Raw genomic sequence first — 144,179 nt, forward strand, 5'->3', positions numbered from 1 at the left:
ATTTTCATATCAATTGAAAAATCAAATATTATTCATATCAATATCTATGCTTTTTCAATGTTTGGAATTCTATGTATATCGAATCAAATATGAAAGTGTCAACTTTCTTGGATGTCAATACTTACAATAATGAAATTTGAGTTATTTTTTTAATTTAATAAAAGACATTAAATTTCAAGATTTTATACCTGCTCGTTAAATTATCAAATACAAAATCCAAATTGCTAATTATTAAAATAATATAAAATTATACGAGTAGAAGTTTATCAGACTATTTTAATTATGGACATATATATAAGTTTTGGAATGATTCTAAAGTCAACTTAATATGTATGTATTCTCATTTTGGTTAGTAAAATCAATGATGAGAAATTTTATGAGGAATTTTAATTTTGGACTATTTTTAAAACAGTTACAATCTAGTAAAAATTAATTAAATTTTAAGTATGTCATCAATTTATATATTTTATTCAAGTTTTATTAAAAGAATTGAATATTTAAAATATTTGTATCTTTATCCAAGCATCCTATTATTTGATTTTTGTAGTAAACACCATTACTTCTGAATTTTCATCTCTAACTCAAAGTCCAACTCGTTAATTTCTTAATTCATGGATCCACTTGTTCCATCACCAAGTGCATGTGTTCACTGATGAGTTAGAGAGAAAAAAAATCATAATATCCAATTGACAGAAAAATCAAATAATAAAAAACTTATATAAAAAATATAAAAAAGAAGTTGAACGTCACTGTCTTTCCCAATTTAGTTACTCTGTATCTAACAGGAATGGGTCTCAGAAGAATCATCCCTACAGAAATAGCAACACTTAAAAACCTTAGTTGTTTCAGTTTTCTTCATTACATTATCTCTCTTTAAAAATTCTCTAGTTCGTTCAATCCTATCTACATCGGGTCAATTGATGAATTTGCAAATTCTCGGTCTTAATTCAAACAAATTTGAAGGTAATATTTTGGCAGAATTAAGGAATTTGACAAGATTATGGAGATTATATCTCTCAAATAATTTACTTATAGGTTCAATTCCTCTTACAACAGGCCAATTAGAGAATTTGAGTCATATTTTCTTTCAATTTAACCAAATTACTGGTCCTATACCACTAGAATTTGAAAATTTAAAAAGTTTACCAAAATTATATCTCTCAAATAATTTTATCAACAGTTTAATCCTCCCTCTTTAGGTCGATTGAAGAATTTGTTGCATCTCTACCTTAATTCTATCAAATAGAAGGCTACGTACCCGAAAAATAAGGAAATTTGTCAAAATTAGAAGTTTTGAAACTTCTATTATCTACTACTAATATAAACACAGGCGTTATTGTGTTTGCGTATATACATTTTTTTAAATATGAATGATAGTATAATTTACTAGATGATAATAGTGTAATTTTATTTTAATATATAAAATAAATTTATTTTACTAAAAATAAAGTGAAATTAATAGAAAAAATAATTTTTGATGAATAAAAAAAAATGATAAACAATTTTATAGAACATAAGTAAAAATAACTATTAATTTTAAAAAAATTAATAAATAATTATATTATAAAAGATAGAATTGATATTATGAAATGGGATACAAAAGAAAAATTATCTTATATATTGTCATATTGAGTATATGTAAGAAAAGAATGTATTATTGAAATTTTTTAAGGATAATGATACTTTAACCCACTTTTTTTGACCTATTTTTAACCCACTACTTCAATCACCATTAGATCATCACATCACATCACTAAAAAAATAAAAAAAATGATCTAATGATTATTAAAACAAGGAAAATGATAGTTTAACCTCTTGTTTTTAACCTTTTTTTGACCTCTTGACGTGTCACCGTGAAGTGGCAATTTAAATTTCATTTTCTATTTTTTTAAAGTCTTTTGATGTGGCCTTTAGGTTGAGTGATTGATGGGACAAAAGTAAGGGCGCGTGAAATGCAGCGGGAGAAGTAATTTAGAAGTGGTTTTGAAGCGGTTTTGAAAGAGAGAAAAGGAGATACCTTATTTTAGTTCTTCGTCGTCCCATTTCCCAACCAAAGAATGTTTTAGCAAGTTTTTCCTTCCAGCCAAGTGAAGAGATCTAATTTTCATCCATCTTCTACCTTTTTTCTTAACTGAAGAAGTGGACAAGAACTGGGCATTGTTTTATTGGTCCATAAATTTTAAGACGTTGTTTACCATGGTGGGGCTTTTGATCGAAAAAAGGTTAGGTTTTTTTAATTACATTGTGTGTTTTCTTTGATTATTTATGTGTTCTTGGAGTGCTAAAGTCCATGACAAAAGCAGATTTTTTTTGCAAAAGTTGAATAGGATAGGCGGGGTTGTGGTGACAGGACCATACCTTATTGTGTTCGTGTTGATTCTAGTGTGGTCCTTAAGCGGTGACGACCTTTAAGGATTCAAACTTCTTCCTGTGTTCGAGGTAAGTTATTGGAGTAGCGGTGGTAAATGGGAGGTCATGTTCTTGTGTGTTTTTGTTAAGCGTATGGTCTTATAATTTTTTTTTGTGAGATGGATTTTTGTATTTTTGTGTGAGATGGATTTTGTGTTATTGTTTGAGATGGATTCTCTATTTTTGTTAATGTTCATTGGTTTATTGTTGGGAAAATGTTTTTGCCATCCGAAATGTGGTTTAATGGATTGAATTCGTGAATGTGGTGTTTCTGAGTATATGTGTTCTCCTTGCACTTTGTTAGTTTGTGAATATTAATATGTTTCAAATGATTTATGATTGAAAAGGTTGTTTATAATTCATGGGTGGTAAGGGGAAAGGAACAAAAGCAGAAGAAGACCAAAGGGTTAGTGTTGTCTATTATTAGATGGTTCAATTGTATTACACGAGTATTGTGATGTTTAACTTTGAATTTGCTTTGATTTTATTGTGATGTTTAACTTTGAACTTGTTTTGATTGTAAGGTCCGACTTATTAATTTTGTGGAGACAAAGTACATCGTCCAAGTTAATAGTTTGTTGGCAGAAGCACACCGGTCACAAATTGGAGTGACACCTTTCAAATGGTGTTTGCAGTTAGATAGGTGTTTAGATATATGCACTCCTTTATTACTTGAGCTACTGCAGCGATGGGATCTGGGTGAAGAATCATTTCATATATGGAAGTACCTTTTGTCGTTGTTTGCTTTTGATGTATGTATTAGTCTGGGGTTGGGTGTAGTTAGGCAAGAAGTAAAATGTCATGTATATGGATGTGGATGCATAAGTTCACTATTTAGTGGTGAAAGAATAACCATTAAAGGTATTACAAAAATGATTTCGTCCATGACAGGTTGTGAGGAGCATGCTGTAGATAGTGTGTGTCATCTGTACATATTGTTGGCTATATAGACAGTTAATATAAGTACTCTATTATGTTCATAATTAGTTTTGAAAATTTATTGGTGTTATTGGATTAATGGATTAGTAAGTAGTCCATACCCTTCTTAAATTGTTAACTTGAATTCCATCAAAATATACTTTCGTTATGAAACAGTCCATACGCAGTTATGAGTGTCCAAAATCCTTAAAAAAACAAGACACCTATGGTAACATAAAAAGGCATGTAATATAAGTACTTTCACTTGACCATAATAGTTTCAAAGGAGAATGCTTTTGGTGAATTCATGGTGAATAAGGTTGCGTTCAATTTCATGCAAGAAAAAAGTTGTCATCAATTTTTCAATTTTGGTTAGGATATTTGAATGTCCAGCTTTGCCTGTTCATAATCTTTAGATGAAAAAGACACTTATGATTTTATAAAAAGACATATAATATAAGTACTGTCACGTGACCTGAATAGTTTCAAAGGAGAATGTTTTTGGTGGATAGATGGTGAATAAGGTTGACTTGAATTTCATGAGGAAAACAACCCTCGTGAGTTATTCCATTTTGGTTAGGATATTTGAATACCCAGTTTTGCCTGTCCATAATCTTTAGATGAAAAAGACACTTATGATTTTATAAAAAGGCATATAATATAAGTATTGTCACTTAACCATAATAGTTTAATAAGAGAATGCTTTTGGTGGATGCATGGTGAATAAGGTTACGTTGAATTTAATGCAAGAAGAAAGCCCTCATAATTATTCCATTTTGGTTAGGATATTTGAATATCCAGCTTTTCTTGTCCATAATTTGTATTTGAATATCCAGGTTTGTCTGTCCATAATCTTTAGATAGAAAAGACACTTATGATTTTATAAAAAGGCATATAATATAAGTACTGTCACTTAACCAGAATAGTTTAATAGGAGAATGCTTTTGGTGGATGCATGGTGAATAAGGTTACGTTGAATTTAATGCAAGAAGAAAGCCCTCATAATTATTCCATTTTGGTTAGGATATTTGAATATCCAGCTTTTCTTGTCCATAATCTGTATTTGAATATCCAGGTTTGTCTGTCCATAATCTTTAGATAGAAAAGACACTTATGATTTCATAAAAAGGCATATAATATAAGTACTGTCACTTAACCAGAATAGTTTAATAGGAGAATGCTTTTGGTGGATGCATGGTGAATAAGGTTACGTTGAATTTAATGCAAGAAGAAAGCCCTCATAATTATTCCATTTTGGTTAGGATATTTGAATATCCAGCTTTTCTTGTCCATAATCTGTATTTGAATATCCAGGTATGCCTGTCCATAATCTTTAGATAAAAAAGACACTTATGATTTTATAAAAAGGCATATAATATAAGTACTGTCACTTAACCAGAATAGTTTAATAGGAGAATGCTTTTGGTAGATGCATGGTGAATAAGGTTACATTGAATTTAATGCAAGAAGAAAGCCCTCATAATTATTCCATTTTGGTTAGGATATTTGAATATCCAACTTTTCTTGTCCATAATCTATATTTGAATATCCAGGTTTGCCTGTCCATAATCTTTAGATAAAAAAGACACTTATGATTTTATAAAAAGGCATATAATATAAGTACTGTCACTTAACCAGAATAGTTTAATAGGAGAATGCTTTTGGTGGATGCATGGTGAATAAGGTTACGTTGAATTTAATGCAAAAAGAAAGCCCTCATGAATTATTCCATTTTCGTTAGGATATTTGAATATCCAGCATTTTTTGTCCATAATCTGTATTTGAATATCCAGGTTTGCCTGTCCATAATCTTTAGATAAAAAAGACACTTATGATTTTATAAAAAGACATATAATATAAGTACTGTCACTTAACCAGAATAGTTTAATAAGAAACCACAACTTCGTACCCCAACTCGATGAATAATGTCACAAACACACAAGCCTGCCGCAACCACCGATGGTTTAGAAACTAAACCCTTTCTTTCATCAACAACAAATGACTTTGGAGTCCTTTGTGTCAAAAGCTGGGTTATGCCGCATGAATAAACTTAAAAGTTTCTCCCTTTCAAAACTTCTGAAGTGCTTCTGAACTGTTTCCAAGAACACATAAATAATCAAAGAAAACACACAATGTAATTAAAAAAACCCAACCTTTTTTCGATCAAAAGCCCCACCAAGGTAAACAACGTCTTAAAATTTATGGACCAATAAAGCAATGCCCAGTTCTTGTCCACTTCCTCGGTTAAGAAAAAAGGTAGAAAATTGATGAAAATTATATCTCTCCACTTGGCTGAATGGAAAAACTTGGTAAAACAATCTTTGGTTGGGAAAATGGGATGACGAAGAACAAAAATGGGGTCTCTCCTTTTCTTCCTTTCAAAACCGCTTTAAAACCACTTCTGAATTGCTTCTCTCGCTGCATTTCACGCGCCCTTACTTTTGTCCCATCAATCACTCAACCTAAAGGCCACATCAAAAGGCTTTAAAAAAATAGAAAATGAAATTTAAATTGCCACTTCACAGTGACACGTCAGGAGGTCAAAAAGAGGTTAAAAACAAGAGGTTAAACTATCATTTTCCTTAAAACAATAGGTTAAAAGTGAGTAAAAAAAGTGGATTAAAATATCATTTTTCATTTTTTAAATACCCCTATTATAACTTTGGAAAATGATAGTTTAACCTCTTGTTTTTAACCTCTTTTTGACCTTCTGATGTGTCACCGTGAAGTGGCAATTTAAATTTCATTTTCTATTTTTTTAAAGCCTTTTGACGTGGCCTTTGGGTTCAGTGATTGATGGGACAAAAGTAAGGGCGCGTGAAATGCAGCAGGAGAAGCAATTCAGAAGTGGTTTTGAAGCGGTTTTGAAAGGGAGAAAAGGAGAGACCCCATTTTTGTTCTTCGTCGTCCCATTTTCCCAACCAAAGAATGTTTTAGCAAGTTTTTCCATTCAGCCAAGTGGAGAGATCTAATTTTCATCCATCTTCTACCTTTTTTTTAACCGAGGAAGTGGACAAGAACTGGGCATTGCTTTATTGGTCCATAAATTTTAAGACGTTGTTTACCATGGTGGGGCTTTTGATTGAAAAAAGGTTGGGTTTTATTAATTACATTGTGTGTTTTCTTTGATTATTTATGTGTTCTTGGAAACAGTTCAGAAGCACTTCAGAAGTGGTTTTGAAAGGGAGAAACTTTTAAGTTTATTCGTGCGGCATAACCCAGCTTTTGACACAAAGGACTCCAAAGTCATTTGTTGTTGATGAAAGAAAGGGTTTAGATTCCAAACCATCAGTGGTTGCGGCAGGCTTGTGTGTTTGTGACATTATTCATCGGGTTGGGGTACGAAGTTGTGGTCTCTTATTAAACTATTCTGGTTAAGTGACAGTACTTATATTATATGCCTTTTTATAAAATCATAAGTGTCTTTTTTATCTAAAGATTATGGGCAGGCAAACCTGGATATTCAAATACAGATTATGGACAAAAAATGTTGGATATTCAAATATCCTAACCAAAATGGAATAATTCATGAGGGCTTTCTTCTTGCATTAAATTCAACGTAACCTTATTCACCATGCATCCACCAAAAGCATTCTCCTATTAAATTATTTTGGTTAAGTGACAGTACTTATATTATATGCCTTTTTATAAAATCATAAGTGTCTTTTTTATCTAAAGATTATGGACAGGCAAACCTGGATATTCAAATACAGATTATGGACAAGAAAAGCTGGATATTCAAATATCCTAACCAAAATGGAATAATTATGAGGGCTTTCTTCTTGCATTAAATTCAACGTAACCTTATTCACCATGCATCCACCAAAAGCATTCTCCTATTAAACTATTCTGGTTAAGTGACAGTACTTATATTATATGTCTTTTTATAAAATCTTAAGTGTCTTTTCTATCTAAAGATTATGGACAGACAAACCTGGATATTCAAATACAGATTATGGACAAGAAAAGCTAGATATTCAAATATCCTAACCAAAATGGAATAATTATGAGGGCTTTCTTCTTGCATTAAATTCAACGTAACCTTATTCACCATGCATCCACCAAAAGCATTCTCCTATTAAACTATTCTAGTTAAGTGACAGTACTTATATTATATGCCTTTTTATAAAATCATAAGTGTCTTTTTCATCTAAAGATTATGGACAGGCAAAGCTGGGTATTCAAATATCCTAACCAAAATGGAATAACTCACGAGGGTTGTTTTCCTCATGAAATTCAAGTCAACCTTATTCACCATCTATCCACCAAAAACATTCTCCTTTGAAACTATTCAGGTCACGTGACAGTACTTATATTAAATGCCTTTTTATAAAATCATAAGTGTTTTTTTCATCTAAAGATTATGAACAGGCAAAGCTGGACATTCAAATATCCTAACCAAAATTGAAAAATTCATGACAACTTTTTTCTTGCATGAAATTGAACGCAACCTTATTCACCATGAATTCACCAAAAGCATTCTCCTTTGAAACTATTATGGTCAAGTGAAAGTACTTATATTATATGCCTTTTTATGTTACCATAGGTGTCTTGTTTTTTAAGGATTTCGGACACTCATAACTGCGTATAGACTGTTTCATAACGAAAGTATATTTTGATGGAATTCAAGTTAACAATTTAAGAAGGGTATGGACTATTTACTAATCCATTAATCCAATAACACCAATAAATTTTCAAAACTAATTATGAACATAATAGAGTACTTATATTAACTGTCTATATAGCCAACAATATGTACAGACGACACACACTATCTACATCATGCTCCTCACAACCTATCATGGACGAAATCATTTTTGTAATACCTTTAATGGTTATTCTTTCACCACTAAATAGTGAACTTATGCATCCACATCCATATACATGACATTCTACTTCTTGCCTAACTACACCCAACCCCAGACTAATACATACATCAAAAGCAAACAACGACAAAAGGCACTTCCATATATGAAATGATTCTTCACCCAGATCCCATCGCTGCAGCAGCTCAAGTAATAAAGGAGTGCATATATCTAAACACCTATCTAACTGCAGACACCATTTGAAAGGTGTCACTCCAATTTGTGACCGGTGTGCTTCTGTCAATAAACTATTAACTTGGACGATATACTTTGTCTCCACAAAATTAATAAGTCGAACCTTACAATCAAAACAAATTCAAAGTTAAACATCACAATAAAATCAAAGCAAATTCAAAGTTAAACATCACAATACTCATGTAATACAATTGAACCATCTAATAATAGACAACACTAACCCTTTGGTCTTCTTCTGCTTTCGTTCCTTTCCCCTTACCACCCATGAATTATAAACAACCTTTTCAATCATAAATCATTTGAAACATATTAATACTCAAAAACTAACAAAGTGCAAGGAGAACACATATACTCAGAAACACCACATTCACGAATTCAATCCATTAAACCACATTTCGGATGGCAAAAACATTTTCCCAACAATAAACCAATGAACATTAACAAAAATAGAGAATCCATCTCAAACAATAACACAAAATCCATCTCACACAAAAATACAAAAATCCATCTCACAAAAAAAAAATTATAACACCATACGCTTAACAAAAACACACAAGAACATGACCTCCCATTTACCACCGCTACTCCAATAACTTACCTCGAACACAGGAAGAAGTTTGAATCCTTAAAGGTCGTGACCGCTTAAGGACCACACTAGAATCAACACGTACACAATAAGGTATGGTCCTGTCACCACAACCCCGCCTATCCTATTCAACTTTTGCAAAAAAATATGCTTTTGTCAAGGACTTTAGCACTCCAAGAACACATAAATAATCAAAGAAAACACACAATGTAATTAAAAAAACCTAACCTTTTTTCGATCAAAAGCCCCACCATGGTAAACAACGTCTTAAAATTTATGGACCAATAAAACAATGCCCAGTTCTTGTCCACTTCTTCAGTTAAGAAAAAGGTAGAAGATGGATGAAAATTAGATCTCTTCACTTGGCTGGAAGGAAAAACTTGCTAAAACATTCTTTGGTTGGGAAAATGGGACGACGAAGAACGAAAATGAGGTATCTCCTTTTTTCTCTTTCAAAACCGCTTCAAAACCACTTCTAAATTACTTCTCCCGCTGCATTTCATGCGCCCTTACTTTTGTCCCATCAATCACTCAACCTAAAGACCACATCAAAAGACTTTAAAAAAATAGAAAATGAAATTTAAATTGCCACTTCATGGTGACACGTCAGGAGGTCAAAAAGAGGTTAAATCCAAGAGGTTAAACTATCATTTTTCTATAACTTTTTTGACACCCTGTGTGAGCTTTATTGGTTTTTTGATCTTTTAATTTAATTTATATTTTCTCTCTCCTCTGCTATTCTCTTTTTCCGCACCAACTCCATTTTCTTTATCACACCAACACGTTTTTCTTCCTTCCCCACTCTTATTTCTTTTAATTTTATATTTTTTTTAATAATAATCTTATTTTTTTTATTTTCCAAACAACTAATTTAAATATAATATAATATAACTAAACATTTTCAAAATGGAAAAGTAAACAAAATAGAAAAATAAGAAAAATGACTTTTATTAAAAGATAAACACAAAAAACAAAACATAAAAATAATGAATAAGAATAAAAAAAAGTTTTATAATTAAAAAATAATAAAAAATTAAAATAGAAAAATACTTTTTAAATAATCAAAATCTATAACAATATATAAAGGAGATTATTCTTTTTGTGTCCACATTTCAAAATACCAATTTTATCCTTTAAATATAATAATTTATTAAATTTTTAAAAATTGACCGTTACTTTTACAAGCTTCTTATAAAATCGGATGTCTTTGTTTCTTCTCTTCTTTTATTATTTATCAATGGTTATTCTTTTGTTTGTTCTTATATATTTCACTTTATTTTTGATAAATATAATTTTAATTTATATATTAACTTAATAACATTACAATATTATCATCTATTAATATAATATCGTGTATATTTAAAAAATTGATACACACATGCACGATAGCGCCTGTGTTTATGCTAGTAGTTTTATAAAATATATTTGAATTTATAGAAAAAAATGAAAAAAAAAGATAACGGTAAAAAAACTATAAAAATATTAATATATTAGACTAATAAGTATATAAAAAAACTAATAAAAATAAAAAATAAATTAAAAAAGATATATATAATTTCTACTAAAGAAAGAAAAAATTGAAATTAGGAAAAGTAAGAAAATTATTTTTCAAAATAACTGGTTATATGTTATCGTTACTCAACTACATCCTCCTTATACTCTCACAATCTAGATTCTCTCCTCATTTCTCTCAACCTCCACACATAGTTAATATCTTAGATGATGCTACAAAAAATAGAAAAAAGGTCTCAGGATCTGATAGTCTCTCACTCTTACGTCCGTCTCTCGAGCTCTTTTTCTTTTTTTCTTCACTTCATTTAAGAGAGGTTTTTTCATACAATAGATAACTAGACATTTCTCCTTTATCCACCGTCATCTTCTTCCCAAGGTCAAAAAATATCCTTTTTTGATCTCACTTTCATCACCCTCCGTTAACGATCATTCTAGAATAACTGACACTAAGGGATCACACACCTCAATACCCAACACAAAGAAAAAGCACCTACAAAATTCTTCTTGGAGGAGAAAAACTACCAAAACATAGAGCTTTGAGAAGATAAGAGAGATACACTTACAAACATTGTTTTGATTTTAAAAAGAAAAAATCTTCAAACAGGTGTGAAAAAAATCAGGTTTTTCTTTCTCCTTTTATGGCTTTTTTGTAAATTGGGGTCCCTTTTTACTTTTATTTGTAAAAAAGGGTCCCTCAATTTTTATTTTTTTTTTGTGAAAGTGGGTTATGTCGTTAGGAGGGAGGACGACTTTGAGGGTGAAGTCGTCCTCCAAGGTAACGGTTTATTTATTTTTTTTAAAAAAAAAACAAAGTCGTCAGGTAGGGTAACGGTTTTTGTTTCGCGCGCTGTGAAGCTTTCGAGATGATGACTTCATTTTGTGTTTTTTTTTCACAATAAATATAATAAATAAAAATAGATATAAAAATAAACATTAATATATTTTTAAATTGATTAAAAATGAAAATACAATAATTTAGTTACTAGAAAATAATAAAAGAGTCATCTGTGTCCTCCAGTTCCACATGTTGGTCTTCTTCTCGGTCTGTTGGGACGTGTTTGAGGTTGTTGTTGTTGTGGTTCATCATCATCATCATCATCTTCATCTTGATGACTTTGGACAATTTGCGGAATTTGTGGTGATTGGGAAGGCATTGGCGGAGGACAAAATGGCATTGATGATGAAGATCCTGGATAATAGGCAGATGGTGGTGTCATGGTTGTGGTGCCAAACATATGTGATGGACCAGCACCATAACTTGACTGATGCGGGAAGAAACCATATGGAGAAGGGACGTGTTAGAATGAGGTGTTTGATGGGTTGCCCAATTGAGGATGTGACTGTCCAAACATTTGACCCTGACCCATAGGCGACTGTCCGAAAAAGGGTTGGGGATGATGTATGAAATCTGGAGAAGACCCAACATGGCCAGTGTAGGGTTGTGAAGCAGGCTGGAAAGGTTCTTGTGACATATCGTACTGTAAAATAAATAACATGATTATTGTTATGAATAAGTTTGTATGATAAATAGATGTACAACATTGTAGTATAAATAACCTCATCGTCGGAAGATTCTGTCGATGGAGATATATAGCGGATAATGTGGTTTATGTACCACTGCATATACGGTGTTTCATCACGCAAATGGCCGTTTCCGCTGAAAGGTGTACCTTGAACGATCCGATTTTCTCGATCATTCCAAATTGCAATCCACTGGTGATGATGTCCTACCCAATCTCTGTCGTTTCTCCCCCTCAAGTCATTCCTGTGAACTTGATCCAGGTTAACCGGCTCAAGCGAAATATTTTGTCTTAAACCAAACTGACGCATCACCCTATCCGCCTGATGGATTTCTACTGTGGCAAAGCAAATTATTGGGACTGTTGCTCTGGATACCGGAGGTATGTCAACCACAATCAATCGACTAACTTCTTGTCGAGTGTAAGGCCTCCACAAGAACTGAAACAAAATTATAGACATTAGTTTGAAATGTTAAAAAGAGCGCTTTGATTTACCTTAAGTATTACCTGTCTTGTACGTAATTGATCAAATCTCAACCGAAATTCAGTAACTGAAATTGAAGTTGGATTTATCCGATGCGTTACATTCATCCACCTAAAAAAAGTAGCAATTTCAAGTTAGTTAAATGACAAAAAAAAATTTTAAAAGTTAGCTTTTTACCTTCTACAGACAGGGAAACCATCCCCATCAGCCACCTCCTGATCACTTAAAGGTTGAAGTTGTGGGGCTATAGTAGTAATCCTCTCCCAAGCCCAACATTGTAACAAGATCATGCATCCACCAATATTTTCTTGGCGTAGGTGAATGCCATGATCTAGGCAACGATATATGCAAGCCAAAACTGCAGACCCCCAACTATAATTCCTGACTACATTTAAGTCAGCTAGCCTAAGTAGATACATGACATGTACCCAAGCTGCAGACGTGTCTAGCATTAAAATGCTTCCAATCAATGTGAGAATGTACGCTCTCGCATATTGAGCAATAACCTCATTGTTTGCATTCGGTGGAAGTTGTTGGAAAGTAGAGTTTAACCAAGAAACTCTAATTGAGTTCCCTCTTATCACCGTCGGTGGTGGGATGACACCTAGGTGTTCATGGAAGGTGGCGAATATGTCCTCAACCGTAGTGGGACCAGTTACCACATCTCCGTCTATCGGTAGGCCAAGCAGGACGGTTACATCTTCTAGTGTCACGGTGGTTTCTCCATGGGGGAAGTGAAATGTATGAGTTTCTGATCTCCATCTTTCTAATAAAGAACTGATGAGGAAGTGGTTGACATCCATGTCTGGGATGTACACGGCATGTCCGAATCCGGCTTGATGCATTAAATTTATGACACGGGGATCAAGTATGTCTTGATTGTTTAGTATCCAAACTCCAGCTCTTCTCGGTCTAAGAACTCGTTCTCGTCCTTCCCATAAGTCGTGAGTGATATGTTCGTGTTGAAGCCGAAGTAGTGACATATCCCGGGGTAGACATCCATTTTTTGCCATGCTAAATGTGTTTAGAAATTGAAAATAAAAATTAGATAATAATCTGAAAATTAATTGACAACAAAATATTAAAAGATAGTAGAACCTTGAAAGTAAAAGCTTAGAAATGTGTCGTGAAATGTTGAAAACTCTCCCAATGCGCACAACCTCCTCAAAGTGCTAATCCAAGCTGAATGCAGAAATTGATGAATATGTGCAACTTGAGAGTATTTGAACCAATACTCGAAACCTCTTCTCGTGACTTTCCACAATGCACTGCCATCAATTTAAAGGCTAGCCGTGGCTTGTGTGGTTGTGAAAGCATTCAATCAAAGCTGTAAAAGCTGCCACCATTTTGGACGAATGCATGCAAATTCGTAGCTGTGCATGGCTTAGGAAGTAGGAGAATCTCTGCCACTCCATTAATTGCACTGATTCCGTGGTGGTGGAGGAGCGCACAGTCAACACGTGGTGGTGGAGGAGCGCACAGTCAACACAGTCGTCTCGCAATAATTGCGTGCGCGTGATGGTGTCAGGCCCACTGAAGCGAAAGTTGTAACATCCCTAGAGAATATTACTTTAAAAATAAATATTAAAATAAATAATGTCATTGAATAATCATCTCGATAAAAATCCCAACGCGGGAAAATTTTATTTCGCTAAGTTAGCGCGCCAAAACTCATAACTAACTCATAATTCATTACAAGTTTCCAAAATTGGCATTTAAATAAAAATTACAATTTATCAAAATCCTAGCACTATTCCCATGCTAGCCCTCACTCCGCCATCTGAGCATCCTCAGCACCACCTGTATCAACATCTGCTCCCGTGTAACGAATTACACGATCATCGCCACACACAAACAGAAAGGGTGAGCTGAGAAAATAAAATAATAAGCACATAATCACAGGATATATCATTTACCCATCTTAATCATTATCTATAAATCTTGGCCAAGACCCTAACCCCAAGACTTAACAGTCTTCAAATCATACATTTTGTTAGCCTTGGACTCGGGAATCTGATGCTCACACGAACCTACCCGCTCGTGGTCCTGCTTCTACGAACCTCCCCGCTTGTAGTCCTGCTCTACGGACCTACCCGCCCGTAGTCCAACACATGTGATCCTCCAGCCCCCGTACCTCCCCGCACGTGGCATCTCTCAACGTGAGCACGGAACATACGAACCTCCCCGCTCGTATCCCCACGTGAGAGTAACTTGATATGAACCTCCCCGCTCATATCATCACATGTTACACCATCCATGAACCTACCCGCTCATGGCACAGCATCTCCCGATCCAAGCAAAGCATCAGTTTCAGTTAAAGACAGCACACCACAATACACAGAACAACAGCGTTTCCGCCTGGCCCAGCCCACACGCCGCCAGGCGAAATTGCTCCAGACCGCCTGGCGGTACTCACTCGCCGCCAGGCGCCAGCGCCTTTCAGACCCCACTGTTTTCTCGTCACCGCCTGGCGGAGCACACCGTGCCGCCAGGCGCCTCTCAATACAGACCCTCTCACGCGAAGGCCATCGCCTGGCGGCTATCAGTAGACCGCCAGGCGCCATACCAGAAGCATTCTGCAGCTGGTTTTGGCACTCAATTCAGTTGATTCTGCATTCAAAATGACTCTAAGGAACATTTCTTATTGGTTCTATCACAAACCTATTGACCCTTCAATCATCCCGCTATCATTATACTTTCCTATATCTCATTCTTGAGATGTTTCATCCCCAACCTTTGATTCACTAAGACCTCTCCTCTAGAGTACAATTCAATAATTTTTAAGAGAGTACCCCATCCTTTGCATTCAACTCAGTCCACACTATAGGCTGGTCCTATCATCACATTAGACATACAGACTTATCTTAGCTAATTGGTTAGTTTTATTGCCACATATCCAAGGTGCATCATTCGCTACCTAACTTGGGTATTTTCCCCTTGTCATCATTTGCTTACAACGGTTTATCCTTTACCACCAAAATTTCCAGTACCTCATGGCCTCTTTATATCTCAATTCCCTTTCCGCACATTGGCGTACCTATAATATCACGAATTCACATTTCCTCCACCCTTACCCTCCAATTATACTGGAATTTGCCCCATTACGAGTTCATCCTTCACCCTTCACTCCGCCACTGCCCCAGAGACCCCAACAGTCCCAAATCACTCATTGGCGCCTAGCGGCCATCATTACGCCGCCAGGCGGCACATCAGGCCCTGGAACAGCTCCCTAATTTCCATACTTGCACAGCCCATCAATTTCTCCAGAACTTGATCAAACATCCAATTTCCATTGAATATAACTCGTATATATAGCACCTCCCACATGAATCACTAGGATCATCATCGAATTATAGTATACCCGATGTAACAAATACTTCTAATCAACACATCAAAATTCAGAATGACCTTTTGATCTCAATCACAAACCCTCTCTGCCCATACCCCAATTAATTCGCAATACCCAAAACAGTCAAGATTACAATTACTATATACAATCGCAAAACATCGGAAAACAATGGAGAGTTCATGATTTCACAGAATTCACAACATCACAAAGACACAGTGATAATCGTTATGCATCGCCTGGCGATCCCGCACTCACCGCCAGGCAGTTCATACCAGAAATCCAGAAATGAGAACAAAATTAACGTGCCGCCTGGCGGCATATGCATGCCCGCCAGGCGGTTTCTGGGCAGAACCCAGAATTTCCAGAAAATAGCGTCAGACAGATAGGAAAATTCATACATTTACACATGGCAGCACAAAACTAATCGATCACAATTATAAACACACAAAGCAACTCCCCTAACCTGGATTCTTTGTCCAAATTCGAATAAGTGCGTCTATCCCTTCACCAAGACCCCTCTAGCTTTGCTTTCCACTTCCTCTTTTGCGTTTTTAGCCTCACCACCTCACGTTATCAGCCCCAATTCTCAGAACAACCTTCTGCTTATGAGTACCACGACCCTAATTGATGTTTTTCCCCTCTTTTAATCTTCTCTCCCACTATCACTCTCACTTAATTGTCTCTTTAGTAACATGCACGAATTTTAAATAAAAATGATGTAAAATAATCAAGTGCTTACTTAACCCTCTGTTTTCCAGCCCTTAGGTTGCCTCCCTCTTGGCTGCTAGGTTTCCAACCCTCCCACACTCATGCACCAGAAAATTTAGCAAAAAGAAAAGTAATTTAGTTCTCAACAAGGTTTGAACCCACATTCATGCAAATACCCAACCAAGGCCAAACCATTCAACCAATCCTCATTTCATGCTAAATCCTACAATTTTAAGAATTTATCATGGCAACACGCATCCAATGTAAAAACACACAAAAACACACAATTTAAATAACACCCAAGTGGCACACATAGGACTTGAACCCAAGTCCTCACACACAATAAAGTACTCTCAACCACTTGAGATAGTACTCTTCCATGTCATAGTTCTCCACATTTATTACATTGAATATTCTCATTACCCGTCCTAATTAAATAATTAATTAAATACTATTTAATTTTCCCGGATCTTACAAAAGTCGTCACCCACGCGGACGACATCTCATTAAAGTCATCAGCCACGCGGACGACATTTAATTGAAGTCGCTAGGTGGCCTACCGGTTTCCATTTAATGCTTCCAGCGCATTAAAGTCGTCAGCCACGCGGACGACATGCAAGGGTTTGTGTTTAATGAAGTGGGTGGTTCGTGGTGGTCCGTGCTGACATGTGTTTTATGAAGTTGGGGGTTTAATTAGTGAAGTCCCTTACATTTAAGAGAAAGACGTCGTAATTAAAAGCGACTTCAGGCATAGTAAATGTGCTTGTGGGTAGGAAGCAGCCATAGTAAATGTGCTCGTGGGTAAGAAACAGCCATAGTAAATGTGCTCGTGGGTAGGAAGCGGGTCTCTTAAAAAGTTATTATTTATAGGAAGCATGTTACTTAAAATTTATACTCATTTCAGTATCATTCAGTATCAGTATCATTCAGGAGAGACTCGTTCACTTTGTTTTGTTCGTACCTTATTCAAATTTATACACAAATGGCAGATCAGTTGAATCAATATCCAGATATTTTGTCTGATTTTAGTGAAGATGAGTTGGTTACCGACCAATATACAGCCCATACAACAGATCATAGTGGGTCATCAAGTCAGACCTCACGTCAAGCTTCAAATCCAGTAACTGAAAATTCACTATGTGTTGGCATGTCTTTTGACACAAAAGAGTCCACAATGTCATGTATCAAGCAATATCATATTGACAATGGTTATAGATTTGCTGTTGTTGAGAGCAAATCTGAAAAATTTATATGTCGATGTGTCGACTATAAAAAAGGCTGCCCGTGGCGTTTACGGGCTGCTTATAGCAAGCGAAGTTTGAATTGGAAAATTAGAAAGATTGACGAATCACACACTTGTTTGTCAACCATGCAACCTGCAGATCATGTCAACCTTGATTCCAACCAAATTGCTTCTATTGTGATGAACTCTGTAAAGGAAAATCCTTCCATACCTATCAAAAGTTTGGTAGCTGAAATTAAAAATCGTTTTGGGTATTCAGTTTCATATGACAAAGCCTGGAATGGTAAGCAAAAAGCGCTTGCTAAGGAGTTCGGAGATTGGGAAGAGTCTTACAATGAACTTCCCAGGTGGTATGAAGCTGTACAACAAAGCAATCCCGGCACAATAATTCAATGCACTGGATCTCCTGTACAAGTAAGTGGCCAACTTGACCCTTCTTGCTATATTATGGAACGCGTATTTTGGTCTTTTGGACCATGCATCCAAGGGTTTAACTATTGCAAGCCAGTTGTCCAAGTAGATGGGACATTTCTAACAGGAAGATATCAAGGGACATTGCTAACAGCACTAGCTCAAGATGGGTCACGTAACATATTCCCTTTGGCCTTCGCGATAGTGGAAGGAGAAACAAAGGAGGCCTTGATATGGTTTTTTCAATTGTTAAGGGAGCACGTTACACCACAATCAAACCTCTGCTTGATAACAGACAGGGGGAAAGGCATATTGGCAGGCCTACTATCTGAAGAAGTACAATGGGAAGCAGATGGACTGCAATCAGTATACTGCATACATCATATTGCTTCAAATTTCAACAAAAAATTCAAGAATCACGAATTAAAGAACCGATTAAAGAATATGGGTAATAATTTTTTTCTTTCATTCACCACATTCAATAATTAAACTAACTAATATAATTGTATTTTTACAGCTTACGAGGTGAAACAACCCATATTCGATGCTAAATTGGCAGCTTTGAGATCCTATTCACCAGAAGTGGCATCTTGGATTGACAGGATACCACTACAAAAATGGACTCAGGCTTACGATGGAGGTAGTAGATTCGGGCACATGACAACAAACCTGGCAGAATGTATGAATTCTGTTTTAAAAAGAGCTCGTTCATTACCAATTTGTGCTCTAATCAAGGCAACATTTGAAAGGACCGCAACATGGTTTGTTGAGAGAGGGGTTAAGGCAGACTCCATGTTACGAGCAGGACACCAATATACAGAGGAAATTAATGCTATCATTAGAAAAAATCAACAACAAGCGGGAATGTGTCAAGTTCGTCGATACTCAAGAGAAAATAATGAATTTCAAGTTCAAGAGATGTTTTCTCCACATGATCACTGCCTACCAATGTCTTTTACAGTTAGATTAAATGATTGGTGGTGTGATTGTGGTCATTTTCAAGCTCTACGACTGCCTTGTCATCACGTAATAGCTGTTTGCTCTTTCTCGCATATAGACCTAACCTCATACATCCATCCAGTTTATAGCCTCTACAACAATCAATAAAGCATATGAAATACAATTTCATCCGGTTAGGAATAAAGAATATTGGTCACTATACACCGGACCAAATTTCATTCCGGACCCAAACATGCGCCGTAGGGTAAGGGGAAGACCACCAATTAATAGAATCCATAATGAAATGGATGAACCAAATCCAAATAGACGAAGCAAATGTTCATATTGTAGAAATGAAGGACATCATAGAGGCAACTGTCCTTATCGTCAGTAATTTTATTATGTAATTTTTGTTGTGTTATTTTTATTATGCAATTTTTATTTTTTTACTTTTATTATGTAATTTTTATTCTCTTACTTTTATTATGTAATTTTTATTTTTTTACTTTTATTATGTAATTTTTATTCTCTTACTTTTATTATGTAATTTTTATTGTGTTACTTTTATTATGTTAATTGTGTATTTTTTAAAATTACTTTATTTTACCAATAACAAAATGAATTAATAACTACTCTTAATTGTCTAAAATAAGGTTAAAAAATAAAACTGAAAAATTTTAAAAAATAAAATAAAATGCAACATTTAAAAAAAAAGAAAACAAAAATCGGTCTTCTGCCTGACGACTTCAGTGCAGAAGCCAGTCTCCCCCCTAACGACTTCGATTTAAAAAAAAAAATATGAAACCGGTCTTTGGGAGGACGACTTCTCCTTGAATGTTGTCCTCCCCCCTGACGACATGACCCACAAAAAAAAATTCAAAGGACCCATATTTACAATTTATTGGTCAAAATGACCCAGATTTACAAAAAAGCCCCTTTTATATTTACTTGTGATATTTATTATGAGATCATAGCACTGAACATATTGATTGTTTTTTTTTCTCTCTTTTCCTTCCCTCACACTAAAGCTTGAACTCGTCATGGCATCGTATGTATATGTTCTAATTATCATTTCTTTTATGAAATTGTCTCTTGTAATGTGGTTTGGTTATGTCAAAAGAAATGGTTGGTTGTGTAATATACGAAATCTAGGATGAACTTTATTGCCATTATTATTAGATGAATGATGCATGTGTGTGGGCATAAAAAGGTGTCAAACAAACACAAACCTCATATGTATATATAAATCTCTGCATTTGGAAGCTTCTTTTGGTATGTTAGTTTATTAATTAAAATCTTTTATACTTTTTCCTAAATTTCTTTTATCGGAATGCGAGTTTTGATTTTAATGGTTAATATAATATGTTGCTTATATTGGATGTTTCAAAATAACGCACAAGATACACACTAAACATCAATATTGGAATAAAGAATTTTGAGATAGCTATTGAATAATAAATATGTCTAGGCATTAACTGAGAAAATTTTATTTTTGTTTGGTGATATTCTATATATAATATTTTAGAAAAATTATCAATTATTTATTTTGTATATATATATATATATATATATATAAACTAAAATTATAATATTAGTAGATGATAATATTGTAATGTTATTAAGTTAATATATAAATTAAAATTATATTTATTAAAAACAAAGTGAAGTATATCAGAACCGAAGAAAAAATAACCATTGATAAATAAAGAAGAAGAGAAGAAGCAGAGATAGCCGATTTTATAAAAAACTTGTAAAAGTAATGGTAGATTTTTAAAAATTTAATAAATTATTATATTTAAAGGGTAAACTTGGTATTTTGAAATGTGGACATAAAAAGGAGAATCCCCTTTATATATTGTTATATATATATATATATATATATATATATATATATATATATATATATATATATATATATATCGCATAAAATTAATTATCATTGAGCCTCAAATTTGCTTGATAATTAAAATTGCAAAACTCTCATTAAATTATCATGTCGAGTGAGGTGAATAAAAATAATATAAAGGAACTAATAATTGATTAAGCCGAACTAGTAATATATAAAATGAAATAAAGAAAAAAACGTTAGGTGAAAGAAAAAGACCCATGTTTGTTTATGTTTGCATTACTCTTTTTGAACCCATTTTCTAATATTTGCAGCTTTAAGCTTCGACCAGACTACTTTGTACACCCCTGTTTCTTATGCTTTGCACCTCCATTCTTTTACTTTGTGCACCCTTTGTTTTAGTATTTGCACTCCTCTGATAATCATCAAAAATTTAGGTTCTTCACACCCGTGTTATGGTATCATGCCTCTACTTTCATGTTACTTATCACACCCGTGTTATGGTATTCATGCCTCTACTTTCATGTTACTTATGATTCATTTCTTTTGTATAAAATCATTATCTCCTTTCATGTCAAAATTTTTAAAAATTGAAGATTATTAATTATCATGTTAAGTCTAGGACTTACTTGATGATTCTAATTTTCATTCGATTTGAATAAACTTTAATTATCATGTCGGGTCTCAAACTTGCTTGATAATCAGTTTTTCATATCTTTAATTATCATGTCGAGTCTCGGATTCGCTTGATAATCATTATTTTTCATAACTTCTAACACCTTTATCTCCTAGAGAGGTTTGTGAGGATCAAGTTAAGATGAGAGTGAGAAGAGAGTAAGAGAGAAAAGAAGGAAGAGAGAAAATTCCAGAGAAAGGCAAGAAAAAGGAAGGTAAAAAAAATAAAGAGTGATAAAAGTCTTTTCTTAAGAGAAAAAGAGATAAACAGAGCGTTGATTAAGAAATAACCCTTGTATTTGCTTATGACTAACGATATTTGTCTCTCTTCTGTGCAAGCTTATTTGTCTTTAGGTATGGCTCAACTTCTCAAGAAGTATGATGATGTCTTTCCTAAAGACATCCCTCATGGTTTACCTCCTAAGAGGGGTACTGAGTATAATATAGATCTCATTCATGGTGCATCCCTTCCTAATAGGCCAACCTATAGGATTAAACTAGAAGAAACTAAAGAGACACAGAAGCAAGTGGAGCAACTTATGAAAAAAGTATCGGTTCGGTAAAGTTTGAGTCCCTGTGCTATTCTAGTAATTCTGGTACCTATGAAAGATGGATTGGGGAGGATATGAAATGATTGTAGAACCATCGAATATATCATTATAAGGTGCATATTTTATCTGGGAGGACCTTTCAGAATTCGGGTCGAATTCTCTCCAAACAGGGGAGAATGATAAAGAATCTTCAAGTGAGACAAATTTGAGGACAAATTATCTTTAAGAAGAAGGGTATGATAGAAGATTATCTCCTAAACTTCAAGTGGTACGAATTTGAAGACAAATTCTCTTTAAGAAGGAGGGAGTGATAGGGGACTATCCCAAGATTTCATACAAGAAGAACTTGAAAATGAACCTTTGGGTTTTCTTTTAGAAATTAGTTATGTTCTATGTTTTTGGGCTTTGGGCTTTCTTTTATAAATTAGTTTTATGTTTTTATGTTTTGGGCTTGGGCCTTCTTGTATGGTTCTCATGTTTTCTTAAACTTATGTGCCTATATATAGAGGTACCAAAAGTAATGTAGACACTTTTAGTCATATATTGAATTTGATTACATTAAAGAGATGATTTTCTTTGTTCTTGGCTTAGGCCTCCAATTCTTATCAAAGATTAACATCTTTGTGGCTAATCATCACTTGACTTATCAATCTGCTAGATTGTGGCGTCCTCCATCTCTGTGTTATTCTGCATTCTTCTCTGATTTATTTGTGTCGTGCCTCTTGAGGATTCAAATTCAAAAACGATCATACTCTTTCCTGGATAGGATTGTATCAGAGCTGGAGAGGGGCTAGTATGGGAATTATATAGAAAATATTTTATGTAATTTGAATATTATGACATTTATATTTTGGAACTGGCAATGTTGTCGTTTTAAATTTTGAACTTTGGCGCAAACAATAAAAGCTTAAATTTCTCGTGTTTTGGGAAAAATGTTTAATAAATTGTTGATTTATTTCTATGTATTATTTTGTTTTATTTAAATTTGTAATATCCGACCAGGATGTTACATTTTCTTTTTCCTCCATTGGCACACTTATGTTTTTCCTTCAACTCTACCAAAGCTCCTTTTTGTTCCTCCACCTTTACCGGAATCCCCACTCACCACCTTCTTCTTCCTTCGGTATCATCTTCCTCCAACCTCCACCTTCTTTCCAAAAAGGACATTCTAAATTGTGCGATTGAGAATAATTTTTTGTTTTGAATTCCAGATACACAATTTATATTTTAAATTGTACATTTTGGAATACAAAATTATATAATTTGTATTTCGAATTAAACAATCTGAGATACAATCAATAACGTATGAAATATATATTTTGTATTTTTGATTGTTCATTATGAAACATCTTTGAGAACTTGCATTCTGAAACTAAAAATGAAAATTCTAAACTAGAAAGTAAATGTGAAATTTTTGGTATATGAAAATGCAAGATGAAATTATGGAAGTGCATGAATAAGCATCCCAAAGTTATGTTTTATGGGCCAAGGTGGATGTTTGTTAGATTGGTCCCAAAAACAAATGTTTAAAATGCATCTACTCTTCTAAACTTTTCATATCGTTTGACCAAAAACTTATGTCGTCAAATAGTCCACACTATGAAAAACGTATGTCTTGAATCACGGAATTTTGTTGAAGAGAATCACAACGTTGTTTACAAAATATATATATATATATATATATATATATATATATATATATATATATATATATATATATATATATATATATATATATATATATATATATATATTATTGTCAATGTGATATACATGAGAGATTAATCAACATGGAACTTTCTCTGAAGTAGAACCTGTTTTATTTTAAGGATACACCAAAGAAGGTACAACAATTAAATTAGACTAATGATGCAAAGGTGATCCAAGCCACGAAATAAAGATTAACTACGACACAAAAAAAAAAATTACAATTTTCTAGGATTTGAATCAGTTTGTTTGAATTTAAGTGAACTTGAAATTTGAATTTGATTTATTTAATTAAAGTATCCAAATATGTTGATAATTAACTTTGTTGAAATATTTTTCAATCTTTAGTTATTGCCATTTATTTGATTTTGTAATTGATGTAACCATATGTTAATAATTTATTGGGTTAAAATATTTTTTTATCTTGAGTGATTTTCACTTTACAATATTTTTATGAATAAGAACCAAATATTTTTATTTTCTAATCTATTAAATAAAATTTTAATATCTAAAATGTAATAATAAAAATATCAATAAAATTAGAGAAAAAAAGTAAAAAATAATAATAATGTCAATTATCAATTTATATAAATTCATAATATGAAAATGGATGAGTATATATTTATAATTGAAGAGGCCATAAAATATAAAAGTTAGAGGATTCGGTAAGAATAATTTTCTTAAAAAAAAATTATTCTGTTATTTTTTAAGTTCTGCATTTACTGCTATAATCCATTTAGAGTAAGATTTGTAAGCAAAGTTTATTTATAATTAGGCTTAAATATACATTTGGTCCCTATTTTTGTTGATTTTATTCAATTTGGTCCCTATTTTCGTTTTATGTTCAATTAGGTCCTCATTTTCGTCAAATTGTGGTCAATTTAGTCCTTTTTACTAACGGTGTTTAAATAGTTAACGTTTTTGAACAGTACATGCCACGTGTCAACTCCTGGTTTTTTTAATTTTTTTTAAATTTTTTTTAAATTTTTTTTACTTTTAAATTTTTTTTAATTCCAAAAAAAGTGTCCACGTGTCAAGTCACAATTGTGCCACGTGTCAATGCTAGTGCGACGTGTCAGTTTCTGGTAGTATTATTTTTTTTGTTTAATTTAGTTCCTATATTTGTTATTTTTTTTCAATTCAGTCCCTATATTCGTTATTTTTGTTTAATTTAGTCCCAAATTTTGTTAAAATAGAACCATTTAATTTTTAAAATTGACATTATTATTACTTATTTTTAAAATTTAATTATAAATTATAATATTTAATTATTAATTGAATGTAGTTCTTAGATTCAATTGTTAAATAAAATATAATTATTTAAATATTATTAAAATTTTAAAAATATATATTAAAATTTGTTAGATTTACATTTAAATTTAAAATATTTAATATTTTTATTGCATTTTAGATATTAAAATCTAAAATATTTTATATGTAAATGTTAATTTTACAAATATTAGTTTATTTTTCTAAAATATTTTGAATATTTAAAATATTTTTATATATCAATTTTAAAAATATTTTAGAATATAAATATTAGAAAAAAAATTAATAATTATATTCTTATAATATTTTAAATAATTATATACTATTTAGAAATTAAATATAAGAGTTTATTCAATTTATAATTAAATTTAATAATTTATAATTGAATTTAAAAAATAATAATTTTAAAGGCCAATTTTGGAAAAGATATTAATATAATTTGTATAAAAGATATTAAATTTAGTGTCAATTTGAAAAGGACAAAATTGATTTATTTTAATAAAAATTGGGACTAAATTGAACAAAAATAACGAATATAGAGACTAAATTGAACAAAAAAAATAATACTACCACAAACTGACATGTGACACTTGCATTGACACGTGGCACAATTGTGACTTGACACGTGGACCATTTTTTTTGAAATTAAAAAAATTAAAAAAATTAAAAAAAATTGAAAAAAAATTTAAAAAAAATTAAAAAAAATTAAAAAAAACAAAAAAAATCAGGAGCTGACACGTGGCATGTACTGTTCAAAAACGTTAACTATTTAAACACCGTTAGTGAAAAGGACCAAATTGACCACAATTTGACGAAAATGAGGACCTAATTGAACATAAAACGAAAATAGGGACCAAATTGAATAAAATCGACAAAAATAGGGACCAAATGTATATTTAAGCCTTATAATTATTATTACCGTTTATTGTTCTTAATTGGAGAAATCTTATTGGAACATGCAAAATATTACGATTATTTTATTGATTAGATTATTCTAGAGGGATTTGTTGAAGTCTCATCCAAACGATAATGCTTGGTATCATAACCTCTTGAGAGTCCAACTTTGCATATCTTAACCATGCTTTTCATGTGTACTTTTTGTTTTTATTCTAATTATTTTAGTAAAAATTTTGCATTCAGATGGGAAAAACAACCACACAACCAAAAATACAGATAATGCACTATATAGGTAAATATTGAATTTGATTCTAAAATTTGTTAATTTTTTAGTTGTATTACCTAAATTATGTAATATAATTTTAATTTAAATTATAAACAGTTATAATGAATTTTAAAATTCATTATAACTATTTACAATATAAATTTATTAAAAAGATTTGAATATTCAAAATAAATTTTACATTTATCTAATCGTCTTATCATTTGATTTTTTCGGTCAATATTATTACTTTTATATTTCCATCTCTAACTTAATATTCCACTTAGTTTCTTAACTCATTGATCAACTTACTCCATCTCCTAGAAGCATGTTCATTGATGAGTTACAGAAGAAAAACGAAAGTAAAAGTCATATCATATTATTTAAAAAAAAATCAAATAATAAAATAATTATTTAGAAATGAAAAATATTTCAAGCATTCAATAAATAACAACATTTATTATAATTTAATTAGAAATATCAAATTTATGAGATACTTAAAATTAAAAATTAATTTGACAGATATTTAAATCAATAGTTTAATGAATTACCATATCATTTACCATAAAATGAACTTCGAAATAAATGATTCACTGTATTAATATTTTAAAAAATTAGAAATTAAATATTTGATTAAATGAAAATCACGTGTTAGTACATTTGAGGTTTTCTATTTCATGCATAAATAAGTTGACCTTTGAAATTAATAGTTTACTTGCTATTCAGTTTGTTATTCGGTTTGATGCAAAAGTAAAAAATGAACAAAATTTAGGAGCAACGTGCATTGTATGTTAATCAAAATCCACAGTAAAAGATGTGAAGCAGAGAGTCCACTCCACATTGGTGAATAGAGATGTGAAAAGGACAACGTTTTGATGAAGATATGGAATGAACACTGTTCTCTCATAGAGATTCCACATGCAATGCACACACACACATTTTCTGTATCTTTCCACAGATAGGGACCCTCTTCACCAATCCTATCATAATTATTGTGGAAAAACCGCGTCTTTGGACTTTGAAAAAGGCTAAGAAGAATTTTGAAAGGATGTTTGGAATGGGCACTGATATATATATGCATTCCAACCAAATGCCGATAACATTATAAGAAATCGATATTTGAATATGAATGAATCAATTATGGGAAAGTGTGTTTGCAGTTTGGTGCTTATGGCCTTCTGTATGATGCCTGAGCTAGCATCTCCCACCATCCCTCCTTCTTCCATCAATCAGGAACGACAGGCTTTGCTCAACAGTGGTTGGTGGAATGATTACCGTAATATCTCAGACCATTGTGATTGGAAGGGTATCTCTTGCAATGAAGCTGGAAGTGTTACTGCTATTGACAGTTGGTACAAGAATTGCTTTGGATAGATAAGTTGAACTTCATTGCCTTCCCCAATTTAGTCACTCTGTATCTAACTGGAATGGGTCTGAAAGGAAGCATCCCCAAAGAAATAGGTTCACTTACAAACCTTACCACTCTTGACCTGTCCAACAATCGTCTCCAAGGCAAGTTATTGCAATTCTATTGATTGCATTATCCCTTACAAATTCTGTCACTGGAGAATCTAATTATCTCTTTCTTCCTATCATCTAACTGCAGGTTCAATACCACCCCAACTTGGAAACTTGACACAATTGCAAGTTTTATCTCTCTATAATAATTCTCTAGTGGGTTCAATCCCATCTACATTGGGTCAATTGATCAATTTGCAATATCTTTATCTTGAATCAAACAAACTTGAAGGTAGGATTCCGACAGAATTAGGGAATTTGACAAAATTACAAATATTACATCTCTCGGGTAATTCACTCACAGGTTCAATTCCTCCTGCCTTTGGTCAACTAAAGAACTTGACGGATTTCTTCCTTCAATCTAACCAAATAACTGGTCCTATACCAGTAGAGTTTGGAAATTTAAATAGTTTACAAAGATTATATCTCTCATATAATTCCCTCAACGGTTCAATCCCTCATAGTTTAGGTCGGTTGGAGAATTTGGTACACCTCTACCTTGATTCTAATCAAATAGAAGGTCACATTCCAGAGGAATTAGGAAATTTGTCCAAATTGGAAGTTTTGCAACTTTCTCATAACAAGATTTCAGGAATATTACCTCCAAAACTTTTGCAAATGGACAAAATGTCCTCTCTACATCTCTCGTCAAATAAGTTATGTGGTCGGATCCCTTTAGAAACCATGAGATGTCCCTGTGCTACAATAGTTGATTTGAGCCATAACTTATTTAATGGAAGCATAACCTCTCAATTTGGTTGTGTAAATGACCTTAATCTTAGTCATAATTTTCTCGTTGGTGAGATTCCATTATGGAGCTTTGAACCTAGTCGATTAGATCTCAGTTATAATAATCTCTCAGGTAAAGTACATAAGGAACTTGCTAGTCTATCATACATAAACCTCTCATACAATTCCTTTGATTTCTCACAAAACCTTGACTCAATATCAGAGGTACCAAACTACTGTTTTTTTCATGAAGATTCATTAATTAATGATAACCGCATGCCCAATTTCACGTACTGCCACTTGCTCAACCAAACAAATCCTCAAACTAGGAAAAGTAAGCCTGTGATCATGTTAATTGTTCTTCCTATCATTTTCTTCATTCTTTTATTACTCCTTTCAATATTATATTTCTCAAGATGTAAGCCTAAGAAAAAGTGTGAAGAAATAGAAACAAAGAATGGAGACTTGTTTTCTATATGGAACTATGATGGTAAAATTGCATTTGAGGATATCATTGAAGCAACCCAAGACTTTGACCTCAAGTACTGTATTGGGACAGGTGGATATGGCAGTGTCTATAGAGCACAATTTCCTAGTGGTAATGTTGTGGCATTAAAAAAACTCCACCGAATGGAATCTCAAAATCCATCTTTCGACAGAAGTTTTCGCAATGAGGTGAAGATGTTAACAGAAATTCGTCATAAAAATATCGTAAAGCTTCATGGCTTTTGCCTCCACAACCGGTGCATGTTTCTGGTATATCAATACATGGAAAGAGGTAGTCTATTTTATATTTTGAATAATGAGGTGGAAGCTAAGGAGCTGAATTGGAGTAAGAGGGTAAATGTGATTAAAGGGATGGCACAAGCTTTATCCTACATGCATCATGATTGTACCACACCAATTGTTCATCGAGATGTAACAAGTAGTAATGTTCTATTAAACTCACAATTAGAGGCTTGTGTCTCAGACTTTGGCACGGTTAGACTCCTTGATCCTGATTCTTCAAATCAAACCTTGGTAGTTGGGACTTATGGCTACATTGCCCCAGGTGAAAGTATTTTTCTATTACAAAAACCGCAATATTTTCTATAAATGGCATAATAATATATTTTGATAACTTGAGTTAACTTTGTTTATTTCTTTGTCAACAACAGAGCTTGCTTATATATTAAGAGTGACAGAAAAATGTGATGTTTATAGTTTTGGGGTAGTGACTATGGAAACATTAATGGGGAAACATCCTAGAGAGCTAATATCAACTTCATCAAATCCAACTACTTAAAATATGTTGGTGAAAGATCTCTTGGATTCGCGTCTTCCTCTTCCTATTCAGAAGGATGCTCAAGATATAAGTCTTGTGATAAATGTAGCATTATCATGTTTGTGCTCTAAACCAAACTTGAGGCCATCAATGCAACAAGTGTTGGGTATTGGGCTCCCTTCCTATGTGGAGAAAAGGCCCAAAATTTGAGAAGCCCATGTCTTACTTAAACCTAGTGGAGAGGAGGCTATAAAATAAAGAGAGAGGCAGAACAATAGAGTTAGAACACACTGAAAGCCCTAACACATAGAGGGAGAGGTAGAGGGAAAATTCTGTTCACGTTTTTCACAGAGCTGTCACAGTAAATTCGGCGCTGCGGATTCGTTCACCGTTGGATCGGGCTGAAATTTTTACAGCAGGTTCGGAACTCATTGCTCTTCATTCTGACCGGTCGGATCTTTGATACGAGGTCTGAGTTGGGAGATATTAATTTCGCACTGCAGTAGTGATTTGTAGAAGTTTTCCCCTCTTGTTCTTCTCTATTTGAAAGCTTTGTTGCTTTGTTATTTGGTTGGGTGTTGGCACTAATTTGTACTATTGATTGAGACTCTTTTGTACTCCTGTTGATCATAGTGGAGCTATTTCTTTGGTCTGGACGACTCGTGGTTTTTACCCTTGATTTGAGGGGTTTTCCACGTTAAAAATCTTGGTGCCTTTATTTGTGCTTTTGGTGATTTATTATTGCTGCTCTTTGATTATTGTTCCTCATAGATTCTTGCAAGTTAGGGGAAATTATATCCGCTGCATTCTCTGGTATATTGTTTGTTGTTGTTTTCCCATCAACAAGTGACTAAGAAGCTCTCTAGTTTCAAATTCCCATTAAATTTGCCTTTCCATGAAATTTTCATCCATCAAGTGATGAGTCAAGACATATTTCATCTTTCATCCAATTTTCAAGAATGAAGTCTAGTGAGCCAAAGTTAAGGGAAGTATCAATGTTTTGCATATTTAGACAAGTAAGAGTTTATTCTTCATTAAATGCAAACAATTTAGGTCATTTTGTTTTTCTAGTTTACATGAACAACTTCTTTGTCATTTTGGTTTACCTTTATTCATTTATAGTGTGACTAGTCATGTGATCATTTACCTTTCTCTTAATAAGATTTCAGGTTTAATACATCCAATACTATTACAATGGCCACAATATCCTCTTCTAAAAGCTCCATGACTTTTTCCTCCAGAATTGGTGCATGTGCTTTTGGTCTATCAATACATGGAAAGAGATAGTTTATTTTATATTTTAATCCATCAATTGATGAGTTTGTACATAGATTACCTTTGATCCAAGTTTCTAGAATGAACTCTAGTGAGTAGAAGTTAACGAATGTGATAACACTTTGCATATCAAGAACGAGTAAGAAATTTTCCTTGCTTGAATGCAACAAATGCATTTTTGTATTTTTGAGTTTACAAACCAACAACCCTTAATATCTTTGAATTTTATTTTTATTAAAACTATTTAGGTTAAAATACCTTTTTGGTCCTAATTTTCGTCATGTTTTTTCAAATAAGTCCTAATTTTTGTTTTGTGTTCAAATAAGTCCTCATTTTCGTCAATTTTGTTCAATTGGGTCCTTTTTTGCTAATACCGTTTAAATCATTAACGGCCATGAACAGTGACTGTCACGTGTCACTTTGTGGTTTTTTGAATTTATTTTATTTTATTTTTTAAAATTTTTTTAAGTTTTTTTTTAAATTTTTTTAAGTTTTTTTTTAATTTTTTTTTAAAAATGTGCACGTGTCAACCGAGTAGCGTGCCACGTATCACTTCATGGTTTTTCTGAATTTTTTTTGAATTTTTTTTTATTTTAAAAAAAAAATTAAATGTCCACGTGTCAACCTAGTAGTGTGCCACGTGTCAAAGTCAATGTTCTATATTCAATTTGGTCCCTATATTTGTTATTTTTGTTCAATTTAGTCCAAATTTTTGTTAACATTAACCAATTTGGTCCCTATCAAAGATGTCATCAAATTTAATTTTTATATAAAAGTTATAATGATGTGAATTTTAATATATTATATAAAAATATTTAATAAAAAATGTGAATTTTAATATAAAAATTAAATTTAGTTTCAATTTGGAGGGGGACCAAATTGGTTAATTTTAACAAAAATTGGGACTCAATTGAACAAAAATAACAAATATAGGGATCAAATTGAATATAGAACATTGACTTTGACATATTGCACACTATTGGATTGACACGTGTACATTTAAAAAAAATTAAAAAAAAAAACTTAAAAAAAATTCAAAAAAAAAATTCAAAAAAATCACGAAGTGACTCGTGGCAGTCACTGTTCATGGTCGTTAATAATTTAGCAAAAAAAGACCTAATTGAACAAAATTGACGAAAATTAGGACCTATTTGAACACACAACCAAAATTAGGATTTATTTGAAAAAACTTAACGAAAATTGGGACCAAAACAGTATTTTAATCAAACTATTTACTACCAGTAATATGTAGCTTGATAATTTGATAAAGGAAACATAATATTATCAAATATTCAATACTAGAAATATGGTAGTCTCTTCGATATCAAATACTTTAAAATAAATTATAATTGTTTATATTTTAGATTATAATAACAAATAAAATTTCATTAGAACCAACACATTTATTAAATTTGCAAACATTAATGAAACCTAGTTGATAAAATTTAAAAATATTTTTTTAAAAATATAAAAGGAAAACAAATATTCAAATTAAAATATATTTTAAATGTTTGTTTACTTCAATCTTTTAAATTCTAATAAATCTCTTTTTTATACACTAATCAAAGTTATAATACATTACTTGATCAAAATGATACAAAGAACAAATAATAATCATAATAATAAAATTTTTGTGAATATGTAATCAATTATGTTAAGCTCATATAATCAATTAACTTCAAAAGCCAAAACTAGTTTTTACTTGGCTAACAAATAATCGATTATTTGAAGCCATTATGTTGATCAAAATATATGTTCTCTTGCTATCCCATTTAATCAATTATCGTAAAATTTAGTCAATTATTATAATAAAATAATATTTTCACATGTTCCATACATAATTGATTATTCTAAATAATAATTGATTATGCTAAGAAAGTTTTAAAATTAAACTTTCACAATTAATCAAATATACTTTAAAATAAATAATTATATTGTTTCAAAATGATTTATGGGTTACTTAAAAAAATATAATAATTTATTAATACTAATAATAATTTACTATTTCAGTCCGTAACTCTAAATCTCTTCAAAAAAATAAACTCCTCAAGTACGCCCAAGTAATACACTTTCAATAGTTTTCGAAAACGAAATTTGCAACCCACTGAAGAGAGTTTCTAGGAGTATTATTCACTACAAAGTATTGAAAAGGATTTCCTCGATATCAATCAAAGAGTTTGATCATGCTATATAAATGTTTTGTTCTCTATTTCTTTATTAGTAAAATATTTGTTACTTTCGCTTATATCTTTTCATTTTTTTACTTCATTGAATTGTTATATGTCGGTACATGATGTACTTGTAAGAAAATGAGTGGTTTCATTACTTGTATCGAAAGAAGGGTTCTGTAATTCTTATTTCAGTCACATACATAACTACTCTTCTAATCTTCATTAGATATACATAAAAAGTTCAAAGATTACATTGTTTTATTGCTCATCTCATAATACTATAATTTTGATGTCGGAACCTCGATATTATTGCGATGGTTATATCACTAGTGCAAATTTTAAATATGAAATTGCCTTATATGCTTCGTTTATAGCGAAACCAAAGCACATAAGGAGGCGATGAAATTTTTGAAATATTTTTAAACTTATATATCTTGGTTGCACAAATATCCGAAGTAGTAAAGAGTTTTCTGCCTCGGTTGCTTGAGATCCGAAGCTTATAATCCTTTCTGCTTTAGTTTCCGAGACCTGAAGCCAAAAAGTTGCGTAGTATTTCAAATTTGCCCATGTTAGCTTCACTATTAGCCTCAATTATTAATTAACCCGAGGCATAAGCTCTTTTTGGCACCGGTTATTAATAGAACTGAGGCCATATAGCTTATATAGGGCTCAAATTGGCGAATTACAGATTCAGGCTCGCGTTTCTGTTCTCTTCTCCAAATCTCTCTACTACACTTCTGTCACTCCCAACTCCTCATTGCGTCGTCATTCTGTTGTCGTCGCTGCCACTGTTTGGTGCCCTCCACCGTCGTAGCTCCCTCCTGCCACTATAGCCACCATCGCGTTGCCCATTATAGCTACTAGTGAGTTTGAAAAATGTGTTTTTGTGTTATGGATTTCATTTTCGTTGCCATTGATTTTGTCCATTGTCACGTCTCCATTGTTTTGCTTTTTTTTCTTGTGTGAAGTGTTGATGGTGTTTTACATTTTTGTGGTTGAGTTCTGATGGAGGTTGTTGCGATGGTTTGTTTTGGGTTTTCTACAATGCAGGTGCGTGAGCAAAGTGGTTGCGTGGGTCATGTTTTGGTGGAAGTTGCGTCGTCATTGGATTATGCAAGTTGTGTCGTGACTGGAGTGTTTACTTTCAAGCAGATCTGGTAGTGGTGGATTGTTCTTCTTCTCCGGTGAGGCTGTGGCACGTGCATGGGGAAGTTGCGACGTTGATTACTGTAGGGACATATGGCTTCGATTGTGTGTAGAACTGAGGCAGAATGGGGAGTTTCTGCCTCGATTGGGACCCGAGGCCAAAAGCAGTAACTTTTTTGCCTCGTCCTAATATTCCTCGGTTCTAAAACCAGGGCAGAATTGCAAAAATAACCGAGGTCAAAAGCCTTTACCGCACTGGTGTATGATACTCAATTATTCTAATATTTATGTAATTATAATTTCTTCTGTTAAGAGTTGATATTGATAAAAGAAAATATGTTTTCCTGATATTGAATTATTGATAATGTATTGTTGTTGATCAATGAAACAAGTGGTTGATAAACTCTCCAGTTTCAAAGTGGCATTAACTTTGCCTTTTTGTGAAGTTTTGATTCATTAATTAACTAGTCGAGATATATGTTATCTTTCACGTCAATGTTATATATGTATATATAGAACCATAATCTTTCAACATGAATATCTTTAATGTAAAATATATAAACCCATCAATATGAATATCTTCAATGGCGGAGCTTCCTTGGGATAGGGGTGCCCCCCTCCTAAAACACACACACACATTTTCTAATTTTTTTGTATTATATATATATATATATATATATATATATATTATTTATTTTTTAATTTTCAAATGATATGCAACATATATTGGGAAATGATAGAAGTTAAATCAGGTTTTTTTCTATTTATTTTATAAGGCATCAAAATTTAATGTTCATAAATAATAAAATATAGAATTAAATGTAACGAAGAATAAAAATATTTATTAAGATATTTCTTATTTTTTTTTTCTCATTGTATTTTTAAGTTTTCCACAAATTATACTAATCTCACATTCTCACATGTTTTCTTTTCTTTTTGTTTTGAAAAATAAAATAGTTAAATACAAACTTATTATTTTTGCTTTCATTTTTCATTTGTTTTCTTATATTCGTGAAGAAAAAAAAAAGATAACTCTTGTATCACTTGATACTGAATTTTTTTTTTTAATAGTTAACATTATTTTTTATCACATGAGCCTTATATTAATTTTTGTTATGATTATGAGGAAAAAAGGATTGTACTATTTGTTTATTCATAACCATCATTTAATTGAGACTTGATTGTCATTGATTTTTTCTTTTACTAACTCTTAATTTTTTATTTTTTAATTAAATTATGATAAATTATTTTTTAATCTTAAACTTAAAAAAAGAATATATATATTGATGAAGAATAAAAGAATAGATTTATTTTTTTAAAAGTGATAAAAATAAAGCTAAGTGTGACGGTGAAAATTGTACTAATTTAATATCTTATCTTTACGGATCCTGAATCATGATACAAATAATAATATTGTTCAATTAAAGAAACATGTTTTATATTAATTATTTGATACGTGTTTAATTTACATTGATAAATAAAAGTTAAAAATTTTGGTATACGTGTGATTTTTTTAGGTATAGTTATACTAAATTATTTATTCATTTTTATTTTGATAATGACAATAATTAAATATACAAATTTTAAATTTTGAATATATTATTTTGACTCCCAAACTTATTAGTCAAAAGATTTGACACTAAATAGCTTATTCACCTTTCTAATTTACCTTTAATTGTTTATAGTCTCATTAATCTTTTGATACAAGTGAAAAAAATGTAGACATCTATTCAGGAGATCTCTCCCAAAACAAAATCGTAAATATGAAATCATTCACACCATAAATATAAGGATGACCTTTATATTTATTATAAATTAAAGTAGATCAACTTATAAATTATTATAGAGATGATGAAATTTTTTATTCATTTTGATTAAATTGAAAATTGAAAATAATATTAAATATGAAATTAATATTAAATTAGAAATAAGAATGTAACCAAAACTTTATCAATGTAAATAATAAAAAATTGCTGTAGGCAGCGGTTTAATTTATATAAATGGGTTAAACTAAATTCAAAATTAAATAGATAAAAAACAGAAAACATTGCATGAATATATAACACCATTCATAAGTTTTTAAAATACAAAACATGTATAAGATAGATCAAATATAAAATCCATTCAAAGACTAACTAAAATGCTAACAAATAAAAATTTATTAGAGACTCAATTAAAAATTTTAAAATTTTAAGGACCGAATAGATCAATAGATTATTAGAAACTCGATTAAAAGTTTCAAAATTTATTAGAGTATCAAAAGATAATTAAGTCATATGGTTAATAAGACGAAGAAGAGTAAGTGATAAAAGTGTTTGGAAATAAATTGAGTTCCAATATTTGTCATACAATTCAAAAGTCATCAATTTGAACACAAATTTTAAGTTGCAAACAATTAAGAAGTAATAAGTTCAAGATATCAATTTAGTGTGAGAAAAACAAGGTGAAGTGTCCAAATAATGATGCTGTCACTGAAAGCACAGATAAACAACCTTGCTTTCTAAAAAGGCTTAAAGCCACCAACTACAATAGTGGAATACTTTAGATTACTTCACAACCCATTTTATCTTAATAATTCACAACCTTTTTATCCACAGCTTTAGAGTATTTCATCCTCTTCTATTATCTCCTTATATGAGAAACGAAAATACATCAGCTTAATCTTACAGAAAATCAGAAATAAAACAAACCAAACGATACTATTGTCAGTCCAATATCTATCGATTGGGATTTTACATCTAATTGGTGGTCACGTAATCAAGATCAGTTCCAATCCAAATCATTCTTTAAAACTGAACAAACACCTCATTTCAAATCATGTACTGGGAAATTACTTTACTTCATCATCTTTTTACAAAGTACACAGAAAATTTGTGTACATAAAAATCTACTTCATATTCATACTTTATAAGTAAAAGTAAGTAAAATAGATTAATGACCAAAAGAGAAAACAAAGAAGCAACGAGTGAAGGATGTTATTGTAAAAGGAAATCCATGATGAGTAACTTTCCAACTATGTAAAAGATAGCAATAATTCAAAGATATTTTAAAGAATTAAAGGATCAACCATGTTCATTACTGTCACTTCCCCACTTCCTTACGTGAAATAATAGAAGAATTGTTATTTGTGTGTATAAATACAGTGTATACTATACTATCTGAAACAAGATGCCTTGTTATTAATTATGTAATGTTAATCATTTTTAATATATCAATTTATCTGTATTTCCTCTCAAATTACACAGTTTATGAGCAACGTGAATTCTAGTCATACCTCGTGATGTTCAACCAAACCCACAGTAAAAGATATGAAGCAGAGTTGACTCCACATTGGCGAATAGAGTGATGTGAAAAGGGCAATGTTGGGGTGAAAGCATGGAACGAAATTGCAGGAAGTCTGAGTCAGCACTGCACTCTACACACCTTCAACCAATCCTATCATAAATCTTTTCAAAAAACGTTCTTTTTCTTGTCGGCACTGAAAAAGTTTGAGAACAATTTTGAAAGGATGTTTCCGTTGGCCACTGACTGCTATATATATACATATATGCCAAGCAAGAAATGTCATTGCCAATTTCATTATAACAAATACAGTTGGTGAGTTATCAAAGACATTTGAATATGAATGAATGAATTATGAGAAAGTGTGTTTGCAGTTTGGTGCTTATGGCCTTCTGTATGATGCCTGAGCTAGCATCTCCCACCATCCCTCCTTCTTCCATCAATCAGGAACGACAGGCTTTGCTCAACACCGGTTGGTGGAATGATTACCGTAATATCTCTGACCATTGTGATTGGGAGGTTATCTCTTGCAATGAAGCTGGAAGTGTTACTGCTATTTACGGATGGACGATTCCTTCATCAGAAGAATTGCTTTGGATTCAGAAGTTGAACGTCACTGCCTTCCCCAATTTAGTCTCTCTGTCTCTAACTGCAACGGGTCTTAGAGGAAGCATCCCCACAGAGATAACCACACTTACAAACCTTACTTATCTTGACCTCTCCAACAATCATCTCCAAGGTAAGTTGTTGCAATTCTATTGATTGCATTATCCCTTACAAGTTCTGTCAATGGTGAATCTAACTATCTCTTTCTTCCTATCGTCTAACTGCAGGTTCAATGCCACCCCAACTTGGCAACTTGACACAATTGCACACACTATCTCTTTCTAATAATTTTCTAACAGGTTCAATCCCATCTACATTTGGTCATTTGAAGAATTTGAACACTCTTTATCTTGATTCAAACAAACTTGAAGGTAACATACAAACATTCTTACAAATTCTATCAATTGGAGAATCTAACTGCCCCTTTCTTCTTCATCTCATCTAACTGCAGGTTCAATACCACCTCAACTTGGTAACTTGACACAATTGCAACTTTTATCTCTCTATAAAAATTCTCTAGTGGGTTCAATCCCATCTACACTGGGTAATTTGAAGATTTTGTACCATCTCAATCTTGGTTCAAACAAACTTGAAGGTAGGATTCCGAAAGAATTAGGGAATTTGTCAAAATTATTGTTGTTATCTCTATTTAATAATTCTCTAGCAGGTCCAATACCATCTACATTTGGTCATCTGAAGAGTTTGAACACTCTTTTTCTTGATTCAAACAAATTGGAAGTAACATACAATTATATTGCTCACCTAATTTACTTATCTCTTTCTTGTTAACAAGCGATGTAACCATCTTTTTCTTCCTCTCATCCAATTGTAGGTTCAATACCACCGGAACTTGGTAACTTAAAACAATTGCAAGAGTTATCTCTCTCTAGGAATTCTCTAGCAGGTTTTATCCCATCTACATTGGGTCAATTGATCAATTTGCAATATCTTTATCTTGAATCAAACAAACTTCAAGGTAACATGCAACTATATTTCTCTTTCTTGTAGAATGTAACTATCTCTTTCTTCTTCTGATCCAATAATAGGTTCAATACCACCGCAACTTGGTAACTTGTCACAATTAAAAGAGTTAACTCTCTAGGAATTCTCTAGCAGGTTTTATCCCATCTACATTGGGTCAATTGCCATATTTGCGATTTCTCTATCTTGATTCAAACAAACTTGAAGGTAGGATGCCTATATAATTCAGGAATTTGAAAAAATTATAGAAATTGTAAATCTCAATTTACTCAAAGTTTCAATTCATTATACCTATATATATCAATTGCATTATGCATATAAAATCGTGTAAATGGAAGAATTTGAGCCATCTCTTTCATGCTTTGACCTACTGTAGGTTCAATACCACTACAACTTGCTAATTCCACACATTTGCTGGAATTAATTCTCTCTAATAATTCGCTAACGGGTTCAGTCCCGTCTACTTTTGGTCAACTCATGTTCTTGGAAGCTCTTTATCTGGATTCAAACAAACTTGAAGGTAACATTATAATTCTCACGTAACTTTACTCATTTCTTTCTTGACAATATTGGAGAATCTGAATGTCTCTTTCCTGCCCATGTAATTTACTCACAGGTTCAATTCCATATACTTTGGGTCAATTAGAGAACTTGAAGCTTTTCTTCCTTCAATATAACCAAATTACTGGTCCTATACCACAAGAATTTGGAAATTTAAAAGTTTTAAAAAGTTTACATCTCTCAAATAATTCCCTCAACGGTTCAATTCCTTCTACTTTAGGTGGGTTGGTGAGTTTGGTATACCTCTACCTTGATTCTAATCAAATACAAGGCCACATACCCGAAGAATTAGGATATCTAACCAAATTAGAAGTTTTGCAACTTTCTCATAATAAGATTTCAGGCTTATTACCTCCAAGACTTTTGCAAATGGAAAAAATGTCCTCTTTATATCTCTCGTCAAATCGGTTATGTGGTTCAATCCCATTAAAAACCATGAAATGTCCGTATGATACAATAGTTGATTTGAGCCATAACTTATTTAATGGAAGCATAACCTCTCAAATTGGTTGCATAACTGACCTTATTCTGAGTCATAATTTTCTTGTTGGGGAGATTCCATTTCTTTTTAGAAGAAGCTTCATACTTAGTCGATTGGATCTTAGTTATAATAATTTCTCAGGAAAAGTACACAAGGAACTTGCTAGGCTATCATACATAAACCTTTCATACAATTCCTTTGATTTCTCACAAGACCTTGACTCAAAATCAAACCTACCAGATTACTGTTATTTCCAGGAAGACTCATTAATCAATGATCACCACATGCCTAATTTCACATACTGCGACTTGCTCCACCAAACAAATCCTCAAACTAGGAAAAGTAAGCTTGTGATCATGTTAATTGTTCTTCCTATCATTTTCTTCATTCTTTTATTACTCCTTTCAATATTATATTTCTCAAGATGTAAGCCTAAGAAAAAGTGTGAAGGAATAGCAACAAAGAATGGAGACTTGTTTTCTATATGGAACTATGATGGTAAAATTGCATTTGAGGATATCATTGAAGCAACTGAAGACTTTGACCTCAAGTACTGTATTGGGACAGGCGGATATGGCAGTGTCTATAGAGCACAATTGCCGAGTGGTAACGTTGTGGCATTAAAAAAACTCCATCGAATGGAATCTCAAAATCCATCTTTCGACAAAAGTTTTCGCAATGAGGTGAAGATGTTAACAGAAATTCGTCATAGAAACATTGTAAAGCTTCATGGATTTTGCCTCCACAATCAATGCATGTTTCTTATCTATCAATATATGGAAAGAGGTAGTTTATTTTATATTTTGAATAATGAGGTGGAAGCTAAGGAGCTGAATTGGAGTAAGAGGGTAAATGTGATTAAAGGGATGGCACAAGCTTTATCTTACATGCATCATGATTGTACCACACCAATTGTTCATCGAGATGTAACAAGTAGTAATGTTCTATTAAACTCACAATTAGAGGCTTGTGTCTCAGACTTTGGCACAGCTAGACTCCTTGATCCTGATTCTTCAAATCAAACCTTGGTAGTTGGGAATTATGGCTACATTGCCCCAGGTGAAAGTCATTTTCTGTTACAAAAACTGCAATATTTTTTATAAATGGCGTAATAATATATTTTGATAGGTTGAGTTAACTTTGTTTGTTTCATTGTCAACAACAGAGCTTGCTTATACATTAAGAGTGACAGAAAAATGTGATGTTTATAGTTTTGGGGTGGTGACTATGGAAACATTAATGGGAAAACATCCAGGAGAGCTAATCTCATATTTATCAAAATCAACCACTCAAAATATGTTATTGAAAGATGTCTTGGATTCACGTCTTCCTCTTCCTCTTTGGAAAGATGCTCAAGATATATATCTTGTGGTAAATGTAGCATTATCATGTTTGTGCTCTAAACCAAACTTGAGGCCATCAATGCAACAAGTGACTGAGAAACTCTCTGGTTTCAAATTCCTATTAGATTTGCCTTTCCAGGAAGTTTTTATCCATCGAGTGATGAGCCAAGATATATTTCATCTTTCATCCAATTTTCAAGAATGAAGTCTAGTGAGCCAAAGTCAAGGGAAGTAACAATCTTTTGCATATTTAGACAAGTAAGAATTTATCCTTCATTGAGTGCAAAAAATTTAGGTCATTTTGCTTTTCTAGTTTACATTAACAACTTCATTGCCAATTTGACTTACCTTTATTTGTTTATAGTGTGACTAATCATGTGATCATTTACATTTCTCATAATAAGATTTCAGGTTTAATACATCCAAAACTATTGCAATGGGCACAATACATGGAAAGAGATAGTTTATTTTATATTTTAATCCTTCAATTGATGAGTTCATACATAGGTTACCTTTCATTGAATTGTCAAGAATGAACTCTAATGGGTAGTAGTTAATGGATGTGATAAGACATTGCATATCAAGAACAAATAAGAAATTTTCCTTACTTGAATGCAACAAAATGCATTTTTGTATTTTTGAGTTTATATATCTTCCCCTATTGGTTTACCTTTGTTTCTTTATAGCATGAAATTTTTATGATCTTGTAGAGAGTGCAATTATCTATCTCCTAATAACTAATCAAGCTACACACTAATGTCAATATAAAATCATTCACCATAAACTCTAAGTTCACCTTTATGTTAATTAGAAATTGAAGTAGACTAATTTATATATTACGACAAAGTTGATGATTCATTTTGACCGTTTACTAAATTGAATATAATATATTTTAAAATTGTATTCTAGTGATGATTAGCATTAATAAATGCTGAAAAGCACTCCACCATTTTCATTACTTTTTGAATATCATTATAATTTTTCATTGTACAAATTTTCTTGTCGTAGTTGCCTATCTTAAAAGGTGTCAAAATGGTTCAAATCCATGAGTCGATCTAAATCATTCGTTAGAGTTGGGTTAAGTTGAAAAAAATATAATTTGTTTGAATATGGTCAAACAGAACCTAACTTACTTAGTTTGTAGGTTAAACTAGTTTATGTCAAGTTGTAGGTATGTTGATATTGTAGAAAACAAAGAAATATATGAAGAACGAGATTGTATATTAGTGAGTATATATAAAATGTTATAAGAGGTGTGTTATATATGCACACAAAACTAACCCTATAAGCCACAAATAAATGGGCATAAAACATAGGCCTATGTATGCTAACATCCCCCTCAAACTCACAATGTTATGGCTAAATGTATTGTTTTGATTGCACAATCACACTGTTCATTTGTTGAGCGAGAAGTCAAAATCTCAACTTGGTACCTGATAATGTTAATTTTTACCATTATCCAAGCTATATTTTATTAGCAAAATCATCTCTTCCAAAGCTTTTAACCTACTTAATCCTCAATTTTACCTTACTTTTGTAAATAAATACATTTTGGGTTACATTGATCTAAATATACCACTAATCCCCATTTTTTGTGTCTATTTATAGATTGGAAGCTTTGTTTCAAAAGTCCCAAAAAATGAGTAACCCGAAACAGCAAGGAGAAGTGCAAAAATGTCAACAGGAAGTGCCTGGCGACACAAAGCCAGTGCCAGGCGCAAGAGGCCGCCAGCGCTGGGTGCCAAACAAGCGCCAGCCAGGCGCCACTGCCGCTCACCACCTGGCAGAAGCTTCTCACCACTGGGCGGTAGATGAAAACTTTGGCTATTGTTTTGCAACTAGCGCCTGGCGATGAGAAGCTTCCGCCAGGCGCCAGTCTCGCTGATGTGGCAAGTTGGCCCTTTTTCTTCTATTTTCGCGAAGGGAAACTTATCTTGGACACTTTGGAGCTCGAGCAACACATTTTGGAGCGCTTGGAGGTCTGCTAGGGCTAGTGGGAACTACCCTTTCTTCCTCTTTGTAACTCTTCCCTCTTCCACTTCCATTTTGTAAGCTTGAGCTCTCCATGACAATGGAGAGTTAAACCCATTTTTGTTGGGGTTAGATGTAGCCACTGAACTTTCATGTATTTTTGAATGGTTTGAATATATATATGCTTTTTCCATTGATTGCTAGTATCTTTGTTCATGTATTTAAAGCTTGCTTTGTTTTAACCATTCATTGCATGATATTTGGGTCATTAGGTATTGGAAATATCTCTTGAAACCTAGAATTGGAACAAGATACCTAATGGAACTTGTATCTAGGAATGGAACTTGACCCATTAGTTGTCTTAAACCCTAATTTGTAAAGCGGGTTTGTTTATTTAGGGACTCAAGGAATTGGCTCTAAATAAAGAAACCTAGGCTCATTCAACTAAGGGATTAGGGTTTGAGTAGACTTGTGGGTTGACATTAGTAATTAATGGAGAAGAGTTTTCTTGTTTAATTTACATGAGAGTGAAGTAGGTGAAGTCTAACTCTAACAATATCAATCCATTGCATTTCTAGTCTTTACCATTTTCTAGAGTCTTCAAATATCCAAGTTCAATTTTACTTGTTTATGAAATATTTAATTTCTTGCATACAAAAACCCAACTTATGTATTTATTCATAGTTTAAATTAGTCACTAATTACGCAATTATTTAGTATATACGAGTCTCTTGGGAAACGATATCCCGGTCTTACCGGTTATTACTTGCGCGACTTGGTACACTTGCCAAAGTCTTAACAATACCCAAATTTTTAAAAGCCTCAAATTGGTCCCCTTTTTTGTTAAAACGTCTCAAGTTTGTCCTTTCTGTTAAGTTTGGGTTGGCACTGTTAGAGAGAGTGTCACGTGTCAGTTCTTGGATTTTTTGACTCTTTTATTTATTTTTGAATTTACTTTTGAATTTTTTTCAAAAAATCAAAAAAATTGTCACGTGTCAAGCTATCATCGTGTCACGTGGCAGTGACAAAGTGATGTGACAGTGACAATGACACTATGAATGGCTTGTAATGCCATTTGGGTTAACTAATACTTTTGCCTCTTTCCAGAATTTAATGAATGGGATCTTCAAGGAATACTTAAGAAAATTTGTGTTGGTTTTTTTTTTATGATATTCTGGTCTTCAATACTACATGGAATGATCACTTATATCATTTGGAGCTGGTTTTGGGAATTTTGTTGCAGCTTAAAGCCAATTTGATGAAGGCTCAAAACTATATAAAGCTCCAGGCCGATAAAAAGAGAAGAGAGTTTCAACTGCACATTGGAGATCTCGCATTAGTCAAATTGCAGTCCCACAAACAACATTCAGTAGCTCTTAGAAATAATAAAAAATTAGGCATGCGTTTCTTTGGACCATTTGAAGTGGTGGAGAAAATAGGTCCAGTTGCTTATAAGTTGAGGCTTCCTGATACAACCAGAATTCATCTTGTTTTCCACATCTCCTTACTTAAAAAGTTTGAAGGGACTCACTCCCAACAATATATACCATTACCTTTGACCACCAATGAATTTGGACCAATATTAAGTCCTATGAAAGTGCTGCAGCAAAGAGTTATAAAGCATAATGATGCTGATATACAACAGGTGCTAGTACAATGGCAATCAACTTAAGCCAATGTAGGTACTTGGGAAGACTTTGAGGAATTTCATAATACTTATCCTCAATTCAACCTTGAGGGCAAGGTTGAGGTTAAAGGGAAGGGTATTGCTACAAGAAAAAAGAAAATAACAGAAAAGATAGTGGAAGGAAGGGGCCTAGTGGAAATGGAGCTGCATGACAAGGCATTGAGGAGAAGCACACGTGAACAGAAGGAAACATGTATTTAAAGGAATTCATTCAGTGAGATAGGCACGTGTCTGGTATGCAATCCTCTCTGCTAATTGTTTATGCTCCTTCTCTGCTCATTTTCTCTTTCTATTCTAAACCAATTCTGTTACTCATTTCATCATTCCCTTTCTTCAAGTATCCACATTGAATGTCAGGAATTCCATTACTTGTGGCTTCGTTATGTTTTCCATTTTTAATTCCTTGTAAACCAAACTCCATCATTTCAAATTCTATTGGCAATTCCATTCCACTGATCCATTGGGTTTTTACTTCATATGATATTTCGGTGTTACTTTGGTCCTACTTGTTACAAAAAATGTTAACAGAAATCCATCATAAAAAAATATTGTAAAGCCTTATAACTTTTTCCTCCAAAAAAGAGTACATGTTTCTTGTTTATCGACACATTGAAAGGGGAAGTCTATTTTATATTTTAAATAATGATGTGGAAGCTCAAGAGCTGAATAGGAATAACAGGGGAAATGTCTTTAAAAGGATCACACAAACTTTATCTTACATGCATGTCATATTATATTGAGATGTAACAAACAGTAATAAGTAATGCAAAGTATAAAACATTCTATCATGATGGTAGTTTAACTGTCATAAGTAATGCAATAACATTTTTGTAATAAACTTCAATTTATTTCACGTGAGATTATGAAAGTCATAACAAGTATATATTATGTTTGTCTATACTATAAAACCATGGTAATAGGTTACTTAATATGCTCAATTGAATCTCCACTGACATAGTAAGTGTTTTCAATTTTCGCAATTTTTTTCAAACTCTCATCTCTAACAAAACATTTTCTCTCTTTAAACCCTTTTATCACATTCCCGGAGGAGTCATTCAGTGAGGGAGGGAAGATTCAAGACCGAACAACATTCCAACTCCATTCTCTATCCTCTTCCCACGACATTTGTGCCTCCAATTCGCCGATGAAGTGCGACGTCGTCATCGTTGCCATCACCGTCGGTGGTGGTGGCGATTCCTCACCACTCATTCTTGACGATCACCTCGCCAACGACGACGAGCACGATCGATACTCATCCAAGGAGCGCGACTGGCATGTCCGCTTCTTCTTGAACGACGAGCCTAGGGTTTGGCCTCACCGCTCAAGGATCTCCCTGTTTTTCACCTTCTTTCTTCTCGTCGTTCGTGTAGTCTTCGTATTCACAATCTTCAATAAACTCGTGAGTCGTTTCTACCCGCGTTTTAATGTTTACTAACAATGCATTGCATCCATTTTCATCTTTGGTGTGTGGAAAACGAAATTTCTCATTTGTATTTTTCACTGTCATTTGAAATTGAATTAGATTACCTTCGAATTTGTCTGTGGAACTAATTTTACTTTGATGCTTGCTGACAAATCTTTAGAGTTGCTATCTAGAGCTTGTTCATGACATGAAGGTTGTGTTATTGCTTTTGTCTGTAAATGCAGTTATGTGGATTCTCTTTCGAAAATCTTTTATGCTAAAGAAGCTTCGTAATGGACCAACTACACATCCTTCACAGTAAAAAGCAAAAAATCATAACCACTTTCAAGTCCAAGCTATGCCAACTCCTTCTATCAAGAATCTTAATAACAAGAATAACAACCATAACCTCCACTAAGAAAGCCATATATGTCAATATAAGTAACAAAACCTTCCAAAGATACCCATACTAATTATGTTTCTTGGACAACCCTGACAAACATTCAAGGACCATATTTTTTCTTTAACTAAAAGGAAAAATTATCGATAGATATCGAATGAAAACACATATTTTAGTCGGGGTAAAAGACGTTTTGAATCCTTGTAAAATTCTTAAAGTATTAAATAGGCCTTGTTCTGGTATGGAAAAAATGCCTTACGAAAACACTATTCTGGTTGTGTACTTATAGAATTAGATTGTTATATATTTGAACATTAGAAATTTTGTGTTTTTCCAACAAAGAAGCATGCTAGCTTAGAAGGATAGTAATATCTGATGCTTTATTTAGAACTCGCAAAAGTTGAAAAACTTGTTTCACAGTGATTTATCCGTGACTATAAATTAGAGTTTCTTAATTAATACTTTAATTTATCTACATTGAATTTCATGTGTATTTTGTTATTCCTCTTGCGTACATTTTGCTCTAATCAGTTCTTGGAATTCTTGGCCAACGAATCCAAAAACCATTAATGTATAATTGATTAGACAGATAACTAAACCAACCTGTGAATACATTGATAAATTCATGGGTACTGCCGTCCGGATTTTAAACATCACATTCCATTTTATAAAATAACCTTTACTTCAACCAATCATATCATAATTCTTTCGGGAAAAACAAAGTCTTTGAACTTTCATTTTCCTCACCACAAAAAAAATGTCACTACTACATATACCGACCCTTAAATCTTATGGCAAATGTATCATTACAACAAATTTAATTGATAAGTCAATGAATCAATCAATTATGGCAAATTGTTTTTGCAGTTTACTAGTTATGACCTTGTATATGATGGGTGAGCTATCATCTGTGTTTGGTGCCACCATCCCTTCTTCCATCAATCAGGAACGCGAGGCTTTGCTCAACAGCGGTTGGTGGAATGATTACCGTAATATCTCAGACCATTGTCGTTGGGTGAGTATCGATTGCAATGAAGCTGGAAGTGTTATTGCTATTGACAGTTGGTACATGAAGACTCCTTCATCACAAGAATTGCTTTGGATAGATAAGTTGAACTTCAGTGCCTTCCCCAATTTAGTCACTCTGTATCTAACTGGAATGGGTCTTAGAGGAAGCATCCCCACAGCAATAGGCTCACTTACAAACCTTACTTATATTGACCTGTCCAAAAATACTCTCCAAGGTAAGTTGTTGTAGTTCTCTTTATTGCATTATTCCTTATAAATTCTGTCAATGGGAGAATTTTATTATCTCTTTCTTCCTATCATCCAATTGCAGGTTCAATACCACCAGAATTTGGTAACTTGACACAATTGCAGACGCTATCTTTCTTTCATAATTCTCTATCGGGTTCAATCCCATCTACATTGGGTCAATTGATGAATTTGAAATTTATGTATCTTGATTCAAACAAACTTGAAGGTAGGATTCCCACGGAATTTGGGAATTTGACAAAATTAGTCAAATTATATCTCTCAGATAATTTACTCACAGTTTCAATTCCTCCAAATTTGGGTCAATTAGAAAGCTTGACATACTTCTTTTTTCAATCCAACCAAATTATTGGTCCAATACCAGTAGAATTTGGAAATTTAAAAAGCTTACAAAGGTTATATCTCTCAAATAATTCTCTCAATGATTCAATCCCTCCTACTTTAGGTCGTTTGGAGAATTTGGTACATCTCTTCCTTGATTCTAACCAAATAGAAGGCTACATACCTGAAGAATTAGGGAATTTGTTCCAATTAGAAGTTTTGAGACTTAATCATAATAAGATTTCGGGTTTAATACCTGCAAAACTTTTTCAAATGGACAAAATGTTCTCTTTATATCTCTCATCAAATCAGTTACGTGGTTCAATTCCATTTGAAACCATGAAATGTCCTTACGCTACAATAGTTGATTTGAGCCATAACTTGTTTAATGGAAGCATAACTTCCCAAATTGGTTGTGTCAGTGACCTTAATCTAAGTCACAATTTTCTTGTTGGTGAGATTCCATTTCCTTTTAGAAGGAGTTCCGTGCTTACTCGATTGGATCTTAGTTATAATAATCTCTCGGGTAAATTACACAAGGAACTTGCTAGTCTATCATTTATAAATCTTTCATACAATTCATTTGACTTCTCACAAGATCTTGATTCAAAATCAGGGGTACCAGATTACTGCTATTTCAAGGAAGACTCATTAATTAATGATCACCACATGCCCAATTTCTCATACTGCCACTTGCTCAACCAAACAAATCCTCAAACTAGGAAAAGTAAGCCCGTGATCATGTTAATTGTTCTTCCTGTCTGTTTCTTTGGCCTTTTACTACTCCTTTTAATATTATATTTCTTAAGATTTAAGCCTAAGAAAAAGTGTGAAGGAATAGCAACAAAGAACGGAGACTTGTTTTCTATATGGAATTATGATGGTAAAATTGCATTTGAGGATATCATTGAAGCAACTGAAGACTTTGACCTCAAGTACTGTATTGGGACAGGAGCATATGGCAGTGTTTATAGAGCACAATTACCCAGTGGAAATGTTGTTGCGCTAAAAAAGCTCCACCGTGTGGAATCTCAAAATCCATCATTTGAAAGAAGTTTTCAGAATGAGGTGAAGATGTTAACAAAAATTCGTCATAAAAATATCGTAAAGCTTCATGGCTATTGCCTCCACAATCGATGCATGTTTCTAGTCTATCAATACATGGAAAGAGGTAGTTTATTTTATATTTTGAATAACGAAGTGGAAGCTAAGGAATTGAATTGGAATAAGAGGGTGAATCTAATTAAAGGGATGGCAGAGGCTTTATCCTACATGCATCATGATTGTATCCCACCAATTGTTCATCGAGACGTAAAAAGTAGCAATGTTCTATTAAACTCAGAATTAGAGGCTCATGTCTCAAACTTTGGAACAGCTAGACTCCTTGATCCTGATTCCTCAAATCAAACCTTGGCAGTTGGCACATGTGGCTACATTGCTCCAGGTGAATGTTATTGTCTATTACAGGATCACAATATTTTGATCAATTTCTAGAATTGATGTGATAATATATTTTGATAAGTTAACTTCATCTTTTTTGTTCGCAACAGAGCTTGCTTATACAATGAGTGTGACAGAAAAGTGTGATGTTTATAGTTTTGGGGTGGTGATTTTGGAAACATTAATGGGAAAACATCCTGGAGAGCTAATTGCATCATTATTTAACCCAACTACTCAAAGTATGTTGTTGAAAGATCTCTTGGATTCACGTCTTCCTCTCCCTCTTCAAAAAGATGCTAAAGACATACATCTTGTGGTAAATGTAGCATTATCATGTTTGTGCTCCAAACCAGACTTAAGGCCATCAATGCAACAAGTGGTTAAGAAACTCTCTAGTTTCAAAATACCATTTTATTTGCCTCTCCATGAAGTTTTTGTCCATCAATTGATGAGCCAAGAAATATGCCATTTTTCATCTGACTTTCATGAATATACTGAGCCATAGGGAAAGGAATTACAGGTAATCAATTTTCCTGATGCAATAAAGGGAAGGGAAGTTACCATTATTTGTTCACAGTGTGATTCAGCATATGATCAAGTGGAAAATGAATATATTTATTAGCAACATCTAATGACAGGCAGAAGCAAGTGACATAATCTTCTATCCTTGTGGTGTTTATCTGACTTTCTCTTTTCTCTTGGGGGGAAGGGTTCTTTTAATGTAGTAGAATGTAATTTATTTGTCTTCCTGCAGGATCTCTTAGATTTCATTGCATCTTCGAGAAAGAAGGAGACGGTTCTGAACTTTCACGAAGAAACGAGCCTGGATTCACATTTTCTTTCCATGTGAAACTAACGTCAGTTTCTTCAGACATTTTAATTAAATGGACAAAAGGGTTTTCCATTGTAGATATGGTTAGGGTCTCGGCTTTCAAGCAATTTTAGTATGAGAAGCTTCTATTTAAACATTACGAAAAGAAGGAGAAAATAAATTAAACAAAAAAAATCATAAAATGGTGATTGAAGACGATGGGATTGAAGTGATGTGTCGGGTTGTGGATGCTGTGTGGGGCTCCTGGCGATTATTTGGAGAATGGAGGTTGAAGATGGAAATGGGATTTATGTAGTGGATGGGCTGAATGGTTTGTGTGTCAAAGTATAGATGGAGAAGAATGATGAATCCAAGTGCTATGATGTTAGACAAAATTTAACACATTCAACACTCTTTGGGATTAAATTCATTGCTTTAAAAAGTAAGGGATAAAAGAATTAAAGTTTTTATGGAGAGACTAATTTTATTTATTTTTATATAATTGTTTGACAAAAATATATTTAATCTTAAAAATGATGATGGTAGACCAATTTATAGATTTTGATTAAGATGATAAATGGTTTGTTTTTCATTTTGGTTAAATTTTAAATTGAAAATAATATTTTTTTAATTTTAATTTATTGATGATTAACATTATTTAATTTTTAAAATCACACCACGATTTTTTTTTTCAATTTTTCATTATAAATATAGTTATAATTTTCCATTTGAATAGATTTTTCATTTGTACCATCTAGCCTATCCTTGTGTTTGGACATATGATTCACCAATATTTCAATTTGGATTATCTATTTGTGTCCAATATGCATTCATGTCTGTTAAGATACTTTATCAATACTTATCAATAAAATATCTAATTTATGAAATCGTAATAGACATATATTTATTATTTTTTTAAGAATTATTGTACATCTAATACTATATACAATTGTGAACTAACAAATGGAAAGTTTCTCTATTAAATAATATATCTGATCCAATTCAATTCAAATTTTTTATTCTACAATAGGAAAAAGTGCTAACGTGTCAATCAAACCGAATTTACAAGGTTAAAAAAAATTCAAAATGCTGAAGTTATGTCTTTTTTTTCGTCTCTCACTCTCTCTCTCTCTCTCTCTCTCTCTCTCTCTCTCTCTCTCTCTCTCTCTCTCTCTTTTCTTCTCATGTCTTTCCCACTCACACACAAACTCTAGACTCTTCAGCTTCTTCTCAACCTTCCTCTTTTCTATGTTTTTCTCACGCGCACACAACACTTCTTCATCTTCCTCTTTTCAGCTGTTTCAAATGAGAAGATCTGAATATATCGTTTTTTTAAGCAGATCTGAAGATGTTGTATCTCTTTTTTCGTAAGTGTTATCATCTTTCTCAAGCAAGCATCTCATTTTCTTCTTATATTTTGTCAGTTCTAACTTTTTCATGCGTTTTTTTACAGTTAACAACCTAGAAGTCGATTTTATTTTGAGTTTTCTAAAGCGAACAACTCATTTTCTCCTTATATTTTATCAGATATAACTTTTTCATGCGTTTCTTTTACAGTTTTAAACCCATAAGTCGATTTTATTTTGAGTTTCTCAAGCGAAAAACTCATTTTCTTCTTATATTTTGTCAGATCTAACTTTTTCATGCGTTTTTTTACAGGTAAGAACCCAGAAGTCGATTTTATTTTGAGTTTTCTAAAGCGAACAACTCATTTTCTTCTTATTTTTTGTCAGATCTATCTTTTTCATGCGTTTTTTTACAGGTTTAAACCCAGAAGTCGTTTTTATTTTGAGTTTTCTCAAGCGAACATCTAATTTTCTTCTTATATTTTGTCAGTTCTAACTTTTTCATGCGTTTTTTTACAGGTTTAAACCCAGAAGTCGATTTTATTTTGAGTTTTCTCAAGCGAACAACTCATTTTCTTCTTATATTTTGTCAGATCTAACTATTTGTTTCGTTTTTGTACAGGACTAATATGGTTCACTACGACATATGGTTTTATTACCCAGATTTCATTTTCATTTATCTGTATTTTTCCACCTTTTACAAGCAAACCGTTCATCTTCTTCATTTTTCTACCTTCAACTCTCTTTGTGTCATTTTTTTTTCGTTCATGGTATTTTTTAATAATGCATTCTATCAGCAAATCTCTTTATTGTTACCCGATTTACGTTTTTATTTGGACATTTTTCAAAAAGTTCATCATACACTATATTTTTTCAAATTTCTACACCAAAAAGAGTTAATCTAACTATTTTTGCCGTTTATCTACTTTGATCTAACGTTTTTTCTTTTAGATACAGGCTTCAAATCAAGATTTCAAAGTCATGCACGAGTCTTTTTCGCTATACAACTTAACTGGTAAGTAATTTGTATCAAAATCTACATTTTTCTTTACCCATTTATCTGTATTTTTCCACCTTTTACAAGCAAACCGTTCATCTTCTTCATTTTTCTACCTTAAACTCTGTTTGTGTCATTTTTTTCGTTAATGGTATTTTTTAATAATGCATTGTATCACCAAATCTCTTTATTTTTACCCAATTTTTGTTTTTATTTGGACATTTTTCAAAGAGTTCTTCACATTTTTCAAATCACCGTTTACTCCATCAAAACCATTTCGTTTACAAAACGTTTTGTATTCCAACCCCTTCAAATACTGCTTCGAATTTTTTCCAAATCAACCTGTCAATCAGTATTCAAACGTATTAAATTTTGCACTGCTCGAGATAATGATGAATAAACTGCTTGAGATAATGATGACTAATATAACGTGTGGCAGATGATGGAGCAGTGGCAGATGTCATAAAAGCACACAAACCAATGCAAGAAATTTAATCTTTGAGCAGAACAATTATGGTGACAAAGGTTGGAAATGATGTGTTGGAGTTGGAGAAGACATGTATTGGAATATAAAACATTCATTTATTGTTGTAAGAGAGTGTCATGTCCTAAAAAACATATTTGGTGGTCTTCATAATTAATGTTTTAGAGCAGTAAGTATCATAAGATGACATTTTAGGAACCTTTACAAAGTTTCTTAGAGAAAGTAACTATTGTTTTTAAAATAAATTAAACTAAAAATGGTAATACAATAAATTAATTAGGATTTGGTGTGGAATTTACAAAATATTACACGATATTTACTTAAATGTTTTGTAGTCTTGAGAGTGAATACTTTCAAATATAATTTTCATGTTATTTGATACAATAATATTTACTGTTTAAGAATTATAATAGTGAAGTAAATGGAAATCATAAACTACAATTTATTTTTAAAATAAATGCAAATTGAGGTAAAATCAAAATTTTCTAAATTTTTCAACAAACAAAATTGAAATAAAGCTCATGCTTCAATAAATATTTATTAAAGATTAATAAGTTAAATCCATGAATGAAATATATTTGTTTGCTTCCTCATCCAGGACTTTGTCCCACGTCTTAAAAATTTCAGAGTACAAAAAAGATTTATAATTTAAAATTAAAAGAATACATAATGATAACTAACAAATATTTTTCTATAAATATTAATAGTTTCACCTTTTTTTATAGACAAAATTAGTTATTTTTTAATTTTTAAAAAAAAATAATATTACATATTACACTTTTTTTTGAATCTTATTAATTAATAATTTCTTATTAATAAAAAATGCAAATAAAATTATTTACTTTAAATACATTTATTTACCAAATTAAAAATTAAAACTTTTTTTTACTTGGCTGGCTAGATATGCTTTTTATACTTTTCAAAAAATACTTTTCATCTTCCAAAAATTAAAATATGTTGAGGAGAATAAAAACAACTTTTCAGTTTCTTTCAACACTACTTTCAAGATAAAAATTTGTCTCTTCCAACACATCTTTATAATTAATAGAAACCAACAACTTTTTAAGTGTCTCAATACAATGTTATATTTGAATTTATTGTATTATAATTTTAAATGGAAAATATTTTAAAAAATCTACATACCTTCTCGAAAAAATTTTATATGTGGTCCAAAAATCTTCTCACATTCCCATAGAGTAAAAGTCATTTTGAATGACCAAAATCTCTAATAGTATCTAATCTAATATATAATTATATACAATTGCAAAGCTAACAATACTATTTTGAGTTCTAATGTGCATTGTCCCAAAATATACATAATTGGTGGTCTTCATAATTAATATTTTGAAGTAAATATGACAAAATAACAACTTTAGAAACTTTTACAAAGTTTCTTGGAGAAGGTAGCTAATTTTTATAAAATAAATCTAATTAAAAATTGTAATATAATAAATTAATTAGGATTTTGTGTGAAATTTACGGATATTACACGACTAAAATGTTTTGTAACATCGAAAGTGAATAATTTAAAATATAATATTAAATCTTATTTGATAAGATAATATTTACTATTTCATAATTTTTATAGTGAAGTAAATGCAAATCATAAACTACATTTTATTTTTATAATAAATACAAATTATAAAGGCATAATCCAAGTTTTTAAATTTTTGAACAAACAAAATTAAAATAAAGTTCTGACTCCATGAATTTGTCTCATTAATAATAACATAGACTTTTAAAAATTTCATATTAGAAGAAAGATTTATAACTAACAAATATTTTTTATATAAGTATTAATATTTTCTCCTCTTCTACAGAAAAATTATGTATTTTATTAATTTATTTTAAAAATAGTCATTACATATTACACTTTTCTTAAAATTTGATCAGCTAATAGTTTCTTAATAATTAATAACAATATTAATAAACGCAAATAAAATTACTTACATTAAATATATTTAATTACCAAATTAAAAATTAAGACTTTGTTTTTTTTTTTTACCTAGCTTACTGAAAAATATATTTATATTTTTCAAAATCTACTTTTCATCTTCCAAACATATAAAGATGTTAAGAAGAATTAAAACAATTTTTCAGTTTTTTCCAACACTACTTCTAAGGTATATTTTTTCAACCTCTCAAAGAACTTTTGAGTTTCTTCCAACCTACTTCCAAAATATATTTTTACCGCTTCTCAAAGATGAATGTCTTTGTCTTTAAATAACTTTAAATATTAGAAACCAACAACTTTTTGTGTTTCTCATTGCAATGTTATATATATGAATTTATTGTATTAAAATTTTAAATGAAAAATATTTTAAAAATCTACCTACCTTTTTAAGAGAGTTTTATACAGTTTTCAAAAAATTTCTTAAATTTCAACGTAGCTTATTGAATAAACTTTATAAATCAACACTTACATCTTTCAATATAAATGTCAAAATAAAAAGAATAAATGGAAAACTTTTTGTCTTCCAAGAATTTTGCATTTTGAATTATGACTATTTATTATGAACAATAACAATCATGATTTGTGGGACTCAATGAATCATGAAGTATCAATCAAACACATAATTAAAGTTTAAGACATTCACGAAAAATATTATTTATCAATTTTAAGTATATAAAAAATATAAAATTTTTATATCATCATGTTGTTTTTTGAGATGTTATATGTTTCTTTATTTATTGCTAATGATTAATACAAAATGCAAAATCTTCTTCTATTAATGTGCTTGAAAACCGATTGATCTAATATTACTTATTATGGTTGTATTCTTAACTTTATATCAATTATGGTTTTAAAATATTGCATTGGAAACCAAAATCTTCTTCTATTAATGTGTTTGAAAAGTGATTGATCTAATAGTACTGATTATGGTTGTATTCTTAACTTTATATCAATTTATGATTAAATTTAAATATTAATTTAAGAATAAATTTATATTTATGTAGGATTAATGTAATATTTTCATTTTATATTTTTATATAATATTACATTACATTAAATTTACATTAGAAACTATTTTTTTTATTTAATGTCCTTCAAAACTGAACTTTTCTTATAGTTGATTTTTTTTAAACATCAAGCAGTAGATAATATTAGGTAATATATTCCTTCCGTGTGTTTTTAGAATAAATTTCAAAATAAATTCATTGAAAATAATATCGTTTTTAAGTTGTGAAAAATTAATCATAATACATATAATAACATTAATAAATTTTGGATTCAAATTTGAAATCGTAACAGACAGTAAAAAAAAGAATGTGATAACAAAAATTAGATGTAACATTTAAAATGAAAAATATATACAAAAAGTTAATTTTTGTAATAAATACTTTAATATTTCTGATAAAAATATATAAATTCAAATATTCAAAAAAATTTGATGACCCATAATGATATAATAATATATTATAAAATATAATAATATGTAATAATGTAATTATAAAATATAATAATATTAATATAATTAAAATATAAGGTAAAAAATAAAAATTATAAATTTTTTAAACTTTTAAAGATATGGAAATAATTAACTATTTCAATTTCAATATTATTGCAAGATTAAGATTTATATATCGTGAAAATTGGAATTCGAAATATATACAGTAACATTTTCTCTAAAAGCAATTACCAAACTGAAACTTTAGAATGAAATTGGTACTATTTAACTAATTAAACAAAAAATATACCAATAAAATTTAAATTTTAACATTCAAAAGAAAAATTGTAAATTAGTGTAGGTTTTTCAATAAATTCTTATAATGTCTCTAAACAACTTTCAAATATTTTTAACTTATAAGAAAGGTTCGTATTTTATATATTATCAAAATACGAAAAATGATAAATTAAACAAATTTAATGGAAATACATTAATATTCACAATTAAAAACAATAAAAGTTAAAAATATGATATAGAAAATAAATAGGTAATATAATATTTAGGAACAAAAGCTCTATGGTTTTTAATAATATAATAATATATTAACATATTAGTCCTAATATAATAATAATAGTAAAAATAATTAAAATATGGTGTAAAATAATAAATAAATAATTGTAAAATTTAAATATGAATTTTTAAATATTTTTAAATAATTTTCACATATTTTTGACATTTTACACAAACTTAAACAATAATTTAAAAAATAATTTTTATAACATAGATATTGGTATATCATTACAAGTTAAAATTATACATTCTTAAAATTTTTAAAAATATAAAAATCACTAATGATCTCGATTTCAATATTTTTTTTTCTAAATTAGGATATATATTGTCAAATTTGAAATTCAAAATATATAGTAATAAAGTTTGAATTTAAATTCTAAATTTTAAAAGCTATAAAATATGGGAGCAAAGTTAAAATTTGAAATTCAAAATCCAAAAAAATTGTGAAAAAAGGACTCCAATAGAAGAGTCTATCAAACGTCTAACCTTTGTATTTTTGCATAGTGTACTATTTATATTTGTTTACATAGTCTACATTTTGTAAGTTTTGATTGTTTACTATTTATATTTTGTTTGCAGTCTAACATTTGTATCTTTAAATAATCTACTATTTATATTTAGGTGTAATTAGTCGGATAATACTCACTTTTGTTTGGATATGTCAGTTTCATACCCACTTTTAAAAAGGTGTCAATTGGGTCCTAACTTTGAAAAAAATATCTCAATCAGGTCCCTTTGAGAACAAAAAAAGTATTAACGCCATTAATGATATCAACGATATTTAAAATGACTTACAAGAGTGAAAGGAACCTAATTGAGACATTTTTTCAAAAGTTGGGATTCGATTGACACATTTTTAAAAGTGACTACCAAACTGACACATATGAAGAGACTCAGTACTATCTGACTAATTAAACATTACATTTATATGCAAGATCTATCATTTGTAGCTTTATATAGTTTACTCTTCACAATTTTTGTATCGTCTAATGTTTGTATCTTTATTAAGTCTACTCAACAATTTCTATATCGTCCATCATTTTTATTATTAGAGAAGCAACTATTATATTTTTCTACATTTTTTACTCAATATTTCATTCAAAATTAAATTTGATTTCTTAATTTTAATTAACTAAATCTTAATATATTATTTAAAATAGTTATATATAACACATTTTATTAAAAATATATATAAATAATTTAAATACATTTTTATTATAAAATCAATTAAAATATTATTATTGAATTTTATAAAATAAAATTTATATTAAATTTAATTATACTTTTATAATTTCAAATTAATTTAATAAATATACTATAATTTTTAATTTTAAAATTTGATATCCCGTGTGTTGCACGGGTAGAAATACTAGCTATTCAATATTCATATATCATATACTGTATCATATTATTTTCAAAATAAACATATTGACGTATCAGATACGTGTTATATCCGATACACATATCAGATACGTGTCATATCTGATATACGTATTGTATAGTATCATCTCCGATACACATCTCGTATTATTGTGGATACAATTTCATAACTTTTAGGCTTAAATAGTCAGTTTGTCCTAGTTTTGGTCGACTTTTTTCACTTTGGTTCTACTTTTGAAATTGTTTTTAATTTGGTCCTATCTTTCGTTAAATTTTTTCAATTAACTCATTTTCCTTAACTTCGTCTAAATTGTTAACAGAATAATGACTAGTGTGATTCTTTTGTGTGACGTGGATTACTATTCAGTGACATGTTCGTTTCCACTGTATGCATAAACCAGATATTATAATTGAAAGTTAGGGTTTGTGTGTTCTTGAATTGTGGTTGTCTTCCATCCATCTTCAGCTGAAAAGAAATGTCTCGTGGGGCATCTTCCTCTTCTTGCAATAGCTGGGTTCACCAAACTTGCAATTCATGTCATGGTGGTTATAGGATTTCAGGCTCACTCCCACTTTGCGATTGCGGATACATTGCAGTGGTGCGCACATCTAGAAATAAACAATTATAAATTAAAATAATCCATCGAATGCATAAACAAAAGCGTTAATAAACCCTAATCATCAACACTAATAACAATCAATAGTCAGCAAAAATCAAACCCTAAACCAAAACCTACCTCCGCGATGAACACCTTCAACCCTCCGTGAACGATTCTTCAACGATCAGCGTCAATATTGGATGGCAGAAATTGATATGAGATAGCCAATTGAAGGATATCCCCAAATCGACGAACAAATCCCCAATTCGAAACCAAATCCCCAATTCCACAAACACAACCCTAAACCCAATTCAATTAACCTTAAACCCTAAATAATTCTGCAATTACAATTAAATGGCCAACACAGTGAAATAACAGACACGTCACTGAACAATGTTCCACGTCACACAAAATAACCACACTGACCACTATTCTGTTAATCATTTAGACGGAGTTAACGAAAATGAGTTAATTGAAAAAATTTAACGAAAGGTAGGACCAAATTGAAAACAATTTCAAAAGTAGGACCAAAGTGAAAAAAGTTGACTAAAACTAAGACCAAATGACTATTTAAGCCTAACTTTTAAGACCTTTAAATAGGTTGAATTTAAGCTAAGCTAATCTCTTTCAAAATAGTTCATTTTTCAAATATTTTTCTTAGACAATGCAATTCAAATTTATTGAATCATATTTTTCTTATTTGAATAAAATATATTTCAATTACGATCAAATTCAAAAAAAATTTAGATATTAACAAATTATTAATAATTCAAGAATATTGGTATTGATGATATATTTTAATTAATCTTCTTTATATTATTTTTCATTAAAATCTCATTTATAGTTTTTTCTATTGAAATTGACAAATTTTTCTTGATTGTCGATATTATTTTCAATTAATATCGAATTTAATTATTTAGTCTAAGATCAATTAGCTATTTGATATAAAAAAATAATAATTAAAGACATCGACAAAAGAAAAACACTGTCAATGAAAACAAATCTAGATCACATCCATTAAAAAATAGTCTTCCAACTTTGACCAAAAAAATTGTGTCTAATATAAGGAAAGAAATAACAGTAATTGGAAACAATAAAACAGAATTCCAGTAATGTAAATAAAAATAATTCTTATTAACATCAATAAAAGACCTAGTCTACATCGGTCGAAAGATAGTCCACCCACTGTTGGCCAAGAAAATTGTAACTAACGCTGATAAAAAATAACTTCGGCATGTGGTGTCCAGAAAATTCATATAACTGATGTTGGCTGAAAAGGACTTTGAATAACATCACATGAAAATAATTGAAAAAAAAAAAAACTAGTTTGACTTCACTCGAAAGACATTGATAATGTGGATCAAAGAAAACTCTGACTAACATTGGTTGGAAACTAACGCTGGTGTAACATCAAAAATAAAATAACCTTGGTAATGTTGATCCAAAAATAAATTAAATTTACTTTAGTTTAGTTTAAAAGAAACCTTCGTTGATACTAAGAAAAAAGTGTTGAGATAGACAGTCAAACCTTATTCAAATCAATAATGTGTCGGTCTTACTTAAGTAGACCTTGTCTCAACAAAAATTAAGTTGATGAGATAATATAAAAAGAAATGATATGAATTTAAGGATATGAAGAAACTCAATTTCTTACGATTTTTTTTGTTAAATTTTAAATTCTTTAATTCTACTTTCATGAAATTTTAGACTTTCAATTTATTTTAAAATTTTTTATATACATAAAAAAATTTAAATAATAATTAATTTTAGTCACTAAAAATTATTAGTTATTATAGTGACCAATTTAAATATTAATTTACAAAATAAAAAATTATTGGTTACAAAAATAGTCACTATGAATAAAAAAATATAATTAGTAACTAAACTGATTAATTAATTAGAAACCGATTCAGATACCAATTTACAAAACAAAAAATTATTAATTACAAAAATAATCATTACAAATAAAAAAATATAATTGATAACTAAATTGAACATAATTAATTAGATTCTAATTTAGAAACTATTTCGTAGTCAAAATCTTGTATTACATGTAGAAATATTCAGTTAGCTCTTCTTTCGTATATCCAGTCTTATAAAAGACAATCCCCGTATTGATAATCTTGATTTGATCAATAAAAGTGTTATGCAAAGTTTGCTTTTCTTAGTTCGAGCCGTACACACTAATATGGTATCAGTTTAGGAATTTCTCTCCTTGTTTCTGCATCCTTCTTTGTTGTTTCTGATCAACCATGGCTCAATTCAACCAACATAACACAACACCAGATCATCTTATCAATCTAACCACCCCTCTTTACTTACATCCCGATGAAAATCCAATTGTTGTACTTGTCTCACTTCTATTAACAGAGACCAGTTTTCATCAATGGCAACGCGAAATGCTAGTAGCCCTAGAAACCAAGCACAAGGAAAGATTCGTCAACAACACTCTTCCTTGTCTTCCGCTCAACGATCCCCTCCACGACGTTTGGTGGCGATCCAATCGAATGGTCATGTCCTAGTTGATACGTTTGATGGTGCCCTCCATCAAGCTATTTGTCACGTGGATGACACTACGCTCGAGATTCAGAACGATCTTAAGGAAAGATTTTCCCATTCCGATAAGTGTTGTGTAGCGGTTCTTCAATATCAAATCCAAAATTGTAAAGAAGGTGAGTCCACCTTTTCTGATGGAAAGAAATTGAGCTATACCGTTTCTGATGTAAAGATCTTATGGAAAGAAGGTGAGTCCACCGTTTTTTATCTAAAGATCTTACGGAAAGAAATTGAGCTATACCCTTGCGTTTTGGCTAGTACTCCATGCCCTGCTCTTGTGACCTCCTTTCTAGATTGTACATCTTAGTAGCTAATGTTTAGTGATCAATTTATAAACTAATTTCATTGGTAACTAAATTTTAGAGGTCAATTATAATTTTTTTATTGATAATAGTGACTATTTTAATAACCAATAATTTTTTATTTTGTAAATTAGAATATAAATTTGTCACTTTAGTGAGAAACAATTTTTTATTACTAAAATTGATTATTAAGGGAGAATTTTCTTGTAGTGAAACAACAAAATTCACTACAAACACAAGTAGAATTATGGTTTAATTACGCCTTTGGTCCCCATTTTGGAGTCAAAACCTCAAAATGGTACCCAAATTTTTAAAAGTCTCAAAATGGTCCCTTTTTTGTTGAAACGTTTCACGTTTGTCCTTCCCGTTAAGTCAATGTTGACGCCGTTAGAGGGAGTGCCACGTGTCAGTTCCTCAATTTTTTGAATTTTTTATTAATTTTTTTTGAATTTTTTTTTTATTTTGAATTTTTTTTTGAATTTTTTCAAAAAATTGTCACATGTCAAGCTGTCATCGTGCCATGTGGCAGTGATAGTGACACGTGTCAGTATTACGCCACGTGTCATTTTATTAGTCTCAATTTGGTCCCTTTATTTTAATTTGTCTCAATTTAGTCCCAATTTTTGTAAAAATGAGCAATTTTGTCCCCCCTTCAAATTGAAACAAAATTTAATTTTATATAAATATTATACAAATATTTTTATTAAATTTGATATTTTTATTCAAATTGATATTTTTATTATATATTTTTAACATAGCTAAGTTTAGTTAAAATTATGTTTCACATTCAACTTTACTTAAAATTGTTTTCAAATTTTAAATTTATATGTGTTTTATTGTAATATGAACTAGGTAATTTATGATTTTTTTTATTAACATTATTTTCTATTAACAACTTTTAAACCATTTTAAATAAAGTTCAATGTAAAATATTAATTAAATGAACTTAATTTGGTTAAAAATATTTACTTGAAATATCAATTTTGATGGAAATATTTGTGTATATTTATACAGAAATTAAATTTGATTTCAATTTGGAGAGGGACAAAATTGCTGAATTTTTACAAAAATTGGAACTAAATTGAGACAAATTAAAATAAAGGGACCAAATTGAGACTAACAAAATGACACGTGGCGTAATACTGACACGTGTCACTATCACTGCCACGTGGCACGATGACAGCTTGACACATGGCAATTTTTTGATTTTTTAAAAAAAATTCAAAAAAAAAAATAAAAAAAATAAAAAAATAAATTAATAAAAAAATTCAAAAAATCGAGGAACTGACACGTGACACTCCCTTTAACGGGGTCAACATTGACTTAACGGGAAGGGCAAACGTGAAACGTTTCAACAAAAAAGGGACCATTTTGAGACTTTTAAAAATTTGGATACCATTTTGAGATTTTGACTCCAAAATGGGGACCAAAAGCTTAATTAAACCTAAAATTATTGATGGACAAAATTTGTGGGTAATCATAGAAATTTGTCAATAAATTACAGTAAATTATCGCATGATGGCATTGAGTGTAGAGAACATATTTTCCGATTTCATTGTGTTTTTGATGTTAGGATGAAGTGTGCATATTTGACTTTATTACTTTTCCTTCAATAAGTAAAAGAAATGACTTTCAGTTGTGGGCTTGCTAAAATTAAAATAAAAAATACTAAATTTTCAATTGTGATATTAAAATTATATAAATGGGTAACATAATTTTATTTCATTTTTAAATATTTATAATTAATTTAAAATAATAATAGAGTAATTTAATATGTAAAAATAAGAGTTGACTAATTAAGTGTACTTTTCGATATACATCGAAGAATCGACGGTAAAAGATATATCCACACTGGAAGGGGGCATTAAATGAAATTGCCGGAAGGGGAAGAAAGTCAATCAATTAGCACTGCACTTTCTCGTACGGATTCCTCATTGAATGCACTTCACACACATTTTCATCTTTCTACAAACACGGACCCTTCAACCAATCCTATCATAATTATTTTGCAGAAACCTTCACATACATTCAATCAAATAAGAATAATGTTCCCTGTGCATGAAAAATTTACGTCTAAGTCCTCGGCAATGCATTAAAGAGAGTGCACCAACCTCAAAAGCGCTGAACATTGGTAAAATAAATACACAGGGGCCATGGGTCCAAGCTATTAGGTGTAAACTTGTTGGTATTATAAATGTCTACACCTTTCAACCAATCCTATTAACTCTTCTGAAAAACCACGTCTTTGGACTTCCATTTTTTCACTGAAAACGGTTGAGAAGAATTTTGAAAGCATGTTTCCATGGGTCACTATTATATAGTTGATGAGTTACAGAAGGCATTTGAATCCGATACAATCAAGTATGGCTAAGTGTGTATGCAGTTTACTACTTATAGCCTTTTATATGATGGCTGAGCTATCATCTGTTATTGGTGGCGCCATGCATTCTTCTTCCATCAATCAGGAACGAGAGGCTTTGCTTCACAGCGGTTGGTGGAATGATTACCCAAATATCACAAACCATTGTGATTGGGACGGTATCTCTTGCAATCTAGCAGGAAATGTTATTATTATTGGTGGTCCGTCCATGAACATTCCTTCATCAAAAGAATTGCTTTGGATTGAGAAGTTGAACGTCACTGCCTTCCCCAATTTAGAGTATCTGTATCTAGATGGAATGGGTCTTAGAGGAACCATCCCCACTCAAATAGCCACACTCACTAACCTTAGCTATCTCATCTTGTCTAACAATCATCTCCATGGTAACTTCTTCTAATTCTCTTCATTTCATTCTTTCAAATTCTAACTCTCTCTTTCTTCATCTCCTCCAACTGCAGGATCACACTAGTGCAAATTTGACATTTTACTTCGCCTTATAGGCCTCGGTTATAGTGGAACCGAAGCCTATAAGGAGGCGGTGGCATTTTTGCAATTTCGTCCAACTATATTGCCTCGGGTTGACTAAAAACCGGTGCAGTAAGGGGTTTTAGACCTCGGTTACAAAAGAACCGAAGCCTATAAGACAATTCGGTAACCCAAATTTCAAAAATGCCACCAGCATCAGTATTATTAGTCCCGTATTTTAATGGACCGAGGCAATAAAGGGCTTTAGGCCTCGGTTATTAATTGAACCGAGGCCATAAAACATGTTATAATTCCCAATTTGCGAAGAACCCTATTCATCGTCTCCCACAATTTCTTCCCTCTGCACGAACATTTGCATTCTCTTCTCTCTTCCCTCCGCCTCGCCTCAGCCCCCTGGAACCTCCTCCATCACGACGGCTACGCCGCCTCTAAACGGCTTGCTCCTCTGTCTCTTTCTCTTGCGAATAACGCAACACCTAAGCCCTAAGTTGCCATCTCCAGCATCCCACCGTTCCTTGAATTCGTCGAGAGCGTACGCCAGTTCGTCCACGACCTCGGTTTCGCTTGCGCCGTTGTCCAGGGGCGTATTCTTGTCGTCGGCGGGGGTCGCACCATACGATGTTTGGGGCTGCTGGGATAAGGATTCGGTCGGTTGAGCGGTGCGAGGTGGGGAGAGACCGGTGGGTGGCGATGGATCTGCTGCCCAGGTTTCAGGCCGGTTGTGTAGGGTTTGTTGGCGGGGGAGGGAGGGAGTTCTGGGTGGTGGGTACGACGCGTCGCAGACCATATCTGGGGTTTTTCCGGTGGATGAGTATTACAGGGATGCAGTGGTGATGGGATTTGAGGGTGGGGCGTGGCGGGAGGTTGGGGATGTGTGGGGGATGGGGAGAGAGTGAGGGTTGGGAAGATTGTGGTGGTGGATGATGATGGATGTCCCACGCTTTTCATGCTTGATGGGAACGAGATTTTGAGGTACTTTTCGGCTTCTGGCAAATCGAAGGGTTACGCATTCATCCTTTTCAAGCACAGGGATGACGCTTGCAAGGCACTGAAAAATCAATAGAAGAAAACTGAAAAATTCTTTTGTTTCGAATGAATTTTGAGTTTGTATTTTATCATCAGATTGGATTCGGAGTTCGGGAGGCGTTTCTGGATTGGTTGCAACGTTCCAAGTATATGGCTTCGGTTCAACCATAGCTAAGGTAGAAAGAGGATGTTTTTGCTTCGGTTGATACTCGGGGCCAAAAGTTACCCCTTTTTGCCTCACCCCAATATGTCTCGGTTCTGGAACCGGGGCAGAATATTGAAAATAACCGAGGCCAAAAGCCCTTATTGTACTGGTGTCAATACTACCGCAACTTGGTAACTTGACACAATTGCAGATGTTATATCTCTCTCAGAATTCTTTAACAGGTTTAATCCCATCTTCACTTGGTAATTTGAAGAACTTGCGTGCTCTCCTTCTTCATGCAAACAAACTTCAAGGTAATAACATGTAATTATATTTCTCTCATTTCTCATGTAATTTAATCATCTCTTTCTTGCCAACAATAGAATCTAACCATCTCTTTCTTGTTTCTTGTTCTGATCCAATTGTAGGTTCAGTACCACCACAACTTGGTAACTTGACACAATTGACGAACTTATTTCTCTGTGATAATTCTTTATCAGGTTTAATCACATCTACATTGGCTTAATTGATGAGTTTGCAATTTCTCTATCTTGAATCAAACAAATTTCAAAATACCTTAATGGTTAAAACTATTTCTTACTCTCATCCAATTGCAGGTTTAATACCACCGGAACTTGGTAACTTGACACAATTGGAGGTCTTATTTCTATGTAAGAATTCTCTAGCAGGTTCAATCCCATCTACATTGGGTCAATTGATCAATTTGCAATATCTTTATCTTGAATCAAACAAACTTGAAGGCATGATTCCGACAGAATTAGGGAATTTGACAAAATTACAAATATTACTTCTCTCGGGTAATTCAGTCATAGGTTCAATTCCTCCTGCTTTTGGTCAACTAAAGAACTTGACGGATTTCTTCCTTCAATCTAACCAAATTACTGGTCCTATACCAGTAGAGTTTGGAAATTTAAATAGTTTACAAAGATTACATCTCTCATATAATTCCCTCAACGGTTCAATCCCTCATAGTTTAGGCCGGTTGGAGAATTTGGTACACCTCTACCTTGATTCTAATCTGTTACAAGGCACATACCCGAAGAATTAGGAAATCTGACCAAATTACAAGTTTTTCAACTTTCTCATAATAAGATTTCAGGTTTATTACCTCCAAAACTTTTGCAAATGGAAAAAATGTCCTCTTTATATCTCTCTTCAAATCAGTTATGTGGTTCAATACCATTAAAAACCATGAAATGTCCCTATCATACAGCAGTTGATTTGAGCCATAACTTATTTAATGGGACAATAACCTCTGAAATTGGTTGTATAAATGACCTCAGTCTGAGTCACAATTTTCTTGTTGGTGAGATTCCATTTCTTTTTAGAAGAAGCTTCATACTTAGTCGATTGGATCTTAGTTATAATAATTTTTCGAGCAAAATACACAAGGAACTTGCTAGTCTATCATACATAAACCTTGCATACAATTCCTTTGACTTCTCACAAGACCTTGACATAAAATCAAACCTACAAGATTACTTCCAGGAAGACTCATTAATCAATGATCACCACATGCCCAATTTCACATACTGCCACTTGCTGCACCAAACAAATCCTCAAACTAGGAAAAGTAAGCCTGTGATCATGCTAATTGTTCTTCCTATCATTTTCTTCATTCTTTTATTACTCCTTTCAATATTATATTTCTCAAGATGTAAGCCTAAGAAAAAGTGTGAAGGAATAGCAACAAAGAATGGAGACTTGTTTTCTATATGGAACTATGATGGTAAAATTGCATTTGAGGATATCATTGAAGCAACTAAAGACTTTGACCTCAAGTACTGTATTGGGACTGGCGCATATGGTAGTGTTTACAGAGCACAACTACCCAGTGGAAATATTGTTGCGTTAAAAAAGCTCCACCGTGTGGAATCTCAAAACCCATCATTTGACAAAAGTTTTGGGAATGAGGTGAAGATGTTAACAGAAATCCGTCATAAAAATATCGTAAAGCTTCATGGCTATTGCCTCCACAACCGGTGTATGTTTCTTGTATATGAATACATGGAAAGAGGTAGTCTGTTTTATATTTTGAATAACGAGGTTGAAGCTGTGGAGCTGAATTGGAGTAAGAGGGTGAATATCATTAAAGGGATAGCAAAGGCTTTATCCTACATGCATCATGATTGCAGCCCACCAATTGTTCATCGAGATGTAACAAGTAGCAATGTTCTATTAAACTCACAATTAGAGGCTTATGTCTCAGACTTTGGCACAGCTAGACTCCTTGATCCTGATTCTTCAAATCAAACCTTGGTAGTTGGCACCTATGGCTACATTGCTCCAGGTGAATGCTATTTTCTATTACAAAACAACAATATATTTACCAATTTGTAGAACTTTTATAATTGGAATTAACTTTCTTTACTTTTTTGTTCACAACAGAGCTAGCTTATACATTGAGCGTGACAAAGAAGTGCGATGTTTATAGTTTCGGAGTGGTGACTTTGGAAACATTAATGGGGATACATCCCAAAGAGATAATCTCATCGTTATCAAACCCAACTACTCAAAATATGTTTGTGAAAGATCTCTTGGATTCGCGTCTTCCTCTCCCTCTTAGGAAGGAAGCTCAAGATATAAGTCTTGTGATAACACTAGCATTATCATGTTTGTGCTCAAAACCAAACTTGAGGCCATCAATGCAACAAGTGGTTGAGAAACTCTCAAGTTTCAAACTACCATTATCTTTACCTTTCCATGAAGTTTTGATCTATCAGTTGATGAGTCAAGACATATGCCATCTTTTATCCAATTGTCAAGAGTGAACTCTATTGAGCCAAAGTTGAGGAAAGTAATAATGCTCTGCATATTAAGAACACTAACTTTTCTTTTATTGAATTCAAAAAGGTACACGTTATTGTTGTTTGTTTTCTCATTTCCATAGCGCTGATCCTTTTAAAGACATCTGTAACACTTTAAACCAAATAGCATCAATAGAGGTATAAAAGGCAATGTGTGTTGCGAACATACAAATATTCGTCCAGGTCCGTCGTTCCATCATATTTATCAAACGTTTCCATCTTCCAGTGATCTAGTGGAAGGGAGTCCACAATTCCCACAGTGAAAGTGTGTATTCCGACTGTATCCACAATGGTTGTGGCAGACGGGTTATAGTCTTTACTGGCCTTCTTACTTCCTTATTGGGTCGTTTGCTCATGTTCCGCACGGGGTTGCTTAGTTGGCCCCGGTTGGGTTGGAGTCGATGAGGTGGGGCCTTTGTTATTCATATGTTGTATGCACGCCTTTTCTTCATCTCTTCCATACTCTTAAAGGTAGGTCTAGGCCCATTCTTGCAGCTTAGAATCTAAGGAATTCAAATCTAATATGATTCCTCCACTCCTAGTTGAATGAATCCTTGCTTTAATTTACAAGACTCTTTCACCGACTCTTTCACCGAAGACTCCTTCTAAATCACGTGGAAGCCTTTAACTAGAGTGTGATGATTTGTTTTGACTTGAAACCAATTTTCCAACTCATTCCAAACCAGCTAAGTAGATGAGTGGTCAATTCATCACTAAGCATAAATCAAAACAAACTATTAATGATAGCATAGATAAATATCCAAGAAGTAAGAGTACAAAGAATTAGAGTTGGTTACATCTAACCTCAACACGAGAGAGTTCAACTACTTATAGAATATTATAATACAATTCCAACAACATCTACATATAGGATTTACAATAAAAGTATCTCTCTCTTGTCTCAGAGACCTATTCCTACTCTGCTATTGCATATTTGAGCCTCCACAATACCTAAAATGAGGAAATGAGGTCTTCATTTATATAAAGTGCTCAGCCCAACTTTTTGCACTCAACGACAAAGGTTTCCTTTATGGAGGATTTTCTTATCAATTCAGCCCCTTGTTCTCGTGCTTAGCATTTTACCTTTCCTTTATGGGAGGGTTTTCTTGACTGTTCAACCTCATGCATTGGTGTTCCATCTTTCCTTGCAAAAAGGGTTCACTCATGTGGCTCAACTTCAATTTGTTGTGCTCAACTAGGAAGTCAAAATATGATATCTTATCTTTTCTACTTCCATGACTCAACACCAATGATTGTGGCTCAACTACATACTTGATATTTTCTTTTATATTCACTACAAAATAACCAAATATCATTAAAATTCATAAAACTTCAATTCATAATACCTTATTCAGTATCATAAGTCAAAAAGGATTGTTTTCCCCTTAAATTTTTGTTTTGAATTCCAGATTGAATTTGATTACATTAAAGAGATGATTCTCTTTGTTCTTAGCTTAGGCCTCCAATTCTTATCAAAGATTAACATCTTTGTGGCTGTCAACACTCAATTTTGTCCGGTTAATAAAACAATTAACTAAGAAATTATTTTAAAAAAAACAAAAATAAAAAAAGAGAAGAAAAAACACATCACAAAAAAATCAACATTAATTTGAATGTACATATATACTCCTTTTCTTTTATTTATTTATTTGTTTTTGTTTTTAATTTTAATTTTAATTTTATCTTGCTTTTTATTTATCTATTTTATCTTGTTTTATTTTATCTTATGTTATTTTATTTTTTTTTTTACTTCACTTTATCTTATTTTATTTTATTTTTCTTTTAATTTTAATTTCCATTTTATTTTTATTTTCACACCATTTTGTTTTTCTGCTCTTAAAAAAAATATGAAAAATATATATAAAATATAAAAAAAAAGGGTTGGGGGGTTTTTGGACAGTAGAGGAAGAAAGGTTGGGGATTGGTGTGTTTGTGGCAGCAATCTGGGGAGGCCGTCTGAGCATAACAGTACAGTCATGGCTAAAGCCAACTACACACACAAGCAAAAGAGGGGGGACGAATTGAAAAGAGGGAGTTTTTCACAAGATCAGGGAGATAGCAAGAGCAGCAAGAGGAACGAAAAGGAAGAAGAAAGGAGAACAGAAGCGAAGAAGAGAGGGGAGAATCGTTTGAGTCGCAAAGAGACTTATAGAGAGGACTGCAAGAGGTAAACACTTCATTTGCATACTTGAATGTGAATCTGGTGCAGTTGCATCGTGCTTGAGAATGAACATAATGTAATCATATATACTGGGCTTTGGCTTTGTCATTTTTATTTTATTTGGCTCATTGAATCTGTTGTGTGCATTACCACATTACTGTTGAATCCGTATGCATATCTTCCATCATCGTTCTCGTGATCACCATAACCCCAAACCAGTTCACCATGATCAACTCAAATCGACCTAAAGCTCAACGCACGCCAACATTTCCAGCATTTCCATTCACAAAGCCACTCGTTTCTCGCCATTCTCCATAGCCAATGAAATACTCAAAGCTGTAAACATTCCCATCAGAACCTATTTTCACCATTATCTCATCCTCCTTCAACATCAGACTCCATTAACCTGCAAACAGAACCCCAACCGAACCCCGCAGCCACAGTTCCCTTCCATTCATACGCCCACACTAGCCTCCAATTCATTCGAACCTGCAGACCCACCAAACAAACAGTCCAACACTCCAAATCCATTCTTCTACCTACACTCTCATCTTCATTGCTCATCTGCATAAAATCAAAATAAAATACAAAAACAGCAACCCCAAACTCTTTCGTCTTCCCCAATCAACCATCTCCAATCGAAACAGAGGAATCAGAAGCAGGGAAGAGAACCCCTCTAGTCGCGGTGTGGCTGGCGGATCTAGTCGCGGTGTGGCTGGCGCGGTGGTGGCGAATCACAGGGGCTATGACAGCCATCTCGCGCATGGGAGGAGAAGCGAGAAAGGAGACGACTCGCGGAGTTGGGTTCTCGCCGGCGACGCTTCCGTTGGTGGCCGGTGTCGACGGCGGCGTGCCTCGCCGTCCGTGGGACTTGCGGCAGCGGCAAGGGCTCCTGGAATCGTGGTGGCTCGAAGCAAATGGAGAAAGGGTCTCGCGCGCGTTGGAGAAGAAAGGAAGAAGTGAGGTCGAGATGATGACGAGCGCCGGCAGCTCCGTCGGCGGTGGCCGCTGTCGTCGTCGGCATTCGAGGGCGGCCGGACGCGCGTCCTAGGGCCGGAGTCGTGTGGTTGGTAGCTCGAGAGAGGGGTGCCGTCGGTGGTGGAGTGAAGAAAAGGGGGATTGAGATAGAATTAGGGTTCTCATTCCTTATTTCAAACTAAGTGATCAGCCCACTTCTTCTTCTGCTTGCTGCACCTCCCTTTTCATTCTTCGCACCCCTCTGTTATCACATGCACCCCCTTTGTTAACCCCGCACCCCGTCTTGTTTTGCTTGTTGGTTTTCTATTGCATTTTTACTTCCTCACGCACCTCCACAATTATTAATCTCGCACCCTTTCACACACTTTGTACTCCTATTTTGAATTTGTTTTATATTTTACTAGCCGCACCACCACCTTTAATAAATCCACCCCATTTACTTCATATACCTCCCACTAATCACTCACACACCCCCATATTTTGTTTCCCACTCTCACCCTTCTTAATTAAATTATTTCTTTTTATTTATTCATTTATTTATTTTGTTTTTTTTTTATTATTTGTTTATTTTCGTTCATTTATTTATTTATTTTTATTATTATTTTTTTCACTTACTTTTTTATTTATTTTTTATTTATTTTTTATTTATTTTTATTTATTTTTTATTTATTTTTATTATTCCTAAAAAAAAAAACCAAATATTTGAAAATTATTAAAAATTACAAAAACTATAAAAAATAGGAAAAAAATCTAAAAAATGAAAAATACCCTCTTTCACTTTATTGTGTCTGTCCGGTCGCTCGCACCGCGTGACACTCATTTTCAAAATACCAAAAATAGTTTTCTTTCCTTTTTAGTGTCTGTCCGACCGCCCGCGTCGTGTGACACGTATTTCCAAGTAATTCAAAAATAAAATAATATAAAATTTTCAAAAATATAAAAACATCAACATTTTCAAACAAAAGTCTTTCTAAGAACTACGTGATCCTTGATTCTCCACTGTGAGATACGTAGGAGCAAGGTCAGTCCTTGTCAGGTTCACCTCCCAAAAAATCAAATCTTTTTCTCAACTAAGTTTTCCAAATATCGTTTAAAAGAACTACGTAACCCTGATTTCTCATTTTTAATGAGAATACGTAGGACCAAGGTCAATCCTTGTCGGGCCCAAAAAATTAAAAAAATATTTTTGTTTCTTTTTAGCATTTTCGTCTTATTATTTTTGGGGAAAATTAAGATTTTAAAAATCACATCGACTTTGCATTTTTAATTAAAGGTACCGCCCTTGGGCGGGCGCTGTAGGGTGCTAACACATTCCCTACGCGTAACCGACTCCCGGATCCAAAATCTGGTTTTCCGCAGACTTGTCTTATCTTGATGGTTTTCCATAGTTTTCCAGAATAACTATGGTGGCGACTCCAAATCTCTTTTCAAACCTTGTTTTCTTTTTGGTTCGTCGTCCGATCGCGATTCCGGTTGCGACAGTGGCGAATCATCACTTGACTTATCAATCTGCTAGATTGTGGCGTCCTCCATCGCTGTGTTATTCTGCATTCTTCTCTGATTTATTTGTATCGTGCCTCTTGAGGATTCAAATTCAAAAACGATCATACTCTTTCCTGTATAAGATTGTATCAGAGCTGGAGAGGGGCTAGTATGGGAATTATATAGAAAATATTTTATGTAATTTGAATATTATGACATTTATATTTTGGAACTGGCAATGTTGTCGTTTTAAATTTTGAACTTTGGCGCAAACAATAAAAGCTTAAATTTTTCGTGTTTTGGGAAAAATATTTAATAAATTGTTGATTTATTTCTATGTATTATTTTGTTTTATTTAAATTTGTAATATCCGACCAGGATGTTACATTTTCTGCTTCCTCCATTGGCACACTTATGTTTTTCCTTCAGCTCTACCAAAGCTCCTTTTTGTTCCTCCACCTTTACCGGAATCCTCACTCACCACCTTCTTCCTTCGGTATCATCTTCCTCCAACCTCCACCTTCTTTCCAAAAAGGACATTCTAAATTGTGCGATTGAGAATAATTTTTTGTTTTGAATTCCAGATACACAAAATTTATATTTTAAATTGTACATTTTGGAATACAAAATTATATAATTTGTATTTCGAATTAAACAATCTGAGATACAATCAATAACGTATGAAATATATATTTTGTATTTTTGATTGTTCATTATGAAACATCTTTGAGAACTTGCATTCTGAAACTAAAAATGAAAATTCTAAACTAGAAAGTAAATGTGAAATTTTTGGTATATGAAAATGCAAGATGAAATTATGGAAGTGCATGAATAAGCATCCCAAAGTTATGTTTTATGGGCCAAGGTGGATGTTTGTTAGATTGGTCCCAAAAACAAATGTTTAAAATGCATCTACTCTTCTAAACTTTTCATATCGTTTGACCAAAAACTTATGTCGTCAAATAGTCCACACTATGAAAAACGTATGTCTTGAATCACGGAATTTTGTTGAAGAGAATCACAACGTTGTTTACAAAATATATATATATATATATATATATATATATATATATATATATATATATATATATATATATATATATATTATTGTCAATGTGATATACATGAGAGATTAATCAACATGGAACTTTCTCTGAAGTAGAACCTGTTTTATTTTAAGGATACACCAAAGAAGGTACAACAATTAAATTAGACTAATGATGCAAAGGTGATCCAAGCCACGAAATAAAGATTAACTACGACACAAAAAAAAAATTACAATTTTCTAGGATTTGAATCAGTTTGTTTGAATTTAAGTGAACTTGAAATTTGAATTTGATTTCTTTAATTAAAGTATCCAAATATGTTGATAATTAACTTTGTTGAAATATTTTTCAATCTTTAGTTATTGCCATTTATTTGATTTTGTAATTGAAGTAACCATCTGTTAATAATTTATTGGGTTAAAATATTTTTTTATCTGGATTGATTTTCACTTTACAATATTTTTATGAATAAGAACCAAATATTTTTATTTTCTAATTTATTAAATAAAATTTTAATATCTAAAAAGTAATAATAAAAATATCAATAAAATTAAAGAAAAAAAGTAAAAAATAATAATAATGTCAATTATCAATTTATATAAATTCATAATATGAAAATGGATGAGTATATATTTATAATTGGAGAGGCCATAAAATATAAAAGTTAGAGGATTCGGTAAGAATAGTTTTCTTAAAAAAAAAAATTATTCTGTTATTTTTTAGGTTCTGCATTTACTGCTATAATCCATTTAGAGTAAGATTTGTAAGCAAAGTTTATTTATAATTATTATTACCGTTTATTGTTCTTAATTGGAGAAATCTTATTGAAACATGCAAAATATTACGATTATTTTATTGATTAGATTATTCTAGAGGGATTTGTTGAAGTCTCATCCAAACGATAATGCTTCATATCATAACCTCTTGAGAGTCCAACTTTGCATATCTTAACCATGCTTTTCATGTGTACTTTTTGTTTTTATTCTAATTATTTTAGTAAAAATTTTGCATTCAGATGGAAAAAACAACCACACAACCAAAAATACAGATAATGCACTATATTAATTTTTCCTAACTTGCAAGAATCTATGAGAATCAACAACAATAAAATTACAACAATAATCACAATCAAAGAACACACCACTTTTAGTGTAGAAAATTCCCAACGTAAAAATCACGGGCCATCTAAATCAAAGAAATCGCTCCACAATAATCAAAAGAGTGTACAAGTGAGTCTTAAAAAACTGCACAAACAAGTGTTAACATACAACCAAACAACAAAGCATCAAATCTTGTTAATCGAAGAACAAAGTGAGAAAAATTCCTAAAATAGAACTACTCTGCAGGACCAATATCTCAAACCTGAGATCTCCGATTGACGATCCGAAGTCATAATGAAGAATCATATGCTACGAACATTGTGTCAAAGTTTCAATCCGATCCACAGTTAACGAACCCACAATTGTCAATTTACCGAGACTGCACAGTGTGAAAAATCTGCAGAATTTTCTCCCCTCTATTTTCTTCATGACTGTGTTTTTTGTCACTCAATGCTCTCACACTCTATTGACTTGGAAGCTCTCTCAGTGACCTTAAGTGAGTCAAATGGATCTGACTAAATATATGGGTTTTTAGCATAGTTGGGAGCCCAAACACATATATTCAAATAGAAGTTTACCAAGACAATTACTTGACTTTCATTAAGACGAAGAAATTTTCTGAAATCTTTATTTATGAGGACCTACAATTGTGCATGCACTTTGTCTTTTGGTTCTCCATTTTTGTCCACTAATGGGAGGTCTTGTGATGGTTCAAATAAGATCTTATTCACTCATTAAACAAATCTATGTGATTTGGCTCCAAGTGAGAAGAATATGAATTACATTTTTGTTTTACTTTAAGTTATATATAGGTAAATATTGAATTTGATTTTAAAATTTGTTAATTTTTTAGTTGTATTACCTAAATTATGTAATATAATTTTAATTTAAATTATAAACAGTTATAATGAATTTTAAAATTCATTATAAATATTTACAATATAAATTTATTAAAAAGATTTGAATATTCAAAATAAATTTTACATTTATCTAATCGTCTTATCATTTGATTTTTTCGGTCAATATTATTACTTTTATATTTCCATCTCTAACTTAATATTCCACTTAGTTTCTTAACCCATTGATCAACTTACTCCATCTCCTAGAAGCATGTTCATTGATGAGTTACAGAAGAAAAACGAAAGTAAAAGTCATATCATATTATTTAAAAAAAAAATCAAATAATAAAATAATTATTTAGAAATGAAAAATATTTCAAGCATTCAATAAATAACAACATTTATTATAATTTAATTAGAAATATCAAATTTATGAGATACTTAAAATTAAAAATTAATTTGACAGATATTTAAATCAATAATTTAATGAATTACCATATCATTTACCATAAAATGAACTTTGAAATAAATGATTCACTGTATTTATATTTTAAAAAATTAGAAATTAAATATTTGATTAAATGAAAATCGCGTGTTAATAATACATTTGAGGTTTTCTATTTCAAGCATAAATAAGTTGACCTCTGAAATTAATAGTTTACTTGCTATTCAGTTTGTCATACGGTTTGAAGAAAAAATAAAAAATGAAAAATCAAAATCCACAGTAAAAGATGTGAAGCAGAGAGTCCACTCCACATTGGTGAATAGAGATGTGAAAAGGACAACGTTTTGATGAAGATATGGAATGAACACTGTTCTCTCATAGAGATTCCACATGCAATGCACACACACACATTTTCTGTATCTTTCCACAGATAGGGACCCTCTTCACCAATCCTATCATAATTATTGTGGAAAAACCGCGTCTTTGGACTTTGAAAAAGGCTAAGAAGAATTTTGAAAGGATGTTTGGAATGGGCACTGATATATATATGCATTCCAACCAAATGCCGATAACATTATAAGAAATCGATATTTGAATATGAATGAATCAATTATGGGAAAGTGTGTTTGCAGTTTGGTGCTTATGGCCTTCTGTATGATGCCTGAGCTAGCATCTCCCACCATCCCTCCTTCTTCCATCAATCAGGAACGACAGGCTTTGCTCAACACCGGTTGGTGGAATGATTACCGTAATATCTCTGACCATTGTGATTGGGATGGTATCTCTTGCAATGAAGCTGGAACTGTTACTGCTATTTACAGATGGAAGATTCCTTCATCAAAAGAATTGCTTTGGATTCAGAAGTTGAACGTCACTGCCTTCCCCAATTTAGTCTCTCTGTCTCTAACTGGAATGGGTCTTAGAGGAAGCATCCCCACAGCAATAGGCTCACTTACAAACCTTACTTATCTTGACCTCTCCAACAATCATCTCCAAGGTAAGTTGTTTCAATTCTATTGATTGCATTATCCCTTACAAATTTTGTCATCGGAGAATCTAATTATCTCTTTCTTCCTATCATCTAACTGCAGGTTCAATACCACCTCAACTTGGTAACTTGACACAATTGCAAGTTTTATCTCTCTATAATAATTCTCTAGTGGGTTCAATCCCATCTACACTGGGTAATTTGAAGAGTTTGTACTCTCTCTATCTTGATTCAAACGATCTTGAAGGTAGCATTCCAACAGAATTCGGAAATTTGACAAAATTACAAGAATTATATCTCTCCAATAATTTACTCACAGGTTCAATTCCTCCTAATTTGGGTCAACTAGAAAGCTTGACAGACTTCTTTTTTCAATCCAACCAAATTATCGGTGTTATACCGGTAGAATTTGGAAATTTAAAAAGTTTACAAACATTATATCTCTCAAATAATTCTCTCAATGGTTCAATCCCTCCTACTTTGGGTCGTTTGGGGAATTTGAAACATCTCTTCCTTGATTCTAACCAAATAGAAGGTCACATTCCAGAGGAATTAGGAAATTTGTCCAAATTGGAAGTTTTGCAACTTTCTCATAACAAGATTTCAGGAATATTACCTCCAAAACTTTTGCAAATGGACAAAATGTCCTCTCTACATCTCTCGTCAAATCAGTTATGTGGTCGGATCCCTTTAGAAACCATGAGATGTCCCTATGCTACAATAGTTGATTTGAGCCATAACTTATTCAATGGAAGCATAACCTCTCAATTTGGTTGTGTAAATGACCTTAATCTTAGTCATAATTTTCTTGTTGGTGAGATTCCATTATTATGGAGATTTGAACCTAGTCGATTAGATCTCAGTTATAATAATCTCTCAGGTAAAGTACATAAGGAACTTGCTAGTCTATCATACATAAACCTTGCATACAATTCCTTTGATTTCTCACAAGACATTGACTCAAAATCAAACCTACCAGATTACTGCTATTTCCAGGAAGACTCATTAATCAATGATCACCACATGCCCAATTTCATATACTGCCACTTGCTGCACCAAACAAATCCTCAAACTAGGAGAAGTAAGCCTGTGATCATGTTAATTGTTCTTCCTATCATTTTCTTCATTCTTTTATTACTCCTTTCAATATTATATTTCTCAAGATGTAAGCCTAAGAAAAAGTGTGAAGGAATAGCAACAAAGAATGGAGACTTGTTTTCTATATGGAACTATGATGGTAAAATTGCATTTGAGGATATCATTGAAGCAACCCAAGACTTTGACCTCAAGTACTGTATTGGGACAGGCGGATATGGCAGTGTCTATAGAGCACAATTGCATGGTGGTAACGTTGTCGCATTAAAAAAACTCCATCGAATGGAATCTCAAAATCCATCTTTTGACAGAAGTTTTCGCAATGAGGTGAAGATGTTAACGAAAATTCGTCATAGAAATATCGTAAAGCTTCTTGGCTTTTGCCTCCACAATCAATGCATGTTTCTTATCTATCAATACATGGAAAAAGGTAGTCTATTTTATATTTTGAATAACGAGGTTGAAGCTGTGGAGCTGAGTTGGAGTAAGAGGGTGAATATCATTAAAGGCATAGCAAAGGCTTTATCCTACATGCATCATGATTGCAGCCCACCAATTGTTCATCGAGATGTAACAAGTAGTAATGTGCTATTAAACTCACAATTAGAGGCTTATGTCTCAGACTTTGGCACAGCTAGACTCCTTGATCCTGATTCTTCAAATCAAACCTTGGTAGTTGGGACTTATGGCTACATTGCCCCAGGTGAATGTCATTTTCTATTACAAAAGCCACAATACTTTTTATAAATGGTGTAATAACATATTTTGATAAGTTGAGTTAACTTTGTTTATTTCTTTGTCAACAACAGAGCTTGCTTATACATTAAGAGTGACAGAAAAATGTGATGTTTTTAGTTTTGGGGTGGTGACTATGGAAACATTAATGGGAAAACATCCAGGAGAGCTAATCTCATCTTTATCAAAATCAACCACTCAAAATATGTTATTGAAAGATCTCTTGGATTCACGTCTTCCTCTTCCTCTTCGGAAAGATGCTCAAGATATATATCTTATGGTAAATGTAGCATTATCATGTTCGTGCTCTAAACCAAACTTGAGGCCATCAATGCAACAAGTGACTGAGAAACTCTCTGGTCTCAAATTCCTATTAGATTTGCCTTTCCATGAAGTTTTTATCCATCAAGTGATGAGCCAAGATATATTTCATCTTTCATCCAATTTTCAAGAATGAAGTCTAGTGAGCCAAAGTCAAGGGAAGTAACAATCTTTTGCATATTTAGACAAGTAAGAATTTATCCTTCATTGAGTGCAAAAAATTTAGGTCATTTTGCTTTTCTAGTTTACATTAACAACTTCATTGTCAATTTGACTTACCTTTATTTGTTTATAGTGTGACTAATCATGTGATCATGTGATCATTTACCTTTCTCATAATAAGATTTCAGGTTTAATACATCCAAAACTATTGCAAATGGGCACAATACATGGAAAGAGATAGTTTATTTTATATTTTAATCCATCAATTGATGAGCTCGTACATAGTTTACCTTTGATCCAAGTGTCAAGAATGAATTTTAGTGAGTAAAAGTTAACGGATGTGATAACACTTTGCATATCAAGAACGAGTAAGAAATTTTCCTTGCTTGAATGCAACAGATGCATTTTTGTATTTTTGAGTTTACAAACCAACAAACCTTAATATCTTTGAATATTTTTTTATTAAAACTATTTACTACCAGTAATGTAGGTTGATAATTTGATTCTTCTCCCTTATATATTTATGTTAATATGTGGCAAAATAGGTGAATATTTCATTATACGATTATAGTTAGATGAAAAGTTAATATACTTTAATTGTACTTCAAAAAATATATAAATTAAATTGAAAAAAAAATCAAATTTATCTAAATCAATTTACTTAATCCATTAACTCATAATACATTAAAAATTTCTAATCTACCAATAAAGTAAACTTGTTGAGTTAACTCATTTTTTATTTAACATATGTGAATTAGAATGACTCACTTTGACATTTGCGACTAAATCTTTCTAGAAACAACAAAAATTTGAGACAACAAAAGTTTAAACAGAAAAAATTACCATAAAAGATTGTTGTCCTCATTTTAAAATAATCACTCAGGTTACAATAATTTTGAATCAAATACAAAAGGATGACGAAGTACAGGTTGAGTTAGAATTAAAAAAAAAATTCAAATATTTTAAAGATTTAATTATTTTTATTTTCTGTAATAAGTAGTTTTGATTTTGGTTCTTATAACTTTTGTCTTCTTTATTTTTCTACAATTAAAAATTATTGTTTTGATAGCACTATAACACTGTTAATTTGTTCAGTGATAATTTTAAGTCGTGTCTCTTATTAAACGACAAATCAAGTGATAGTCTTGAGTAATACACCTTTATTAGAAAAATCTTTTTAAACTTATATAATTTTTTAAACTTATATAATTTGTTATTTATCTATATAATATGGATGTTGAAGATTACAATTAGTGATTTTGAATTTTAAAAGGATGAAAACAAAGAAAATTATTGTATTGAAATTAAAACCTTTTCTTTTGTACTTTATAGAAATTATTTCAAATTTTATAAGGGTGACTTTTTTATAAGGATTAAAAATCAAAACTTTCTTAAGAATTAAAAACCAAAATAATAGGCCTATTTCGAAAAAAAAAAAGTTTGAGATACACACGCATAAAATGATTGTATACTGTTAAGAGTGTTACAAGCTTAGCATCACTGGTAATTTTTTTTAGTTGATTAACATGTGCTCTTCTAAAATAAGTTATTTTGCCTATAAAAATAGAGCGTATTGCTTCAGAATTTATAAATTCTAAAATAATGGAGAAGTATCAATTTAATGAATAATATAGAATATTTTAATAAATAGTTTAATAAATAATATGATTGTTAATAAAAATATGTTTCTCAGACATATTTCTTTTTACAATTTGGTTATATATTTGTTAACATTCCTCCTACACAACCAAACATTTCACAATTCCTTTTCATATTGAAACGAAATTTTAAATTGGCCTAAGTTATATACAAACACTAAAAACATCTTAACAAAGTTGATCAATTATTAAAGCCATTGAATCAAAATTATCGTTCATGGAGATCTATATTTGCAAACTACTTTCGAAAATGTATTTTAAATGGTGAAAACCACATTGGTTTACATGAAATTGATGTAATCGTGATATAATCAAATTAAGGAATCTACGTTTTATATCATCGATTATATATGCTTAACAGATATACAACATATTGTCTCTACTATATAAATTTTTGAAATTTTTTTCCTTTATTTTTTAATTTTATTTATAATTTAGAGAATATATGTGTTACAAATGTATACTAGTAACGTATGTTAAATATGTATATTACATAAAATAAATATATTTGAAATGTATAAGTTGAATAGAATTTTAGGGAAACATATTTTAAAAAAATATTAAAAAATCAAATATGTCTTAAAAGCTTTATTATTAGCAATTATATATATTAAAGTAAATAGGCTACTCTTGTTTTGAAGAAGACTCGTTAATTAATGATCACCACGTGTCCAATTTCACATACTAGCACTTGATCTACTAAATGGATCATCAAATTAGAAAAAACAAGTCAATGATAATGTTGTTTGTTACTCCTATCATTTTCTTCGGTAATTTATTACTCCTTTTAATATTATATATTCTCAAGATGTATTTTCAGGAAAAAAATGTGAAGAAAATATCAAAAGAAAATGGAGATAAGTATAGATTATATTTGTCTACTATAAAACAATGGTAATAACATTCGTACATTGACGTGATATATTGAATCATCGATATTTTAAAATTTTTTAACTGTATTTCTGTAGTTAAATATTTATGTCAATTTGGTGACGTGGTAATTATCTTTTACTGTTATCTAATTTTAAATGTTATCGCATATTAATACAAAATATTTTGTAAAAAAAAAGACCTTTATGACTATATTTTTTCCAAATATTGAACGTAAATTATTTTTAACCTTAATTAAAATTATAAATTCAAAATAAACAAACATAAATTATAAAAGTATTAGATATAACTATAAAATTATGAATTATAAAATTATAAATATATATATATATATATATATAATTTGATAATTTTGTATTTTCATAATTTTATAATATTATAATTTTGTAATTTAATAGTTTTATAATTATATAATTTTATATTTTTATATTTTTATAATGTTGTAATTATGAAATTATATATTTTTTATAATTTTATAATTTATTAACTTTTGTAATTTTATATTTTTTTAGTTTTTTAGTTTTATAATTTTTTATTTTATAATTTTGTATTTCATAATTTATAAATATAAATACACATTTTATATTTTTATAATTTTTATTTTATAATTTTAACTAAATTTAAAAATATGTTTTGTTAAATATAGTAAATATTTGAAAAAGATTTCATTATGGTCTCTTGTAACAAAATATGATGTGACGCTATTCAAAAAGAATGATCGTGCAAAATAATTGTCACATTACAATATTAACCAGCTACATTTAATTGTAGGGATCTAGCTGAAAATTTTTTAAATCCTAAGGACCGAATAAACCATAAAAATTTATTAAGAACTTAAAATTAAAATTTTCAAATTTATCAAGGACTCAAATCACAATTAAAACGTGCAATTAATAAGATTAAGAGGAGTAAGTGATAAAAGTGTTTGAAAATAAATTGTAGTTCCATTAGCCAGTAATTATACATTATCCTCTGTGAGTTCCAATATTTGTCATACAATTCAAATGTCATCAATTTGAACACAAATTTTAAGTTGCAAACAATTAAGAACTAAGAAGTTTAAGATATCAATTTAGTGTGAGAAAAACAAGGTGAAGTGTCCAAATAATGATGCTGCCATTAAAAGCACAGATAAACAACCTTGCTTTTTAAAAAGGCTTAAAGCCACCAACTACAATAGTGGAATACTTTAGATTACTTCACAACCCTTTTATCTTAATAATTCACAACCTTTTTATCCACAGCTTTAGAGTATTTCATCTTCTTCTATTATCTCCTTATATGAGAAACGAAAACACATCAGCTTAATCTTACAGAAAATCAGACATAAATGACAAACTAAACGACACTCTTGTCAGTCCAATATCTATCGATCATGATGAGTAACTTTCCAACTATGTAAAAGATAGCAATAATTCAAAGATATTTTAAAGAATTAAAGGATCAACCATGTTCATTACTGTCACTTCCCCACTTCCTTACGTCAAATAATAACAGAATTGTTATTTGTGTGTATAAATATAGTGTATACTATACTGCTAATTTTGTAAGCACCAATTAATGATATCTTATATTCTTGTGTCTGAAGAAATAGGCTAGTCCATAGCTGAAACAAGATGCCTTGTTATTAATTATGTAATATTTATCATTTTTAATATATCAATTTATATGTATTTCCTCTCAAATTACACAATTTATGAGTAACGTGAATTCTAGTCATACCTCGTGATGTTCAACCAAAGTGATCCAAGCCACGAAAAAAAGATTAACTAGGAAAAAAAATTACGATTTTATAAGATTTGAATTAGTTTATTTGAATTGAACTGAAACTTCAGATTTATAATTGATTTTTGTAATAGAAGTAACTAAATATGTTGATAATTGATTCAATCACGATCATTCATCTAGAATATTCTCGCTCTTCAGTTACAAATTTTGAAGGGATTTCAATTTTAAAATAGAAGGCAGAGACGTGAATGAATTTCAAAATGGATCAAAATGGGTCAAAATGAGAAGCAGAAACGTGAATTTCAAACGAAGCCTCTGCGTCGAAATGAAAGGTGGTCAAATCAGTTTCAGATGCATTTAAAAGTTAGCGAAGTTACCAAATACCCAAACACAAATTCACTACGGAGCAGAAAACAGGGACAAAACAGTAATAACGTTTTCAGCTGCTTAAACCATTCCAACAGGGTACCAAAATGACGAAAAAACCTATTTATTGGACACATGTCAGATAATTAGATAGGGGTGTATCCCTAGTAGTTTGTTTTCTTAGTTTTTACTAGTATGACACCCGTGCGTACGCACAAGTTTTTTTTTGTTTTTGTGTTATTGTTGTTATAGGTATTTTGTTTAAATATTATATAATTTGTTGGTTAAAAATTAAATTAAAGTATTGTTATTATTGATATAATTTATGTGGATTTGTAAATATATTATTTAGATTTTGGTTAATTATGACAATCTGCTTTATTATCTAATTATTCAAGATCATTGATTATGTTCATTATATATTAATATAATGCATAGTTACACAATACATACTTTATAGTTATACTTAATTTATATTGAAATATTGAAATTACTACATTTCAGAATAAATATGAAGATGTGATTTTTGCGGTAAGGTATAATAATTAGGTGTCTTGTGAACTTTTGTTCCGTGCATATTACATATCGTTATTAAAATAAAAATATTGGTATATTGTGAACTTTTGTCTCGTACAAAAGTATTGTCCACATATGAATAATCAATTTAAAGAAAAATGGAAAAATGCAAACGAATTATGAAATGCATTGAGTTATATATTTTATTGAAATGAAATGCATATGTACATATTGTTGTTAAAATAAAATATAGGAATATTGAGAACTTTGGTCTCGTGCAAAAGTAATGTCCACACATGAATAATCAACTTAAACAAAAATGCAAAAATAATGTAAGATTGATGTTAACATTTTTAAACAAAAATAAATGCAGGTATTGTTATCAATGTAGACATTAAATTTATAATAATCAATTCTTAATGGGCACACAATTTTTTTTTAAATGTACATTGAGTTGTATATTATATTGAAATGAAATGCATATGTATATATTGTTGTTAAAATAAAATATAGAAATATTGAGAATTTTGGTCTCGTGCAAAAGTAATGCCCACACATGAATAATCAACTTAAACAACAATGCAAACATAATGTAAGATTAATGTTAACATTTTTAAACAAAAATAAAAGCAATTATTATTATCAATGTAGACATTAAATTTATAATAACTAATTTTTGGGTACACGCATTTTATTTTATTTTTGTTTAAAATGTACATTGAGTTATATATTATATTGAAATAAAATGCATCTGTACGTATTGTTGTTAAAATAAAATATAGGAATATTGAGAACTTTGGTCTCGTGCAAAAATAATGTCAACACATGAATAATCAACTTGAACAAAAATGCAAACATAATGTAAAATTGATGTTAACATTTAAACAAAAATAAATGCAGGTATTGTTATCAATGTAGACATTAAATTTATAATAACTAATTTTTGATGGGTACACACATTTTATTTTATTTTTGTTTCAAATGTACATTGAGTTATATATTATACTGAAATGAAATGCATATGTACGTATTGTTAAAATAAAATATAGGAATATTCTCGTGCAAAAGTAATGTTCACACATGAATAATCAACTTAAACAAAAATGCAAACATAATGTAATATTGATGTTAACATTTTTAAACAAAAATAAATGCAACTAATGTTATCAATGTAAACATTAAATTTATAATAACTGATTCTTGATGGGTACACATATTTTATTTTATTTTTGTTTAAAATGAAAATATTATGATTATCCAATAATATTTGGATGTAAATTTGTTTGCGTTCAATTATAAAATTGACATAATAATTTATGAGTCATATGTATAATAATTATAGTTGTTAAAAATATAATTATAATTATATTTAATAATGACAATAATTATAACTATAACTATAATAATTATTATCATTACAACAAAAATCACTTTAGACAACAACATAAAATTATGATATAAATTATAAAAACCGTGGTCTAAAGATTAAACCATAATTTTTTAGACGTGGTATAGGTGAGTATAGCTATAGGTAATAGACAACGGTTTTTAGTATGATAATATTTTTAAAACCGTTGCTTAAAATTCTCACAATAAACAACAATTTTACATGTTGATTTTATACTTTACCTATGTTTTTAGACCACATTTTTACTAGTTTTGCCCACATAGTTTAAAGCAACAATTATATAATCATGGACTTTCATGATATTTATACATCATTTATAAAAATGTTGTTTATTATATGTTTAGGCTACATTTATTTAGCCGTTGTCTATTTTAGTGTGGTCTAAACTATAAATTGTTGTAGTGTATTAATAAAAATAATATATATAAATTTATAAACTTTATAGTTTGGTAACTATTATTTTATCTAAAATTATTAATCAAATATTTAACCTCTAAATATATACAAACGAACTAAATAAGATGATATAATAATTTTTTCAAAGTTCACTCTTAAATTAGTTGTAAACAAAAATACACGTAGATGTTGTTATCAATGTAGCATTGAATTTATAATAAAAGTTAAACATAATATAATAAATACGAAAGTATATTTATAACAATATATAAAGAGATACTCTCTTTTATGTCCACGTTTTGTTATTCCAGTTTTACTCTTACTATTATTTTTAAAATTATAATATTTTATATATAACAATATATAAAGAAAAGACGGGTACATATGCACGGGTCATGTTTTTTGTTTTATTTTTTTTCTTTAATTTTTCAAAATAAATTTCATCATTATTATATATTAATAAAAAACTAATTTAAATGTTTATTTTTATCGGATTAATTATATATAATTATTAATTCATTATTTTAGCATAGAATTGATATTATTATATATCAATACGAAAGTCTTCTATGTTTATTCATTAATATTGCTCATGTCTTTTGGTGAATATAAGAAAAGGTTGATACCATTCAATGTTAATTCAATAATATTGCTCCTAATTTTTTTCAACAGAGTAAATAAACTTTTTTAATATGACAATAAACTGTGGAGAGTGAAAAAATCAAATATTTAACTAAAATAAAAATTTATTATGATTAAAAATTCAAATATAATTTAAATTTTTTGTATTGTATTAAAAAAATAATTAAGTTTGATTAAAGAATTTTGAATATTGTTTTTAAATATTTAAATAGAATAATTATATCATATATGTCCTAAAAAATTTAATTAATTTTTAATGCATTAATCTATATATATATTTTATTACATTTCAATTTATGATGAATAAGATTTTCATAATAAAAATAGTACTATTACTAAAAGAGAGAAGTTCCCTTGTTCTATGTCCTGCAAAATTGCAAAGCATGCAATATATAGACCCAAAGAATGAAATAATTACCCCTATGATACATTATTATATATTTATGCTGCAATAAAGACATACGTTTAAGAAGACACTCGTAAAGACATAAAATACCATAATAAACATATTAGTGGTCCAATAAATTTAAAAACGTCTTTATTGGAAGTTGTGTATGTGTGAGTTGAAATACGCTCAGATTTAGTAATTTAGTTATACAAAGATTGCATTGTTTCATGAGCAGTCATAACTTGCACATTATCTTGGATTTCGTTTATTTGCAATGCAATGGAAACAATTATAATCTTGGAATATGAAATCATTTATGAGTTATTTATGTAAACCATTTAATAAATATTTATTAATGAATTGGTAAATGTAAACAGGTTTAATCTTGGAATACGAAACCATTTACAAAATTTGTAATAATATATTAATTACTTGATTTATAAAATTATTTTATTTGGAATATGTTTATATTGAATATAAATTTTAATATAAATACTAAAAAATATTAGAAATAAATAATAAAAATAATTATTAATCAACCAAATTTGGAAATAGATGATGACAAAAACTTAGTTTGGTAAATTAAATATAAAAATGAAGTTTTCAAGTCTTTCTGAAAATGTATTTTGTGAATATCATTTTCAGGCTTTTTTAAAGTGTTGGAATCTGAAAATGTTAAATGATGAAAGCGTGTGAGAGAGATTGAACAATATCTGAAGTAGTGCATTGATGATTAAACAGAGAAGAGAGACGTAAATGAAGTGTGAAATGTGAAGAGAAGTAAATGTATATTTTGAATATTTTAATCTGAATAAGTTGAATCATGAAAGTGTATTGGAGATGAAACAATAAATGAAGCAGTTGAAATATTGGACCAGTGCAATGATGATTATCTGGACCAGTGCAATGATGATTATCTTGAGCAGTGCAAATAATAATGAAAAAAAATTTATGCAAAAGTGCACCATATTCGGATATCAAGAGAGATTAATGGATTATTTTAATATTTAAATCCCAATCAGTTGAAACATCATAACACATTGATTCCGAGCAGTTCAAATTAATGGAGCGGTTCAATTATCTAGACCAGTGGTGCAATGATGATTATCTAGAGTAGTGCAAATAATAATTACAGGAATTTATCTAAACGTTTGTTCAGATTTCGTATCCATTATATAGACGTTATGCAAATACGTTTAAAAATCTTTTCATTGGAAGTCGTGCATGGTTTCTTGAGCAATGATAACTTTAGATTTCCAATATGATGCAATCTTTCATATCTATCTTGAGCAATAATAACTTTAGATTTCCAATGCAGTGCAATCTTTCATATTTATTAAATCTTGGACTTTTTGAGCAGTGATAAACTTTACATTGATTTTGGAATGTGTTTATTTTCAAAAATTAATATTTAATGTTTATGTTAAATGATTTTAATAAAAACTATTTAATACCTAATATTTAATGTACGCCAGTGACATTTTCATTTCAAATTTACTTGAAAATATGTTTCAAACATTAATTCTAGTTTTTAAAGTAAACATATGTTATAAAGTTCTTTAATTTTTTTTTATAATTAATTATAATTATTTCAAAATATGTTTAACATTTATTTATAGTTATTTAACATTTTTTATTTTCAGTTATTTGATTCAAGAATTTAACAATTTAATTAATGACTTTGTGAAAAGTATATAACATGAAAAAAATAGACACATAACTTAATATGGAGATGTATAACTACAAATTTATAATAAGTTTAAATTAAAATTACATATAAAGTACTAAACTTTAAAAGCAATTTACTGGATAGAGAACTTTGACATCTATGCTTTTTTTTTCACTTTCAACTTCAAAAAGAACTTCACGGTGATTCTCTACAGATAGTTCATGAAGCGCACAAAATTTTTTCGACCCAGCTCTTATCTTAACAAATGTTGGTCTTATGATCAATTTCCACTGGACTTCACGGTCACTTTCATGTATGTTTTTTTGCTGTCAACTTCCAAACTAACAGAGTCCTTCTCTCTTAGTGAGTGAAGGGTACAAAACTTTTTCCAGCTACAACCTATCTTCACAGACGTTGATGTTATCAACAAATTGCATTGGAAGAAGAATGTTAAGAGAAGAAGAAGAATAATATAACATTTATCAAATGAAACCATCATTAAAAACATTATTAATAGAAAGTTATATACTGAGAAATAGAACTTTCAAGAGTCACAATTATTACTGCACTTTGTTAGTAAAAATCATTTCACAATTAAGAGTAAAAATAAAATAAAATAATTATTAATTAATAATAAAATGAAAGATCTACATGGATGTCCCATAAATCATTGATCCATCAAAGAGAAGAACAAAAACTTCAGCCTTTTTTGTGTTCTTCAATTGGTTCACCAATCTCACAGAAAAACATCATTCATCAATTACCAAGAAACAAAAGAAAAAAGAGTCAAAGAAAAAGAAAAAATCTTTCACCTTTTTGGTGTTCTTCATTCTCTTCATGAATCTAAAAAAAAACCTTCATCCACAATGAAAAATAATTACATATTGTAGAAGCAAAAAAGATCAAAGCGAAGAAAAAAAGCTTACACCTTGTAGGCATTCTTCGATCAGTTCATTCAACTATTTCACGAAAAATCTTCATGGATGTCCCATAAATAATTGATCCATCGAATAGAAGAACAAAAGCTTTGGCTTTTTTTGTGTTCTTCAATCTGTTCATCAAGCTCACCGAAAAAACATCAAGTTGTTACATTTTTTATGTTCTTCACGGTACTCATGAATCTGAGAGCAAAATATCAATCAAACAGAAAAATACAACAAAGAAAAGTAGTAAATATGGTAGAAGAACAAAAAATCACTGAGAAGAAAAAAAGTTGTTATCTTTTTGGTGTTCTACACGGTATTCATCAATCTGACATCCATCCAACAAAGAAGTATAACAAAGAAAAATAGTTAAATGTGGTAGAAAAACACAAAAATCAGAGACAAGAAGAAAAGTTCTTACCTTTCTGATGTTCTACACGGTATTCATCAATCTGAGAGCAAAACATCCATTCAACAGAGAAATACAACAAAGAACCTAGAGATCTTTTGCAAATTGTTTTTCTGCAAAGCTTCATGTACGCAGCAAAATGAAATCCCTAGAGATCTTTTGCAAACTGCATTTCTACAAAGTAGAGACATTTGAAAGCAAATTTCAATCATGATATGTAGGGGGAAAAGCAAAATAACTTAAAAGCCCAGCATCAACTAAACATTTAACAAATAATTTGAGATCATTGCATGGATCAATCTGGAGTACCAAGATGGCCTTTCAACAAAGAAACACGAAAAGAAGAAAAAATTAGAGAAGAAAGAAAAAAAAAGTAACGAATGAAAAGGAAAAAGTAGAAGAACCTAGAGTGGTCAGAGTGTCATAGAAGAAGCTTGAATAATGGAAGAGTGCACTCGTTGAAATCCAAAACCATGTTAACCTTGACGAACAAAACCCTCGAATATTGTTGTTGGTTCCAAAGAAAAGAGTGTGGTTGATAAAAAAAAGTGTTTTTTAGGGTTAGGAACTCAGAGGGTAGAAGATGGTCTGAGAACATTTTGGCAGCAGGAGGATAAAAAGTTTAAGAAAGAGAGTGGGATGTGAAAGATATTTTTGAATTTTGAAAAGAGTGGTGAGCGGAAGTTAAATTGAGAAAAGAATCACTTCAATTACTAAAAACCCAAAAAATAAGGACACGTGTCACATATATAAATATGGGCATTTACGAAATTTTCACAACAGAAGCTGAAAAGAGAAAGAAAAGTGGATTTTACTGAAAAACCAAAAAAGAGGACAAGTGTCACTGTTTAAATTGGGGTACTTAGGTAATATCCAGAGGTCATTGTTTTCTTATATTTTAGAAGTAGATGATCAACTTACTCCTCCTAAAAGTAGGTTCATTGATGAGTTACAGAAGAAAAACCGAAAGTAAAAGTCATATCATCTTATTAAAAAAAAAACAAATAATAAAATACTTATGTAAAAATAAGAAATATTTTAAGCATTCAATAGAAAACAAAATTTATTATAATTTAATTAGAAATGTCAAATTTATGAGATACTTAAAAGTAAAAATTAATTTAGCATACATTTAAATCAATATTTTAATGAATTACTATATCATTTACCATATAAACTTTGAAATAAATAATTCATTGTATTAATATTTTACAAAATTAGAAACTCAATATTTGATTAAATGAAAATCACGTGTTAATGCATTTGAGGTTTTCTATTTGAAAACATAATAAGTTGACCTTTGAAATTAATAGTTTACTTGACTAACATTTTAATTAATGATTGACCAAATCAATATTTGAAATTAGTATATTTTAAAATTTTACTAAATCAATATTATTTTAGCATACATTAATTTTTTGTATTTTAAAAATATTTTATAAGCTATCATTTTAAAGCATATACATTGTTGTGAAGAGGAATGAAAAAAAGAGGTGAGTAGGGTGCAGGATGTTTTACATATGCCATGAATGACCATGAACACATGTACGTATAATTGATTTATCTAATATGACATTATCCAAAATTGATTCATGGTTAATTGATTAAAGGAATCAAACCACAACCACTTTTCTGAATTAAGAAATTTGAATGTCTATAATTTGAATTTGAATATTAAAGCAAGTGAACACAAGTAAAACGATAACAAATTAGTCAATTTTACATAACTTCGTTTGTTATTCGGTTTGATGCAAAAGTAAAAAATGAACAAAATTTAGGAGCAACGTGTATTGTAGCCATACCTGGTGATGTTAAATCAAAATCCACAGTAAAAGATGTGAAGCAGAGAGTCCACTCCACATTGGTGAATAGAGATGTGAAAAGGACAACGTTTTGATGAAGATATGGAATGAAGTTGCAGGAAGGGGCAAAAAGTGTACGAGTCAACACTGCTCTCTCATAGAGATTCCACATGCAATGCACACACACACATTTTCTGTATCTCTCCACAGATAGGGACCCCCTTCAACCAATCCTATCATAATTATTGTGGAAAAACCGCGTCTTTGGACTTTGAAAAAGGCTAAGAAGAATTTTGAAAGGACGTTTGGAATGGGCACTGATATATATATATATATGCATTCCAACCAAATGGCGATTGCATTATAAGAAATAGATATTTGAATATGAATGAATGAATTATGGGGAAGTGTGTTTGCAGTTTGGTGCTTATGGCCTTCTGTATGATGCCTGAGCTAGCATCTGTGTTTGGTGCCACCATCCCTTCTTCTTCCATCAATCAGGAACGAGAGGCTTTGCTCAACAGCGGTTTGTGGAATGATTACCGTAATATCTCAGACCATTGTGATTGGGAGGTTATCTCTTGCAATGAAGCTGGAACTGTTACTGCTATTGACAGTTGGTACATGAAGACTCCTTCATCACAAGAATTGCTTTGGATTCAGAAGTTGAACGTCACTGCCTTCCCCAATTTAGTCTCTCTGTCTCTAACTGGAATGGGTCTTAGAGGAATCATCCCCACAGAGATAACCACACTTACAAACCTTACTTCTCTTTACCTCTCCAACAATCATCTCCAAGGTAAGTTGTTGCAATTCTATTGATTGCATTATCCCTTACAAATCCTGTCACTGGAGAATCTAATTATCTCTTTCTTCCTATCATCTAACTGCAGGTTCAATACCACCCCAACTTGGTAACTTGACACAATTGCGGACACTATCTCTTTATAATAATTTTCTAACAGGTTCAATCCCATCTACATTTGGTCATTTGAAGAATTTGAACACTCTTTATCTTGATTCAAACAAACTTGAAGGTAACATACAAACATTCTTACAAATTCTCTCAATTGGAGAATCTAACTGCCCCTTTCTTCTTCATCTCATCTAACTGCAGGTTCAATACCACCCCAACTTGGAAACTTGACACAATTGCAAGAGTTATATCTCTCTAATAATTCTCTAGTGGGTTCAATCCCATCTGCATTGGGTCAATTGATCAATTTGCAATATCTTTATCTTGAATCAAACAAACTTGAAGGTAGGATTCCGACAGAATTAGGGAATTTGACAAAATTACAAATATTATTTCTCTCGGGTAATTCACTCACAGGTCCAATACCATCTACATTTGGTCAATTGATGAATTTGCAATTCCTCTATCTTGATTCAAACGATCTTGAAGGTAGCATTCCAACAGAAATCGGGAATTTGACAAAATTACAAGACTTATCTCTCTTCAATAATTTACTCACAGGTTCAATTCCTCCTAATTTGGGTCAACTAGAAAGCTTGACAAACTTCTTTTTTCAAGCCAACCAAATTATTGGTGTTATACCAGTAGAATTTGGAAATTTGAAAAGTTTACAAAGATTATATCTCTCAAATAATTCTCTCAGTGGTTCAATCCCTCCTACTTTGGGTCGTTTGGGGAATTTGAAACATCTCTTCCTTGATTCTAACCAAATAGAAGGTCACATTCCAGAGGAATTAGGAAATTTGTCCAAATTGGAAGTTTTGCAACTTTCTCATAACAAGATTTCAGGAATATTACCTCCAAAACTTTTGCAAATGGACAAAATGTCCTCTTTACATCTCTCGTCAAATCAGTTATGTGGTCGGATCCCTTTAGAAACCATGAGATGTCCCTATGCTACAATAGTTGATTTGAGCCATAACTTATTCAATGGAAGCATAACCTCTCAATTTGGTTGTGTAAATGACCTTAATCTTAGTCATAATTTTCTTGTTGGTGAGATTCCATTATTATGGAGCTTTGAACCTAGTCGATTAGATCTAAGTTATAATAATCTCTCAGGTAAAGTACATAAGGAACTTGCTAGTCTATCATACATAAACCTTTCGTACAATTCCTTTGATTTCTCACAAAATCTTGACTCAGTATCAAAGGTACCAAACTACTGTTTTTTTCATGAAGACTCATTAATTAATGATCACCACATGCCCAATTTCACATACTGCCACTTGCTCCACCAAACAAATCCTCAAACTAGGAAAAGTAAGCCCGTGATCATGTTAATTGTTCTTCCTATCATTTTCTTCATCCTTTTATTACTCCTTTCAATATTATATTTCTCAAGACGTAAGCCTAAGAAAAAGTGTGAAGGAATAGCAACAAAGAATGGAGACTTGTTTTCTATATGGAACTATGATGGTAAAATTGCATTTGAGGATATCATTGAAGCAACCCAAGACTTTGACCTCAAGTACTGTATTGGGACTGGCGCATATGGTAGTGTTTATAGAGCACAACTACCCAGTGGAAATATTGTTGCGTTAAAAAAGCTCCACCGTGTGGAATCTCAAAACCCATCATTTGACAAAAGTTTTCGGAATGAGGTGAAGATGTTAACAGAAATCCGTCATAAAAATATCGTAAAGCTTCATGGCTATTGCCTCCACAACCAATGTATGTTTCTTGTATATGAATACATGGAAAGAGGTAGTCTATTTTATATTTTGAATAACGAGGTTGAAGCTGTGGAGCTGAATTGGAGTAAGAGGGTGAATATCATTAAAGGGATAGCAAAGGCTTTATCCTACATGCATCATGATTGCAGCCCACCAATTGTTCATCGAGATGTAACAAGTAGCAATGTTCTATTAAACTCACAATTAGAGGCTTATGTCTCAGACTTTGGCACAGCTAGACTCCTTGATCCTGATTCTTCAAATCAAACCTTGGTAGTTGGGACTTATGGCTACATTGCCCCAGGTGAATGTCATTTTCTATTACAAAAACCGCAATATTTTTTATAACTAGCGTAATAATATATTTTGATAAGTTGAGTTAACTTTGTTTATTTCTTTGTCAACAACAGAACTTGCTTATACATTAAGAGTGACAGAAAAATGTGATGTTTTTAGTTTTGGGGTGGTGACTATGGAAACATTAATGGGAAAACATCCTAGAGAGCTAATATCAGCTTCATCAAACCCAACTACTCAAAATATATTGGTGAAAGATCTCTTGGATTCACGTCTTCCTCTTCCTCTTCAGAAAGATGCTCAAGATATAAATCTTGTGATAAATGTAGCATTATCATGTCTGTGCTTGAAACCAAACTTGAGGCCATCAATGCAGCAAGTGACTGAGAAACTCTCTAGTTTCAAATTCCCATTAAATTTGCCTTTCCATGAAATTTTCATCCATCAAGTGATGAGTCAAGACATATTTCATCTTTCATCCAATTTTCAAGAATGAAGTCTAGTGAGCCAAAGTTAAGGGAAGTAACAATGTTTTGCATATTTAGACAAGTAAGAATTTATCCTTCTTTAAATGCAAAAAATTTAGGTCATTTTGTTTTTCTGGTTTACATGAACAACTTCTTTGGTATTTTTGGTTTACCTTTATTCATTTATAGTGTGACTAATCATGTGATCATTTACCTTTCTCGTAATAATATTTCAGGTTTAATACATCCAAGACTATTGCAATGGCCATAATATGCTCTTTTAAAAGCTCCATGACTTTTTCCTCCACAATCAGTGCATGCTTTTGGTCTATCAATACATGGAAAGCGGTAGTTTATTTTATATTTTGATCCATCAATTGATGAGTTCATACATAGGTTACCTTTCATCGAAGTGTCAAGAATGAACTCTAATGAGTAGTGGTTAACGGATGTGATAAGACTTTGCATATCAAGAACAAGTAAGAAATTTTCTTTGCTTGAATGCAACACAATGCATTTTTGTATTTTTGAGTTTACATTATCTTCCCCTTTTGGTTTACCTTTATTTCTTTATAGCATGAAATTTTTATGATCTTGTAGAGAATGCAATTATCTATCTCCTAATAACTAATCAAGCTACACACTAATTTAAATATAAAATCATTCACCACAAACTCTAAGTTCACCTTTATGTTGATTAGAAATTGAAGTAGACTAATTTATATATTACGACAAAGTTGATGATTCATTTTGACCGGTTACTAAATTGAATGTAATATATTTTAAAATTGTATTCTAGTGATGATTAGCATTAATAAATGTTGAAAAGCACTCCACCATTTTCATTACTTTTTGAATATCATTATAATTTTTCATTGTACAAATTTTCTTGTCGTAGTTGCCTGTCTTAAAAGGTGTCAAAATGCTAGTATCTTTGATTGTGTATTTAAAGCTTGCTTTGTTTTAACTATTCATTGCATGATATTTGGGTCATTAGGTATTGAAAAATATCTCTTAAAACCTAGAATTAGAACAAGATACCTAATGGAACTTGTATCTAGGAATGGAACTTGACCCATTAGTTGTCTTAAACCCTAATTTGTAAAGCGGGTTTGTTTATTTAGGAACTCAAGGAATTGGCTCTAAATAAAGAAACTTAGGCTCATTCAACTAAGGGATTAAGGTTTGAGTAGATTTGTGGGTTGACATTAGTAATTAATGGAGAAGTAACCTATGTCATTAGTAATTACAAATTTTCTTGTCGTAGTAACCTATGTCTTAAAAGGTGTCAAAATGGTTCAAATCCATGAGTCGACCTAAGTCATTATTGGTTCGAATTGGGTTAAGTTGAAGAAAATATAATTTGTTTGAATATGGTCAAACTGAACCCAACTTACTTAGTTTGTAGCTTAAACTAGTTTATGTCAAGTTGTAGGTAAGTTGATATTGTAGAAAATAAAGAAATATACGAAGAATGAGATTGTATATTAGTGAGTATATATAAAATGTTACAAAAAATGTGTTATATATATACACAAAGCTAACCCTATAAGTCACAAGTAAATGGACATAAAACATAGGCCTATGTATGCTAACATCCCCTCAAATTCACAATGTTATGGCTAAATGTAGTGTTCATTTGTTGAGCGAGAAGTCAAATGATAATTTTAAGTTGTGTCTCTAATTAAACGACAAATCAAGTGATAGTCTTGAGTAGTATATACCTTTTAGAAAAAGCTTTTTTAACTTATATAATTTGTTATTTATCTATCTAATATGAATGTTGAAAATTACAGTTAGTGATTTTGAATTTTAAAAGGATGAAAACAAAGAAAATTATTTCATTGACATTAAAACCTTTTCTTTTGTATTTTGTAGCAATTATTTCAAATTTTTTAAGGTTTACTTTTTTTATAAGGATTAAAAATCAAAACTTTCTTAACCAAAATAATAGGCCTATTTCGAAAAACCAAAATAATAGGCCTATTTCGAAAAAAAAAAAAGTTTATGAGATTTACACGCATCAAATGATTTTGTATACTATTTTAACGGTGTTTATTTTTTCACCACCATAACTTTCGTTTGCACCTCATATAGGTTGTAAAATACCAAATTACACTTAAAACTACTGTTATTCATTGTTCTCTTTCTCTTTTACTACTCACTTTTTTCTCAATCTCTACTCCAAATTTTATTCTTGGGAAATTTTTTTATTGTATAATTCAATAAATACTTTCGATTTTTTAGATTGTGTATTTTTAGAAAGTTTAGATTCTTAATTCAAAAGTCTTTTTATTATCATACTGCATAATTGAAAAGGTAAAATTGACTAAAAAGAAATATCAAAACTCAAACAATTGCTCACCTTCGTTTCAAATAGTGTGTCAAAATTTATCTTTCACCACCACCACATCCTCGGTTAGCCTTCAAAATATATTATGTTATATTAAATTTTTTTAATATATTTTAAAATGTCAAAATGAATGTAAATCGGTGTATGAAAATACAAGAGAATAACAACACAATAAATACAAGAAAAAATTCAAATTTTCATTTTACAAGCTTAACATCACTGGTAATTTTTTTTAGTTGATTAACATGTGCTCTTCTAAAATAAGTTATTTTGCCTATAAAAATAGAGCGTATTGCTTAAGAATTTATAAATTCTAAAATAATGGAGAAGTATCAATTTAATGAATAATATAGAATAGTTTAATAAATAATATGACTGTTAATAAAAATATGTTTCTCAGACATATCTCTTTTTTCAATTTGGTTATATTTGTTAACATTCCTTCAACACAGCCAAACATTTCACAATTCATTTTCATATTGAAAAGAAATTTCAAATTGGCCTAAGTTATATACAAACACCAAAAGCATCTTAACAAAGTTGATCATTCATGGATCGTTCTATGTTTGCAAACTAGTTTCGAAAATGTATCTTAAATGGTGAAAATTAGGAATGGCAACGGAATAGAGACGGGTTTTGCTATTTTATACTTATCCCCATAGAAAAAAAAAAATCATCATCCTCATTCTCATATCCAAATTCAACGGATATTAAACTTTTGTCGCATCTTCATCTCCACTGGGTAATGGGTATATTATACCCATACCCGTTTTCTTACTCTTTCAATATTAATTAATTAATTTTTAAAAAAATATAAAAGATTACAGTAAACACAATATAATATACCAAATATTCAATATTCAGAGGAGAGTTATTTCTTCCATATAAAATATTTAGAAAGAAATTATAATTGCATACATTTCACATTAGAATACCAAATAAAATTTTATGAAAACCAAAATATTTATTAAATTTGCAAATATTAATGAAACATAGTTGATAAAATTTAAAAATATTTTTAAAAAAATAAAAAAAAACAAATATTTAAATTAAATAAATTTTAAATGTCTATTTACTTCAATTTTTTAAATTCTAAATGAATCTCTTTTTTATACATTAATAAAAATTATAATACATCACTTGATCAAAATCACGCAAAGAACAAATATTAAACTAATAATAATAAAATTTTAACTTAGATATTTATCTTTTGAATTTCAATACATGTTGGATGGTGATAAGAAAAACATTCATGAAAATTACATTAAATTTTTATATTATGGTAAATAAAATTTATTTATAAAATTATAGTGACAAAATTACAGCATGATTATAATGAGTTAGAAAATTAAAAATAATTATGTAAAATATATCAAAATAGTATTCTACATGATAAAAAATAAACAAATACAAATATTAAAAATTATCAAATGTGTGTCTTAAAAATAATTTGAGAGACTATTGAATGAAATTGCATAAAGGAAAACAAATGTATAATTGAGGGTATGATAAGATGAAAAATACCTTAGAGATCAAAGAAAACTTTTCAAATATCAACATAGTTAATGGTTGAGAAATAAGAAAAATTGTTTTAGCGAAACAAAAAAGGTTCTTCAAATGAAACAAAAATTAATAATAATAGAGTAAAAAAAATAAATTTTATATGTTACCTAGTAAAGAAAATGTTTATGCTATTAAAAACATAAATTGAGAGTCTTAAATATATATATATATATATATATATATATATATATATATATATATATATATATATATATATATATTAGAGATGTTATATATATTGGAGATAGGGATCGCAATGGAGTGGGACGGGAACGGGTTTGGCTATCCTATATCCATCTCCATAGAAAAAATGTATCCTCATCTCCATACCCAAATCCAACGGGTATTAAACTTTTGTCTCATTCTCATCTCAACCGGGTAATGGGTATATTCTCGTACTCTTACCTGTACCCGTTTTCTTACTGTTTTAATATTAATTAATTAATTTTTATAAAATAATAAAAATTATGATAAAGAAAATATAATATTGTCAAATATTCAATATTAAGAGGAGAGTTGTTTCTTCGATATCAAATATTTAGAAATAAATTATAATTGTATAAATTTCAAATTAGAATACCAGATAAAATTTCATGAGAGTCAAAACATTTATTAAATTTGCAACATTAATGGAACTTGTTGATAATATTTAAAAATATTTTTAAGAAATATAATAAGAAAACAAATATTCAAATTAAAAAATATTTTAAATGTTTGTTTACATCAATTTTTTAAATTATAATGAATATCTATTTTAAACATTAATAAAAGTTATAATACATCACTTGATCAAAATCCTCCAAAGAACAAATATTAAACTAATAATACAACTTTCACATAGATATTATATTTTTTGAACTTCAATATAGGTTAGGTTGGATGGTGATAAAAATAAATTAATGACAATTAAATTTAATTTTTATATTATAGTAAATAAATTTATTTATACAATAGTGAAAAACTACAATATGATTGATAATGAGTTAAAAAAAATAATTATGTAAAATATATCAAAATAGTATTCTACATGATAAAAATAAACAACAAATAAAAATATTAAAAAATTATCAAATATATGTCTTAGAACAATTTGAGAGATTATTGAATGAAATCGCATAAAGGAAAACAAATATATAATTAAGGATAATATAAGATCTAAGAAAATTTTTCAAATATCAACATAGTCAATGGTTGATAAATAACGAAAATTGTTTTAGCAAAACAAAAGAGTTCTTCAAATAAAACAAATATTAATAATAATAGAGCAAAGAAGATAAATTTTTTATATTACTTAGTAAATGAAAGACTTATGCTATTAAATACACTTAAATTGATAGTGTTAAGCGTTCTCAAGTGAAAGGAAAATATACAATAAATAAAAATATTAAAAAAGAATAGAAATATTCACATGTGAGACATAAAAAATATTTAATTGATAAGATGAAAAATATATTGGAGATGCAAATGAATTTCATGACAAACCGAACAATTAGAAGAAATAAAAAATAGATAGTGTTTAGTAATATATATATATATATATATATATATATATATTCATAATGTACTATAATTGTGGAGAATAACTATAAATATTTTAATAATTTAAATGAGGACGAGTATTATGACGGGCATGACGACGAGAACGAAGCAACTATGTATATCCCTATACTCATCCCCATACCCAATTGAAAAAGTTAGAGATTCTCCATACATATACCTAGTTAATGCGGGGATTTTCCGTCAAAATGGGGACAGGTTCAGACAATACTCACGGGGCGAATTTATTTGTCATCCTTAATTGGAGATGCGAATGAATTTAATAACAAACCAAACAATTAGAAGAAATAAAAAATAGAAAGTGTGTAACAATATACATATATATATATATATATATATATATATATATATATATAAGGTTACTTGATTAATTATGAATATTTTAATAATTTAAGCAGGGACGGGGACGGGAAGGGTATTATGGCAGGTATGGGGACTAGGACGGGGCGGATGTATGTACATTCCCATGCCCATCCACATACCCAATTAAAAAGTCGGAAATTCTCCATTTCCATATTCATATTTAGTCAATGCATGAATTTTTCGTCAAAACGGGGACTAGTTCAAGTAATATCCACGGGAACATGTTTATTTGGCAAGTGAAAACGACATTGGCTTACATGAAATATGTAATCGTGATATAATCAAATTAAGGAATCTACGTTTTATATCATCGATTATATATGCTTAATAGATATACAACATATTGTCTCTACTATATAAATTTTTGAAAATTTTCTCTATTTTTTAATTTTTTTTTTATAATTTAGAGAATATATGTGTTACAAATGTATACTAGTAACATATGTTAAATATGTATATTACATAAAATAAATATATTTGAAATGTATAAGTTGAATAGAATTTTAGGAAAACATATTTTTTAAAAATATTAAAAATTCAAATATTTCTTAAAAGCTTTATTAGCAATTATATATATTAAAGTAAAATTTTGAAGAAATAAACTTTAGGAATATAGGTTTAAAATTAAAAAAAATAGTAAAACAAATATTTATTTAACTTAAATTTCGGTTAATATAGTTATTGTTCCTTTGAAATAGATCAAGTTAGTTATATTATTGGTGTATGGTAGACATTTGATTCTAAAATTAATAAATTGTTATTCAGTAAATAGTTATTCAGCAATGATTAAAAATTGTTACATTGAGATTCAATATCTAAAGATTGAGGGGTTTTCTTCCTGCACCCCCAATATTTCTTTTGCACCTCCAAAAATTTTTTAAATTCCAAAACTGCCCTTTACTATTTTAAAATTTTAAATCAATCAATCTCTCATTTCTCTCTCCTATTTAATGCCTCACTTTGCTTTAACTAAACCTTAGCCGCTGCTCACCCCTTCCCAATCTCTCATCTGCCCCACTCTCCTCTTTAAGGTGCCCCACTCCTCCTCTCTATTTTTTGTCTGCTTTCCCTCTTTCCTTCACCAGTCCTCTTCATTAACGGGTAAACATATCCCATGTTGTATATTTTAATTTTTTTATTCTTTTTATTGTTTCTGCCATGTTTGTTTTGTTGCATCGTATATAGTTATTTTTTTTATTTGAGTATAGATCTGTAAAAACGTAAACCACACAAACCCGGAAGTCGACTTCCACAAGTGACAGAAGTGAACTTCCATAGAGAACAAGTTTCGGAAGTTTAGATCACGTAAAAACATAAACAATGGCACTTACAGAAGTCGACTTCCGTAAGCCATCAATACCGGAAGTCGACTTCCGTAGTTGAAAATGAGTTTCGTGGAGTGACTTCCGTAGAGATTATTGACTTTCGTAAGAGAGTATGACTTCCGTAGAAGCGTGGCGTGACTTCCATAGAAGACGCGACTTCCGTAGGCATGACTTCCACTTTCAGGAAACGAATATAACATACCCCTGCTTGCGATTCCACTAACAATGACTTCTTTAGTTCTTCAAGACAATCATAAGATCTTACTAATCTTGCGTATTCATCACGCCATTGACTAAGTTCATTAAAAAGATCATGTCGGATTAGGGGCCACGATTCCTCACCCATCCCTAATAAGGCAGCAATACATCTATACCCACAATGGCCATCAGCAACCACATCAACAACATTGACAATGTAAGGGTGACAAATAGGATGAAATTGATCTAACATCGAAATTGCACTTTCTTTACATTTCCTTTTAGATTTCGTGTCACTTTTCAAGGAATGACCACTCTGAGAGGAAAAGAAGGCGTCAACATGCTCAAAGTAGGATGGATCACGCTTAGTGGACCGTTCTGATCGATGACCTTTTTTTTGTTGTGCACCTTTGGTTTTAACTTTTTGCATTGGAGCCACCATTGATGTCATTGCAGGACACGCAATTTCATGTAACTTTTGTTTGATTGTTACTTTTCCTGCAATGTCGACTTCATTGAAACGATTCACAACCATATCAATTTCCTTGTCTATGCATAACCTAGGAAGCGATTCATTTGATGAAATATGTGATAAGCTTAATCTAGTCCACATTATATGAAGAACAGTCGGAGGAATCACCCCATAGACATATCGTGCTAATTCACAAGCACATGGTAAACCATATGTCGCTCTCAACACACATCCACAACTCCCGTTGTCAAATCCTATATGATTGACTCGTTCAACCTCATCAGCAATGAGTCCTAAAGCATGTCTTGATACAATTCCAACCAATCTTTTATACATGCCTCCCTTATACGCGTCACTGATTAGATTTATACTTTTTTCAAAAGATGCCTTGATTTCATTATGTTGGAGGATAATAACGTTATGGACTGCATTCCAACACGAGCATAAGTCTCCCATACTGCTTCCTAGAACTTTCTTCAGGCTCTAGTGCGCTGATTCAACCCTATTATATTTAACATAAACAATATTATAAGTGAATTAAGAACATAACTGATGATAATAACAATGAAACATACATGTTTGATGTTGTGTTTCCTAAATGCATTACTCGATTTGTCCATGCCTTTACAAAGAATTTTTTATAAGGAATTATCCAACTTTCATTGACATACTCAAAGAATAAAGGCCATGAAATACAAACATGACGAAGGCGGTCAACACAATCATTAAAGGATGACTCATCTTCACAATACATAACATTTTCCCATGCTTCCATCACAACATCCCATGCGTCAACAAAATTTACTAACATTTTGCACTTCGCTTGCACATTTTTCTGAATATGGAATCGACAAAGGAGATGATAACAGTCAGGAAAAACACTACCAATAGCATTCATCAAAGCAAGGTCTCTGTCGCTCACAATTACTTATGGACCGCCCTCAGAGGTCATGAATAATCCTCTAAATCTTTCTAAGGCCCAAGTGAAATTAGATTCTCGTTCACTAGATATGAATGCAAACACAACAGAGAAAGTCAACCCTGTAGATGTCACCCCTACTATCTCAAGTAATGGCAATCGATATTTGTTGGTTTTGTAGGTGGTGTCCATCAAGAATACGATATTAAATGCATTCAACAATTTAACAGAATCATGATGTGTCCAAAACAGATCACTAACCACTTCATATTCTTCTTGACATCTACTCCAATGGATGTAATTATCACGATCTAACAACATCATCAAGTGTTGTAATTCAGTTCTTGAACCTCTCAATGATCGTTTATAAGTGTATCTTGCATTATAAATTTGCTTTATCGTTGTGACATTACACTCACTCTTTTCTTTCAAAGTGAGTAGAATATTTGTTAGCTTGACTTGACTCTTAGACATGTCAACAAGCAAGGACTGTTCAGAAGATTTTAACCTCCCAGCAAATGGGTGACCAACTAGTGTATGAGACACATCATGGTTATGATATCCATACATTACCTTCAACATCCAACCATCTCCATTACTAATTGGTTTGCCTCTGAGTTTAAATGGACAATCACATTTTCTTGTGCCAGAGACACTAGGCTGAACATCATATTTATACTTCCTATACTTACCACCCCTTTCACAGTCTAACAATACATACATTTTTCTCCCAGGTTGACCAGTAGCTTTGTCAGATCTGATAGTGACAACAACAAAACCAAGATGAAATGTTATCCCTTGAACCCACTGAATCAACTCATCTCGTGTTGAAAATATCTTATCAGTCGTAAAATTATTTGTATAGTCTCCATCACTCATCTCATTTATAAAAGAAGAGAAATCTGAGATGAAACTCGAATTTACTTGTGAATCCATGAAAGTTAAAGGGAGATCGTCCATCTTAGATAACTTTAACCACCTATAATCTAACATTAGTAATCAATACCACTTTTTACAAAATAAAATAAATATAAAAAAAATTAAAATATTCCTCAAACAATTAAATAAATATAAAAAAATAAAGCATACATAAACACTCAACCATAAAAAAATTCAAAATAAATAAAATTAAATCAATAAAAAAATAAAAATATTCATTCAAAAATATAAAACAAACACACAATAAATAAATAAATAGTAAACTTAAACAAATAATAATTAAAACATACAAAAATATAACAATAAAAAATATATAAACAAAAAATAAATATTCATGTAAATAAAAGTTAAATAAATAATAAATAAAACATAAGTTATTATTCAAACCCTAACAAAATTATAAATTACAAAATAAAACTAAATTAAAATATCACTTAGTCTAAAAGCATCTATGAAAGTGGAAAAGTGAAAAAAAGAAAAGAAAGCTTAGTCTAAAAGCATCTACGGAAGTGGAAAAGTGAAAAAAAAAAGAAAGAAAAAAGAAAGCATGGTAGAAAATAGAAAGCATCGGAAGTGAAAAAAGTGAAAAAAAAGAGAAACCACCTTACTACGGAAGTGGAAAAAATTTACTCACCACAACAAAAAGCTACTTACCAAACAAAAAAAAAAAAAAAACTCTTCAGAACTCGACTTTCGTTGCGAAAAATTCACTTAAAGACCGGAAGTCCACTTTCGTAACACTAAAAAAATTTCACTTCACCGGAAGTCCACTTCCGTTTTAATCTTACACTTCCGGAAGTCGACTTCCGTTTCACACATACATTTCCGGAAGTCGACTTCCATATAAGGGAAAAAATAATTTGACTTCTGTAGAATTTCACTTGTCTTCCGGAGGTCGACTTCCATTTTACACATACACTTCTAGAAGTCGACTTCCGTATATGGAAAAAATAACTTGACTTCCGCACAAGTTCACTTCTGTTTCAGAAGTTTCGACTTTCGTAAATAAAAATGACTTCTGTACAATGTAACATGAAATATTAAAAACGCAACTTAGTTTTTTCTTATTTTTTTCATCTATAACATTTACCTCAAACATAAATTTATCAAATATAAACTTATATTCTAATGCGCGTACCTTTTTCTAAGAAGAAATGAAGCAAATGGTGAAATACGAGTGGACCCTCGACTGAAAAATTCACACCTCAACCACCAACGAAATTTCTTCTTTTGCAGTGCAAGTGAAAAAGTGAAAGTGAAAGAATTGCAGTGTAAGTGAAACTGAAAGAAGAGGGGATGCAAGGTATATATAACACTACTGATAATTAATTCAGGCAGCCAACTAACTCTGTCATTTCATAATTGTTTAATTATTTCGTCTACCTAATTAATTTTTTTATTTATTTAATTTTCTAAGAACATAAATGGAAAAGCATGAATATTTGGAAGTACAGAAGAAATATAGGGGGTGTAGGAAGAAACCCCCAAGATTGAATATTGATTGTTGTCGTTGGCCGAATTAGATAAATGTTAATCTTCTAACATCAAAACTTGCACTAACCATTCAAAGGATTCCACTAATTGTCTAGTATTGTTTAAATTGGTTGGTTGTTGTATAAAAAATTAACAAAAAAAAAAATATTAAAAACATTAAGTTAACTCAAGTTTTCTCAACGAATTCGATTCATGATTTGACACAAAATTGTACCTACTAAAATCTACAATAAGGATTACAACATAAAAACATTAAAGGATATTTTAAAGTAGTAAAGAAAAAAAGAAATAAAAACATGTGTAAAAATAGGTTATTTTCCGACTCTTTCATAGTTAAATTCCAACTCTTTCATAATTAAATTCTTTATTGGCTATCATATTATTAGTGGCTGATCTTTACCAAAATTTCTGGGAGAGTCAAATAATATAATTAAAATTTATATATTTAAATTACTGTCCTTTTAAAATATTCTTGAACTTATCAAATAATTTAATCATAACAAAATTTGTTAGCTATTTTTTTTCCGATATAAATAACCATATTATCTGTACAATGTTCATTCCCATTTTCCTAATGTGCACATATGGATTCAAAAATTGCATTTCATTTCATTTTATTGTTATGTTATGAGCAACCATATTGTTGCATTTTAGGATATCACTGAAGTAATTGAAGACTTTGACCTTTAAGTATTGTATTGGGACTGACGCATATTGAGCACAACTGCCTACTGGAAATACTATTGTGTTAAAAAACTCCTTCATATGACAAAAGTTTTTGAAATGAAGTAAAAATGCTACAAGAAAAAAAGAAAATATCAGAAAAGATAGTGGAAGGAAGGGGCCCGGTGGAAGTGGAGCCGCATGACAAGGCATTGAGGAGAAACACACGTGAACAGAAGGAAAATGTGTATTTAAAGGAATTCATTCAGTGAGAGGGGCACATGTCTGGTATGCAATCTTCTCTGCTAACTGTTTATGCTCCTTGTCTGCTCATTCTCTCTCTCTCTTTCTCTCTATGTTCTAAACCAATTTTGTTACTCATTTCATCATTCCCTTTTTTTCAAGTATCCGCATTGCACGTCAGGAATTTCATTACTTGTGGCTTCGTTATGTTTTTCATTTTTAATTCCTTGTAAACCAAACTTCATCATTTCAAATTCTATTGGCAATTCCATTCCACTATTCCATTGGGTTTTTACTGATTCATATGATATTTCACTGTTACTTTGATCCCAAGGTTATCAGACTTGAGAGTCTACGTAGACTTGTGAGAGCTTCGTAGACTCTATTTCATCTGAGAGATCGTATATAGTAACTTAGTTCAACACACATGTCACTGTTATATAGGTCCAACTAACACTAAATACATAGGTTAATATAAATCACAACATAAATAACTTCAACTTTCTAGCTCCAATCCTCTAATTATATAATCTCCAACATCATTATCTCTTTCATCATCATCTTCTCCATTACCATCATGTTTTTCCTCATATGACAAATGTGCATCATAAACATTAGCATCAAAATCTATATTATCAAGATCAAATGCCTCTAAAATAGGATAAAGTGAACTTCCCAAAGCATTTTTGGGATATTATAAATCAATCTCAATCAATTAAAAATGACTTAATTTATTTTTTCAGAAAACCAGAAATAAAAAAATTAAACTAAAAGTAAAAAGACAAATATATATATATATATATATATATATATATATATATATATATATATATATATATATATATAAGTAACAACTTAAATTAATTTAAAGGAATATATGTGTACGTAACGCTAACTTAAAAATAATCTTGAAGTGAAGCACGAAGATAGAAAAAAGCCACGAGAAGGTGAGACAGTGAGAAAGTGAACTAGCTCAGAGGGAGAAGTGCGACAGCCACTGCATCTGCAACGTTGGAGAAGTGCGACGCGACGGTGACACGATGGCGACGCGACGACGACACGATGGCGACACGACGGCGACGCGTTTTCAAGTTTCAATCTTCTCTTGTTCTTCGATTAGGGTTTCCGATTTGAGCTTCGATTTCTCAATTGGTTCGCATTTCCAATTTGGGGTTTTGGGGCTTTTGATTGGACTTAAAATCTGAATCTGAACGACAAAACTTTTTGGTCATTTCGTCCCCTTTGACGAACTCGGTGACTCGGTCTCGAACTCACGAGTCAGTACGAGTCAACCGAGTCTACTCCGAATCCACTTCGAGTCTGAAAGAAAACGAATTTATTGACGAGTTAACTGTATGTGGAACTAATTTACTTTGATGCTTGCTGACATATCTTTAGAGTTGCTATCTAGTGCTTGTTCATGACATGAAGGTTGTGTTATTGCTTTTGTCTGTAAATGCAGTTCTGTGGATTCTCTTTCGAAAATCTTTTATGCTAAAGAAGCTTCATAATGGACCAACTACACATCCTTCACAGTAATTTAGAAGGATAGCTTAGAAGGATAGTAATATCTAATGCTTTATTTAGAACGAAAAACTTGTTTCAAAGTGATTTATCCGTGACTATAAATTAGAGTTTCTTAATTAATACTTTAATTTATCTACATTGAATTTCATGTGTATTTTGTTATTCCTCTTGCGTACATTTTGCTCTCATCAGTTCTTGGAATTCTTGGCCAACGAATCCAAAAACCATTAATGAATAATTGTTTAGACAGATAAATAAACCAACCTGTGAATACATTGATAAATTCATTGGTACTGCCGTCCGGATTTTAAACATCACATTCCATTTTATTAAATAACCTTTACTTCAACCAATCATATCATAATTCTTTCGGGAAAAACAAAGTCTTTGAACTTTCATTTTCCTCACCATAAAAAGAAAACGCGTCTTTCTGTCACTACCCTTAAATCTTATGGCCAATGTATCATTACAACAAATTTAGTTGATAAGTCAATGAATCAATCAATTATTACAACAAATTTAGTTGATAAGTCAATGAATCAATCAATTATGGCAAACTGTTTTTGCAGTTTACTAGTTATGGCCTTGTATATGATGGGTGAGCTATCATCTGTGTTTGGTGCCATCAATCAGGAACGCGAGGCTTTGCTCAACAGCGGTTGGTGGAATGATTACCGTAATATCTCTGACCATTGTCGTTGGGTGAGTATCGATTGCAATGAAGCTGGAAGTGTTATTGCTATTGACAGTTGGTACATGAAGACTCCTTCATTACAAGAATTGCTTTGGATAGATAAGTTGAACTTCACTGCCTTCCCCAATTTAGTCACTCTGTATCTAACTGGAATGGGTCTTAGAGGAAGCATCCCCACAGCAATAGGCTCACTTACAAACCTTACTTATATTGACCTGTCCAAAAATACTCTCCGAGGTAAGTTGTTGTAGTTCTCTTTATTGCATTATTCCTTATAAATTCTGTCAATGGGAGAATTTTATTATCTCTTTCTTCCTATCATCCAATTGCAGGTTCAATACCATCAGAATTTGGTAACTTGACACAATTGCAGACGCTATCTTTCTTTCATAATTCTCTATCGGGTTCAATCCCATCTACATTGGGTCAATTGATGAATTTGAAATTTATGTATCTTGATTCAAACAAACTTGAAGGTAGGATTCCCACGGAATTTGGGAATTTGACAAAATTAGTCAAATTATATCTCTCAGATAATTTACTCACAGGTTCAATTCCTCCAAATTTTGGTCAATTAGAAAGCTTGACATACTTCTTTTTTCAATCCAATCAAATTACTGGTCCAATACCAGTAGAATTTGGAAATTTAAAAAGCTTACAAAGGTTATATCTCTCAAATAATTCTCTCAATGGTTCAATCCCTCCTACTTTAGGTCGTTTGGAGAATTTGGTACATCTCTTCCTTGATTCTAACCAAATAGAAGGCTACATACCTGAAGAATTAGGGAATTTGTTCCAATTAGAAGTTTTGAGACTTAATCATAATAAGATTTCGGGTTTAATACCTGCAAAACTTTTTCAAATGGACAAAATGTTCTCCTTATATCTCTCATCAAATCAGTTATGTGGTTCAGTTCCATTTGAAACCATGAAATGTCCTTACGCTACAATAGTTGATTTGAGCCATAACTTGTTTAATGGAAGCATAACTTCCCAAATTGGTTGTCTCAGTGACCTTAGTCTAAGTCACAATTTTCTTGTTGGTGAGATTCCATTTCCTTTTAGAAGAAGTTCCGTGCTTACTCGATTGGATCTTAGTTATAATAATCTCTCGGGTAAATTACACAAGGAACTTGCTAGTCTATCATTTATAAATCTTTCATACAATTCATTTGACTTCTCACAAGATCTTGATTCAAAATCAGGGGTACCAGATTACTGCTATTTCAAGGAAGACTCATTAATTAATGATCACCACCTGCCCAATTTCTCATACTGCCACTTGCTCAACCAAACAAATCCTCAAACTAGGAAAAGTAAGCCCGTGATCATGTTAATTGTTCTTCCTGTCAGTTTCTTTGGCCTTTTACTACTCCTTTTAATATTATATTTCTTAAGATTTAAGCCTAAGAAAAAGTGTGAAGGAATAGCAACAAAGAACGGAGACTTGTTTTCTATATGGAATTATGATGGTAAAATTGCATTTGAGGATATCATTGAAGCAACTGAAGACTTTGACCTCAAGTACTGTATTGGGACAGGAGCATATGGCAGTGTTTATAGAGCACAATTACCCAGTGGAAATGTTGTTGCGCTAAAAAAGCTCCACCGTGTGGAATCTCAAAATCCATCATTTAAAAGAAGTTTTCAGAATGAGGTGAAGATGTTAACAAAAATTCGTCATAAAAATATCGTAAAGCTTCATGGTTATTGCCTCCACAATCGATGCATGTTTCTAGTCTATCAATACATGGAAAGAGATAGTTTATTTTATATTTTGAATAACGAAGTGGAAGCTAAGGAATTGAATTGGAATAAGAGGGTGAATGTGATTAAAGGGATGGCAGAGGCTTTATCCTACATGCATCATGATTGTATCCCACCAATTGTTCATCGAGACGTAAAAAGTAGCAATGTTCTATTAAACTCAGAATTAGAGGCTCATGTCTCAGACTTTGGAACAGCTAGACTCCTTGATCCTGATTCCTCAAATCAAACCTTGGCAGTTGGCACATGTGGCTACATTGCTCCAGGTGAATGTTGTTGTCTATTACAGGATCACAATATTTTTATCAATTTCTAGAATTGATGTGATAATATATTTTGATAAGTTAACTTCATCTCTTTTGTTCGCAACAGAGCTTGTTTATACAATGAGTGTGACAGAAAAGTGTGATGTTTATAGTTTTGGGGTGGTGATTTTGGAAACATTAATGGGAAAACATCCTGGAGAGCTAATTGCATCATTATTTAACCCAACTACTCAAAGTATGTTGTTGAAAGATCTCTTGGATTCACGTCTTCCTCTTCCTCTTCAAAAAGATGCTAAAGACATACATCTTGTGGTAAATGTAGCATTATCATGTTTGTGCTCCAAACCAGACTTAAGGCCATCAATGCAACAAGTGGTTAAGAAACTCTCTAGTTTCAAAATACCATTTTATTTGCCTCTGCATGAAGTTTTTGTCCATCAATTGATGAGCCAAGAAATAGGTCTTGTTTCATCTGAGTTTCATGAATATACTGAGCCATAGGGAAAGGAATTACAGGTAATCAATTTTCCTGATGCAATAAAGGGAAGGGAAGTTACCATTATTTGTTCACAGTGTGATTCAGCATATGATCAAGTGGAAAATGAATATATTTATTAGCAACATCTAATGACAGGCAGAAGCAAGTGACATAATCTTCTATCCTTGTGGTGTTTATCTGACTTTCTCTTTTCTCTTGGGGGGAAGGGTTCTTTTAATGTAGTAGAATGTAATTTATTTGTCTTCCTGCAGGATCTCTTAGATTTCATTGCATCTTCGAGAAAGAAGGAGACGGTTCTGAACTTTCACGAAGAAACGAGCCTGGATTCACATTTTCTTTCCATGTGAAACTAACGTCAGTTTCTTCAGACATTTTAATTAAATGGACAAAAGGGTTTTCCATTGTAGATATGGTTAGGGTCTCGGCTTTCAAGCAATTTTAGTATGAGAAGCTTCTATTTAAACATTACGAAAAGAAGGAGAAAATAAATTAAACAAAAAAAATCATAAAATGGTGATTGAAGACGATGGGATTGAAGTGATGTGTCGGGTTGTGGATGCTGTGTGGGGCTCCTGGCGATTATTTGGAGAATGGAGGTTGAAGATGGAAATGGGATTTATGTAGTGGATGGGCTGAATGGTTTGTGTGTCAAAGTATAGATGGAGAAGAATGATGAATCCAAGTGCTATGATGTTAGACAAAATTTAACACATTCAACACTCTTTGGGATTAAATTCATTGCTTTAGAAAGTAAGGGATAAAAGAATTAAAGTTTTTATGGAGAGACTAATTTTATTTATTTTTATATAATTGTTTGACAAAAATATATTTAATCTTGAAAATGATGATGGTAGACCAATTTATAGATTTTGATTGAGATGATAAATGGTTTGTTTTTCATTTTGGTTAAATTTTAAATTGAAAATAATATTTTTTTTAATTTTAATTTATTGATGATTAACATTATTTAATTTTTAAAATCACACCACGATTTTTTTTTTCAATTTTTCATTATAAATATAGTTATAATTTTCCATTTGAATAGATTTTTCATTTGTACCATCTAGCCTATCCTTGTGTTTGGACATATGATTCACCAATATTTCAATTTGGATTATCTATTTGTGTCCAATATGCATTCATGTCTGTTACTATAAGATACTTTATCAATACTTATCAATAAAATATCTAATTTATGAAATCGTAATAGACATATATTTATTATTTTTTTAAGAATAATTGTACATCTAATATTATATACAATTGTGAACTAACAAATGGAAAGTTTCTCTATTAAATAATATATCTGATCCAATTCAATTCAAATTTTTTATTCTACAATAGGAAAAAGTGCTAACGTGTCAATCAAACCGAATTTACAGGGTTAAAAAAAAATTCAAAATGCTGAAGTTATGTCTTTTTTTTTTCGTCTCTCTCTCTCTCTCTCTCTTTTCTTCTCATGTCTTTCCCACTCACACACAAACTCTAGACTCTTCAGCTTCTTCTCAACCTTCCTCTTTTCTATGTTTTTCTCACGCGCACACAACACCTCTTCATCTTCCTCTTTTCAGCTGTTTCAAATGAGAAGATCTGAATATATCATTTTTTTAAGCAGATCTGAAGATATTGTATCTCTTTTTTTCGTAAGTGTTATCATCTTTCTCAAGCAAGCATCTCATTTTCTTCTTATATTTTGTCAGTTCTAACTTTTTCATGCGTTTTTTTGCAGTTAACAACCTAGAAGTCGATTTTATTTTGAGTTTTCTAAAGCGAACAACTCATTTTCTCCTTATATTTTATCAGATATAACTTTTTCATGCGTTTTTTTTACAGTTTTAAACCCATAAGTCGATTTTATTTTGAGTTTCTCAAGCGAACAACTCATTTTCTTCTTATATTTTGTCAGATCTAACTTTTTCATGCGTTTTTTTACAGGTAAGAACCCAGAAGTTGATTTTATTTTGAGTTTTCTAAAGTGAACAACTCATTTTCTTCTTATTTTTTGTCAGATCTATCTTTTTCATGCGTTTTTTTTACAGGTTTAAACCCAGAAGTCGTTTTTATTTTGAGTTTTCTCAAGCGAACATCTAATTTTCTTCTTATATTTTGTCAGATCTAACTTTTTCATGCGTTTTTTTACAGGTTTAAACCCAGAAGTCGATTTTATTTTGAGTTTTCTCAAGCGAACAACTCATTTTCTTCTTATATTTTGTCAGATCTAACTATTTGTTTCGTTTTTGTACAGGACTAATATGGTTCACTGCGACATATGGTTTTATTACCCAGATTTCATTTTCATTTTGACCTTTCTCAAGTGAACAACTCATATTCTTCTTTTATTTTCTTATATCTAACTATTTTTTTTCGATGATGGTATTTTCTAGGGTTGCTACATGTCTAATATGGTTCACTGCGACAGATTTAACATCAGGTTTAAAAAAACTTTTTATCTAACTATTTTTGGCGTTTATGTACTTTGATCTAACAGTTTCTTATATTTTTCTTCTGTTTACAGTCTTCATATCAAGATTTCAAACTGATTCAAGAGTCTTTTTCGCTGTACAACTTAACTGGTAAGTAATTTGTATCAAAATTTACCTTTTTCTTTACCAATTTATCTGTATTTTTCCACCTTTTACAAGCAAACTGTTCATCTTCTTCATTTTTCTACCTTCAACTCTCTTTGTGTCATTTTTTTTTCGTTCATGGTATTTTTTAATAATGCATTCTATCAGCAAATCTCTTTATTGTTACCCGATTTACGTTTTTATTTGGACATTTTTCAAAAAGTTCATCATACACTATATTTTTTCAAATTTCTACACCAAAAAGAGTTAATCTAACTATTTTTGCCGTTTATCTACTTTGATCTAACGTTTTTTCTTCTAGATACAGGCTTCAAATCAAGATTTCAAAGTCATGCACGAGTCTTTTTCGCTATACAACTTAACTGGTAAGTAATTTGTATCAAAATCTACCTTTTTCTTTACCAATTTATCTGTATTTTTCCACCTTTTACAAGCAAACCGTTCATCTTCTTCATTTTTCTACCTTAAACTCTTTTTGTGTCATTTTTTTCGTTAATGATATTTTTTAATAATGCATTGTATCACCAAATCTCTTTATTTTTACCCAATTTTTGTTTTTATTTGGACATTTTTCAAAGAGTTCTTCACATTTTTCAAATCACCGTTTACTCCATCAAAACCATTTCGTTTACAAAACGTTTTGTATTCCAACCCCTTCAAATACTGCTTCGAATTTTTTCCAAATCAACCTGGCAATCAGTATTCAAATGTATTAAATTTTGCACTACTCGAGATAATGATGAATAAACTGCTCGAGATAATGATGACTAATATAACGTGTGGCAGATGATGGAGCAGTGGCAGATGTCATAAAAGCACACAAACCAATGCAAGAAATTTAATCTTTGAGCAAAACAATTATGGTGACAAAGGTTGGAAATGATGTGTTGGAGAAGACATGTATTGGAATATAAAACATTCATTTATTGTAGTAAGAGAGTGTCATGTCCTAAAAAAACATATTTGGTGGTCTCCATAATTAATGTTTTAGAGCAGTAAGTATCATAAGATGACATTTTAGGAACCTTTACAAAGTTTCTTAGAGAAAGTAACTATTGTTTTAAAAATAAATTAAACTAAAAATGGTAATACAATAAATTAATTAGGATTTGGTGTGGAATTTACAAAATATTACACGATATTTACTTAAATGTTTTGTAGTCTTGAGAGTGAATACTTTCAAATATAATTTTCATGTTATTTGATACAATAATATTTACTGTTTAAGAATTATAATAGTGAAGTAAATGGAAATCATAAACTACAATTTATTTTTAAAATAAATGCAAATTGAGGTAAAATCAAAATTTTCTAAATTTTTCAACAAACAAAATTGAAATAAAGCTCATGCTTCAATAAATATTTATTAAAGTTTAATAAGTTAAATCCATGAATGAAATATATTTGTTTGCTTCCTCAGGAGTTTGTCCCACGTCTTAAAAATTTCAGAGTACAAAAAAGATTTATAATTTAAAATTAAAAGAATACATAATGATAACTAACAAATATTTTTATATAAATATTAATAGTTTCACCTTTTTTTATAGACAAAATTAGTTATTTTTTAATTTTTTTTAAAAAATAATATTACATATTACACTTTTTTTTGAATCTTATTAATTAATAATTTCTTATTAATAAAAAATGCAAATAAAATTATTTACTTTAAATACATTTATTTACCAAATTAAAAATTAAAACTTTTTTTTACTTGGCTGGCTAGATATGCTTTTTATACTTTTCAAAAAATACTTTTCATCTTCCAAAAATAAAAATATGTTGAGGAGAATAAAAACAACTTTTCAGTTTCTTTCAACACTACTTTCAAGATAAAATTTTGTCTCTTCCAACACATCTTTATAATTAATTAGCATTAATTATGAAGAAACCAACAACTTTTTAAGTGTCTCAATACAGTGTTATATTTGAATTTATTGTATTATAATTTTAAATGGAAAATATTTTAAAAAATCTACATACCTTCTCGAAAAAATTTTATACGTGGTCCAAAAATCTTCTCACATTCCCATAAAGTAAAAGTCATTTTGAATGACCAAAATCTCTAATAGTATCTAATCTAATATATAATTATATACAATTGCAAAGCTAACAATACTATTTTAAGTTCTAATGTGCATTGTCCCAAAATATACATAATTGGTGGTCTTCATAATTAATATTTTGAAGTAAATATGACAAAATAACAACTTTAGAAACTTTTACAAAGTTTCTTGGAGAAGGTAGCTAATTTTTATAAAATAAATCTAATTAAAAATTGTAATATAATAAATTAATTAGGATTTTGTGTGAAATTTACGGATATTACACGACTAAAATGTTTTGTAACATCGAAAGTGAATACTTTAAAATATAATATTAAATCTTATTTGATAAGATAATATTTACTATTTCATAATTTTTATAGTGAAGTAAATGCAAATCATAAACTACATTTTATTTTTATAATAAATACAAATTATAAAGGCATAATCCAAGTTTTTAAATTTTTGAACAAACAAAATTAAAATAAAGTTCTGACTCCATGAATTTGTCTCATTAATGATAACATAGACTTTTAAAAAGTTCAGATTAGAAGAAAGATTTATAACTAACAAATATTTTTTATATAAGTATTAATATTTTCTCCTCTTCTACAGAAAAATTATGTATTTTATTAATTTATTTTAAAAATAGTCATTACATATTACACTTTTCTTAAAATTTGATCAGCTAATAGTTTCTTAATAATTAATAACAATATTAATAAATACAAATAAAATTACTTACCTTAAATATATTTAATTACCAAATTAAAAATTAAGACTTTGTTTTTTTTTTACCTAGCTTACTGAAAAATATATTTATATTTTTCAAAATCTACTTTTCATCTTCCAAACATATAAAGATGTTAAGAAGAATTAAAACAATTTTTCAGTTTTTTCCAACACTACTTCTAAGGTATATTTTTTCAACCTCTCAAAGAACTTTTGAGTTTCTTCCAACCTACTTCCAAAATTTATTTTTACCGCTTCTCAAAGATGAATGTCTTTGTCATTAAATAACTTTAAATATTAGAAACCAACAACTTTTTGTGTTTCTCATTGCAATGTTATATATATGAATTTATTGTATTAAAATTTTAAATGAAAAATATTTTAAAAATCTACCTACCTTTTTAAGAGAGTTTTATACAGTTTTCAAAAAATTTCTTAAATTTCAACGTAGCTTGTTGAATAAACTTTATAAATCAACACTTACATCTTTCAATATAAATGTCAAAATAAAAAGAAGAAATGGAAAACTTTTTGTCTTCCAAGAATTTTGCATTTTGAATTATGACTATTTATTATGAACAATAACAATCATGATTTGTGGGACTCAATGAATCATGAAGTATCAATCAAACACATAATTAAAGTTTAAGACATTCACGAAAAATATTATTTATCAATTTTAAGTATATAAAAAATATAAAATTTTTATATCATCATGTTGTTTTTTGAGATGTTATATGTTTCTCTATTTATTGCTAATGATTAATACAAAATGCAAAATCTTCTTCTGTTAATGTGGTTGAAAACCGATTGATCTAATATTACTTATTATGGTTGTATTCTTAACTTTATATCAATTATGGTTTTAAAATATTGCATTGGAAACCAAAATCTTCTTCTATTAATGTGTTTGAAAAGTGATTGATCTAATAGTACTGATTATGGTTGTATTCTTAACTTTATATCAATTTATGATTAAATTTAAATATTAATTTAAGAATAAATTTATATTTATGTAGGATTAATGTAATATTTTCATTTTATATTTTTATATAATATTACATTACATTGAATTTACATTAGAAACTATTTTTTTTTATTTAATGTCCTTCAAAACTGAACTTTTCTTATAGTTGATTTTTTTTAAACATCAAGCAGTAGATAATATTAGGTAATATATTCCTTCCGTGTGTTTTTAGAATAAATTTCAAAATAAATTCATTGAAAATAATATCATTTTTAAGTTGTGAAAAATTAATCATAATACATATAATAACATTAATAAATTTTGGATTCAAATTTGAAATCGTAACAGACAGTAAAAAAAAAAGAATGTGATAACAAAAATTAGATGTAACATTTAAAATGAAAAATATATACAAAAAGTTAATTTTTGTAATAAATACTTTAATATTTCTGATAAAAATATATAAATTCAAATATTCAAAAAAATTTGATGACCCATAATGATATAATAATATATTATAAAATATAATAATATGTAATAATGTAATTATAAAATATAATAATATTAATATAATTAAAATATAAGGTAAAAAATAAAAATTATAAATTTTTTAAACTTTTAAAGATATGGAAATAATTAACTATTTCAATTTCAATATTATTGCAAGATTAAAATTTATATATCGTGAAAATTGGAATTCGAAATATATACAGTAACATTTTCTCTAAAAGCAATTACCAAACTGAAACTTTAGAATGAAATTGGTACTATTTAACTAATTAAACAAAAAATATACCAATAAAATTTAAATTTTAACATTCAAAAAAAAAATTGTAAATTAGTGTAGGTTTTTCAATAAATTCTTATAATGTCTCTAAACAACTTTCAAATATTTTTAACTTATAAGAAAGGTTCGTATTTTATATATTATCAAAATATGAAAAATGATAAATTAAACAAATTTAATGGAAATACATTAATATTCACAATTAAAAACAATAAAAGTTAAAAATATGATATAGAAAATAAATAAGTAATATAATATTTAGGAACAAAAGCTCTATGGTTTTTAATAATATAATAATATATTAACATATTAGTCCTAATATAATAATAATAGTAAAAATAATTAAAATATGGTGTAAAATAATAAATAAATAATTGTAAAATTTAAATATGAATTTTTAAATATTTTTAAATAATTTTCACATATTTTTGACATTTTACACAAACTTAAACAATAATTTAAAAAATAATTTTTATAACATAGATATTGGTATATCATTAAAAGTTAAAATTATACATTCTTAAAATTTTTAAAAATATAAAAATCACTAATGATCTCGATTTCAATATTTTTTTTTTCTAAATTAGGATATATATTGTCAAATTTGAAATTCAAAATATATAGTAATAAAGTTTGAATTTAAATTCTAAATTTTAAAAGCTATAAAATATGGGAGCAAAGTTAAAATTTGAAATTCAAAATCCAAAAAAATTGTGAAAAAAGGACTCCAATAGAAGAGTCTATCAAACGTCTAACCTTTGTATTTTTGCATAGTGTACTATTTATATTTGTTTACATAGTCTACATTTTGTAAGTTTTGATTGTTTACTATTTATATTTTGTTTGCAGTCTAACATTTGTATCTTTAAAGAATCTACTATTTATATTTAGGTGTAATTAGTCGGATAATACTCACTTTTGTTTGGATATGTCAGTTTCATACCCACTTTTAAAAATGTGTCAATTGGGTTCTAACTTTGAAAAAAATATCTCAATCAGGTCCCTTTGAGAAAAAAAAAAAGTATTAACGCCATTAATGGTATCAACGATATTTAAAATGACTTACAAGAGTGAAAGGAACCTAATTGAGACATTTTTTCAAAAGTTGGGATTCGATTGACACATTTTTAAAAGTGACTACCAAACTGACACATATGAAGAGACTCAGTACTATCTGACTAATTAAACATTAAATTTATATGCACGATCTATCATTTGTAGCTTTATATAGTTTACTCTTCACAATTTTTGTATCGTCTAATGTTTGTATCTTTATTAAGTCTACTCAACAATTTCTATATCGTCCATCAATTTTATTATTAGAGGAGCAACTATTATATTTTTCTACATTTTTTACTCAATATTTCATTCAAAATTAAATTTGATTTCTTAATTTTAATTAACTAAATCTTAATATATTATTTAAAATAGTTATATATAACACATTTTATTAAAAATATATATAAATAATTTAAATACATTTTTATTATAAAATCAATTAAAATATTATTATTGAATTTTATAAAATAAAATTTATATTAAATTTAATTATACTTTTATAATTTCAAATTAATTTAATAAATATACTATAATTTTTAATTTTAAAATTTGATATCCCGTGTGTTGCACGGGTAGAAATACTATTTATTCAATATTCAAAATAAAAATATTGACGTATCAGATACGTGTTATATCCGATACACATATCAAATACGTGTCATATCTGATATACGTATTGTATAGTATCATCTCCGATACACATCTCGTATTATTGTGGATACAATTTCATAACTTTTAGGCTTAAATAGTCAGTTGGTCCTAGTTTTGGTCGACTTTTTTCACTTTGGTCCTACTTTTGAAATTGTTTTTAATTTGGTTCTATCTTTCGTTAAATTTTTTCAATTAACTCCTTTTCCTTAACTTCGTCTAAATTGTTAACAGAATAATGACTAGTGTGATTCTTTTGTGTGACGTGGATTACTATTTAGTGACATGTTCGTTTCCACTGTATGCATAAACCAGATATTATAATTGAAAGTTAGGGTTTGTGTGTTCTTGAATTGTGGTTGTCTTCCATCCATCTTCAGCTGAAAAGAAATGTCTCGTGGGGCATCTTCCTCTTCTTGCAATAGCTGGGTTCACCAAACTTGCAATTCATGTCATGGTGGTTATAGGATTTCAGGCTCACTCCCACTTTGCGATTGCGGATACATTACAGTGGTGCGCACATCTAGAAATAAACAATTATAAATTAAAATAATCCATCGAATGCATAAACAAAAGCGTTAATAAACCCTAATCATCAACACTAATAACAATCAATAGTCAGCAAAAATCAAACCCTAAACCAAAATCTACCTCCGTGATGAACACCTTCAACCCTCCGCGAACGATTCTTCAACAATCAGCGTCAATATTGGATGACAGAAATTGATATGAGATAGCCAATTGAAGGATATCCCCAAATCGACGAACAAATCCCCAATTCGAAACCAAATCCCCAATTCCACAAACACAACCCTAAACCCAATTCAATTAACCTTAAACCCTAAATAATTCTGCAATTACAATTAAATGGCCAACACAGTGAAATAACAGACATGTCACTGAACAATGTTCCACGTCACACAAAATAACCACACTGACCACTGTTCTGTTAATCATTTAGACGGAGTTAACGAAAAGGAGTTAATTGAAAAAATTTAGCGAAAGGTAGGACCAAATTGAAAACAATTTCAAAAGTAGGACCAAAGTGAAAAAAGTTGACTAAAACTAAGACCAAATGACTATTTAAGGCTAACTTTTAAGACCTTTAAATAGGTTGAATTTAAGGTAAGCTAATCTCTTTCAAAATAGTTCATTTTTCAAATATTTTTCTTAGACAATGCAATTCAAATTTATTGAATCATATTTTTCTTATTTGAATAAAATATATTTCAATTACGATCAAATTCAAAAAAAAATTTAGATATTAACAAATTATTAATAATTCAAGAATATTGGTATTGATGATATATTTTAATTAATCTTCTTTATATTATTTTTCATTAAAATCTCATTTATAGTTTTTTCTATTGAAATTGACAAACTTTTTCTTGATTGTCGATATTATTTTCAATTAATATCGAATATAATTATTTAGTCTAAGATCAATTAGCTATTGATATAAAAAAAAATAATTAAAGACATCGACAAAAGAAAAACACGATAGATGTCAATGAAAAAAAATCTAATCTTCCAACTTTGACCAAAAAAATTGTGTCTAATATAAAGAAAGAAATAACAGTAATTGGAAACAATAAAACAGAATTCCTGTAATGTAAATAAAAATAATTCTTATTAACATCAATAAAAAACATAGTCTACATCGGTCGAAAGGTAGTTCACCCACTGTTGGCCAAGAAAATTGTAACTAACGCTGATAAAAAATAACTTCGGCATGTAGTGTCCAGAAAATACATATAACTGATGTTGGCTGAAAAGGACTTTGAATAACATCACATGAAAATAATTGGAAAAAAAAAAAACTAGTTTGACTTCACTCGAAAGACATGGATAATGTGGATCATCTTATCAATCTAGCCACCCCTGTTTACTTAGATCCCGATGAAAATCCAATCGTTGTACTTGTCTCACTTCTATTAAGAAAGACCAATTTTCATCAATGGCAACGCGAAATGCTTGTAACCCTAGAAACCAAGAACAAGGAAAGATTCGTCAACAACACTCTTCCTTGTCTTCTACGACGTTTGGTGGCGATCCAACTAAATGGTCATGCCCTAGCTCATACGTTTGATGGTGCCCTCCATCAAGCAATTTGTGATGTGGAAGACACTACGCTCGAGATTCAGAACGATCTTAAGGAAAGATTTTCCCATTCCTAAGTGTTGTGTAGCGGTTCTTCAATATCAAATCCAAAATTGTAAAGAAGGTGAGTCCACCGTTTCTGATGGAAAGAAATTGAGCTATACCGTTGAGCTATACCGTTTCTGATGTAAACATCTTATGGAAAGAAGGTGAGTCCACCGTTTTTTATGTAAAGATCTTATACAAAGAAATTGAGCTATACCGTTGCGTTTTGGCTAGTACTCACTCCATGCCTTGCTCTTGTGACCTCCTTCCTAGATTGCACATCTTAGTAGTTAATGTTTAGTGATCAATTTATAAACTAATTTTATTGGTAACTAAATTTTAGAAGTCAATTATAATTTTTTATTGATAATAGTGGCTATTTTAATAACCAATAATTTTTATTTTGTAAATTAAAATCTAAATTTGTCACTTTAGTGACAAACAATTTTTTATTACTAAAATTGATTATTAAGGGAAAATTTTCTTGTAGTAAAACAACATATTTTTTCATAAAACATTCACTACAAAAGCAAGTAGAATTATTGATGGTCAAAATTTGTGGGTAATCATAGAAATTTGTCAATAAATTACAATAAATTTTTTTATACAATTACCAACAAATTTATTAATGAATTTTACAAAAAATGAATTTTCAACGAATTAACCTATAGATTTTTGAAAAATTCAATTACCGACAAATTAAAAAAAAAAGAATCCATTATCGACTAATTTAAAAAAAAATCCATTTCTAGTAAATTTGTCGACAAATTTTAAAGAAAAATTAATTACTAATGAATTTATCGAAATATAGAACTACAATATGATCAAGGTCTAAAGCAAAAATTTTAGCATTAATTTTACCAAGACAAAAATACTCATTAATAATAAATATTATAAATTATTGATGAATTTTATCAACAAATTTACTATCAACATAGAATTTTGTCAACGATAAAATTTTTAATTTATCAATGAATGTCATCGAAAATATTATTTTGTTTGTAATTAATATTATAAAATATGTTGATAAAATCGATTAGTAAATTTCATTTCCCGACGAATTTATATTCCTTTTGTTTGTACTTTCGCATTTTCTAATTGTCACTAAAATAAATTACCCTCTTTAAATTTCTTATTGGTGACGAAACTTCCTTAACAAAAGTTTTTTTTTTTTTAATTTAATATATTTTACTTTTTAAATTTGTCTATTCATTGATAAATAATTTTTTACATCAATAAAACAATTTTATTTGAAGATCTCTATTACTCATCCAACTAAAAATAACTTGATGTATGCTAAAATATTGAATAGAAACGAATACAAAACGTTGATGTGAAACTTTAAAATATTCACTTAAAACAACTTCGAATCAACGCATAACCAATCTAAAATAGCTAAAATTTGTAAAAGAAAAGTAAATAAAAGATGAAGAAATCTTGTTCAAGTTAGAATAAATATGTTTTGAATTTCAACCAGTAGGTTTTGATTTTGGTTCTCAATTTATATTTCTTTTAAATCTTTCAAAAATGGAAAATTATTAATTTGATATCCTTTTAGAATGCTTATTTATTTGTTTAACGAGAAGATAAGTGATCATTCTAACCGATATCTATTTATGAAATGATGTGAACATTTGTAATAACTATATAATTCTTTGATGAGAAAATAGTGTAAAAGTATAATTACCTTGAACATGATTTTCATTTTCATCTCCAATTTCCGTAAAATCTTGTAGGTCAGTTGTCTGACAGGTGAAGGATTACATATTGCTCAACTCAATACATAAGTATTTTGGAATGGAAAGTGATATACTCACATGTAGAATTTGATTACTTCTCTCACAATCATACGTGACACTGCCTTGCTTTTTTCTTTTAATTTTTAATGAAATTTCACAGACAGAGTTTGAAAGGCAGAAAGAATTTGAAGATCCATGAACAAAGTGTGAGACTGAAACTCGTCCGTGTTCGTTTTTTCGAACTAGTCTTTCTCTTTTTCAACCTCGCGTACACTTCTTGAATCGCTGTTGTTGGTGTGCAATATATTTTTGTTGTTAAAGTGTTGTTCTTTAACTCAACTGCTGATGTTCCTCTCCAACCAGTGATCTTCTTCTTAATACATGAAAATAAGAGTTGACTAATTAAGTGTACTTTTCGATATACATTGAAGACGACGGTAAAAGATATATCCACACTGGAAGGGGCATTGAAAGAAATTGCATGAAGGGCAGAAAGTCAATCAATTAGCACTGCACTTTCTCATACGGATTCCTCATTGAATGCACTTCACACACATTTTCATCTTTCTACAAACATGGACCCTTCAACCAATCCTATCATAATTATTTTGCAGAAACCTTTACATACATTCAATCAAATAAGAATAATGTTCCATGTGCAAACGAGTGTGTAAGTAGGATGATTGAGCACAAAAAAGTGAATGCATGAAAAGTGAATTTACGTCTAAGTCCATCGGCAATGCATTAAAGAGAGTGCACCAACCTCAGAAGTGCTGAACATTGGTAAAATAAATACACAGGGGCCATGGGTCCAAGCTATTAGGTGTAAACTAGTTGGTATTATAAATGTATCATATATATCTTTCAACCAATCCTATTAACTCTTCTGAAAAACCGCGTCTTTGGACTTCCATTTTTTCGCTGAAAACGGTTGAGAAGAATTTTGAAAGCATGTTTCCATGGGTCACTATTATATAGTTGATGAGTTACAGAAGGCATTTGAATCAGGAACTATTACTACTTATAGTCTTTTATATGATATCATCTGTTATTGGTGGCGCCATACATTCTTCTTCCATGAATCAGGAACGAGAGGCTTTGCTTCACAGCGGTTGGTGGAATGATTACCCAAATATCACAAACCATTGTGATTGGGACGGTATCTCTTGCAATCTAGCAGGAAATGTTATTATTATTGGTGGTTCAACGATGAACATTCCTTCATCAAAAGAATTGCTTTGGATTGAGAAGTTGAACGTCACTGCCTTCCCCAATTTAGAGTATCTGTATCTAGATGGAATGGGTCTTGGAGGAAGCATCCCCACAGAAATAGGGTCACTTACAAACCTTACCTATCTCATCTTGTCTAACAATCATCTCCATGGTAACCTCTTCTAATTCTCTTCATTTCATTCTTACAAATTCTAACTCTCTCTGTCTTCCTCCAACTGCAGGATCAATACCACCGCAACTTGGTAACTTGACACAATTGCAGATGTTATATCTCTCTGAGAATTCTTTAACAGGTTTAATCCCATCTACACTTGGTAATTTGAAGAACTTGCGTGCTCTCCTTCTTCATGCAAACAAACTTCAAGGTAATAACATGTAATTATATTTCTCTCATTTCTCATGTAATTTAATCATCTCTTTCTTGCCAACAATAGAATCTAACCATCTCTTTCTTGTTTCTTGTTCTGATCCAATTGTAGGTTCAGTACCACCACAACTTGGTAACTTGACACAATTGACGAACTTATTTCTCTGTGATAATTCTTTATCAGGTTTAATCCCATCTACATTGGCTTAATTGATGAGTTTGCAATTTCTCTATCTTGAATCAAACAAATTTGAAAATACCTTAATGGTTAAAACTATTTCTTACTCTCATCCAATTGCAGGTTTAATACCACCGGAACTTGGTAACTTGACACAATTGGAGGTCTTATTTCTATGTAAGAATTCTCTAGCAGGTTCAATCCCATCTACATTGGGTCAATTGATCAATTTGCAATATCTTTATCTTGAATCAAACAAACTTGAAGGCAGGATTCCGACAGAATTAGGGAATTTGACAAAATTACAAATATTACTTCTCTCGGGTAATTCACTCACAGGTTCAATTCCTCCTGCTTTTGGTCAACTAAAGAACTTTCAATCTAACCAAATTACTGGTCCTATACCAGTAGAGTTTGGAAATTTAAATAGTTTACAAAGATTACATCTCTCATATAATTCCCTCAACGGTTCAATCCCTCATAGTTTAGGCCGGTTGGAGAATTTGGCACACCTCTACCTTGATTCTAATATATTACAAGGGCACATACCCGAAGAATTAGGAAATCTGACCAAATTACAAGTTTTGCAACTTTCTCATAATAAGATTTCAGGTTTATTACCTCCAAAACTTTTGCAAATGGAAAAAATGTCCTCTTTATATCTCTCGTCAAATCAGTTATGTGGTTCAATACCATTAAAAACCATGAAATGTCCCTATTATACAGCAGTTGATTTGAGCCATAACTTATTTAATGGGACAATAACCTCTGAAATTGGTTGTATAAATGACCTCAGTCTGAGTCACAACTTTCTTGTTGGTGAGATTCCATTTCTTTTTAGAAGAAGCTTCATACTTAGTCGATTGGATCTTAGTTATAATAATTTTTCGGGCAAAATACACAAGGAACTTGCTAGTCTATCATACATAAACCTTGCATACAATTCCTTTGACTTCTCACAAGACCTTGACATAAAATCAAACCTACCAGATTACTGCTATTTCCAGGAAGACTCATTAATCAATGATCACCACATGCCCAATTTCACATACTGCCACTTGCTGCACCAAACAAATCCTCAAACTAGGAAAAGTAAGCCTGTGATCATGCTAATTGTTCTTCCTATCATTTTCTTCATTCTTTTATTACTCCTTTCAATATTATATTTCTCAAGATGTAAGCCTAAGAAAAAGTGTGAAGGAATAGCAACAAAGAATGGAGACTTGTTTTCTATATGGAACTATGATGGTAAAATTGCATTTGAGGATATCATTGAAGCAACTGAAGACTTTGACCTCAAGTACTGTATTGGGACTGGCGCATATGGTAGTGTTTACAGAGCACAACTACCCAGTGGAAATATTGTTGCGTTAAAAAAGCTCCACCGTGTGGAATCTCAAAACCCATCATTTGACAAAAGTTTTGGAAATGAGGTGAAGATGTTAACAGAAATCCGTCATAAAAATATCGTAAAGCTTCATGGCTATTGCCTCCACAACCGGTGTATGTTTCTTGTATATGAATACATGGAAAGAGGTAGTCTGTTTTATATTTTGAATAACGAGGTTGAAGCTGTGGAGCTGAATTGGAGTAAGAGGGTGAATATCATTAAAGGGATAGCAAAGGCTTTATCCTACATGCATCATGATTGCAGCCCACCAATTGTTCATCGAGATGTAACAAGTAGCAATGTTCTATTAAACTCACAATTAGAGGCTTATGTCTCAGACTTTGGCACAGCTAGACTCCTTGATCCTGATTCTTCAAATCAAACCTTGGTAGTTGGCACCTATGGCTACATTGCTCCAGGTGAATGCTATTTTCTATTACAAAACAACAATATCTTTTTGTAGAACTTTTATAATTGGAATTAACTTTCTTTACTTTTTTGTTCACAACAGAGCTAGCTTATACATTGAGCGTGACAAAGAAGTGCGATGTTTATAGTTTCGGAGTGGTGACTTTGGAAACATTAATGGGGATACATCCCAAAGAGATAATCTCATTGTTATCAAACCCAACTACTCAAAATATGTTTGTGAAAGATCTCTTGGATTCGCGTCTTCCTTTCCCTCTTAGGAAGGAAGCTCAAGATATAAGTCTTGTGATAACACTAGCATTATCATGTTTGTGCTCAAAACCAAACTTGAGGCCATCAATGCAACAAGTGGTTGAGAAACTCTCAAGTTTCAAACTACCATTATCTTTACCTTTCCATGAAGTTTTGATCTATCAGTTGATGAGTCAAGACATGTGCCATCTTTTATCCAATTGTCAAGAGTGAACTCTATTGAGCCAAAGTTGAGGAAAGTAATAATGCTCTGCATATTAAGAACACTAACTTTTCTTTTATTGAATTCAAAAAGGTACACGTTATTGTTGTTTGTTTTCTCATTTCCATAGCGCTGATTCTTTTAAAGACATCTGTAACACTTTAAACCAAATAGCATCGATAGACGTATAAAAGGCAATGTGTGTTGCGAACATACAAATATTCATCCAGGTCCGTCGTTCCATCATATTTATCAAACGTTTCCATCTTTCAGTGATCTAGTGGAAGGGAGTCCACAATTCCCACAGTGAAAGTGTGTATTTCGACTGTATCCACAATGGTTGTGGCGGACGGGTTATAGTCTTTACTGGCCTTCTTACTTCCTTATTGGGTCGTTTGCTCATGTTCCGCACGGGGTTGCTTAGTTGGCCCCGGTTGGGTTGGAGTCGATGAGGTGGGGCCTTTGTTATTCATATGTTGTCTGCACGCCTTTTCTTCATCTCTTCCATACTCTTAAAGGTAGGTCTAGGCCCATTCTTGCAGCTTAGAATCTAAGGAATTCAAATCTAATATGATTCCTCCACTCCTAGTTGAATGAATCCTTGCTTTAATTTACAAGACTTTCACCGAAGACTCCTTTTAAATCACGTGGAAGCCTTTAACTAGAGTGTGATGATTTGTTTTGACTTGAAACCAATTTTCCAACTTAATCCAAACCAGCTAAGTAGATGAGTGGTCAATTCATCACTAAGCATAAATCAAAACAAACTATTAATGATAGCATAGATAAATATCCAAGAAGTAGGAGTACAAAGAATTAGAGTTGGTTACATCTAACCTCAACACGAGAGAGTTCAACTACTTATAAAATATTATAATACAATTCCAACAACATCTACATATAGGATTTACAATAAAAGTATCTCTCTCTTGTCTCAGAGACCTATTCCTACTCTGCTATTGCATATTTGAGCCTCCACAATACCTAAAATGAGGAAATGAGGTCTTCATTTATATAAAGTGCTCAGCCCAACTTTTTGCACTCAACGACAAAGGTTTCCTTTATGGAGGATTTTCTTATCAATTCAGCCCCTTGTTCTCGTGCTTAGCATTTTACCTTTCCTTTATGGGAAGGTTTTCTTGACTGTTCAACCTCATGCATTGGTGTTCCATCTTTCCTTGCAAAAAGGGTTCACTCATGTGGCTCAACTTCAATTTGTTGTGCTCAACTAGGAAGTCAAAATATGATATCCTATCTTTTCTACTTCCATGACTCAACACCAATAATTGTGGCTCAACTACATACTTGATATTTTCTTTTATATTCACTACAAAATAACCAAATATCATTAAAATTCATAAAACTTCAATTCATAATACCTTATTCAGTATCATAAGTCAAAAAGGATTGTTTTCCCCTTAAATATAATCATTTAATACATGTCTAATTGTCAAATTTGATATGAAATTCAAGGTATCATGGACATTTTTCACCGTTGCTTACACCTTTCTTCATAACTCCCTCCATTGTTATGAAAAGGTTAATCTTTGAGGTTAACCTTTTCACCGTGTATACCAGATGATGCTGAGGTGAAAAGGTTAATCCTTGAGGAAGAACACAAGAGTCGTCTTAGCATGCATCCTAGCATGACTAAGATGTACCAAGATCTCAATGAGACTTTCTGGTGGCAAGGAATGAAGAAGGATGTGGCTCAGTTTGTATCAGCCTGCCTAACCTGTCAAAAGGCGAAGGTGGAGCATCAGAGACCTGGTGGGATCCTACAGCCCTTGGATATACCGGTGTGGAAATGGGATAGCATCTCGATGGACTTTGTGACCCATTTGCCATGAACTTTTAGGGGGCATGATATCATCTGGTTCATAGTGGACCGACTGACCAAGAGTGTTCATTTCTTGGCGATGAACCTAAGGATGTCCATGGCCAAGTTGGCCCAATTGTACATTAAGGAAATTGTGAGGTTGCATGGAGTACCTCCGAGCATTGTATCAGACAGAGATCTGCGATTCACTTCCCAGTTTTGGCAAACTTTGCAGAGTGCTCTGGCTAGCAAACTAACTATGAGCTCAGCCTATCATCCTCAGACCGATGGCCAGTCTGAGAAGACGATTCAGTCGCTTGAGGACTTGTTGAGAACATGCGTACTGGATCACTTGGGTGTTTAGGATGAAGTCCTACCTTTGATAGAGTTCACCTACAACAACAACTTTCATGCGAGCATTGGCATGACGCCATATGAGGCTCTATACGGTAGGAAGGGTAGGACTCCTCTGTGTTGGTATCAAGATGGGGAAACAATGCTTATCGGACTAGAGTTGTTAGAACAGACCACCGAGAATGTGAGAATGGTGAGAGACAGAATGTAGGCTTCACAAAGTAGACAAAAGGCTTATGCAGACCGCAGAAGGAGACCCTTGGAGTTCGCGGTTAGAGATCATGTATTCTTGAGGGTGACCCGAACCACTAGTGTAGGAAGGGCTCTTCGCTCAATGAAGCTCTCTCCTAAGTTCCTTGGCCCTTATCAGATCTCGAGGAGGATTGGGCCAGTGACTTATGAGATTGCCTTGCCTCCTCAGTTGGCAAATCTTCATCCGGTATTTCACGTGTCACAGTTGAGGAAGTACGTGTTTGATCCATCTCATGTGTTGGAAGCAAAGGATGTACAAAATCAGAGAGCATCTCACTATAGAAGTACCACCCGTGGCTTTAGAGGATAGTTGAGTAGAGGAACGTCGAGGAAAACCGGTCCGCCTTGTCAAGGTCATCTGAGATCGGAGGACAGGTGACTTTACGTGGGAGTTAGAGGAGGATATGAGGAAGTCACATCCACATCTATTTTTCTGGTAAGTTTTCATTTTCGAGGTCGAAAATTTTTGTTGTTGGGGAGAATGTAAGGCCCAATTATTTCTGCCCTAATGTTTTAAGGGCTAGTCTTATATATGTTGGGCCTAAGGGCTGGCCCATAAGGTGCTAAGGCCCCTAAAGCTGTCAGGGTCTCCCATTCAGCTCTCACTTTCGCAAGCAGCCCCTCATACGCTCCCCTTCCTTTATAGAAGCTCTGCTAGGGTTTCGAGATCCATTCATCCTCAAGCAAGTTCAACTCATTTTCCACCCACGTAAGGTGATTCTTCTCCGTATCTCCCTTACTTTCAACTCTGTAGTCGTACTTCTACTTAGGGTTCACATTGGTAACCCGTCTTGAACCTGCTCCATTATTTTTCAGCTCTCGAGTACGTTCTTAGAGTTGCGGTGCTCACTGTTTAGCGCCAAAGTGCTCTTGTTAGCCCCTTTCCAGGTAAGGGAAGTTAGGGTTTACTGTTTTCTTGCGTTTTTCCCACTTGCTTTGGTTATGTTCCGTGAGTTTGATGTTTGCTTGCCATTATAATTGTTTGGGAGCTGTTAAAACATGGTTTGATTCGATTGGATGCATGTTGCCTGCACGAACAGTGGAGGGTTCTGGTTTTCTCGCCCAAGCGAGTGTGTCTAGGCAAGATTAGCAATAACTCGCCCAGGCTGCTTGCGTGAGCTGTCGCTCAGGCGACGAGCTCCTGTTTTGAGCGAGAGCCTGTCTCGCTCAAGCGATAAGGTCTCGCCTAAGCGAGAGGGTGCGACAGCGCCACTGTTCGTGGTTCGAGCCCTCGCCTAGGCGAAGGGAGCTCGCCTGAGCGAGGGAAACCTCTCGCCTGAGCAAGACCCTTTTGCCTGAGCGAGGAGTTGGGCGAGGAGTGTGTTTGCTCTGTGGTTTCTTTGTTTGTGGATGTTGGTCATATGTTTTGACTGATTTTACATTTTAAAGCATGAATTTAGTGATTTTGTATGAGCAAGATAAATTATGGTTTGTGGCTTATGAGTTTAACATGATTTGGGTATGATGTATATATGGAATGATTCACGGGCTAAAAATAATGAATTTTGGCATGGTTTTGGAATGGAAAATGATTGAAGGTTGGTTATAAATGTTGGCATGAGATTTATATGCATGGCCAGTACATATTGGATGGTTAAACATGATTGACCAGTTGAGGGTGTTCAATTTGGGAAATACTTCACCGGTGTCGGTTAGTGATCTTGTGGGCATTTTGGAGAGGCTTCTGAAGGCTAAGGCAAAGAGGAACATAATGAGGTTGCCACGGAATGGTGATGTTCAGTTTACACATGCCAACATTAGCTACGCGCAGAGAGAGCTTGGGTATAAGCCGACCACAGATCTGCATAGTGGTTTGAAGAAATTTGTGCGGTGGTACTTGAATTACTATTCTGATGTGAAGAAAGCTGATGAGTGACTGATTCTTTTAACCATGTGATAATGTCTTTGAATTCTTGTTCGTTATGATTCTTGTGATTGTTCCTTAGCGTTTTTCTTTCGTTGTGCGATCACCGTGTTTCATGAGTCAAGGATGATGCCATATTAGGAGGATGTAGGAACCTTGTTTCCTGCCTGCATTGAGGAAGTTTTGTTGTTGGTGGAGATTAATGCCAAGAAAACCAGATACATCATATTCTCTTTTATTCTTTTTTTCCTGAATGTAATTGTTGTAGTTTTAGAAATGTAGCATTCATGACTGATAGAGCATTTGCTGATTGGTGGCAGTGTATAATAATTGTTAAGAAAATTTAGTAAAATCAGACGATAGTTTGAATTCCAGTTTTCTGACTGAATGAGTCAATAAGACATGTATTTTATTTGCTTATGTAATTTTTCAGCTATAAATGGACCCCTGTTTAATAATTCTTGCACAGCTCTGCTATTTTCTGTTGCTATTATTGCTAACATTTTGGCGGTGGTTCTAGGACACCAGACACCGTTTTCCTGAAAAGCCAGTCTGATTGTATGTGTTTATCAGCAGATTATTAGAAAGTTCTTGAATGTTAAGTGTAGCTACTGGATTTTTTTGTCAGATAAATGATTCATAAGTTGTAAGAAGTACTGACAGAGTTTCTTATGCTTTCTCATCATTTGAAGGGATTTGTTTCTGAAATTATGTTGCAATTTCATTGCATTTTGGTCTCTTGTTATCTAAAAATATTATTGCATTTTTCATAAATAGCACTTTTGCTTGTGTCCCCATGTTTTTGTTCACTAAGAACGGTTCTATGCATATGTTTTAAGTCTTTCTGTTAAGGACATTCTTTTAAATGTAAGTTGTCCATCTAATTTTTCTTTCTTTTCATCTCCCCTTTATATCTAATTTCTGAAATGTAACTTTTCATTTGAATATATATATATATATATATATATATATATATATATATATATATATATATATATATATATATATGTTTTTGACAAAGTACAATTGCAACTATGAAGTCTCAAGTTGTTTTTAAGTACTAAATGAGATAGTTTTTGGTGATTTTTATATTAGAAATCACTGACAGATTTAAACTGCCTAGTATGTCCAACCAAAAAGGTAAGATGCATGCCCCTAACCTCTTAATTTTCTCTAGGCTATATTACTCAGTTGGTTCTTTTACTTATTTTTTCTTTCATTGGTATACTTTTAACTCCTTTAATCCTGTACTCTTAAGACTACTCAAAAAATAGCTAAAATGAAGTGTTATATTAATAGTTTAAACAGACAAAATTATGTAAAACAGAAAAATGCTATCATTATTCTGCAACTATAACTAGAATTTTCTGAACATAAACAACCTCCTTTTTTAACCAACTCTACTGATATCAGAAAACTGTTACATAATGTTATTTTTTCTGAAGATTAATCCTGTTTGACTTTTTTTTGGCGGATACCCTGCTGTTTAACTATTAACATAGTATTAGATTCATGATCAATTTTGTTTAACTTTCTGGATTGTATTTTTGTTCAACTTTTTTCATCTGTATTTACAATATAATCAATGACTTTGATTTGCAGGCTGTTGAAATTCAAAGCTTCAGTTAAAGATGTTCTAGATACATAATCACTATTATAACTTAGTTGATGATAAACCATGTATAAAAGCAACACATTCACTACCAGATTTTACAACAATGGTGGATATGTTACAATATGTAGGATTCACCATGGAAGTTATATTGTATTAACATAATTTCTAAGTGTTGAAGAGTTGTATATCTATATGCAAGTCATTGTTGGTGAAAACCTGAACCCCTCTTTGTTTATGCTATTTTACTTTTTTCATTTCTGGATTTTGCCACTGTTTGATCTTTTTGTGTATCGAACATGTAGAAAGATCATGACATGAGTGATAGGGTATAAATTTTGAAGCAGGGAAAACATTTACTCAGTAGGATATTGTGTGCATGTAACATGAATAGCATGTGCATATCTTTCGAGGTTAAACCAAAGGGCAGAAAAATAAGTGGTTATGCAGAATATTATAATAAATACTCATCTTTTTTTTAGCACAGAAGTGAAAATTTGGTTATTTTTCTTTGTTTTGGTAATGCAAATTAATTTTCCTTTTAGGAGTAAAGTTGATGGTCAAGTTTAAAATACATAAGTAATGCTAAAAGTGATGTCCAATGCCATTGATAAATTGGCTTTGTACCAAATGTGAAATCCAAATGAAAAATATCCAATTTCAAGTGCCTTTACCTTTTTATATGCTTTTATTTATGTCTCCAAGAGAGGAAGAGAAAAATATTAATCCAAAAGGACCTTTACTTTAATGTTTGAGTATATGAGTTTGGTAACGATGATCCTTATAAGATTTTATCTTTACTTAACGTGTGATTTAAACTTACTTGAATTTTTAATAATTTTTTTCTTGTGTTCGTTCTGTATCAATACACCTTCTTTTTAGAGATGGCAAATAAACCCGTCCTCGTGGGTATTGTCCGAACCCGTCCCCGTTTTGACGGGGAATCCCCGCATTGACTGGGTATGGGTATGGGTATGGGGAATCCCCGACTTTTTCAGTTGGGTATGGGGATGGGTATGGGGATGTACATATACCCGCCATAATACCCGTCCCCGCCATATCTCTATTCTCGTTTAAATTATTAAAATATTCACAATTAATCAAGTCACCCCTATATATATATATATATATATATATATATATATATATATATATATATTCTATTTTTTATTTCTTTTAATTATTTCATTTGTCATGAACCTCATTCTCATCTCCAATATATTTTTTATCTTATCATAACCTTTATGTAATTATGTTAAAATGATGTATGTTAATAAAAAAAAATTATGCCTCACATTTGAATATTTATATTACTTTTAATATTTTTATTTATTATAAATTTTCCTTTCACATGAGAATGTTTATACTCTCAATTTAAGGTAATATAAAAAAAATTCTTTACTTATTATTATTATTAATTTTTGTTTAATTTGAAGAACTCTTTTGTTTCATTAAAATAATTATCGTTATTTTTCAACCATTAAGTATATATGTTGATATTTGAAAAGTTTTCTTAGTTCTCTAAGATATTTTTCGTCTTATCATACCTTAGCTATACATTTGATTTCCTTTGTGTGATTTTTTTCGATAGTCTCTCAAATTATTTCTAAAACACACATTTGTTAGTTTTTTAATATTTTTATTTATTGTTTTTATTTTCATCATGTAGAATAATATTTCGTTATATTCTATCTAATTATTTTTTATTTTATAACTCATTATTAATCATAATGTAATTTTTTCACTTTAAATTCTATTTGAAGTGGTTAAAATTATATATATATATATATATATATATATATATATATATATATATATATATAATGATATTTAGGAATAATATATGATAATTCACTACAAGAAAAACATGAAATGGTGACTGATTTAGTCAGTAACCCATATCAGTCACTATTTTTTGTCGTTGGTGGTAGTAGTTGATTTATTATCTGAATCAATGACTAAATTAGTGACCGATTCAATGATCGAATCGGTACTTGATTTAGTGACCAATTTAATTACTAATTTATTTGTAATTTAATGACAAATTTTTTGGTCACTAATGATATTTCTATTTAATTTTAACCACTTCAAACATAATTTAATAATTAGTTCTCTAAGGTATTTTTCATTTTATCATACCTTAATTATACATTTGATTTCTCTTGTGCGATTTCTTTCGATAGTCTCTCAAATTATTTCTAAAACACACATTTGTTAGTTTTTTAATATTTTTATTTATTGTTTATTTTCATCATGTAGAATAATATTTCGATATATTCTATCTAATTATTTGTTATTTTATAACTCATTATTAATCATACTGTAATTTTTTCCACTTTAATTGTATAAATAACTTTTATTTACTACAATATAAAAATTTAATGTAATTTTTATGAATATTTTTTGTCACTATCCAACATATAATGAAGTTCAAAAGATACAAAATCTATGTCAAAATTTTATTATTATGTTTATTATTTGTTCTTTGTGTCATTTTGATCAAGTGATGTATTATAACTTTTATTAGTGTATAAAAAAGAAATTCATTATAATTTAAAAAATTGAAGTAAACAAACATTTAAAATATATTTTAATTTGAATATTTGTTTTCCTTTTATTATTATGTTTATTATTTGTTCTTTGTGTCATTTTGATCAAGTGATATATTATAACTTTTATTAGTGTATAAAAAAGAGATTCATTAGAATTTAAAAAATTGAAGTAAACAAACATTTAAAATATATTTTAATTTGAATATTTGTTTCCCTTTTATATTTTTTTGAAATATTTTTTAATTTTATCAACTAAGTCCATCAATGTTGTAGTTTGCAAATTTAATAAATGTTTTGGTTCACATGAAATTTTATTTGGTATTCTAATATAAAATATAAACAATTATAATTTATTTTAAGGTATTTGACATCGAAGAAAATCCTCCTAATATTGAATATTTCATAATATTATGTTTTCTTTACCGTAATTTTTTTTCTTTTATAAAAATTAATATTGAAGTAGTTAGAACGCGGGTACAGGTATGGGTACGAGATTATACCCGTTACCCGGTGGGGATGGGGATGGGAAAAAAGTTTGATACCCGTTGGGTTTGGGTATGGGGATGGGGATGAGTTTTTTATGCGGGGATGGGTATGGGATAACGAAACCCGTCCCCGCCCCGCCCCGTTGCCATCCCTACTTCTTTTGAACAAAAACATTTCCAATCACAAGTACTTCAATGGTGACCTTCTTATACGATCATTTTATCATAACAAGGAGACATGATTGCTTGAAACCATTGTCAAAAAGACTTTCAATAGAAGAAATCCTCACATATTGGATTCTTTACCTATATTATACTCACCTGACTTTGATACTATTGATAGACCTTTCGAGAGGGGATTCACCATCAGTAATACATGAGTCCAACCTACATTAAAGATTGGCATCACCTTCAACATAAAAAACAATCAGTTTATAAGTCTTGTTCCTAATAAGGTGTTTAACTTTCTTATCTCTACTCAACGTAGAACTTAAATTCATATTTGAATTTCCATGTGTAACTTTGTTAACAACTAAAATTGAGTATATTGCCATTACTAAAGTTGTAAAAGAAGCACTTTAGCCAATGAGGATAGTTGAGAAGCTAAATGTGCATGACTAGGTTATCATAGTCTACAATGATAACAATTGTGTCATATAATTGTCAAAGAACCAAGTACATCACAAGTAGACTAAACATATTGATATCAAATTAGATTTTGTTAAAGAGGAGATTGCTTGAGGGTTTGTTGAAGTGGTGAAGATTTCAACCTATTATAATTCTTTCATATGATTACATAATTACAAAGGTTTTTATGAGTAATAAGTTCTTTCATTGTTTGGGTTTAATATGTTGAAAGTTAAGCTTGTAATGGGCCTAGAAGCAACCATTTTTTTATTTAATATCAAAAGTTGGACAATTTCTTCATACACCTTCTTCCTAAAAGGACATTCTAAATTGCACAATCAGAAATGCATTTTTTGTTTTAAATTCCGGAGTACACAAAATTTTATATTTTAAATTGTACATTTTGGAATACAAAATTATATAATTTTTATTTTGAAATACTCAATCTAAGATACAATCAATAATGTATGAAATATAAATTTTGTATTCTTGATTGTACATTATGAAACATCTTTGAACGTGAATTCTGAAACAAAAAATGAAAATTCTAAACTAGAAGGTAAAATTGAAATTTTTGGTATATGAAAATGCAAGCTGAAATTATGGAGGTACATGAATAAGTAGCCCAAAGTTATGTTTTATGGTCCAAGGTAGAGGTTTGTTAGATTGGTCCCAAAAATAAAATTTTAAAATGCGTCTATTCTTCTAAACTTTGCATACTGTTTGACAAAAAAACTTATGTCGTCAAAATAGTTCACAGTATAAAAACGTGTGTCTTAAATCACGAAATTTTGTTGAAGAGAATCACAATGTTGTTTATGTTGTTTTACAATAAATAAATAAATAAACATATATATATATATATATATTTTTTTTTTTTTTTCTTTTCTTTTTTCTATTTTCAATGTGATATACATGAGTGATTAATCAAGAAAATTTTCATATAAAGAAGGAACAACAATTAAATTAGACTAATGATGTAAAGGTGATCCAAGCCATAAAACAAAGATTAACTACGACACAACTTTTTTTACAATTTTATATGATTTAAATTAGTTTGTTTTAATTAAACTGAACTTGAAATTTGTATTTGATTTTTGTAATTAAAGTAACTCCATCTGTTAATAATTTATTGTGTCGAAGTATTCTTCGACTTTTAATGATTTTGACCGTACAATATTTTTATAAATAAGAAACAAATATTTTTATTTTCTAATTTATTAAATAAAAACTTTAGTTATCTTAAAAGCAATAATAAAAATATCAATAAAAAATAAAAGTAAACAAAATAATAATAATAATAATAATAATAATAATAATAATAATAATAATAATAATAACAATAATAATAATAATAATATCAATTATCAATTTATTATTTAATAAGATAATGTTCAAATATAAATTCATAAAAATGGAATGGATAAGTATATATTTCTAGTTGGAGACAGAAGACTAAGACAATAAATCAAACTAACCCACTTTCCATTAGAGCTATCAAAGTGTGTCAGAATTCGTGGGTCAATTCAGTTCACTATGGATTCGGGCTGGGTTGGGTTGAATTTTACAAATTTCAGTACAAATTAATTTTTTACCTGATCCATCATGAATCTGGCTAGTCTGAGTTGAATCCGTGGTGAGTCGGGTTGACTTACCAACCCACGTGCAGATAAAGGGTCTTTTGTATTTAGGTTGGGTTGGGTTTTTTTTTAGCCAACATATTAGGTTGACAAATACAAATCTACTATTTGTGTGATTTTGGTTTGTATTTAGAGTTGAACATTATTTTGGATTGTATTAAAGTTTATTTAAATTTTAATCAAAATTATAATTTAGTTTTTTTTTTGTTGAAAGAAAAAAATGTATTTGTTTTAATTAAGTATGCCAGTAAGCCAACCATTTAACCCACCAACCTGTGGTGGACCGAGCTAGGTTCGAATTTCTTTGCCTCACTAATAAGTGAGTGTCAGATTGAGTTAGCTCACTAAGTGATCAACCTATAGTGAGCCGGATCAGGTACCTCATTCTGACATCTCTACTTTCCATTCCTATACATAACTCTATGAGACGGGTAGGCCACCGATCATTTTACATTTTTGTTTTACTTTAAATTATATAAGTAAATATTGAATTTATTTTTGTTAATTTTTGAGTTGTATTACTCAAAATAGGTAATATAATATTAATTTAAATTATAAATAGTTATAATTAATCTTGTTAAAATTCATTATAACTATTTATAATATAAATTTATTAAAAAATTTTGAATATTCAAAATAAATTTTACTTTTATCTAACCACTTTATCATTTTATTTTTTCGGTTAAAATTATTACTTTTATCATTACTAGAAATTCTCATATTAAATAGGATTTTTCTCGTAAATTTGTTAAAAAAATTTGCAAAAAGAATTTTTCGATTAATATTATTACTTTTATATTTCTATTTCTAACTCAACGTTCAACTTAGTTTCTTTTTTGTTAATATTATTACTTTTATCATTACTAAAAATTCTCATATTACATAGGATTTTTCTTACAAATTTATTAAAAACATTTGCAAGAAAAGAATGATCTACTTAGTTTCTTAACTTATGGATGAACTTACTTTATCTCCTAGAAGCATATTCATTGATGTCCATATCCTACTTTATCTCCTAGAAGCATATTCATTGATGTCCATATCCTAAAAGCATGTTCATTGATGAGTTAATAAGAAAAAAACGAAAGTAGAAGTCATATAATCTTATTAACAAAAAAAATTAAAAAAATACTTATATAAAAATAAAAAAATATTTTAAGCATTCAATAAAATAAAAAAATATTATAATTTAATTAGACATATCAAATTTATATGGTACTTAAAATTAAAAATTAATTTGACAGATATTTAAATCAATAGATTAATGAATTGCTATATCATTTACCATAAAATGAACTTTGAAATAAATGATTCATTGTAGTAATATTTTAAAAAATTAAAAATGAAACATTTGATTAAATGAAAATCACGTATTAATACATTTGAGGTTTTCTATTTCAAAACATAATAAGTTGACCTTTGAAATTAATAGTTTACTTTACTAATTAACATTTAATTAATGATCGACTAAATTAATATTTGAAATTAGTATATTTTAAATATATAACTAAATTAGTATTATGTTAGCATACATTTAATTTTTTGCGATTTAAAAATATTTTTATAAGCTATCTTTTTAAAGCATATACATTGTTGGGAAGAGGAGTGAAAGAAAGAGGTGAGTAGGGTGCAGGATGTTTTACATATACCATCAAAGACCATAAACATATGTACCTATAATTGATTTATCTGATATGACATCATCCAAAATTGATTCATGGTTAATTGATTAAAGGAATCAAACCACAACCACTTTTCTGAATTAAGAAATTTGAATGTCTATAATTTGAATTTGAATATTAAAGCAAGTGAACACAAGTAAAACGATAACAAATGAATAATTTTACATAACTTCGTTTGTCATACGGTTTGAAGAAAAAATAAAAAATGAAAACAATTTAGGAGCAACGTGTTGATGAAGGTATGGAATGAACTTGCTGGAAGGGGCAAAAAGTGTATGAGTCAACACTGCTTTCTCATAGAGATTCCACATGCAATGCACACACACACATTTTCTGTATCTTTCCACAGATAGGGACCCTCTTCACCAATCCTATCATAATTATTGTGGAAAAACCGCGTCTTTGGACTTTGAAAAAGGCTAAGAAGAATTTTGAAAGGATGTTTGGAATGGGCACTGATATATATATGCATTCCAACCAAATGCCGATTGCATTATAATAAGAAATAGATATTTGAATATGAATGAATCAATTATGAGAAAGGGTGTTTGCAGTTTGGTGCTTATGGCCTTCTGTATGATGCCTGAGCTAGCATCTCCCACCATCCCTCCTTCTTCCATCAATCAGGAA

The 144,179-nt window shown here is 30.7% G+C and overlaps 6 protein-coding genes, 1 long non-coding RNA gene and 6 pseudogenes across 15 annotated transcripts in view; 10 read left to right on the plus strand and 3 right to left on the minus strand.

Annotated features, from left to right (window-relative positions):
• The first annotated feature begins 17,528 nt into the window (after positions 1-17,528).
• Positions 17,529-22,223, plus strand: LOC114165529 (uncharacterized). Its single transcript, XM_028050131.2, has 3 exons — positions 17,529-18,648; positions 18,718-18,840; positions 22,015-22,223. The coding sequence occupies exons 1-3, from the start codon at positions 17,529-17,531 to the stop codon at positions 22,221-22,223; spliced, it is 1,452 nt and encodes a 483-aa protein (XP_027905932.2).
• Positions 22,224-27,471: 5,248 nt separating this feature from the next.
• On the plus strand, positions 27,472-31,345 carry LOC146883276 (uncharacterized; annotated as a pseudogene).
• Positions 31,346-38,070: 6,725 nt separating this feature from the next.
• Positions 38,071-45,346, plus strand: LOC146883277 (uncharacterized; annotated as a pseudogene). Its single transcript, XR_014984946.1, has 11 exons — positions 38,071-38,470; positions 38,565-38,708; positions 38,789-39,075; positions 39,131-39,134; positions 39,170-39,313; positions 39,384-39,588; positions 39,686-39,838; positions 39,935-41,419; positions 41,526-41,934; positions 43,312-43,510; positions 44,918-45,346. The product of XR_014984946.1 is annotated as an uncharacterized LOC146883277 (transcript).
• A 943-nt stretch (positions 45,347-46,289) lies between these two features.
• Positions 46,290-50,885, plus strand: LOC146883278 (uncharacterized). Of its 2 annotated transcripts, none has more exons than XM_085667927.1 (3): positions 46,290-46,760; positions 48,031-48,407; positions 48,503-50,314. In XM_085667927.1, the coding sequence occupies exons 2-3, from the start codon at positions 48,041-48,043 to the stop codon at positions 50,251-50,253; spliced, it is 2,118 nt and encodes a 705-aa protein (XP_085524053.1). In that variant the 5' UTR covers positions 46,290-46,760; positions 48,031-48,040; the 3' UTR covers positions 50,254-50,314. The 2 variants fall into 2 exon arrangements, with proteins under 2 accessions (XP_085524053.1, XP_085524054.1); XM_085667928.1 differs by lacking the exon at positions 46,290-46,760 and having other exon boundaries at positions 47,981-48,407; positions 48,503-50,203; positions 50,310-50,885.
• A 15,447-nt stretch (positions 50,886-66,332) lies between these two features.
• Positions 66,333-69,718, plus strand: LOC146883279 (uncharacterized; annotated as a pseudogene). The gene is made up of 5 exons (XR_014984947.1): positions 66,333-66,391; positions 66,818-66,984; positions 67,099-67,170; positions 67,288-68,981; positions 69,080-69,718. The product of XR_014984947.1 is annotated as an uncharacterized LOC146883279 (transcript).
• Positions 69,719-78,141: 8,423 nt separating this feature from the next.
• Positions 78,142-81,003, plus strand: LOC114166569 (uncharacterized; annotated as a pseudogene). Its single transcript, XR_014985270.1, has 3 exons — positions 78,142-78,546; positions 78,641-80,335; positions 80,442-81,003. The product of XR_014985270.1 is annotated as an uncharacterized LOC114166569 (transcript).
• Positions 81,004-90,654: 9,651 nt separating this feature from the next.
• On the minus strand, positions 90,655-92,438 carry LOC146883280 (uncharacterized). The gene is made up of 3 exons (XR_014985092.1): positions 92,249-92,438; positions 91,325-92,018; positions 90,655-90,911 (listed from the first exon to the last, which is right to left on the minus strand). It is a non-coding gene; the product is annotated as an uncharacterized LOC146883280 (long non-coding RNA).
• A 1,592-nt stretch (positions 92,439-94,030) lies between these two features.
• LOC146883281 (uncharacterized) lies at positions 94,031-97,598 on the plus strand (annotated as a pseudogene). Its single transcript, XR_014985271.1, has 3 exons — positions 94,031-94,445; positions 94,764-96,602; positions 96,709-97,598. The product of XR_014985271.1 is annotated as an uncharacterized LOC146883281 (transcript).
• Positions 97,599-104,251: 6,653 nt separating this feature from the next.
• On the minus strand, positions 104,252-105,229 carry LOC146883282 (uncharacterized). Its single transcript, XM_085667499.1, has one exon. It carries the CDS (start codon positions 105,227-105,229, stop codon positions 104,252-104,254), a length of 978 nt encoding a protein of 325 aa, XP_085523625.1.
• Positions 105,230-105,821: 592 nt separating this feature from the next.
• Positions 105,822-106,772, minus strand: LOC146883283 (putative protein FAR1-RELATED SEQUENCE 10). The gene has a single exon (XM_085667500.1). The coding sequence runs from the start codon at positions 106,770-106,772 to the stop codon at positions 105,822-105,824; it is 951 nt and encodes a 316-aa protein (XP_085523626.1).
• Positions 106,773-110,036: 3,264 nt separating this feature from the next.
• Positions 110,037-114,087, plus strand: LOC114166616 (uncharacterized). The gene is made up of 3 exons (XM_028051367.2): positions 110,037-111,609; positions 111,705-113,405; positions 113,512-114,087. Exons 1-3 carry the CDS (start codon positions 111,171-111,173, stop codon positions 113,904-113,906), a joined length of 2,535 nt encoding a protein of 844 aa, XP_027907168.2. The 5' UTR covers positions 110,037-111,170; the 3' UTR covers positions 113,907-114,087.
• Positions 114,088-127,526: 13,439 nt separating this feature from the next.
• Positions 127,527-135,253, plus strand: LOC146883284 (uncharacterized). Of its 3 annotated transcripts, XR_014985161.1 has the most exons (5): positions 127,915-128,209; positions 128,324-128,395; positions 128,513-130,198; positions 130,291-133,801; positions 133,904-135,253. XR_014985161.1 is itself a non-coding variant. In XM_085667773.1 (4 exons), the coding sequence occupies exons 1-4, from the start codon at positions 127,993-127,995 to the stop codon at positions 130,671-130,673; spliced, it is 2,358 nt and encodes a 785-aa protein (XP_085523899.1). In that variant the 5' UTR covers positions 127,915-127,992; the 3' UTR covers positions 130,674-135,253. The 3 variants fall into 3 exon arrangements, 2 of the variants coding, with proteins under 2 accessions (XP_085523900.1, XP_085523899.1); XM_085667773.1 differs by having other exon boundaries at positions 130,291-135,253; XM_085667774.1 differs by lacking the exon at positions 128,324-128,395 and having other exon boundaries at positions 127,527-127,995; positions 130,291-135,253.
• Positions 135,254-144,060: 8,807 nt separating this feature from the next.
• The window catches only part of LOC146883285 (uncharacterized), a 4,222-nt pseudogene continuing 4,103 nt past the window's right edge, over positions 144,061-144,179 (plus strand). The window contains exon 1 of the transcript XR_014985194.1: positions 144,061-144,179. This exon is cut by the window's right edge and continues 289 nt beyond it. The product of XR_014985194.1 is annotated as an uncharacterized LOC146883285 (transcript).

The sequence above is a fragment of the Vigna unguiculata genome, chromosome 10 (genome assembly GCF_037176805.1).
Source record: "Vigna unguiculata cultivar grain cowpea cultivar isolate G323 ecotype 2 chromosome 10, ASM3717680v1, whole genome shotgun sequence".
NCBI classification, from domain to species: Eukaryota; Viridiplantae; Streptophyta; class Magnoliopsida; order Fabales; family Fabaceae; genus Vigna; species Vigna unguiculata.

What these genes read in the sequence shown, in the direction of transcription:
- LOC114165529 (XM_028050131.2), top strand. Translation starts at nt 17,529, where the DNA reads ATGGCAGATCAGTTGAATCAATATCCAGATATTTTGTCTGATTTTAGT. An exon ending in GAACCGATTAAAGAATATGG is followed by an intron (nt 18,649 to 18,717) that starts GTAATAATTTTT and finishes GTATTTTTACAG; the next exon opens with CTTACGAGGTGAAACAACCC. An exon ending in GACTCAGGCTTACGATGGAG is followed by an intron (nt 18,841 to 22,014) that starts GTAGTAGATTCG and finishes ATTTGTCTTTAG; the next exon opens with GTATGGCTCAACTTCTCAAG.
- LOC146883278 (XM_085667928.1), top strand. Translation starts at nt 47,996, where the DNA reads ATGAATCAATCAATTATGGCAAATTGTTTTTGCAGTTTACTAGTTATG. An exon ending in GTCCAAAAATACTCTCCAAG is followed by an intron (nt 48,408 to 48,502) that starts GTAAGTTGTTGT and finishes ATCCAATTGCAG; the next exon opens with GTTCAATACCACCAGAATTT. An exon ending in ATGTGGCTACATTGCTCCAG is followed by an intron (nt 50,204 to 50,309) that starts GTGAATGTTATT and finishes TGTTCGCAACAG; the next exon opens with AGCTTGCTTATACAATGAGT.
- LOC146883282 (XM_085667499.1), bottom strand. Translation starts at nt 105,229, where the DNA reads ATGTATAAAAGATTGGTTGGAATTGTATCAAGACATGCTTTAGGACTC.
- LOC146883283 (XM_085667500.1), bottom strand. Translation starts at nt 106,772, where the DNA reads ATGGACGATCTCCCTTTAACTTTCATGGATTCACAAGTAAATTCGAGT.
- LOC114166616 (XM_028051367.2), top strand. Translation starts at nt 111,171, where the DNA reads ATGAATCAATCAATTATTACAACAAATTTAGTTGATAAGTCAATGAAT. An exon ending in GTCCAAAAATACTCTCCGAG is followed by an intron (nt 111,610 to 111,704) that starts GTAAGTTGTTGT and finishes ATCCAATTGCAG; the next exon opens with GTTCAATACCATCAGAATTT. An exon ending in ATGTGGCTACATTGCTCCAG is followed by an intron (nt 113,406 to 113,511) that starts GTGAATGTTGTT and finishes TGTTCGCAACAG; the next exon opens with AGCTTGTTTATACAATGAGT.
- LOC146883284 (XM_085667774.1), top strand. Translation starts at nt 127,593, where the DNA reads ATGAGTTACAGAAGGCATTTGAATCAGGAACTATTACTACTTATAGTC. An exon ending in GTCTAACAATCATCTCCATG is followed by an intron (nt 127,996 to 128,512) that starts GTAACCTCTTCT and finishes ATCCAATTGCAG; the next exon opens with GTTTAATACCACCGGAACTT. An exon ending in CTATGGCTACATTGCTCCAG is followed by an intron (nt 130,199 to 130,290) that starts GTGAATGCTATT and finishes TGTTCACAACAG; the next exon opens with AGCTAGCTTATACATTGAGC.